We start from the raw sequence: 124,350 nt of genomic DNA on the forward strand, positions 1-124,350 counted from the left end.
GGGAATTATCATCAGGAAGATGATATTTGAGCGAAGACCTGAAGGAAAGGGAGCAGAGAAATGTGCATGTCTAGATATACTAGCCAAGTGCAGAGCTGATAAACAGAATAGCTAGCTCCATGTGAGGAAATTAAGACTCAAGAAGGATGTTGTGGCAACACATACAGTCACCACCGTATTCTTAATGGAGCATTTCATATCCAATCATCTCTGTGCTGTGTGAAGGGGATACAAGGGGACACACTTTGCATTTGAAGAGCATACAATCCATCCAGCATTTAGGATAGCCTAAACACACATATATACACATATATGTACAGGTATATGTGTATAGATGTATAAATAAAAAGAAAATTCTTATAAAATGAGGAGGCAGTATATGAGCCATTCATTCACTAAATGTTACATACCAACAGCTAAGCACTGGCCATTCAACGGGGTATACAATGGTGAACAAAGATGAGGACTGTCTCTAAGTACCTCACATTCCATTAGGAAATAAAGACAAGTCAACAGGCAATCTCATTCAGTGTGTAAATATCCTGGTGGGAGAAGTACAGTGTGTTCAGTAGGAATCACACTTTGCTTCAGCTGAGGAAACCTTTGTACAATGTATTCTTTTGGAAGTCAAGTAAAACCGATGAATTGCTGATTTCAATTGTGGAATTGCTCTAGCTGATCTGGACATTCCCCTCAGGGGAGAGGGAGAGTACATGCATCTTTAGAATCCCTAACATTTCTAAAATATATTTCAAAAATATTAGTATATTAGCTTCAAAATATTAGTCATTATATTTTTGTATATTTCTAATACATTTTATAGATGTTATCAGAAAGAAACACCTGTAAAAAATTAACAAATCTCAGCAAAGAAACACATCTCACCTGTAAAAAATAAACAAATCTCAGCAAAGGTTCACCTTGACTCTACTAGTCACACAAATGCAAATTTGCAAGAAGCCTGCAGTCCTGGCTTTATCACTGCTGGCAGAATTTTTGACTCAATTCAAGTGAAGTAGGTTTCTCAGTTTTTGGGGCATTAAGGAATGACCTTTTTGAAAAACAAAGAAAAGAATAACTCGATACTTTTATTTCTTGGCTGACATTTATACAGGTGTATTGCCAACTACATACCTTTAGCCAGCCATATTTTTCCAAATAGAAAGTAGCTTAGATTTTCTTGTGGGCCAGCTAATTATTTAGTTTTATAAAACCAGACAGTTTTATATCTGTTAATACATCTGAGGGGGTGTTTTTGTGCTTGAGGATCACAGAATAGTCAGATTTCAGTGGATAATAACAACAACAAAATCTCCAACCATGCCTGATTTGTTAGAATTTAGAGAAACTTCCAAATGCATTTTTTCCAAAAATTTTAGTATGAAAATTTCAAAAAAGTGAGTTTTTTTTACTCATTAGATATAAGAACAATCAATTTTAAAGTTAGTTCTCTTTTGCAAGCCCTTTTACAAAACAAAAAACAACAATAAAAAACCTACTTTAGTGGATTTAGTAGATTTAAAACTTTCGAAGATAAAGAGACTTGTTATTAGTAACTTATGAAAGAGTACCTCTCTGAAAACTATGTTTTATTAGAAAGAACAACTGAAATAGGTTCTCTGTTTCTCTATTCTGACGTCTGACACTTTCAGTTGGGACAAAGAGCAAACATACCAACTACAAATATTTCAACTGTACCCATTTAATAGTTTACCATACTTTGTTGCAACAATAATGATAAGACACTGGGTAAAAGTATGGAAATCTAGGTGTGAGTCCTTTTTAAAAATGTATTTATTTTACTGTGTCGAGTCTTAGTTGCAACACATCAGATCTACTGGCACACCATGCAGCCCACAAGCTTAGTTCCTCCAAGGCATGTGGGATCCTAGTTCCCCAAGGGAATTGAATCTCCAAGGGATTGAACCCCCATCCCCTAAAGTGCAAGGTGGATTCTCAACCACTGAACCACCAGGGAAGTCCCCAGGTCTGAGTCTTGATGCCATTAGTTAACTGCGGAAACTTTGTAAGTTATCTAACTTTTCTGAGTCTCAGTTTCCTTGTCTATAAAATAAACAGTCTAAACTAAAGTAAAGTAGAGGTTCCCAGACTTGGCTGATTTTTGTTTTAACATAAAGTCTCCTTTTTTAGGGGATTCCCTGGCAGTTCAGTGGTTAGGACTCAGAACTTTTACTGCCATGAAAGTGAAAGTCGCTTAGCTGTGTCCGACTTTTTTCATGGATAGTCCATGGAATTCTCCAGGCCAAAATACTGGAGCAGGTAGCTGTTCCCTTCTCCAGGGAATCTTCCCAATGGGATTGAACCCAGGTCTCCCACACTGCAGGTGGATTCTTTACTAGCTGAGTCACCAGGTAAGCCATGACCCAGGTTCAATCCCTGGTAGGGGAATTAAGATCCCACAAGATACACAGTACAGCCAAAAAAAAAAAAAAAAAAAAATCTTTTTTTAAAATGAAAAACTTAATAATTATTGTTTTGTAACTTAATGTTTAAAATATCTCACTAAACACAAATGTGTTAAAACTAAAGATATCCCTATTTTCACCTAACATTTTTTGTTAAATATGTTATTCATAGAAAAGTATATAAATGCATGTGAACCATTTAAAGTATTTGGGAGACAAATGCAAGAAAAAGAAGAGGCATAAACCCAATTTTCCTTTTTAGAAAATTAGTAGATATCCGTAAAACTGAAAAAGCATGAAGCAGCAGTATAAGCATGACATTTAGAGACATGAGATACATTTGTAACATACGTGAGTTACAATATAGATGAATTGTAAATGGTTGTCTTTGGAGAGGGGCAAATGCATGAGAGGAGAAGGGTAGGAAACTTATTTTTTGGTGAGAAAATCTGTAGGACTACTTTAATGTTTTATATTATGTATATGTATAACAAAGATAAAAATAAAAATGTTTTTAAAGTACATGAGAGTGCCATCTTTCTTTCCTTTATCATGTCTTATTTATTTATCTTTTTGAGTCTGTTTCCCCAACTATAAAATGAAAGTTCTACCCTCACTTTATAGGCCTATTGTTAAATTATAGATAACAAATATAAAACGCATTAACAAGTTACTTGGCCCAGAGAAAGGCCCAACAAATGAAAATTACTTTTATAAGCATCTTCACTGATAAATTATATCCATCTTTAGTTAGGAATTTCTTATTTGTTTTTGTTTAGTCCCTAAGCTGTGTCTAATCTTTTGTGACCCCATGGACTGCAGTTCATCAGGCTTCCCTGTTCTACACTATCTCCTGGAGTTTGCTCAAACTCATGTCCACTGAATTGGTGACGCTATCTAACCATCGCATCCTCTGTCACCCCCTTCTCCTGCTGCCTTCAATCTTTCCCAGCATCAGGGTCTTTCAAATGTGTCAACTCTTTGTATCAGGTGGCCAAAGGATTGAAGCTTCAGCTTCAGCATCAGTCCTTCCAATGAACATTCAAGGTTGATGTACTTTAGTATTGACTGGTTTGATCTCCTTGCTGTACAACGGACTCTTGAGGGTTCTCCAGCACCACAATTTGAAGGCATCAAGGCTTCAGCACTCAGCCTTCCTTATGGTCCAACTCTTACATCCATGACTACTGGAAAAACCATAGCTTTGACTGTACAGATCTTTGTCAGCCAGGTGATATCTCTGCTTTTCAATATGTTATTTAGGTTTGTCATAGATTTCCTTCCAAGAAGCAAGTGTCCTTTAATTTCATGGCTTGAGTCACCATCCACAGTGATTTTGGAGCCCAAGAAAATGAAATCTGTCAGTTTCCACTTTTCCCCCGTCTATTTGCCATGAAGTGATGGGACCTGATGCCATGATCTTTGGTTGTTGAATGTCAAGTTTTAAGCCAGCGTTTTCACTCCTCTTTCACCTTCATCAAGAGGCTCTTTAGTTCCTCTTTGCTTTCTACCATTAGGGTGATGTCATGTGCATATCTGAGGTTATTGATATTAATGCTTCTTGACCTGCATACAGGTTTCTCCAGAGACAGGTAAGGTATCCTATATCCTCATGGCAAAATGATGAGACAAGTTTTTCTTTTTCACTCATAATAGGTAAAAATCGAATTTTTGTTAGCTCCTCTTTTTCAGCCTGTCCTCTAAATATTAATATTTCTCAGAGTTTTCTTCTAGTTCCTCTTCTCTTCTCATTTGCACCCTTTCTTTGGGCACCATGCATTTCTCTTCTCACACTTATCCTAGTTATTGTTGATAACTTTTGCTCCTCCAGTGGGCAAATCATGCTTGTTTTGCTTCTGTTATGGTTTGACCACACGAAGTATAGTATGTAACCATTAATGAATTGTGATTGCATCCTTCCTAACTGCCCTGGGCATGGGGCTCTTCTTTCCACTGTTAAGTGGCATTATAAGAACAAAACCACAAGTAGATGAAGTATTGGGGAAGGAAGGACAAATTCCTCGATGGCTAATAAAAAAATCCGCCTGCAGTGCAGAAGACGTGGGTTCGATCACTGGGTTGGGAAGTTTCCCTAAATGAGACAATGGCAAGGTACTCCAGTATTCTTGCCTGGAGAATCCCATGGACAGAGGAGCTTGGTGGGGCTACAGTCTATAGTGTCGCAACTAGTTGGACATGACTGAGCAACTGAACATACAGAGCATTTACAGAGCCGTGAAACTATTCTATATGATACTGTAATGGTGGAACAGTCATCAGACATTTGTCAAAACCCACATAATATACACCACCAAGACTGAACACTAATGTAAATCATGCGCTTTGAGTGATAATGATATATCAATGTAGGTGCATGGATTATAGCAAATAACCACTCCGGTGTAGGGTGTTGATAGTGGGGGAGGTTGTGTATATATGGGAACTCCCTGTACTTTCTGTTCAATTTTTCTGTGAACCTAACACAGTTCTAAAAAAGTAAGGTTTATTTTAAAAAGTCAGTTCTTCCTTAAAAGTTCTGAAAAGAACTAATGGAAACTGAAATTAACTTTTGAAAGTGGGAGAACAGGTTTGTCAACTGTGATGCTTATGGGTAAAGCCAGAGTTCCACTCATTGTGTCAATAAGTTCCTCAATTCTTTCCTCACCAATCTCTTGTGCTAGAGGATTTAAAATCATTTCATCTTCTGGTCAGTTGAAAGAAACAATATGTGAATTTCTCTATTATATATAGGACCAATATTTCAAATATGCATTAAATTTACTTATTAAAACTTACTTATACATTTCCTATTTTCAAAAAGATGTCAGGCAGCTTACAGTAAAAGATACAAGTAATAAATTTATTAGATAATAGAATATCACCAAAAGAGGATGTTAGGATTGTAAATAAAAAGAAAAATACATATGTTAACTCTAAGGTTACCATGGTTTCTATAACAGAGTAGAAAACTTTTGCTTTAGTTTCCATAACTTTGACTTTATCTATTTTGGTTAAGTCACTTTTCAAAAACTAGGAAGCACACAATTCATCAGAGGAGATGAAGTTTTTCCTGGTATAAATTCTGAGGTATTTATGTGATCATTTCCTCATAACCTTTTTAGAGCAAATGCAGAAATAGATTAATTTACATTTCTTTTATTAATTTCTGAAAATACTTGAAAGTAGAATATTTAAGTTTCACTCAATGAAGACTGTTCTGCCAGCATCGAAACACAAAATACTACAATATCTTGGTTAACACTAACCTTAAATGTTCCTTTGCTTTTATTTCATCAGTTAACCCAGTCTCAGAATTCTTTTTTCTTTTGCAAAAAACATAAGATGATTTATTGCCTAGAAACCTGTAGAGTCTATTGTTTGAATTTTCAAATTCCAATTCCTTTTCATTTCTGAATAGCTTCATTCCTACTGGTTTGAATACTTTATGGTTCATTAGAACTTGGCAAAGACAAACTCCTTTAAGATGAGAGATGACATTACTACTTAGGCACATATTTTGCATAAGATGACTTAATACTGCATTGACAACATAGGAACCAGTAAAAGTCTTTTATGTTTGTAAATGATGCCTCCTTCTTTTTATTTCCACTTGAGTCGGAAGGGAGTAAATAATACCATCCCATAGCTGAGTAGCTTGAAAGGGACCAGAGCATCATAAAAAAAAATTTAAACATATGTTTCTAGCAAGTTTAGATTACACAAAAATATATGGGTTTTTTTGCAATCTTATGCTTTTTTATGTCATATCCGCTGCCAATGCCTTTCTTAAGTTTCTTCTCCTCGCATCTTATGGAAACTATAATAGGTTTACTAAGGTTGCACATGTTCACCTGCCAATAAAATCAGAGTAAACCTAGGAATTTGCTTTACTGATAAAACATATACTATTATGTGAATGTATAGTCTTGAAGAATATTAATTTAGGATACATTCAAAAGGAATGCACACACACTTACTGAAATCTTGTTTATTACAGAGCTGTGGCTTCATCAGACTCTGTTTTCATTTCTTCTTTTTGACTTTTTGAACAATGACGACCTTTGCATGAAAGAAATCTATGGCCAGGAGCCGAAAAAACTGATTTATCTCTCAGTTGTTCTTGTTGAAAAAGAAAACTTAGTTAGGAATAACGAAAACCTGAAGACAATAAAATGTCCAGCACATGGGGAATAGTTAAATAGATTATAGCATAGCTTTATTACAGAATATTAAAAATCCATTAGGAAGAATGATACTTATAGCATGAAGGATTTCATTAAGTAGTAAAAACAGACTTGGGCAGAACAATTTGTACTATTAATATCATACTAGTTATGCAAAAATAAATTCCCAACCTATATATGAAAACAGAAAGGAAGGTCTGGAAGGATAAAACTAATCTTTGGGAAATAGACATAATGAAAGCATGTTCACTTTTCAGCATACATATTTCTGATTTTTATAATGTACATATATAAACTTTTTCAATTAATTGGAGACAATAAAATTTTTAAATTGAGATATAATTTACATTTCACAAAATTCACTCTTTTAAAGTGTACAATTCAATGACTTTTCATTCACAACTCTGTGCAGTTATCTCTTTCATCTAACTTCAGACCATTTCATCACTCAAAAAGACTCCATACAGTTAGCAGTCACTCTTCATTCTCTCCTACCCCAGTGAATTTTTAATAAAAAATTTTTAGCAAGATGAGTGTATAAATTGAAACATCTAGAATGTTGTTTCTAGATTTTTGTTGTTGTTAGAATCCAAGAATTTAAGGTCTTTCTTCCTTTGCCTATGAATAACTGGAAGTTCAATTCAGTTCAGTTCAGTTGCTCAGTCGTGTCCGACTCTTTGCGACCTCATGGACCACAGAACGCCAGGCCTCCCTGTCCATCGCCAACTCCCGGAGTTTACCCAAACTCATGTCCATTGAGTCAGTGATGCCATCCAACCATCTCATCCTCTGTCACCCCCTTCTCCTCCTGCCTTCAATCTTTCCCAGCATCAGGGTCTTTTCAAATGAGTCACCTCTTCCCATCAGGTGGCCAAAATATTGGCGTTTCAGCTTCAACATCAGTCCTTCCAATGAACACTCAGGACTGATTTCCTTTAGGATGGACTGGTTGGATCTCCTTGCAGTCCAAGGGACTTTAAAGAGTCTCCTCCAACACCACAGTTCAAAAGCATCAATTCTTCGGCGTTCAGCTTTCTTTATAGTCCAACATCCATACATGACTACTGGAAAAACCATAGCTTTGACTAGATGGACCTTTATTGGCAAAGTAATGTCTCTGCTTTTTAATATCCTGTCTAGGTTGGTCATAACTTTCCTTCCAAGGAGTAAGTGAATAACAGGAAACTGGATGCAAATTTTACATAACGCTGTGATGTTTAGAGCAAAGAAACAGTCACCTTCAAATGCCCTCTGTAGCAGAAGCTGTCTATCCTTGAACTATTACAGCGCGAGACATTGTGGACAGTGCGTAGACGGGAGTAGAGGGCGGAGGGCGGAGTGGAAAAGGGGAAGGTTTGAGGAGTAGGAGAGTGATGGGCAAGTAGGGTCGAGGTTAGGGTAGGGTAGGGTACATAAGCCTAGGAGTCTATGAGCGGTGGAGTCAGGGTTATTTTCCATGGACCATCTGCCTCCCTAAGCGTCATTAAACAAGTAGGCCAGGTTAAAGAAATAGTCCTTGAGCTCAAGGACTTGCAGCATTGGCATCATCTTATGAACTTCTTAGAAACACAGACTATCAGACCGTACTCTTGAATCCCAGCTGCATTTTAACAACATCGCCAAATGATGTGTTTATATTGAAGTCTGAGAAGCACTGCTTTCCAGGATTTCCCAATAAGATTCTAAAAAGACCCAGAGGCGGTCCTCAGTATGACTGAGAGGACAGGTGGGCGGGGAAAGGGGCGGGTCCAGGAAAGGGGCGGGCCCCAGAGGCCTGAGCTCAAAGTCCAAACCTTCGCTCTCCTCAGCCGTCCCCCTCTTCAGAGTACATTTGGCTAGGCTCTAAAGGGCTACCTGTCCTTCTTTTCCTGGAGCCTCTAGGGCTCACGAAGCTCGATCCGTTCCGCCCAGGGCCGGGAAGCTGGATCTGGCCGTCAAGGCAAGGCTACGGAACCGCGGAGTCAAATGAACTGCCATAAACTCGTCCACCAGGCTCCTCCTCCGGCCTGTGACCCCGCCCCAATTTGGCTCTCTTGGGGCGGGCCAAAGAAGTCCAGGCCACGCCCCTTCCGAACAAGCCGGAAGTGACGTCATGCCCGGACCGACTGGTCTTTCGGTCTTCTTCCCCCTCCTTTACTCTTCCTCCCCAATCCCGCCCCTCCCCTCCCCTTCCCCCTCCTCCGGTTCCAGCCTTTGAGGCCGCGTGAGTCTAAGAGGCTATGGAGTAAGCCGGCGGCAGCGGCCAGGCGCCGAGGCTGAGCAGGAGCAGCCGAGAGGCGTTTGGTGGGCGGGGGGAAAGAGCCCCAGCGCCGCACCTCCTAAGGGAGAAGGGGAAGAGGTGAGTGACCGCCCATGGGGACCGAACGAGCTCCTTCACCGGTCGCGCACCCACCTGGGCTCCCTAGGCAGAGAGAAGGAATGGGGAAGGACCCGCGCCCGGGGTAGGCCTTCCAAGGGCCCCGGGGCTGGCGACTGTTGCCTGATGACGGGCCTGCTGGCTGCAGGCTGGGCCGGCTGGGCGGTAGGCGCCCTGGCGCCGAAGCCGGGCTGGGGGAGCGGCAAGCTGCGGGGAGCGGATCCGGGAGGCCCGAGTCTCCCGAAGAGGCCTGGAAGCGACTGGAGACCCCGGGCTGGATCCATCTGCTGGAGGGAGAGCCCCCTGCTCGGGCTCAGGAGCTCGGGTTTCCGCGGTGGAGATCTTGGTTCCCTTTTGGGAAATAGGACACTACTCCGGGACTGGGTGAGAAGAGCTCCCCTCAGTGCTGAGGTGCGCCTCTGATAACCTGGGTTACCATCTGAGGCCCTCCGGCCCAGCATCCTTTTCTGACAGGAGCTTTAGTTCTGGAATGGAGGGTTATTGTTTGTGAGGTGGGTGGGGCAGGTGTTTTGTTATATACCCTCTCCGAGGCTCCTGCGCTCCTGTTTTTCTAAGTGGGGGAGAAAGGATGGAAGAAGATTGAGACCCATGAAGCTTGCAAAAACTTGGGATCCAACAGAGTACATACCTGTGGTCAGTAATTAAGGGAACCAATGTTGTCAAGTCAGCTCCCATAACAGTCTTCCTGAGGCTCCAGTCTCAAGAGACTTAAAAGCACCAAGTCAGTAGTGACAGAGTTTTAAGTTGCAGACTAGTATTTTTATAGATCAAAGTCTGGAGTCAAAAAATTTACAAATTGTATTCTGTGAGTAAGAAGTTTCCTAAGTCACATTTGCAAGCCTCTTCATTCTGGAATATTAATATGGTTTAAGGTTAATGCTCCAAACCAGCCTGTCACAATAAAACCCCCTTTATGTTCTGGTAACAGATTGAAAGTCAGGTAGTTGAAGCTTCCCTTTGGACTTTACAGCTTATTTTTTTGTTTGTTTGGCTTCTTATCTTTTTTTTTTTTCGTTTAAATACTATTTTTTTTAAAGTTTTAAAATAATTTATCAGCTGAGTGTATAAGTAGAATTCTTGAGACACTATTAAACTAGTCATAAAAGACAATTTTGAGGGAGTGTTTAAAAGAAAGAACCTAAAGGAAAGTAAGGACCTTCATTCTGTTCAGATCCATTTTACACACATGCAGAAACCTATTCCGTTCTCTCTGATATCCAAAAACACCCAGTAAAATAAAACACCCAATAAAATACAAGCACAATGTACACTAAAATGTTTCTATAAAAACCAATCCCATAATTAGGAATAACTACTCATACTCACATGTTTGAAAGTCATGACTTATATCCCAAGAAAAATAGGTCCTCTTACTGTGTTTGACTGAAGTGACTAGTTTTCATCATCCATCCTGTCTATAGGAGTTCAAGTTTGACAACTTCCTGTCTCTCATATCAGTCTCTCCTGGAGTCTTACTTGAATATCTCTTGAGTCTGTCTACTCCTGGTCTTCACACTAGTATTCTAGTTCCAGCCACCATTATTTCTCATTTGAATTATTTACGATCTCCTAATTAGGGTCTTCCCAGGTGGCCCTAGCAGTAAAGAACCTGCTTGCCCCTGCAGGAGACATAAGAGATGCAGGTTTGATCCCTGGATCGGGGAGATCCCTGGAATAGGAAATGGCAACCCACTCCAGTATTCTTGCCTAGAGAATCCCATGGACAGAGGAGGCTGGTGGGCTACAGTCCATAGGGTCACAAAGGGCAGGCACGACTGAAGCAACTTAGCACACACAGAGCACACAATTAGGGTATACCTGCATTTACTGTTGGCTCCTTCTGTAGTTTTGCACACCAGACTAAGTGATTTTTCTAAATGCAGATCTGATCACATAATCTTCATGTTTGAAACCCTTCACTTTTTTTTAAGAGAAACTAAAATCCTTAACAGGCTGTTTGGGCAGCTCTTAATTGCCTTTGCAACCTCATCTCCACAGTGCCTTCTGGCCTCCTTTTTTTCTCCTAGTCACTCTGTTCTTTCTGTTGTGCTTCAGGTGTATGGCATTTGATTATGATGCTTCCTTTGCCTGGAAATGCTCTTCCTTTCCTTTTCATCCAGTTAATGCCTGCTCTTCATTCAGCTTACATCAGGGAAGACTTTCCTAATTAGGATACATGCCCCTGATTATGTGTTCTCATGACGCCATTGCAGAATTGCCATACTTATTAATACTTACTAAATTAGTGAGATTTCCCTCATGTCTTGATACTGTGTAAGTGCTTAATAAATGTTTGTTAAATGTATGAATTCATTGACTACTTATGAAATGTGCCAGGAATTATTCTCAGTATTTTGTGTGCATCATTGGCTTTAATCCTCACAACAGTTACTTGAGGCATGGGTGACAATTTCCCTTTTTTACAGACTGGAAATAGTGTTAGGGAGGCTAGTTGGTGGTTATAGTGCCTTTATGAAACCTGGCATTTGAACCCAGGTTTTGCTGCCACTGAAGACTGTACTTAATCATGTAATTCTCATACTGCACGTCGTAATCACCTGGGGAGCTGCTCAAGATATAAATGCCTTGACTGCTCATTTATGGATTCTGACTCCAAAGGCCTGAGATGGTACGTTGGCATTTAAATGTTTTAACAAGTAGTAATTGTTTAGTCGCTAAATTGTGTCCAACTTTTTGCAGCCCAGTGGACTGCAGCACGCCAGACTTCCTTGTCCTTTACCATCTCCTGGAGTTTGTTGAAATTCATGTCTGTTGAGTCGGTGATGCTATCTAACCATCTAATCTTCTGCCACCCTCTTTTCCTTTTGCCTTCAGTCTTCCCAGCATCAGAGTCTTTTCCAATGAGTCGGCTCTTCCCATCAGGTGGCCAGAGTATTGGAGCTTCAGCTTCAGCATCAGTCCTTCCAATGAATATTCAGGAGTGATTTCCTTTAGGATTGACTGATTTGATCTCTTTGCAGTCCAGGGGACTCTCAAGAGTCTTCTCCAGCACCACAGTTTAGACATTCACCAGAATTTGAAGATCATTGCTTTGAAGTTTGAAAATCATTGTTTTCGACAACACTTCTGTGCTTTATGAGTTTTGGTTTTCACATTTCAGTTTTACTGCACTGTATTTCAGATTTTAGGTCTTCTTAAGGAAGAATCACAGTCCTAAGGAAATAAGCTTAGTTATCATTTCGTCTAATTTCCTAGTCAGTTATTCTTTTTCTTTTGGCTAGAGTTAGTGAATTCAAAGTAGAGAAGTCACTTCTCTGACAGAGGTCCTTATGGTCAAAGCTATGGTTTTTCCAGTATTCATATATGGATGTGAGAGTTGGACCATAAAGAAGGCTGAGTGCTGAAGAATTGATGCTTTTGAACTATGGTGCTGGAGAAGACCCTTGAGAGTCCCTTGAACAGCAAGGAGATCAAAGCAGCCAATCCTAAAAGAAATCAACCCTAAATATTCATTGGAAGGACTGATGCTGAAGCTGAAGCTCCAGTTCTTTGGCCACCTAATGCGAAGAGCCGACTCACTGGAAAAGACCATGATGCTGGGATAGATTGAGGGCAAGAGAAGGGGACAACAGAGGGCGAGATGGTTGGATGGCATTGACTCAATGGACATGAGTTTGAGCAAACTCTGGGAGATAGTGAAGGACAGGGAAGCCTGGCGTGCTGCAGTTCATGGGGTCCCGAAGAGTCGGACACAACTTAGCGACTGAACAGCCGAGTTGCTGGACAGTGAGACGCTGCCACCCAGTGCTGTTGCTTTTTTTTTTTTTTTAATTATAATAATTTCCAAGGGTCTGGTTGACTTCCTATAGTAAAAACTACTTAGTTCATGGGCTGAAAGTGCCTTCTAAAGAGTTGGATGAAATTTTTCCTCAAATTTTACTTGTTCAAATTAGTTATTTGATACTTTAGCATATGTTGCCTTGTAACGTCACATTCTGCTTTTAAAATCTTACTGTATACAAACTTAATGATGAAAACAATGTTTTACTTCTTGTTTCTCCTACTGTACCTAGCCTGGTGTTTTTCACCTCTTCTATACCCAGTAATTTATTGAGTGATGTGTGCTTCACTGTACATTGCTAAGTCTTCTTAGTTTTTTGTTACTTAAATCAGGGATGTCTCTTGAAATAATCGGTTCTAGCTCAACTTATAATAATTATATATGTTTTGTAGTTATAAAGAGAATGATTGTGTTCAGCTGATACAATCTTTGTTTCGCAAGTAAAACTAAACATGGTTTCTGTATAGGCCAAAGAATGTTTTTAACCATTTTTTTAAACACATTCTTTTTAAAAACTTTAGTAATCTGTAAGCACCCACTACCAAAAAAAAATGTATTTCAAAAACTCTGTGGTTGGTTTACTCTCTACCTCTTGTCACTTGGATGGTAAGCTCTTTCATGGCTTATTTTTTCTTTATGTCTTTCTTCCCCAGTTTCTTATGTGGTGTCAGGTACATAGTGGGTGCTCAATAAATATTAAATAATTCACCAGATGAATTTTCATGTCTATTCTACCTTGGGTACACCAGTGTTGACTCTGTTTGGCTAATGGATAGGCAACTCAAATTTGAATATTAACTCTGAAAATATCCTTTGTTTTGATACTCAACTATTTATAGTTTTCAAATAACATCATATATAGTCTTTCTCCCCTTCATGTCTTGGCACAGTCCTTTCTGGAAACTCTTTCACTTTTCTCCTACTTGAAAAACACTTCTCTTCTTTTTTCCTTTTAAATTTTGTTATTGGAATATAATTGATTTACAAACACTTCATTTTCGAGCCCATCTTCATGTTCCCAAAGCATGTTGCATTCATACTCTAGTTAACTGGTATAAGTCTTTGCAGGTCAGAGTGTGCTACTCAATTGAGTCCCTAAATAGCAGAAGTGTTTCTATTTACATCTGTATTCCCAACATATGACAAGTGCATGGCATGTAATACATAGCTTAGGCAGAGTTAGAGGAAAGGATATGTAGGTTTTAAATAGGATTTTAATGTCTCTTCCACCTTCCCATCAAAATCAGTAGCAGATGTTCATAGAAAACAACTTGGCATGGCAATAAGTGTTTTCATAATTCCAGTAGCAACATTTTCCAACTGCTTTCAGAAATGCAGTATTAAATAGAAAAAGGAAAGTGAATTTTTATTTCTATTTACAGACAGTTCAAATCTTTAACAGAAGAAAGTAAGTTATATCTAAATAAATATAATTTAATTAACTGAGAAAATAGGACACAAACTAACGCTACCTTCATCCAGTGGCCTTCTAGATGTTTTCCCTTGTGTGATCTTCACGACCCAGATAATCACGATGGTGTGATCACTCACCTAGAGCCAGACATCCTGGAATGTGAAGTCAAGTGGGCGTTAGAAAGCATCACTACGAACAAAGCTAGTGGAGGTGATGGAATTCCAGTTGAGCTATTTCAAATCCTCAAAGGTGATGCTGTGAAAGTGCTGCACTCGATATGCCAGCAAATTTGGAAAACTCAGCAGTGGCCACAGGACTGGAAAAGGTCAGTTTTCGTTCCAATCCCAAAGAAAGGCAATGCCAAAGAATGCTCCAACTACTGCACAATTGCACTCATCTCACATGCTAGTAAAGTAATGCTCAAAATTCTCCAAGCCAGGCTTCAGCAATACATGAACCATGAACTTCCAGATGTTCAATCTGGTTTTAGAAAAGGCAGAGGAACTAGAGATCAAATTGCCAATATCCGCTGGATCATCGAAAAAGCAAGAGAGTTCCAGAAAAACATCTATTTCTGCTTTATTGACTATGCCAAAGCCTTTGACTGTGTGGATCACAATAAACTGTGGAAAATTCTGAAAGAGATGGGAATACCAGACCATCTGACCTGTCTCTTGAGAAACCTGTATGCAGGTCAGGAAGCAACAGTTAGAACTGGACATGGAACAACAGACTGGTTCCAAATAGGAAAAGGAGTATGTCAAGGCTGTATATTGTCACCCTGCTTATTTAACTTATATGCAGAGTACATCATGAGAAACGCTGGGCTGGAAGAAACACAAGCTGGAATCAAGATTGCCGGGAGAAATATCAATAACCTCAGATATGCAGATGACACCACCCTTATGGCAGAGAGTGAAGAAGAACTAAAGAGCCTCTTGATGAAGGTGAAAGAGGAGAATGAAAGGGTTGGCTTAAAGCTCAACGTTCAGAAAACTAAGATCATGGCATCTGGTCCCATCACTCCATGGGAAATAGATGGGGAAACAGTGAAACAGTGTCAGACTTTATTTTTTTTGGCTCCAGAATCACTGCTGATGGTGACTGCAGCCATGAAATTAAAAGACGCTTACTCCTTGGAAGGAAGGTTATGGCCAACCTAGATAGCATATTTAAAAGCAGAGACATTACTTTGCCAACAAAAGTCCGTCTAGTCAAGGCTATGGTTTTTCCAGTGGTCATGTATGGATGTGAGAGTTGGATGGTGAAGAAGGCTGAGCACCGCAGAATTGATGCTTTTGAACTGTGGTGTTGGAGAAGGCTCTTGAGAGTCCCTTGGACTGCAAGGAGACCCAATCAATCCATCCTAAAAGAGATCAATCCTGGGTGTTCATTGGAAGGTCTGATGTTGAAGCTGAAACTCCAATACTTTGGCCATCTCATGCGAAGGGTTGACTCATTGGAAAAGACCCTGATGCTGGGTAGGATTGGGGGCGGGAGGAGAAGGGGATGACAGAGGATGAGATGGTTGGATGGCATCACCGACCCGATGAACATGGGTTTGGGTAGACTCTGGGAGTTGGTGATGGACAGAGAGGCCTGGCGTGCTGCAGTTCATGGGGTCGCAAAGAGTCGGACATGACTGAGCGACTGAACTGAACTGATTCTCTAAATAATTTTATAAGACATTGTGCTTTTTGTGCTTTAAGTTGATAGCATCAGAATTTTTTTTTGTCAAGGGTTTAGATAGTTACAGAGTATCTGATTTCTAGATTATGTCTTATTTTTATCAGAACCTTGGAGTTTTTGCTTATTAATTGAAATAAGCTTGTTCTGTACACTTCTGTAATAACTATCTTGTTTCTTAATTGTAATTCTGTGACAGATACGACATAGGATTTTGCCGTTAAGAACTAAAGCACAAGCCCCTTCAAAATATCTTACCAAACTTCTTTTTGCTTTACTCTTAAGAGAATTTCAGGGTTCATGTATTCTTGAATTGCATTTTCCCTTTTGGCATGCCTGCTAAGGTTTTGTATACCCAGAGAAATGCCCTACAATAAGACTGGGATGGCTGAGAAAAACATTTTACTTTGGTCAAGTGGGAGAAAATTGTGAAAAAGAGTTGGTTAAGGAAAATTTGCAAGACACACACTTCTTCTCAGGCAAATCAATTTTCAGAAAGAATATGCATGGCTTCCCTGGTGGCTCACTGGTAGAGTCTACCTGCTAGTGCAGGAGATGGGGTTTCAATCACTGAATTGAAAAGATTCCCTGGAGAAGGAAATGCCAACCCACTCCCGTATTCTTGTCTGGGAAAGCCCATGGACAGAGAAGCCTGATGGGGTCCATGGAGTTGCAAAAGAGTGGAACATAACTTAGCATCTAAACAACAACAACACATGGCAGCTGAAGGTTTGATGAGTGATAGGCCTTTAGACCTCTTTCTGTGCGGTAGACCCTTAAACAATCTAGTGAAGCCTATGGACCTGTTCTCAGAGGAACATTTTGGCAGCTTGCCAGTTTCTACAAAAGCCTCTGGGATTCTGATTGGATTGCATCGAGTCTATAGATTGATGGGGAAAATTGACAATATCTTAACAATATTGTACAAACAACAGTATTGTCTGTACAACTTTTTCCGTTTAAGTCATCTTCAATTTTTCACAGAAAATTTTATTTTCATTATGCAAGTCTTTGTATCTTTGTATCTTTTTTAAGTCTTTGTATCTTGTTAAATTTATTCATAAGTATTTTGTGTCCTTGAAATGCTAATTTTTCCATTTGCTGTATTTATTTGCATCAGTGTTTGCCTTTTAAATTTTTTACTTTGCTTGTCAACTATTTTTTTAGTTCCTTAATTTTTTAAATTGAAGTATGTTTGATTTACAGTGTTCAGTTTCAAGCATACACCAAAGTGATTCAGTTATGCATACATACATACATATATATGTATTCTTTTCCAGGTCATTTTCCATTATAAGTTACTACAAGATACTTTCTCATAGGCCTAGGCTCCCATGAAATCACTGCTTTTACCCTTGGTTCCAGTGCTTGTGAGATTTTTGTGTGCATCCTTGAAGAGTGAAGTCTGTGGAACTCTCGTGGCTAAGCCCAGCTGGCCTTCAAAGCCAAGTGCTCTGGGGGTTCCTCCTCCCAGTGTGCTAGAGCTCTGGGCTAGGGAGCCTGATGTGGGGCTTGGAACTCACTCCTGTGAGAGAACCTCTGTAATAAAATTTTTCTCTAGTTTGTGGGGAAATATCTCATATTTTGGGGGAGTATGAGATTTGATTATATTGTGAGTCCACTCCTCTTACCTGTCTTGTGGTTCTGTCTTTATGTCCTTAGTTGTAGAGGATCTTTTCTGGTAGATTTCAGTCCTTTTCAGTGGCTTGTTTTGATTTTGATGTGCTCAAGAGAGGAGATGAGCTTAGGTTCCTTCTATTCCACCATCTTGGCCAGTCCTCCCTTCAAAATGGTAATTTCCACATTCAGTTGTCTGTTTCTAAAATATAAAAGTAGTCTTTTTTTAAAAGTATTCGTATTCTGCCTTCATGCTAACTTACGTGTTAATTCCAATAGCTGTTTTTGTTGATTACTTCTGACTTTCTGTGTGTATGATCATGTTATTCAGAATAAAGAATTTTACTTCTTCTCTCCTTCCTGTAGATATTCAAAGATACCATTTATCAGGTTGAAGAAGCTCCTTTCTGTTCTTAGTTTGCTTAGAGTTTTTATACTGAATGAGTATTCACTTTTGTCAAAAACAATTTTTCTGCCTTAACCTTGTTATTGTTGTTCAGTAGCTCAGTCGTTTCAGAATGTTTGCAACCCCATGGACTGCAGCTCGCCAGGCTTCTGTGTCCTTCACTGTCTCACTGAAGTTTGTTCAAACTCATGTCCATTGAGTCGATGATGCCGTCCAACTATTTCATCCTCTGTAGCTCCCTTCTCCTCCTGCCCTCAATCTTTCCCAGCATCAGAGTCTTAGAGAGTCTGCTCTTCGCAAATGGTGGCCAAAGTACTGGAGCTTCAGCTTTAGCATCAGTCCTTCCAATGAATATTAAGGGTTAATTTCCTTTAGGATTAGCTGGTTTGATCTCCTTGCAGTCCAAGGGACTCTTAAGAGTCTTCTCTAGCACCACAGTTGGAAAGCATCAATTCTTCAGTGCTCAGCCTTCTTTATGGTCCACCTCTCACATCCACACACGACTACTGGAAAACCATCATTCTGACTATATGGAGCTTTGTCAAAATACTGATATCTCTGCTTTTTAATATGCTGTCTAGGTTTGTCATAACTTTTCTTCCAAGAATCAAGTGTCTTTTAATTTCTTGGCTGCTGTCACCCCATACTCAGCAATCAACACATCTAAGCCTGGAGTTCTGTTTGTGGTAAGAGTTGTAGTTATGAAATGCATTTCTTTTACTGGGTTGGCCAGAAAGTTCATTCGGGTTTTTTCTGTAACATCTTACAGGAAATATAGGGTTATTCTGACTTTCTCTTCAGTTATGGTAGTTGTACCTTCCAAGGAATTTTTTCACTTTATCCAAGTTGTTGAATTAATTGGCTGACATAAGATTATCCATAATATAATACCTGATTGATTTGGAATCTCTAGAATCTGTAAGGGATTAGCGTCTGCAGGATTTCCTCTATTTATAATACTGGTCATTTGTGTTTTTAAAAGTTTTCTTAATGTAATTAGAGATTTATCTTAAAAAAGTGTGTGGCTTCATTGCTTTTCTTTTTCATTTCTCTTATTAAGTTAAATTCAGTCTGTTCCATTGAAGTCTATTCTTTATTTTCTTCTTTCTATTTTTTAAATTTATTTTGAATTTAATTCTCTCCTTTTTTCTAACTTCCTAAGTTGGAAGCTTATACCACTGATTTTGGAGTTTTTTCCCCTAATATAAACATTTAAAGCTATGAATTTCCTACAAGGCATGCTTTGCCTACATACCACAGATTTCTCGATTTTGTTCATTTCCAGATATTTTAAATTTTTTTCTGTGATTTCTTTTTTAACCCTTGAATATTTAGAAGTGTTGTTTAATTTCCAGGTATTTGCATTTTTCTAGATATTTATCTATCACTGACTTATAGCTTAATTTCATTGTCCTTGTTGAACATATTTTATATTATTCCAGTCGTTTCACTCATTTTGAGACTTGTTTTATGGCCCAGCATATAGTCTATCTTAGTGAATATACCATGTACATATGAAAACAAAATGCATTCTGCTTTTGTTGAGTGTTTTAGGTCAGGTTACTTGATCTGTTGTTGTTGTTAAGTCGCTAAGTCGTGTCCTCCTCTTTTGTGACCCCATGGACTGTAGCCCACCAGGCTCCTCTGTCCATGGGATTTCCCAGGCAAGAATACTCTAATGGGTTGCCATTTTCTTTCTCCAAGGGATCTTCCCGACCCGGGGACTGAACCCACATCTCCAGTGTTCAGGACTTCTACATCCTTACTGATTTTCTGCCTTTTTGGTCTTTCTGTCCATCAGCCACTAACAACAGATCTGTGAAGTCTCCAGCTACACTTGAAGATTTGTCTGTTTCTTCCTTCAGTTCTATTAGTTTTTGCTGCATTTATTTTGAAGCTCTCTTAGTTCAGTATGTACACATTTAGGCTTGTTATATCTTCTTGAGAATTGACAACTTTGTCACTGTAAAGTGTCCCTCTTTGTATTGAAGCCTGTACTGTCTGTTATTGATACAGACACTCCAGCTCGGAAATATTTTCACATTTTTAAACTTAGTTGCAGCATATGGGATCCAGTTCCCTGAACAGTGGAAGCCCAAAGTCTTAATCAGTGAACCACTCAGGAAGTCCCCATTTTTAAACTTTTAAATCATCCTGTAAAGTGGGTTTCTTGTAAACAGTGTATAATTGAGTCTCGCTTTTTTAATCTAGTTTGATAGTCTCAGTCATTTAACAGGGTTTTAAATAATTTACATCTAGTGTAGTTATTTATATGGTTGGATTTAACTCTGCTATCTTGTTACTTATTTTCTATTTTTCACATTTGTTCTTTGTTTTCTTTTCCTATTTCTTAAAGAATTAACTCATTTTACTGAAGGGTTCCATTTTATTTCCACTATTGGCTGTTTAGCTTTGTCTATTATTTTAGGTATTGCTCTAGGGTCTGTAATACATCTTTAATGTGCCACAGTCTAACTTCAAATGATATTATACTACCTCACATATAAGAATATTTCAAAAATATACTTTCACTTCCCCTCTCTTATCCTTGGTTTGTTTTGTCATATTTTTACTTTTACATATAAGTGCAATACATTTTTGCTTTAAATGATTAGCTACCTTTAAAGATAACATAAGATAAGTTTTTTATATACCTGAATAATTTTTACTTTCAGAGTCCTCCATTCCTTTTGTAGATTCAGATTTCCATCTGGCATAGTTTAGTATAACAGTAGAGCCTTTCAGGTTTTGTATAGTTATTTTTACTGAGAAGAAATATTCAGACCCTCTGTACCATTCAAGTCTTAAAGGGTCGTATAATATGCACCATTATTATATAGTTGAGCAACATTCACGTTAGTGTCAAGTGTGACTGTGTCTTTTCTCTTATTAGTCTGTGACAGTTAAGATTGAAGCACAGTTAGGCTCCTAGGCTCAAATATATTGGGTTCTCTGAAGGCAAAACTAGCATATAACTTTGTCTCTATAGGATTGTTTTGCTTGTTGTTTGGAGTATATTAAACTTTTAAAGTAAATAATAAATAAGTGCTTAAAGAAGTAAGAACCAATGATCAGTGCTCTCCTATACTTCTGTGTTTCTAGGTAACTATAACTACCCAGAACTGCAGCCATGGAGTCCATGCTAAATAAGTTGAAGAGTACTGTTACAAAAGTAACAGCTGATGTCACTAGTGCTGTGATGGGAAATCCTGTCACTAGAGAATTTGATGTTGGTCGACACATTGCCAGTGGTGGCAATGGGCTAGCTTGGAAGATTTTTAATGGCACAAAAAAGTCAACAAAGCAGGTAAGTTTTAATTTAGAGTTCAGCTGGAAAAAAACCACACATGCTAATAATGACCATACTGTGCATGTATGCATTTTTATTTTAAGAAATGCTGAAAGTAATCAGTTCTTTAGTCGTCATTTCATCTAAGGAAGTCATAGAAAAACAAATCCTTTTAAACATGCCCTTTAATGCCCTAATGACAAATACATTATTTGATGTATCAGCTCATCCTTGTGATTTAATTTTGTTTACTTAATAACATAATGGAGAAGGCAATGGCACCCCACTCCAGTACTCTTGCCTGGAAAATCCCATGGACAGAAGAGCCTGGTAGGCTGCAGTCCATGCGGTTGCTAAGAGTCAGACATGACTGAGCAACTTCACTTTCACTTTTCACTTTCATGCATTGGAGAAGGAAATGGCAACCCACTCTGGTGTTCTTGCCTGGAGAATCCCAGGGACGGGGGAGCCTGATGGGCTGCCGTCTATGGGGTTGCACAGAGTCGGACCCGACTGAAGTGACTTAGCAGCAGCAATAACATAAACATACCAGTTGAGCACATGAGTGTATTAGATATTTAGCAAAATGTTTTAGAATAAAAATTCCCATGTTTCTTTTATCTTTATCAATAAGTTATGACAATACTCAGTTAAACTTTTCTAATGTTAAGTGCATTCTTTTTTTAAGCATTCTTAATTCCCTCTTTTCTTCTACAGCCTTCTAGAAAATAGACTTCTGTAATGTTTTTTTGTGTTTATTAACCTGGTAGTTTTTACCATCAAAGGGCGATACATTTGTGGGATATAATCAGTAGTATGTTTTGGGGTATATTGATTTTAAAGTTATTTTAAGACTGTTCTTTTAGTGAAGAGTAGTTTGAGTTCTATTTTTATTAATTTAAGAAACCAACAGATAGTTCTGAGAAATGTGGAGGATTGTTAAAATTTACTAACTACTTTCTTTTGGAATTGTTGAAGAAGTGGAAAATCTCCAGGTTTAAAACCTCTGTGGAAATATATTCTTTAAAAAGAAAAATTAGTTTCCAAAAGTACTTCACTTCCCTATATGTGAAACATATAGACTTTAAGACATGTGGGGTTTATTACACATATTTTCCAGTGAGTATCAAAATTGTATAATTGTGGGTATGCATTATGACTTTTCCAAAATCAGATTATTCCCACATAAGTATATTAAAGACTGAATTGGCTTTGGTTATCCTTTTATGAAGGAGGAGTCTTGGTCCTGTGATAGACTGCTGGTATGTGGTTTGTACCTGACCTTAAATCTTGTTCTTATTGCCATTTGGTTGGAAGCCCTTAAGTCCAAAGTTGATCTGTACCTTAGATATTGATTGGTCATTTTTGAACATTGTTTTCACTTTCACCAGCAGCTCATCCAAAAAATAATGGTTTCTTGAGTATTGACTACTTAGAAAGCTGTGAATGAGATCGTGAAGTTATGTAAATGACCAACCTCCAATGCCAGTACAAATTGCTTTTATAATCAGTTAATAAACGAAAAGTGAAAGAACACCACATTTACTAAATTTTGCATTGTTTATTAAGAATGTGATAACATAATAGTGTCTTTGTCCTTAATCAAAAGAGTTCAGGGTGTTTGTGTTTATATCATTAGTTCATATGCTGAAACGCTCTGTTAATATTGGAGCTTCTGTTGTTGCCATGGAACGTGAGAACCAGGCACAAATAATAAATGATTGCTTAGATATTGCACATTAATATAGCATTTCTCAACAGCTGACTTTCAGAACTGAGTTCTCTTATGAAACTATACTGTACGCCTTTTTTTTTCTGACAAAATTATTGCTTAGAGGAAAAAGGTAGTTTTAGAATATATCATTGCTCTCTGTGGATATGATTTTGAATTTTCTTCCTTTGCCCCTTTCAAACCTGAGAGGTCAGAACTCTAGTATCCTGTCTGGAATGCTGACCGATTCCTTAAGGAAGAGCTGAGTGTCTAACCAGCTTGGCACTGAAGCCTCATTTGAATTTCTCCCTTAAATGAAAAATGTTAATTGTTTTTTCAGTAGCCTCATATTTATTAAAAGAGAATCAGAGAAAATAGATAATCTAGAGCTGTACTTAATACAATATTGGTAGCCATATGATACGTATGGCTTTTTCAGTTAATTAAAATTAAGATTAAATTTAGTTTTTCTGTTGTTGCACTGATCACATTTCAAATGCTGCATAGCCACATGTGGCTAGTATTACCATGTTGGCCAATGCAGGTATAGAACTTTCTATTATCACAGAAAGTTCTGTTGAACAGTGCTGATTTTAGAGAAACTGAGGGGAAAATAATGGAAAAGGATGCTCGTCTTTGTCCTTTTCTTCCCCCTTAAAGTGACATTGAGGCTGAAGGAATCTTACCTACCCTCTCAGGTTTTTTTTGCTTAGCATATAGTGTACTTGATTGTAGTTGTGTTTTATAGCAGAATGAAAATGAAGTGAAAGTGTTAGTCACTCAGTCGTGTCCAACTCTCTGTGACCCCATGGACTGTAGTCCACAAGGCTCTTCTGTCCGTGGGTTTCTCCAGGCAAGAATACTGGAGTGGGTAGCCATTCCCTTCTCCAGGGGATCTTCCTGACCCAGGGATTGAACCTGGGTCTCCCACATTGCAGGCAGATTCTTTACCACCTGAGCCCCCAGGGCAGCTCTTATAGCACAATATATGATCTTAAATTTGACTTTGAGGTAAACATCTGGTAAGATACTTTGGGCTAGGAGATTCTTATACCTGGTTTTAATAGTTAAAAATAGGAAAGTATTTTCTCTTGTTACGTGGCAGTGAAATAAATACTATGATATTCAAACTATTGCATTTAAAGTTTACATCTTGTTCTTTCATCCATTTCACATTTTACTGTTTTTTACGTGATTTTCAAAAAGTATCATAATTTCACATTGTATTAAAAAAAAAAAAAGCAGTATTTCCAAGTAAAAAGAATCCTTATATTAGTATTTTCAGGGTTTGTATACATAGCCCTTTGAGGGTTATCTATGTATTTTTTCCTAGGGTTGGTTATTTCAAGTTCACATTAGTAGATGGTTAATTAAAATTTCCAGATTATGTACAAATTTAAAATTTTTAACTTAAATGTTTGAAACCCTCTGAGAAGAGTTGTTAGAACAGCACTTAAAAAAACGGATGAAAAAAGAACATACTTATGAAACCTGGAATATAGCAAGATAAGAAGACTTGGTAAATACAAGTTACTTGTGCCCGGTTACTTGTGCTTTCATTGTACCTGATTGGACATCTGTATTATTATTCTGTCTTTATGCTTCCAAAAACCAATTTCTGCTACTCTTTCTTATTTTTGAAAGACATTCATTGAAGAAGTACCTCATAGTGAATAATTTGGGAAAGTGAAATTAAGATTTCCTGAGAATCTTCATGGCAAGTGTATATTTTGTAGTAAAATAAAGTTCTTAGGCTAGTTTTGTATATAAAATGAGCCATTGAGATTTTAAAAAGTTATTATTTAGATAAACTTAACCAAATACAACATGTAAGCATGTGGAAATGGATAGATCTTCAATTATAGTTTATTAGCACTCGAAGCTACTATTTAGTCATAAGTACTATTTAGTTTCCTTTTTGAGTGTTTATTTAGAAGCAGCTCTTACTTCCTAACCATTAGTCTTTCTAGAATCTCTTTCTAGAGATGCTATAAAATAACTCTTGTAATGTCTAGTAGATAATTGCTGGGCTTAGAGTTTATTCTGCTGTATTTCTCTTATAGCTTTGAAACTGACTTAGTCTTTTTACAGAGTAGCATATTTAGGATTAAAATGGTTATATAGACATCGATAGGATAGGAATTTTATACAGGTGATATGTGCTACCAGAGGGGGTAATATAGTGAAGTAGTAGAAGCAAGACACAAACTAGAGATTAGGTGATAATCTATTCTCTTGAAAAGTTTTGAGGTACAGGCTAAGTTTTCTTTTAGAAAATAACTATGAGGCCTAAAGTTTAGTTAACTAGTCACTACTTTGTTGACATTGGTTAATTTTAGTTAACTGTTTGCACCAAAGAAAATATTTTAAGATAGTTGATAACCTATTCTGATCTATGTAGAAATCTTTCATCTTTGACCTAAGACAACGAATGGATGCCTCAGAGAGTGTGTTGTTTCTTTTTCTTTATGAACTGTAGTGTTCTTCCTTCAGAGAGGTGAATCTGTAGGAGCTCAGAAGTCACATCTTTTTTTAAAGGCTTAAAACATCTTGAAAAAATAAACACATTTAAATTAGATGCATTTTAAAATGTGTTAGAACACTTACTAAAATAAGATTGTATGCATGAATAGTGAGATAGGAGCTTGAACTTGTAGGTCATTTGTTTTTAGTTCAAAATAATATTACATAATGTTCTTAGCTCCTGTTTGTTCTGTGTCTCAAACTGATCAAAAGAGTTAATATTATGTGTGCATGTGTGTGTGTATGCCAGGCTAACTTGTAATGTTTTTAGTTCAAAATAATATTACATAATGTTCTTAGCTCCTGTTTGTTCTGTGTCTCAAACTGATCAAAAGAGTTAATATTATGTGTGCATGTGTGTGTGTATGCCAGGCTAACTTGTAAAGGCAGTATATATGTGAGTGGTATTTAAAGCTCTCACTCAAATAGTTTCCTGGAGGCATACATCACCTTTTGTTGTTGTTAAGTCACTAAATTGTGTCTGACTCTTGAGACACCATGGACTGTCTCCCGCTAACCTCCTGTATCCGTGGGATTTCCCAGGCAGGAATACTGGAGTGGGTTGTCATTTCCTTCTCTGGGGGATCTTCCCAACCTAGGTATTAAACCCGTGTCTCTTGCATTGGCAGGTGGACTCTTTATCACTGCACCAACTGGGAAGCCTGAATGTTATACTTTTAAAAATATTTAAATTTAGTAATCATGAAGAAACCAACATTTTGATATCAGAAAAGTATTACAATGGTGCTAAAATTTGCATAGCATTACGTGTTTGTAGATAATGCATAGCTCAAATTTTATTATTTTTATATATTCTTGATTAAAATTACACATTTCTTTTATTAGGAAGTGGCTGTTTTTGTCTTTGATAAAAAGCTGATTGACAAATATCAAAAATTTGAAAAGGATCAAATCATTGATTCTCTAAAACGAGGAGTCCAACAGTTAACTCGACTACGACACCCTCGACTTCTTACTGTCCAGCATCCTTTAGAAGAATCCAGGTAAATTTTTATGAAAACTTACATTAGAGACTTCCTAAAAAAATAGTTTAAAAAAAAAACCTTTATATTTGCATTCTGTCTATGCAACATACTTTCAGTGAAAAATTTTTATAAACTTTTAGGGTTGAGTTCTTGTGGATTACTTCTTTACTTGCATGTTCTATGTATATATCTCTTTTTGAAGTATTAATAAGAGTTTTCCCTACATTTGCCATGAGTCTGTATTTGTTTATTCTATGCTGAAGACTACATTACTCCAAATGGAAGCTACAAGAGAAGTCTCTGCCTGAAAGAAATGGTTCTTGTTAATTTACTAGAATTCATTGTGCCCTTTTCATTGATTCAGTGTTCAGAGGTGGTTTTTATGTGTGTTCCAGGTAGTACTGTTCTGGGTGTTTAACTTTTTACTAGGTCCAGTATGTCAGCCCATAGCCCTCAGTTACTCCACCATCTGTGACCCTGCAGCTCCCCTTATACTGATTTAAATATTGCAGAACTTGGGCTTTATTGGCATTCATGAAGAGAGATAATTCAGAGGTTACTTTAAGGCATTTTCATGGCTAGGTGTAAAAATTACAGTAGCATTGATGGAAATAGGAACACGTTATGGAAGAAAAAAGTAACTTCCAGTTTTTAATGACTTAATAATATGGAAATGACACTGGAATCATCCAGAAGAAAAGTGCTATAGAACAGTAAGCTAGACAGAAGTTCAGAGTTAGTGATGTCTTTGGAGGTGAATAACATAGTGGTAGTGAAAGTTGCTCAGTTGTGTCCGACTCTTTGCAACCCCATGGACTATACAGTCCATGGAATTCTCCAGTCCATGGAATTCTCCAGTCCAGAATACTGGAGTGGGTAGCCGTTCCCTTCTCCAGGGGATCTTCCCAACCCAGGGATTGAACCCAGGTCTCCCGCATTGCAGGTGGATTATTTACCAGAGCCACAAGGGAAGCCCTAGTAACATAGAGGCATTAATTAAAACCATGAAAAAAATGAATTTCAGGAGCATGAGTCAAAAGAGCAGAGTAGTGATGACAGAACTTGAAAAGGGGAAAGAATGGCCAGGGAAGGAAACTGGAGGAGAAATGCCATACATTTTGTATGGCAGGAGAAAAATCGGCAGTGTGTTATGGGAGCCAAATAAGGGAATAAAGGACTCCCTAACACTGGAGACCACGTAATAAGAAGGAAAGACAGGCTGAGAAGAACCATTGCATTTGGCTAGGGAGAAGTTATTAGTGATACTCAATAATTTCAGTAGGATGGCAGTTTGGAAGCTAGAAAGGAACCTAACAGAGAAGACATCATTATGTGAATCAAGTCCCATAGAAGGAACTAAAAGGAAATTTCAGGAGGATAGTTATGAATCACTAGTATACTGAGGTAAAGTGTAGGGAAATGAGATCATTCATGTTAAGTTAACTTTATTTCAGGTAGAACATGGATCATAGATGAGTAGTGTATAAAAGAATGAGGAGTTAATATAAGAGGGCTATGAAGGAATATTCTCGAATGTTGAAAATAAAAAGAGCAAGGTTAAGTATATTATATGTCTTTAGACGATGAGTTTACGAAGTCTCGGATTTTCTATTTTTGCTTTAGCTTCTGACAGAAGCAAGAGAGTAAAAGACCTGTGATGGTAACTACAGGGTTAATAAGTGTTTGCTCAGTAAAGGGTAGTAAGCATGATTGTTGAGGCAGTAGGGAGAAAGAAAAGTGTAGTCAGGACTGAATACTTCAGACTTGTTGAATAAAGTTACTGGGAAGCTAGATTAGGTGGTGGTAGTAAAAGGTAGGAGATGAATGGTTAGTAAATACCTGTGGTTGGGGAAGGTGGTCCTTGAGACGGGCTATGGTGCTTCTGGTGTGTAACTGTTTGTAATGATGATGGAAATAAATACTCATGAAAGATAATAAGGCCTTCAGACTTGAAGAATAATCATGAATATTGATATGACCAAGGATGATTGTGAGGACAAGACAGCAAAGGAAAAAAAATGAGAGTTGCTAAAATAAATGAGTCCTGGGAATCATTGAAAATTGTAGACAAACCCTAGGAGTATTTGAGCAGTTTTCCTCCAGTACAGTTCAGTGAATGAAAGCCTGTTGTCCAGCTGTGTTAATGAGCTTAGCGAGGGAGTGAAGAGCAAGATCAAGATCATTATCTTTCATGATAACTGAGCTGGCAGGACAGTGTAACCTCCTCCTTCAACCTAAGCAGTTCTGTCTTTATCTCTTACACATATTGAACTTCTGCATATGCTTTCATTTGAAAAATAGGTTCAAGGTGAAAAAAAAAGTTACTCAGTACTAATGACAGATGGAATAGCAGAAGGCATGTTTGCCATTTAGCAGTCACTGTCTAGGTGCAGAGGCTTGGGATAGCTTTGTTACTTCGCTGCCTTATAGTTCTTCATTACCATAGCCTAAGTCCTAAGGCATGAAATGTTAGGACTTGAGTCTCAGACACTTGGTAATTACAGTAGCAAATGGAAGCATTTATTGAGCTTATATTTTAGTCAACATGTTATGTATTTCACATGCATTTGCTCATTTGATCTTCACAGTAACCCTTCACGGTGGTCTTGCATCACCATTTTACAAATGGACAAAGTGAGACTCAAAGTGTCTAAGCGAGACCAACAAGGAATAAGGATGCTGGGACTTGAAGTTGGGTATTTGTCTTCAGAGCTTGAATTCTTGATCATTAGTCTACAAGGCTTATTAAATGTTAATATCTAACATTTTCTGAATTTCTAAACAATCTTATAATCAAAAAACAATAGAGAATTCCCTGGCCGTCCAGTGGTTAGAATTTGAGCTTCTAATGCTGGTGGCCCAAGTTCAGTTCCTGGTCTGGGAACTAAGATGCCACAAACCATGCAGTATGCCCAAAGCAATACAAAAAAAAATCAAGAATGCTAATTTTAAAAATTGGAAACTTGTGACACCTTTAAAAATGATAGATAAAAGCAAAGCTGCTCTGAGATTGAGGTTGTCATGAGGCCAGTCACTCCAATCAGCATCTGGACCTGACTGCCTGGTCCTGAAATCTTACACACGGACCTCCTCCTAGTGAGCTCCCTGAGCTCCGGGTGTGTCATGGGCCATGCTCTGAACAGAACATCGCATCTCCTGGCCCCTCGGTAACCTGGGGGAGCCTTGTTGATCCTCTGCACATGGGCTCCATAGTCACTCCCACTCAGTTCAGTTCAGTTCAGTCGTTCAGTCAGGTCCGACTCTTCGCAACCCCATGAACTGCAGCATGCCAGGCATCCCTGTCCATCACCAGCTCTTGGAGTCTACTCAGATTTGTGTCCTTTGAGTTGGTGATGCCATCCAAACATCTCAACCTCATCGTCCCCTTCTCCTCCCGCCTTCAATCTTTCCTAGCATCAGGGTCTATTCAAATGAATCAGTTCTTCCCATCAGGTGGCCAAAGTATGGAGTTTCAGCTTCAACATCAGTTTTTCCAGTGAATATTCAGGACTGATTTCCTTTAGGATGGACTGTTTGGATCTCCTTGCAGTCCAAGGGACTCTCAAGAGCCTTCTCGAACACCACAGGTCAAAAGCATCAATTCTTCAGTGCTCAGCTTTCTTCATAGTACAACTCTCACATCCATACATAACTACTGGAAAAACTGTAGCTTTGACTAGACAGAACTTTGTTGGCAAAGTAATGTCTCTACTTCTTAATATGTTGTCTAGGTTGGTCATAACTTTTCTTCCAAGAAGCAAGCATCTTTTAATTTCATGGCCGCAGTCACCATCTGCAGTGATTTTGGAGCCCAAAAAAATAAACTCTCACTGTTTCCATTGTTTCCGCATCTATTTGCCATGAAGTGATGGGCCCAGGCGCCATGATCTTAGGTTTCTGAATGTTGAGCTTTAAGCCAACTTTTTCACTCTCCTCTTGCACTTTCATCAAGAGGCTCTTGAGTTCTTCTTCACTTTCTGCCATAAGGGTGGTGTCATCTGCATATCTGAGGTTATTGATATTTCTCCCGGAAATCTTGATGCCAGCTTGTGCTTCATCCAGCCCAGCATTTTTCATGATGTACTTGGCATATAATTTAAGTAAGCAGGGTTACAATATACAGCCTTGATGTACTCCTTTTCCTATTTGGAACCAGTCTGTTGTTCCATGTCCAGTTCTAACTGTTGCTTCCTGACCTGCATATAGATTTCTCGGGAGGCAGGTCAGGTGGTCTGGTATTCCCATCTCTTGAAGCATTTTCCATAGTTTGTTGTGATCCACACAGTCAAAGTTTTTGGTGTAGTCAATAAAGCACAAGTAAATGTTTTTCTGGAACTCTCTTGGTTTTTCTATGATCCATCGGATGTTGGCAATTTGACCTCTGGTTCCTCTGCCTTTTCTAAATCCAGCTTGAACATCTGGAAGTTCACGGTTCACATATTGCTGAAGCCTGGCTTGGAGAATTTTGAGCATTACTTTATTAGCGATGAGTGAGATGAGTACAATCGTGCGGTAATTTGAGCATTCTTTGGCATTGCCTTTCTTTGGGATTGGAATGAAAACTGACCTTTTCTAGTCCCGTGGCCACTGCTGAGTTTTCCAAATTTGCTGGCATGTTGAATGCAGCACTTTCACAGCATCATCTTTTAGGATTTGAAATAGCTCAACTGGATTCCATCACCTCCACTAGCTTTGTTCGTAGTGATGCTTCCTAAGGCCGACTTGACTTCGCATTCCAGGATGTCTGGCTCTAGGCGAGTGATAACACCACCATGGTTATCTGGGTCATGAAGATCGTTTTTGTACAGTTCTTCTGTGTATTCTTGCCACCTCTTCTTGTACTCTGCTTCTGTTAGGTCCATTCCATTTCTGTCCTTTATTGCGCCCATCTTTGCATGAAATGTTCCCTTGGTATCTCTAATTTTCTTGAAGAGATCTCTAGTCTTTCCCACATATTGTTTTTCTCTATTTCTTTGCATTGATCACTGAAGAAGACTTTCTTATATCTCTCCTTGCTATTCTTTGGAACTCTGCATTCAAATGGGTATATCTTTCCTTTTCTCCTTTGCCTTTAACTTCTCTTCTTTCCACAGCTGTTTGTAAGGCCTCCTTAGACTGCCATTTTGCTTTTTTACATTTCTTTTTCTTGGGGATGGTCTTGATCCCTGCCTTCTGTACAATGTCATGAACCTCTGTCCATAGTTCATCAGGCACTCTATCAGATCTAATCCCTTGAATCTATTTCTCACTTCCACTGTATAATTTTAAGGGATTTGATTTAGGTCATACCTGAATGGTTTGGTGGTTTTCCCTACTTTCTTCAATTTAAGTCTGAATTTGGCAATAAGGAGTTCATGATCTGAGCCACAGTCAGCTCCCAGTTTTGTTTTTGCTGACTGTATAGAGCTTCTCCCATCTTTGGCCACAAAGAATATAATCAATCTGATTTCAGTATTGAGCATCTGGTGATGTCCATGTGTATAGTCTTCTCTTGTGTTATTGGAAGAGGGTGTTTGCTATGACCAGTGCGTTCTCTTGGCAAAACTCTATTAGCCTTTGCCGTGCTTCGTTCTGTACTCCAAGGCCAAATTTGCCTGTTACTCCAGTTGTTTCTTGACTTCCTACTTTTGCATTCCAGTCCCCTATAATGAAAAGGTCATCTTTTTTGGGTGTTAGCTCTAAAAGGTCTTGTAGGTCTTCATAGAACCGTTCAACTTTTCAGCTTCTTCAGCATTACTGGTTGGGGCATAGACTTGGATTACCATGATATTGAATGGTTTGCCTTGGAAGGGAACAGAGATCATTCTCTCATTTTTGAGACTGCATCCAAGTATTGAATTTCGGACTCTTTTGTTGACTCTGATGGCTACTCCATTTTTTTCTAAAGGATTCTTGCCCACAGTATTACATATAATGGTCATCTGAGTTAAATTCACCCATTCTAGTCCGTTTTAGTTCGCTGATTCCTAAAATGTTGATGTTCACTCTACCATCTCCTGTTTGACCACTTCCAATTTGCCTTGATTCATGGACCTAACTTTTCAGGTTCCTCTGCAGTATTGCACTTTACAGCTTTGGACTTGACTTCCATCACCAGCCACATCCACTACTGAGTGTTTTTGCTTTGGCTCCGTCTCTTCATTCTTTCTGGAGTTATTTCTCCACTGATCTCCAGTAGCATATTGGGCACCTACCGACCTGGGGAGTTCATCTTTCAGTGTCCTATCTTTTTGCCTTTTCATACTGTTCATGGGGTTCTCAAGGCAAGAATACTGAAGTGGTTTGCTGTTCCCTTCTCCGGTGGACCACATTTTGTTAGAACTCTCCACCATGACCCGTCTGTCCATCTTGGGTGACCCTACACTGCATGGCTCATAGTTTCATTGAGTTAGACAAGGGTGTGGTCCATGTGATCAGATTGGTTAGTTTTCTGTGGTTGTGGTTTTCAGTCTGTCTGCCTTCTGATGGAGACGGATAAGTTGCTTATAGAAGCTTCCTGATGGGATAGACTGACTGAGGGGGAAACTGGGTCTTGTTCTGATGGGCAGAGGCCCTGCTTAGTAAATCTTTAATCTGATTTTCTGCTGGTGGATGGGGCTTTGTTCTCTCTCTGTTATTTATCTGGGGCCAAACTATGGTGGAGGTAGAAGATAATGAAGATAAAGGTGACTTTCTTCAAAAGGTCCCATGCAGGCACTGCTACACTCAGTGCCCCCAACCCTGCAGCAGGCCACTGCCGACCCACACCTACGCCAGAGACTCCTGGACACTCACACCCACTTACCCACCCAGAAACAGGATACCCCCAGCCCCTGGTCAGCAGTCAGCATGCACATCTCTCCTAGCAATGTGCTATGGAGGATAAGTACCAGGGCTTGCGAAGTACCCAAGGAGGTCCCACGGGATACCATGTTTCCCAAAGCAAGAGCAAAAAGGTATTCACATTGTTTCCAGGTGCAAAAGACAGTCCAAAAGATGCAAAAATAATGTGCCCTCCCAGGGCTCCAACTGCTCACAAAGGTCTCAAGTGACATAATTCACGGACCCTCCCCCCCCCCCCGCCCCCGATCCAGATATTTGTTCTTAAAGTGAAAAAAAGAAATGTGGCTGGCTTGTGTGAGCTGGAGGTATGTCCTGACTCCTCTTGCTCCAGAGGCATCTGGGAAGTCTATAGTTTACTTTGAGCATATTCTGAAAATTATAGCCTTAGAAATAAGGGTAATATAACAATATTCTAATTTGTTAATTTATTGGTTTTCCATAAAGAATATCAATTATTCAAAAAGCACAGTGGTAGTTATCCAGTGTAATTCATATACAGAGCTTCCTGACTTTGCTTTGTTACTCTAAGTATGTTATAGTAATGGTGAAAATAAATCTAAACTTGTCTACCTTCTTGGCAGTTAAATAGGACCACTCATATTCTTCTTTTTTTAAAACAGGGACTGCTTGGCATTTTGCACGGAACCAGTTTTTGCCAGTTTAGCCAATGTTCTGGGTAACTGGGAAAATCTGCCTTCCCCTGTGTCTCCAGACATTAAGGATTATAAACTTTATGATGTAGAAACCAAATATGGTTTGCTTCAGGTATGTATTTTTATTCATTGTGTGGATGGAATATTTTCCTTCAAAAGTATTTTTATAGCAATTTCAAATTTAGCCATTTATAAACTGCTTTATGTAAACCTTTGCATCTTCTTAGTAATTTAAAAATCATTTCTATGTTCTAGAATTTCTCTACAGTTTATTGTTAGGCTTAAATTGTATTTTTAATGTATGAAACAGAACATTAGTAACCTTTGGAGAAGAGCATTTGTTGATTGGTGGGTGTGTGGTTCCTTTTTTATTTTTTTGAGTTTTAAACCTTCAGAATGCATTTCATAAGTCCATTCCACTTTTGCTGATTTCCTTTCCCTACTTACCAAAATATCTTCAGCTTTATAGAGTAAATTTATACAGTAGATTCTTTGTTTGGGGGGACAGAGATAATTTTGTTCATTATTTTTAACAACTTTATTAAGGTATAATTAATTAGCATACAGTAAACTTCACATATTTAGAAATACACAGTTATTAAGTTCCTAGGTAGAACCATCACTGCAGTCAAAATAATGTACATATCCATGACCCTCCAGAGTTTCCTCATACCTATTGTAATCCTTACCTCTTGCTCCTTGCTACCTTTCTGTCTTTCATCCCAGGAAACCACTGACCTGCTTTCTGTCACTATGAATCAGTTTGTATTTGCTAGAATTTTCTAAATGAAATCATACAGTATGTACTGTGTTTTTGGCCGGGCTTCTTTGAATCAATCAAATTATTTTGATATTCATTCATATAGTTGTGTGTATCAGTACTTCTTTTTATTGCTGAGTAGTAGTTCATAGAGGAGAAGGCAGTGGCAACCCACTTCAGTACTCTTGCCTGGAAGATCCTGTGGACGGAGGAGCCTGGTAGGCTGCAGTCCATGGGGTCGCGAAGAGTGGACACGACTGAGCGACTTCACTTTCACTTTTCACTTTCATGCACTGGAGAAGGAAATGGCAACCCACTCCAGTACTCTTGCCTGGAGAAGCCCAGGGATGGCAGAGCCTGGTGGGCTGCCGTCTATGGGGTTGCAGAGTCGGACACGACTGAAGTGACTTAGCAGCAGCAGCAGCAGTAGTCTATAGAATGGCTATACCATAGTTTACTTATCCATTCACCTTTGACAGTCATTTGGGTTGTTTACAGTTTTGGGCAATTGTGAATAAAGCTGCTATGAACATTCATGTACATGTTCTTGATGGACATTTAATTTCACTTCTCTTGGTTAATTACCAGGGAGTGGGATGACTAAATCAAACAGTATGTATATAGTTCATCTTCTAAGAAAATGAAAAACCGTTTTAGAAATGGTAATACCATTTTGCATTCAATTGCAGTATATAAAAGTTACATATTTTTTCACATCTTTCCAAAACTTGGTATGGTTGGTCCTTTCAAATCCAGTCTTCACTTTTTGTTAACAAATACCAAGGTGATCTCAGGCACAAATATAAAATTATCAAATATTAAAAGTAAGATGAGTGAACATCAGTTTGAAAACTGAGCATAATACTAAGAAAAAATTTCAATGTGGAGTAAAAGTATAAAAATTTTAAGAATTAGAATCAAATTTACGAAGGTATTTCTTGATATTTACTGTCTTACAGTGAATATGTAACCAGATTCTCTCAGAAATCAGATTCTCTCACTTTCATACTTAGGAACTGAATAAATTTGGGACACAAAGTCTTTTCTTTTGCTTTTGTGTATGTAGAAAGGAACTTGAATAAGTAGTTGCTCTCTGTTTTGGTAGTTTTTCTTGCTAATGCTTAGAATGCTCTGGCAACTTTCTCTACACTTTTGCATTTATGAAATTTAATAACCTGACATGTAGAAACTTTTATTGGGAGAAGCAGCAAATTTGATTATTATGAGACATTTATTAATGTACTTGAATGTAAGAATATCTTTTATTCCTGTTTACAGGTTTCTGAAGGATTGTCATTTTTGCACAGCAGTGTGAAAATGGTTCATGGAAATATTACACCTGAAAATATAATTTTGAATAAAAGTGGAGCCTGGAAAATAATGGGCTTTGATTTTTGTGTATCATCAACCAATCCTTCTGAACAAGAGGTAATAAAGGTTTTATTCTTCTAGTTTTTTTTAAAGCTCTGGAAAGTTTTGAATTGCATCTGAAATAGATTAGAGAATTTATATGTCTGATGATGAGATGATTGGATGGCATCACCAACTCAGTGGATGTGAGTTTGAGAGTAGATAGATGGTAGAGGACAGAGAAGCCTGTGCTTAGTTGCTTAGTCATGTCTAACTCCTTGCGACCCCATGGACTGCAGTATGCCAGGGTCCTCCCTCCATGGGATTTTTCAGAAAAGAATACTGGAGTGGGTTGCCATTTCCTCCTCCAGGGGATCATCCCGACCCAGGGATCAAACCTGTGTCTCTTGTGTCTCCTACGTTGGCAGGCAGATTCTTTACCACTGGCATCACCTGGGAAGTCTGATAAATGTGGCTTTGTGGTACAATGGTATGTTTAAATTTATAGCTTTATAGAAAATTTCTAATGTTCGTTGTACCTACAAATATTTAGTGCACTAATTGCACAGTAATGTTACTTGAGAAGAAAGTGCTAGAGTTAAGCAAATTTGAGCACTTTTGGGTTAGGTAGGTTTTTTTCCCCCTCAGAATGTCAGGTATAGGAACAAACATTGTGAATTTAGCAGTGTTTCCCCAACTTATTGAACCACAAAATCTTGTTTAGGGAGCATGATAGCAACAATAGCAGTGACAGTCATGGCTACGTTTATTGAAGCTCTTTCTAAACACTACCTGTGTATTTACTTATTATCCTTGCAACAACTCAGTGAGGTACAGGAATAATACAGATGAGCAAGTTAGACTCATAGGATGAACTAACCTGCTTTAAGTTTAGGCAGGTGGTAAGCGGTAGAGCTAAGATTTGAACCCAGTTTTTCTGGCTAAAAAGCACCTGTTACTTAGTGATTATGAAACCTACACCTATTTATACTTAGGAAAACACTGCAATATTTCAAGTTTTTACTATGTAGTTGTTAAACCATGATTTGACTTAAAATACATTTGTAATATAAGTAAACATTTTTAAGGGAAGCAGAAAAAACTAGTATTGGTTGAGATATACTATGGGTCAGGTATTGTGCTAGGCCTGTTTTCCATACATTTGTTTTACAACAGCCTTTTGAACCTGTTAATTAAATCATATAGCTCATTAGTGAAATAACAAGGTTTCAAACAATTTTAATCTACTTGAGCTCGTAAGTTTGAAGCCTGTATCAGAAAACATAGGCCAGACCTTTCCATGTTCAAAATCCATCATATAGTATACTGATGATTTGTTTTCTGGAAGAGAGAACAATAATCTCAAATCTCCAATAATCTCAAAGTTGTAAGAGTTCTTATTCTATCTCTTAGCTTGTTTCATGCATGTTGTGGTTTTGGAATTTGGGGAAATTTAGAAATCAAAGTGGCGGTGACATTTTTACTTGCATGACTGAGTATGAATTTAAAACTCAATTGTTAGTACTTGACAGTGGTTTGCTTTAATTTGACATTTAATCCATGTGATCATTTTTCTATCCTTTTATAGCCTAAGTTTCCATGTAAAGAATGGGACCCAAATTTACCATCATTGTGTCTTCCAAATCCTGAATATTTGGCTCCTGAATATATACTTTCTGTGACCTGTGAAACAGCCAGTGATATGTACTCGTTAGGAGCTGTCATGTACGCTGTATTTAATAAAGGGAAACCTGTATTTGAAGTTAACAAGCAAGATATTTACAAGAGTTTCAGCAGACAATTGGATCAGGTATTTGCCTTTAACTACTTGCTTGCATTAAAAATGTATTAAGTGTTTCTTAGTTTTTTTTTTTTTCTAAAATATGTTCAGAAAATTCTCTAAACTGAGAGGAGTGTCTCATATTTTGTTTTCATAAAATCAACTTAACAAAAGTAATTCTTAGGATTAATACTTGTTACTATAACTTTAATCATGGCATTTATTTACTAGAGTTAAAATTGAAATATGGCCTAAAATACTGGGCATTTTGCTTTAGGAATAGAGACAATTTCAGGTATTAAAAGACATGTTTTAGTTATCTTGCAACAGCAGTTTGTTCAATCTAAAAATACATTTAGTAAATTTAAAAAGATTTAAATGGACTGTTGACAATATAAATGTGTATCTTTTGAATATTTTATATTCATATTTAACATTATCACTCTTGAACAGTTGAGTCGTTTAGGATCTAGTTCACTCACAAATATACCTGAGGAAGTCCGTGAACATGTAAAACTACTGTTAAATGTAACTCCAACTGTAAGACCAGATGCAGATCAAATGACAAAGGTGAGTATGTATTAATTCCTGCCTTAGATGGAGGGACAAAAAATGAATTAAAGTTGATTAAATGCTTCTGAAGATTTAATATATAGTCCCCAGATAACATCTATATTCTTGAATGTATTAAATATTCAGTGTCCTTTAATCTTAAGGAATTAAACAATTTGTGATACAAGTGCTCTGATATAAAGTTAAGATTTCAAATAAAGAGACATAATAGTTACAGTTGGGCATGCAGAAGTTCTAGACATGCTAAGAGTTCATAACCCTCTTAATTCACTCATATAAGCATGGGTTTTAATAAATAGTACTGTTTATGGCCTCAAGATATTTTAGTTAATCTTTCAATATTTTACTAGTTATGTAAACTAAATGTTACTGTGTAGCCAGTTCACAGATTCTGGTTCTGAAAAATTGACTTCAAAAAGAGAAATAATTTATTACTTCTTATTCTGATTTTTACAATTAGAATTTTTATTAAGTTGTCTTTAGCATTTTGCTAAATGTTTCTGAGTATTTTTTTTCACCATACTGTGTCAGTTTCACATATGAAAGCATTTCAATATTTATCAAAATAATTTTACTTCTTTGTTTTTAGATTCCCTTCTTTGATGATGTTGGTGCAGTAACATTGCAATATTTTGATACCTTATTCCAAAGAGATAACCTTCAGAAATCACAGTTTTTCAAAGGACTGCCAAAGGTTCTGCCAAAACTGCCTAAGGTTTGTTGTTGCTTTTTTAAACAAACGGTCCCTTCTCTGTGTTTCATTATATGCTGTCTTCCACCTGTTTGCAGAGAGGGGAGTTGTATGTATGTATTTTTGGCTTTGCTAGGTCTTTGTTGCTGTATGGACTTTTCTCTAGTTGCGGCAAGCAGGGGCTACTTTCTAGTTGTGATGCACAGGTTTCCCATTACGGTGGCATCTCTTGTTGCAGAACACAGGCTCAATAGATGTGATGCAAGGCCTTAGTTGCTTTGCGGCACGTGGGATCTTCCCGCTTCGGGGATCGAATTCATATCTCCTGCCTTGGTAGGTGGGTTCTTTGCCACTGGGGCCACCAAGCCTAAGGTTTGTTGCTGATCAGCTTGTTATTGTAGTCAGGTGTTTAGCATTTAAAATTTACTTTGACTTCACTATAATAACACTTCACCCCAAAATGTAACTTTTGCCAAGGGTACATAAATGTCTAAAAGGCTACTGACCAAAGTCTTAAAAGTTTAGTGGATCTTTTTTACATGGTGGAAAAATAATTAAATAGGATAAAAAAATTAGAAGGGTTGAGTTCAGTTCAGTTCAGTTGCTCAGTCATGTCCAACTCTTTGCGACCCTATGAACCGTAGCACACCAGGCCTCCCTGTCCATCACCAACTCCCAGAGTCTACCCAAACTCATGTCCACTGAGTCAGTGATGCCATCTAACATCTCATACTCTGTCTTCCCCTTCTCCTCCTACCTTCAATCTTTCCCAACATGAGGGTCTTTTCAAATGAGTCAGCTCTTCACATCAGGTGGCCAAAATATTCAGCTTCAACATCAGTCCTACCAATGAACACTCAGGACTGATTTCCTTTAGGATGGACTGGTTGGATCTCCTTGCAGTCCAAGGAACTCTCAAGAGTCTTCTCCAACACCACAGTTCAAAAGCATCAATTCTTCGGCGCTCAGCTTTCTTTATAGTCCAACTCTCACATCCATACATGACTACTGGAAAAACCATACCCTTGACTAGATGGACCTTTGTTGACAAAGTAATGTCTCTGCTTTTTAATATGCTGTCTAGGTTGGTCATAACTTTCCTTCCAAGGAGTAAGCATCTTTTAATTTCATGGCTGCAATCATCATCTGCAGTGATTTTGCAGCCCAGAAAAATAAAGTCAGCCACTGTTTCCCCATCTATTTCCCATGAAGTGATGGGACCAGATGCCATGATCTTAGTTTTCTGAATGTTGAGCTTTAAGCCAACTTTTTCACTCTCCTCTTTCACTTTCATCAAGAGACTCTTTAGTTCTTCACTTTCTGCCATAAGGTGGTGTCATCTGCATATCTGAGGTTATTGATATTTCTCCCGGTAATCTTGATTCCAGCTTGTGCTTCCTCCAGCCCAGCATTTCTCATGATGTACTCTGCATATAAGTTAAATAAGCAGGGTGACAATATACAGCCTAGACGGACTCCTTTTCCTATTTGGAACTAGTCTGTTGTTCCATGTCCAGTTCTAACTGTTGCTTCCTGACCTGCATACAGGTTTCTCAAGAGGCAGGTCAGGTGGTCTGGTATTCCCATCTCTTGAAGAATTTTCCACAGTTTATTGTGACCCACACAGTCAAAAGTTTTGGCATAGTCGATAAAGGAGAAATAGATGTTTTTCTGGAACTCTCTTGCCTTTTTGATGATCCAGCGGATGTTGGCAATTTGATCTCTGGTTCCTCTGCCTTTTCTAAAACCAGCTTGAACATCTGGAAGTTCACGGTTCATGTATTGCTGAAGCCTGGCTTGGAGAATTTTGAGCATTACTTTACTAGCGTGTGAGATGAGTGCAATTGTGCAGTAGTTTGAGCATTCTTTGGCATTGCCTTTCTTTGGGATTGGAATGAAAACTGACCTTTTCCAGTCCTGTGGCCACTGCTGAGTTTTCCAAATTTGCTGGCGTATTGAGTGCAGCACTTTCCCAGCATCATCTTTTAGGATTTGAAATAGCTCAACTGGAATTCCATTGCCTCCACTAGCTTTGTTCATAATGATACTTCCTAAGGCCCACTTGACTTCCCATTCCAGGATGTCTGGCTCTTAAGTGAGTGATCACACCATTGTGATTCTCTGGGTCGTGAAGATCTTTTTTGTACAGTTCTTCTGCGTATTCTTGCCACATCTTCTTAATATCTTCTGCTTCTGTTAGGTCTATACCATTTCTGTCCTTTATTGAGCCCATCTTTGCATGAAATGTTCCCTTGGTATCTCTAGTTTTCTTGAAGCGATCTCTAGTCTTTCTTATTCTATTGTTTTCCTGTATTTCTTTGCATTGATCGCTGAAAAAGGCTTTCTTATCTCTCCTTGCTATTCTTTGGAATTCTGCGTTCAAATGGGTATATCTTTTCTTTTCTCCTTTGCTTTTCGCTTCTCTTCTCTTCACAGCTATTTGTAAGGCCTCCTCAGACAGCCATTTTGCTTTTTTGCATTTCTTTTTTCTTGGGGATGGTCTTGATCCCTGTCTCCTGTACAATATCTCGAACCTCCGTACATAGTTCATCAGGCACTCTGTCTATCAGATCTAGTCCCTTGAATCTATTTCTCACTTCCACTGTATAATCAAAAGGGATTTGATTTAGGTTATACCTGAATGGTCTAGTGGTTTCCCCCACTTTCTTCAATTTAACTCTGAATTTGGCAATAAGGAGTTCATGATCTGAGCCACAGTCTGCTCCCGGTCTTGTTTTTGCTGACTGTATAGAGCTTCTCCATCTTTGGCCACAAAGAATATAATCAATCTGATTTCGGTGTTGACCATCTGGTGATGTCCATATGTAGAGTCTTCTCTTATGTTTTTGGAAGAGGGTGTTTGCTATGACCAGTACGTTCTCCTGGCAGCACTCTATTAGCCTTTGCCATGCTTCATTCTGTACTCCAAGGCCAAATTTGCCTGTTACTCTGGGTATTTTTTGACTTCCTACTTTTGCATTCCAGTCCCCTGTAATGAAATGGACATCTTTTTTGGGTGTTAGTTCTAAAAGGTCTTGTAGGTCTTCACAGAACTGTTCAACCTCAGCTTCTTCAGTGTTACTGGTCGGGGCATAGACTTGGATTACCGTGATATTGAATGGTTTGCCTTGGAAACGAACAGAGATCATTCTCTTGTTTTTGGGATTGCATCCAAGTACTGCATTTCGGACTCTTGTAGACTATGATGGCTACTCCATTTCTTCTAAGGGATTCCTGCCCACAGTATTACATATAATGGTCATCTGAGTTAAATTCACCCATTCCAGTCCATCTTAGTTCTCTGATTCCTAGAATGTCGATATTCACTCTTGCCGTCTCCTGTTTGACCACTTCCAAATTGCCTTGATTCATGGCCCTACATTCCAGGTTCCCGTGCAGTATTGCTCTTTACAGCATCAGACTTTGCTTCTATCACCAGTCCCATCCACAACTAGGTGTTGTATTTGCTTTGGCTCCATCCCTTCATTCTTTCTGGAGTGATCTCTCCACTGGTCTCCAGTAGCATATTGGGCACCTACCGACCTGGGGAGTTCATTTTTCAGTGTCCTATCTTTTTGCCTTTTCATACTGTTCATGGGGTTCTCAAGGCAAGAATACTGAAGTGGTTTGCCATTCCCTTCTCCAGTGGACCACATTCTGTAAGCACTTGGACATTAAACATCAGAAGCTAAGTTGTAAACTGTCATGGAAATCACTGTCTCACTAGCAATTAAGGGGTTACTTCGGTATGGTACTAGTGTCTCCAGTTCCTCTACTCTCCCTTCCTGGCTTAGTAAATTGTGAGGGTAACATGGTCTAAAAATATTAATGAATGCTGAAAAAGCCAATGTCTGGAAAACTGGTTAATTCCTTGTAAAAATAATTCCAGTGTTTAATCTGTCAGATATTCATTGGTTATATACTGTTTGTCTAGCCCTTTACTTAGATGCCCTGGAGAATAAATGGGAAACAAAATATTGTCCTTGTTTTCAAGGCCCTTTTAGTAAATGTAGATGGAGTTAAGATACACGAAACAATAATTTACAATATGGGATATGAATCATAAGTAATGAAGAAATTAAGAGAACTATATTAATGAAGACTAATTAGGAAAGATTTCCTAAAGAGTGATCATATGTCCCCCTTTCTCTGTAATGTTCCCAGGTTATGTCTTTTGTCCTGTTATAATTAGCAATAGCAATATTTTATTCTCAAAAGTGTCCCAGTTTCAACTATCAATTGTATAGTCACTTTACCCAAAAGAATTGGAGGTGTTAGATGCTTAACTTCAATGTTAATACTAAAGACCTGATATAAAGATTAATTTTAAGAAAACATTTTTGCCTTGCAGCGTGTGATTGTGCAGAGAATTTTGCCTTGTTTGACTTCAGAATTTGTAAACCCTGACATGGTACCTTTTGTTTTGCCCAATGTTCTACTCATTGCTGAAGAATGTACCAAAGAAGAATATGTTAAGTTAATTCTACCTGAACTTGGGCCTGTCTTTAAACAGCAGGAGCCAATCCAGGTATGTATGTAGATGTTTTGCTGTTTATCTGCAGTTATTCAGTGGTTTTAGTCAATGATAACTGTCACTGAAAACAAAAGGAATGGATATCTGGCTTTTTAAAAATTGAGTTAAGTGTGAGAGACTTGCTTTTCCATTAGTCAGGAGCTATTTTTCATATGCTTGAAGCGAACCATTCCTAAAGTTATAGTTGAACTTTGCAAGTAAATGTCTATAGTTCTCAACAAGTTACTATCTCAGAAAACAAATTGTAGTAAGGTTTTACATGTGTTATAAAGTTACAGGTTTAGTAAAATAAATGTTTATTTTTCTCCTGCATTTTTAAATATTTCTGTTTTTCTGCTTTGTTATTGAATCTTCAATTTATAGATGGTTTGTGCCAGTTTTTCCCTTATTTTGTTGCTAATAAATAGTTTCACTAGAAAAGGGAAAATGCTTCCAGCACCATGGAAGTAATATGTGTATGTTAAGAGAAAATTTAATTATTGTCTGATATAGACTCTATTACAATATTCATTCCCCAGATTCAAGGTGGACTTGGATTTAAGGGAGCAGTAGGGTCCCATACTTCAGTTAGAATCGGGCCACCTTCATCTCCTTGGACAAGTCATTACTTTCTTACAGCTTCTATTTTTGTCATTTCTGAAGTGAAAGGAGATGTTGCAATTAATTGAAATTTTCTAGCACATGGTTAATATTACTAAGTTTCTGATACTACATGGCAGTAGCTTATTGGTAAACTGTTGATTACCTAATTTAACGGTTTAATGACAGGCTGTTTGTGGTCCTTCCCTTGAAAGGAGGGAAACAGAAGGAAGTCTGTGGTAGTAAGGCAAGAGTTCCTCTGCCTAAGAAAGGGGCACGTGAGGGAATTGTAGGGTTTGAATCAGAGTTCTCCAAACATGGTCAAGGTGTCAGGAAGAAAAGCAGTGGAGTCGCATGTCCACCAAGCTGTGCATCCAATAGGAGCCTAAGGAATCTATCATCTGAGCACTTATTTGCCTTCATTCTTTGCATTTTTTTCCCCTTACTAGTCTAGCTAAAAATCCCTTCTGAAAAATTTTAACTGATCCTTGACAAAACTAGTCTGCATACATAGAAGGGATAGTTTGTTCCTATCAGTTAGCTATGTGGTAGCAGACAGATGATCAGGGACAACTGAAAATGTTTCTTTCTAGAATTTTTCCTGACAGTCCTTTTCATTTCTGTACCTTTTCTTGTTTTGAACTTCATAGAAGCCAAGTGATGGAATTTACTTCTTTGTGATGTCTAACTTTGATGCCCCCAGACTTTTATTTTTTACCCAGTAGCTTTCTAGATAGTTGGTACTTGTGGGTGAGTGATGTATTACTGAAGATAGGTGAGAGTTAGGAAATTAGCTTTTATTTAAATATTTAAACTGAGAACAGATGTTAAATATTGTGCTTCTAGAAACATAAGAGACTTGATTTATATGTTTTTGTCTTCCATGCCTTCAGGCTAGCAACATGGTAAGTGTCAAAATACATAACTTATTCTTTTGAAGCAACTTTAAATTTTGACATATATAAAGTGGCATAAAAATTCTAGACTTTGATACATTGTTCCCCTTCTATACACAGATTTTATTAATCTTCCTCCAAAAAATGGATCTGCTACTAACCAAAACTCCTCCTGACGAGATAAAGAACAGCGTCCTGCCAATGGTTTACAGAGCCCTAGAGGCTCCCTCCATTCAGATCCAGGTATAATATTCAATTTTTTTTCTTTTAATGATGATTTTGATTAGTAAAGCAAAAGAAAGAAGTAAAGTACATTTTAAGTTTGTCATAAAATTTTTATATAAAGCTCAATAATATATATTAATGAGTTAGTGAATTTCACTATGTACTTTTAAAGTATATCCACTGCTAACTAATTTGAAGAATCAATTGATGAATACCGATATTAATAAAGTAAAATGATTTATTGTTCTTTTAACTTATCAGAAACGTACTATTCTGAAAGGTTTGATTTATTGTAGTTTGGATTGCTATATACCTTCTTCCTAAATGAGTAATTAACATATGAATGAAAATGACAAACATGTATGTGCCTTTTTCTTATGAAACCATTAAGCAGGTACTCCCCATACTCATAATTTTTTCATGCTTGGTAAGTCAGTCTTCTATTCAGAAATGTTGTTGCTTTTGAATTGAAGTTAATTTGTATAGCAGGTAGGTAGAAAAGCAGGTAATAATTTAGTGTGAGCATCCTTAATGCATGAAAAGTCGTGCATTCATGTTACAGAAGTGCTTTAAAACATTGCATACTTTGCCAAACTTCTGGTTCGTCACATACATGGCCAAACTTTTAGTTCTTTGCTACTAAAATTTTGGTTCTATGGATTATCTGGAAAAAAAAGTTTGGATTGCTATTAAAAGTATAATTTAGTTTGAGCTTTTTTCCCCCTACTGTGGAAAGAACATCTCACTGCATAAAGGTTTCATATTTAAAAGTTTATACTCTCTTTGCCAGTGTAGAGATTCTAGTAAAGAAAAACATAGAAGTTTAATTTTTATAAGTTGATGACCAAGCTTTTCTTTTTTTAAAATGTGAACCTAATACCATACATATATGGTCAGTTTTTTGATTCACTTCAGTCTTTATCTGAGGTCTTTTATATTATTCAAAGTTGCGAAGTTGATTTTAAAATTTTTGCTTATAACATCATTTCTTACTTCCTTTGTCCAAATGACATGGAATGATTGGGAAAGGTGTACTTACTATTACTTTTTGGTACTTTCCAAAGGAATTGTGAATTATAGCTTGAAACATTCCCATAGGCCCTGTGTAGCCAACCTGATTATATATTCAGCAAGATTAGGGAGGAAAGGGAGAGTAAAGTGATGTGAAAGTCATTTTTCTTCATAAAGTGAAGTGAAGTGAAGTCAGTCAGGTGTGTCTGACTCTTTGTGACCCCATGGACTGTAGCCTACCAGGCTCCTCTTGTCCATGGGATTTTCCAGACAAGAATACTGGAGTGGGTTGCCATTTCCTTCTCCAGAGGATCTTCCCCACCCAGGGGTCAAACCCGGGTCTGCCGCATTGTAGGCAGACGCTTTACTGTCTGAGCCACCAGGGAAGTCTTTTCTTCATAAGGGGGTTAGTTTGGCAAATAAGTCATCAGCCAGTATTTTACTAAAATAATTAATATATAATTCAAATGAGCTTGTGCAACTTTGCCAAGTTTTAGAAACCAGCATTTCTGATGTCATTTCAGTAGAAGTGTATAGTCACCAGTCCAGTTAACTAGTATCAGCATTGCTTGGTAAGAGTCTGATAAAGTTAAAACCTGTCTAAGCTTTGGGAGATAGAGCAAGAGCATGAAACAAAAATCTTTTCCTAACACCTCATGCAAGTAAGAAGGCTAGGAAGTAACTTGTGAAATTCATTTTTGGAGTGGTATTTTTAAAGTGAAGTTTGATTGGAACTATGAACATTTAAGAGGCTAGAGAGAATTTAGAAAAACATTTGGAAAATTAAAAGATGGTTTAGAAAAGTTAGGATCATTAGAGACATTGATAAATGAGAACCAGTTTTTTAAATTATTTACCTTTAAAATTACATGGAGAACTTGTGTTCATTCTCCCCTCCCCACCACCGATTATAGAGAAAATAGAAGGTAAAAGGCAGAAGTTGCTGCAAACACGCTAATTGGACTTCCTTTTGTTTTATTTTTTCAGTCCCCTGTTCTTAGGTCTCCTCGTATGGAGAGAGCTCTCCCCTCCTTTAGCTAAGTGATTTAGACATTTGCCTCTTTATAACCTACTCCTAGATTGTATGGCATAGTGCATATATGGCGTGTTCAGTCCAGTCTGTCTCAAATGAATTAAAGACTGAACTTTACTGTTCACCTTTGGTAACAGGAGCACAGTGTCTCACTGACTGCTCAGCCTTGCTCATTCTCCTCTACCAACTGTGGAAAAGTAGTCCCTTAAATGTAGCTTGTATTTCTTATCTTCAAATTATGTCACCTGCTTAATTATTATACTTCTGAATGGATATTAATATTAATTCTCTTCTTTCTGTCTGCCTTTTGGAAATCTGGGAATAAATTTAAGTAGATAAAATATTTGCCAAAATTCTGATATCAGATTCTTAGTGATTAATTCATTTCTGTCTGCTAACTACAAATGAGTATATCTTTGTTTGCCAGATATCATCAATAACTCCTTCTCTGATACACATTTATACCTCCATTTTCTTCAGTAATCTTTTTTGTGCTTTCCTACAAGAATCATTCTGCCTAAAAAGATAACTGAGATGTGGGTTCTTCAGCCAGTTTTTTCTCAAGCCATTTCCTGTTCTTTTTCTTATCTCATTTAATCCTCCATCCTTCCTTTCCCCTGTTATACTCAGAGTTCCCAGTTCCAGTCATTTACACTATGGCATAGCATTAGTTAACAAGAATGTTTTAAACAACTTCCTGTTTTCATCCGTTATATTTGCTTTAGTTTCAGATTTTAGAAATACTTGAAAATATAAATATAAAGAAAATTTAAATCCTCTCTCAGAGATGCCCACAGTTCAGTTAACATTTCCAGATATATCCTTCCAGTTCTTTTTCCTAAGTCTGTAGACAGATACATGTTTTAAAAATTGGAATGATATAATAGTGTCTTATTACATTTATCCTCGATATTATTAAACAGTCTTTGAACATATATTTTAAAATGTTTGTATTATATTCCATCATATGGATATTGTAACAGCTAAGAAATTCATTATTTAGGAGGAATAGTTTTACATGAATTGGTATAATATTTGATTTTTCTCTCGTGAGAGATAGCAAAACTTAGATGTTACTTTCTTTTTTTAAGATGTTCCTATTTTTAAAATTAAATGAAGAATTGTGTTTTCAGAGAAAGAAATTAGGAATGTTATAAGGAAATTTTGGTATATATGCTAGTTGTATGACCTAGGATGAATTTAAGTGAGGTCTTCTGAGCCTGTTTTCTCATCTGTAGAGTAGAAAATTGATAATAAGTATTTTTCTTTCAAATAGCTGTTGAAAGGATCAAATGATAGATAAGAGTTTACTTCAAACTATGTGACAGAATTAACCATGCAAATGCAAAATGCTTTTTAATATGTGTTTCTCTGAGATTGATCCAATTTATTTTATTAATAGGAACTCTGTCTAAACATCATTCCAACGTTTGCAAATCTTATAGACTACCCATCCATGAAAAATGCTTTGATACCAAGAATTAAAAATGCATGTCTGCAAACATCTTCCCTTGCTGTAAGTAATTACATATTTTTATTTGTCTCTCACTTCTCATTGGCTTAGTAATTTTCTTATTGTTTAGTAATCATTTTATAGTTTGTTCATATATTTCATCTTGGCTCTAAGTATCCTATAAATAGTACAATGAAAGTGAGCAATAGCTGTCATTTGCCTGTATATATAATTTTATAGTATTCCATCCCTGACATTACTCCCTGTCTGCTAATGCTTCAGTAGAAAATTCGAGTAATTTTTTTCTTAATCCTCTTTTGCTTTAAGCCACAATTTATTTTTTTTAACCACCTAAGTTGTTTTCTGCTTTCCTTAGTTTACTTTAAAAAAAATAGTTTTATTGATATTATGATCCTGATTCAAAGTATTCTATCTTAACAAATTCTAAAGAAGAAAGTAGGGTGTGAAATATTTATCCAAATAGTCAAGAGACTATAGATAAAATTTTGATAAAAGAGCTCCTAAATACCAGGTTTTAGTGACTATATTAAAAATATATTTAGAAATATAAAACTTCGGATAGGGCAGATACAATTTTCACATATTGTTAAAATATTTAAGAATGACTTGAACATGAATTAGAGAAAAATACTAGAGGCCCAGTAAAATTAATCATTTGATGGGAGAGTGTAGTCCTTTTTATAGTTGAAATGACCTCAGGAAAATATTCTTAGCAAGCAAATATATAGTAAAGCTTCTTAAATCTTAATTACTTTATTTAAAATGACATGAAATTAAAATCATTCTTTGCCTTTAGGTACTTAGTATCCTGGTAAAGCAGTCATAAATTTTCTGAAACAAATCAAGAAAATTTATAAATATGTGAATTTTCTATATTAATAAAGGATGAGAGCTTTTAACTTTTCTTTCATTTTTGAGATTTTAACATATACTTATATGAAGATTATACTCATGCTTACAATATTTTGGTCTAGATTGTGAAGACTTTAAATGACTAATTCAGTTTACCTCTTTTAATAGGTACGTGTAAATTCATTAGTGTGCTTAGGAAAGATTTTGGAATACTTGGATAAATGGTTTGTACTTGATGATATTCTACCCTTCTTACAACAAATTCCATCCAAGGAACCTGCGGTCCTCATGGGAATTTTAGGTAGCTGAAAACTTAATGTCATTTGATGCTACTTTACTGTTTTATAGTCATGCAAGTAAACTTCTCAGTCTGTGGAACCATTTTGCTCTCTTTTCATGTATATAGCATTCAGTAACTGATGATGGTGTAAATGCCATGATATAACTTTTCTCTCTGTTAATTTTAGCAAAAGTGGTGGTACCTGACATTTACAAAGGGATAAAAACATTTGGGAATCCCAGCTCCACAAATATCATGATAGGATGTAGTTTTCCCTCTAAAAATGATACTAAATAAGAGAGGCAAACAAAGCTACTTGAAATGCTGATGCCAATCATAATAGTAATACCTAATGTTTATTTGTTACCCTGGTGGCTCAGACGGTAAAGCGTCTGCCTACAATGCGGGAGACCCGGGTTCAATCCCTGGGTTGGGAATATCTCCTGGAGAAGGAAATGGCAACCTACTCCAGTATTCTTGCCTGGAAAATCCCATGGACAGAGGAACCTGGTAGGCTACAGTCCATGAGGTTGCAAACAGTCGGACACGACTGAGCGACTTCATGTTCACGTTTTAAGAGGCACTCTGCTAAGTCTTTTCTGCATTATCTTATTTTGTCCTCTCTAAAATCTAGTGAGATATGGTACTTTTATTTCTGTTTTACAATAAGGCCATGAGGTTTAGATAAATGAAGTAAGTTATTCAAGATTATACAGCTAAAAAGTGGTAGAGTTGGCTCTTAATTTAGATATGTTTAAATATGAACACAAGGCTTCTGTGGTGGCCCACTGGTAAAGAACCCAGCTGCCAATGCAGGAGACATGGGTTCAGTCCCTGGGTTGAGATTCCCTGGAGAAGGAAATGGCAACCCACTCCAGTATTCTTGCCTGGGAAATCCCGTGGGCAGAGGGACCTGATGGGTTACAGCCCATGGGGTCACAGAAGAGTTGGAGACAACTTACCAACTAAGCAACAACAACAAAATATGAGCATATATTTTTCAATGCTAAGTGCTAATAAAGCATTATGAGCTTTACAGCACCTTCTAGTCCATCAGCATGTAATTATAAATCATTTTATTAAAAAAACTCTGAAATTGTTTATAAATAGTTGAAGTCCAATCTGTAAATGCTGGAGTCTGTGATACTATTAGCTGTAGAATCACATAAACATTAACAAATTACTAAACTTGAAGTTCTGTGTTAATTTTGAAGAAAATCTATGTTATTCAGCCATGTATCTTAAATACCTACTATAGTGCCTGATTTATAGAATATCCTCAGTAAATATTTATAGGAATGGTCAGTAAGTAAGCTGTTGTGGACCTCTGTAGACATAAGAATTTTTGTGATACATTATGAAACTTTTGAGCTCAAGGAAATTAGTCTTCTTGACAAGGAGTCTGACACAGTGAAAAGAGACCTAACCCCAATTCTGGCTGTGCCAGTTCCTGGATTAACTTTGAAAAGTTTCTTTATCTATCACATAAGGGTAAAATAATATCATTATAGGAGTTTTATGAGAATTCAGTGAGACCAACTGAAGGGAAAGTAATGAGCATAGTGCTCTGCAAACAAGCATTTAGTGGGCATACAGAGTTACTTTGAGTATGTAACTGAAGTATGCATTAACTGGAGAATAATAGGAGGTGGTGTGTTCTAAAGCTTTAGATTATATACAAAACTCTTATGCCATGAAAGCATTCAGAGATTGAGGAGCAGATGTGCTCAGTTTACCAAATGAAGGCTTTGTGAGATAGTTGTAACAGCAGGGTCTTGAAAGTTGAGTAAATATGTAAGACAACAGAGAAGGATTGTGTGGAGTTAAATTATTAAAGTTCAGAGATGTTGAGTCTGATTGGTTAAAGTGAATAAAGGTATAGGACCTATGCTTAGACACTTTTAAGTTTGAGTGAGTAGTCTGAAATATATATTTAGCTGTGTTCAGAATACAGAAACATTTCTGTAGCCTTACTGCTACACTGTAAGAACTATACCTGATTCAAATAGGCTTTTACTGGTACTATCATTGTTGTTGTTCAGTCGCTCAGTCATGTCTGACTCTTTGTGGCCCATGGACTGCAGCGCGCCAGGCTTCCTGTCTTTCACCATCTCCCAGACCTTGCTCAACCTCATGTCCATTGAGTTGGTGATGCCATCCAACCATCTCGTCCTCTGTCGTCCCCTTCCCCTTCTCCTCCTGCCTTCAATCTTTCCCAGCATCAGGGTCTTTTCTAATGAGGCAGCTCTTCGTGTTAGATGGCCAAAATATTGGAGCTTCAGCATCAGTCCTTCCAGTGAATATTCAGGATTGATTTCCTTTAGGATGGACTGGTTTGATTGTCTTGCTCTCCAAGGGACTCTTAAGAGTCTTCTCCAACATCATCACAGTTCAAAAGCATCAATACTTCAGTGCTCAGTTCAGTTCAGTCGCTCAGTTGTGTCCCACTCTTTGCGACCCCATGAACTGCAGCACGCCAGGCCTCTCTGTCCAGCACCAACTCCCGGAGTCTACCCAAACCCATGTTCATCGAGTCGGTGATGCCATCCAACCATCTCATCCTCTGTTGTCCCCTTCTCCTCCCACCCCCAATCCTACCCAGCATTAGGGTCTTTTCCAATGAGTCAACCCTTCGCATGAGGTGGCCAAAGTATTGGAGTTTCAGCTTCAACATCAGACCTTCCAATGAACACCCAGGATTGATCTCTTTTAGGATGGATTGATTGGATCTCCTTGCAGTCCAAGGGACTCTCAAGAGTCTTCTCCAACACCACAGTTCAAAAGCATCAATTCTGCGGCACTCAGCTTTCTTCACCGTCCAACTCTCACATCCATACATGACCACTGGAAAAACCATAGCCTTGACTAGACGTACTTTTGTTGGCAAAGTAATGTCTCTGCTTTTAAATATGCTATCTAGGTTGGCCATAACCTTCCTTCCAAGGAGTAAGCGTCTTTTAATTTCATGGCTACAGTCACCATCAGCAGTGATTCTGGAGCCAAAAAAAATAAAGTCTGACACTGTTTCCACTGTTTCCTCATCTATTTCCCATGGAGTGATGGGACCAGATGCCATGATCTTAGTTTTCTGAACACTGAGCTTTAAGCCAACTTTTTCTCTCTCCTCCTTCACCTTCATCAAGAGGCTCTTTAGTTCTTCTTCACTCTCTGCCATAAGGGTGGTGTCATCCACATATCTGAGGTTATTGATATTTCTCCCGGCAATCTTGATTCCAGCTTGTGCTTCCTCCAGCCCAGCGTTTCTCATGATGTACTCTGCATATAAGTTAAATAAGCAGGGTGACAATATACAGCCTTGACGTACTCCTTTTCCTATTTGGAACCAGTCTGTTGTTCCATGTCCAGTTCTAACTGTTGCTTCCTGACCTGCATACAGGTTTCTCAAGAGACATGTCAGATGGTCTGGTATTCCCATCTCTTTCAGAATTTTCCACAGTTTATTGTGATCCACACTCAAAGGCTTTTGGCATAGTCAATAAAGCAGAAATAGATGTTTTTCTGGAACTCTCTTGCTTTTTCGATGATCCAGCGGATATTGGCAATTTGATCTCTGGTTCTTCTGCCTTTTCTAAAACCAGCTTGAACATCTGGAAGTTCACGGTTCACGTATTGCTGAAGCCTGGCTTGGAGAATTTTGAGTGCTCATCCTTCTTTATATCCAACTCTCACATCCATACATGACTATAGGAAAAACCATTGCTTTGACTAAATTGACCTTTGTTGGCAAAGTAGTGTCTCTGCTTTTTAATACACTGTGTAGGTTTGTCACAGCTTTTCTTCCAAGGAGCAAGTGTCTTTTAATTTCATGGCTGCAGGCACCATCTGCAGTGATTTTGAAGCCCAAAAAAATAAAGTCTGTCCCTGTTTCCATTGTTTCCTTATCTATTTGCCATGAAATGATGGGACCAGATGCCATGATCTTCATTTTTTGAATGTTGAATTTTAAGCCAGCTTTTTCACTCTCCTCTTTCACCTTCATCAAGAGTCTCTTTAGTTCTTCTTCACTTTCTGCCACAAGGGTGGTCTCATCTGCCTAGCAGAGTTTATTGATATTTCTCCTGGCAATCTTGATCCCAGCTTATGCTTCATCCCAGCTTGTGCTTCATCCACCCTGGCATTTCACATGATTGTACTCTGCATAGAAATTAAATGAGCAGGGTAACAGTATACAGCCTTGACATACCCTTTTCCCAATTTTGAACCAGTCTGTTGTTCCATGTCCAGTTCTGACCGTTGCTTCTTGACCTGCATGCAGATTTCTCAGGAGGCAGGTGAAGTGGTCTGGTATTCCCATCTCTTGAAGAATTTTCCACAGTTTATTGTGATCCACACAGTCAAAGGCTTTTAGCATAGTTAGTGAAGCGGAAGTATTTTTTCTGAAATTCTCTCGCTCTTTCTATGATCCAACGGATGTTGGCAATTTGATCTCTGGTTCCTCTGCCTTTTCTAAATCCAGCTTGAACATTTGGAAGTTCTCGTTTCATGTACGGTTGAAGCCTAGCTTGGAGAATTTTGAGCATTACTTTGCTAGCCTGTGAAATGAGTGCAATGGTATGGTAGTTTGAACATTCTTTGGCATTGCTTTTCTTTGGGGTTGGAATGAAAACTGACCTTTTCCAGTCCTGTGGCCACAGCTGAGTTTTCCAAATTTGCTGGCATATTGAGTGCAGCACTCTCACAGCATCATCTTGTAGGATTTGAAATAGCTCAGCTGGAATTCCATCACCTCCACTAGCTTTGTTTGTAGTAATGCTTCCAAAGGCCCATTTGACTTCGCACGCCAAGATGTCTGGCTCTAGGTGAGTGCTCACACCATCGTGGTTATCTGGGTCATTAAGGTCTTTTGTATAGTTCTTCTATGTATTCTTTTCACCTCTTCTTAATATCTTCTGCTTCTGTTGAGTCCATAGCATTTCTGTCCTTTATTGTGCCCCTGTTTGGATGAAATGTTTCCTTGGTATCTGTAATTTTTTGAAGAGATCTCTAGTCTTTTCCATTCTATTGTTTTCCTCTATTTCTTTGCATTGTTCACTTAGGAAGGCTTTCTTATCTCTCCCTGCTATTCTTTGGAATTCTGCATTCAGATAAGTATATCTACCAAAAAAATACAGGCTTTTACAGTTACACTGTTTTAAGCCAAAGAATATGGGATAAGTGTGTCTTGATATGTTAAATCTAAACTGACAGTAAAGCTGAAATCATTCTGATACATATGTAAGAACATTCTTCTTCAAAGCATTGATAAGGAAAAATTTGTAACTGTACTGATTATCAAGAGTTTTATATAGATACATTGTTTTTCTGATTTCTATTTTGCAGTATTGAATTATAACATTTATTTTATTCTTTTTTTTAAATCAGGTATTTACAAATGTACATTTACCCATAAGAAGTTGGGAATCACCAAAGAGCAGCTGGCTGGAAAAGTATTGCCTCATCTGATTCCCCTGAGTATTGAAAACAATCTTAATCTCAATCAGGTAGGAATATTTTTGTGCTTTATTCAGTTTATTCAGCTTACTGTTTTCTTACCATTGAATGTATAAATATATTACACATAAACATTGATAAAACAAGGAAAAATATGTTGAAGAGGTATATGAAGAGAGTGCTTTTTACATTCAAAGTAAGGAGTATATGAGTTATAAAGAGGGATTATTGACAGCCTTGTTCAGGCAGTCAGTTAAGTCGCTCAGTCGTGTCCAACTCTTTGCGACCCCATGAACTGCAGCACACCAGGCTTCCCTGTCCATCACCAACTCTGGAACTTACTCAAACTCATGTCCGTTGAGTCAGTGATGCCTTTCAACCATCTCATCCTCTGTTGTCCCCTTCCTCTCCTGCCTTGAGTCTTTCCCAGCATCAGGGTCTTTTCCAATGAGTCAATTCTTTGTCCCCTTCCTCTCCTGCCTTCAGTCTTTCCCAGCATCAGAATCTTTTCCAGTGAGTCAGTTCTTCGCATCAGGTGGTCAAAGTATTGGAATTTCAGCTTCAACATCAGTCCTTCCAATGAATATTCAGGACTGATTTCCTTTAGGGTGGACTGGTTTGATCTCCTTGCAGTCCACGGGACTCTCAAGAGTCTTCTCCAATACCACAGTTCAAAAGCATCAATTCTTCTGCTCTTAGCTTTCTTTATGATCCAACTCTTATGTTTGTATATGACTATTGGATTTGGGGAGGGAAGAAAGTAGTTTCTAGAGTCTTCCTGTAATATGTGGTATTACTGAAATAAATTCTTTCTGAAGTACCATAAGAATTATTTAACTAAATTTTAACTAAAACTTGAACTATGTTTTGACATTGAGTTGGGTATTCTTATGAACTTTAATTATTTGAAAGTTAGATTATGTATATTTAATATTCCTACTAGCTTTTTAGAAAAGAAGGTTTATTTTAGCCAAACATGTCATTTTTATAATGATCTGAATAACGAATAATTTTTTATGCATCATTAAACAGACTGGGGGCTTCCCAGGTGGTGCTAATGGTAAAGAACTCATCTGCCGAGCAGGAGATACAAGAGATGCAGGTTTTAATCCCTAGGTTGGGAAGGTGCCCTGAAGGAGGGCATGGGAACCCACTGCAGTATTTTTGCCTGTAGAATTGCATGGACAAAGGAGCTGGCGAGCTGCAGTCTGTGGGGTTGCAGAGTCGGACATGACTGAAGCGACTTAGCATGCATGCAAACAGATTGTGTTCAGATGTGCACATATCAGGTGGTCAGTTTTGGATTAGTCTAAAAAAAAATCAATGTGTAATAACTGATGGAGTTGAATTTATTTAAGACTGCTGAGTAATAACTGTTAGCTCAGAATATAAAACTTATTGAGACATGTTTTCTGGAACTTAAAATATCACCACTGTACAAAGATACTGTAAAAGCTTGCTGCGATATTCTGAGCTAAAATATGTATAGTCTATTTTTGTGTCATCAGATCTATGGGTCATATTCTGGTAAAAATAGAGAATATTATGAATAACTTATTGAATTTTTTTATTAGATTACTTTGTTGCTAACTTGAAACATCATAACTATATCAATTTCTTATTATACCAGTTCAATTCTTTCATTTCCGTCATAAAAGAGATGCTTAATAGATTGGAGTCAGAACATAAGACTAAACTGGAGCAACTTCATATAATGCAAGAACAGCAGAAGTAAGTAGGTTGAATATGAATTGCACATGGTCCAGGAGTGACATTAAAGTTATGTCATGGTTGATTTCCTAGAATATGGATGAGAAAAATTGAAGGATTTCAATTTGACTTTATGTAAAGCATGTAAAAATTTTTCAGCAGATGAAATTAAACTGAGTTTAAATAGAATGTTGTTGAAAATCTGATGTTATTTTTAAATACAAAAGCATAACATGATATAATCTTAATGTTTTCTCTACATAAAGAAAATTCTGTTTCTGAGAAAAATCTCTTGTCATATTAGCCACCAGCATTGTAAAGTCAGGGTGCTGATTACCAAGAGCACCACTTAAAAGTTTTTTTCAAATCTGTGAAATCCTGGTGTTTTGATTTCTCCCTTTCTCTTTTATCTAACCTTTGAAACATTTACAGAGAATTCATTCCATGTGTAGTACCACAGCATCTACCTCTTTTGTGTGTGTGTTTTATAGAGAGGATTTTCTAAATTATTTGCAAAATATTAGTATACAAAGGATGAAGGGAAAGATGAAAATTATTCCATAGAAAATGCCAGTTTTTATGATCAAATCTTCACTATATTCTTTGCTCCAAAGAAAAATACATGTGTTTAGAATGCCCATTAATGTTTAATCCTGAGCCAAAGATATCTGAAAATCAGTAAAATTGATACTAGTCACGAACCAAATCCTCCAAAAGAAGCTTTTTTGGTCTTGCTCCACTGTAAGGTAAAGGCTTTATGGAAGTAAATACACAATGTGTAGAATTACATGAAATAGCCATTTGTATATGCTACATATTCTGTGAGATATATATGTCTATACATACATGTATTTATATATATATGCTATCAATGGATTGACTGTGTTAGCATAGGAACCCTGAAAATCTTTAAAAATTACAACAGAGAAATTTTCTATCTAGTATTTATACTTGAGGTGTAAATGAACCTTCTCTTTTTTTTCTTCCTATCTAAATAAATCTTACCTATTTTTCAAGGCATAGATGTTGGCCACATCTTTCATTCAGTGATATAGAATTTATTGTTAGAATCATAGATTCTGAACTTAATCATGTTAAGTTCCCATATTGTATCTTGTCTCTCAGTGACCTGTCATATGGTAAGAACCGTCCTTGCATGATTTTGTTGACACCTGAGTAAATTCTCCAGTAAATCTCAAATGTTTAGTTTTTTAAAAAAGACTTGTATACAAATGTTACTTGTAGGGGCAAGCAGACACTAATAGTAAATAATGAAAAAGATTATGACTCTCCTTAATGAAGCTGCAGTTTGTTTAGGTTGTAATAAATTCTATGTGGGTGAACTATTTTTAGGACAAGTATTTTAAAAACACTTCTTTTTATAGCTTTGTCATAACTCAGCTCTTTCTTACAGATCTTTGGATATAGGAAATCAAATGAATGCTTCTGAGGAGACAAAAGTTACAAATGTTGGGTCTCAGGTAAGAAGATATTTAGATTATTCTAATTTTGGGGGGGGAAAAGTAGTTGACAGTGCGCTCCATTTCAGAAGCTTCTGATCTTTAAGCAGTAAAGTTTTGCACATTGTTCAACTGGTTGATCTTTTTCCGTTTCAGCAGATTGACAAAGTCTTTAATAACATTGGAGCAGACCTTCTGACTGGTGGTGAATCAGAAAATAAAGAGGATGGGTTACAGAATAAACAAAAAAGAGTAAGTTTCTTTACTGTTCTTTTGATACTCATATTTATATTACATGACTTCTATAAACCATAGATTTTTTGTTGAGAAATACTATGTAGCTTAATAGAAACATTCTTTAATTATCTTTATGAAATTTAACAGTTATCAGTGGATCATGACCTAACCCATGTTGAGAATAAACATGCTTAATATTTTTAACTTCCTTTGTTATTCATTTTCCCACATTGGTAATGTTTCTAGGTTGCCTGACTTCTTGTCCTTTCTATTGTACTTTGCCAGTCACATCCCTTGATTAATTCTACAGTGTCTCTTCTCTGCTCCTGATTTTGAATAATAAACTATAAAACTATAGTTTCCAGTTGAAATGTTGGTTTCAGTTCAGTTCAGTCGCTTAGTCGTGTCCGACTCTTTGTGACCCCATGAACCGCAGCACGCCAGGCCTCCCTGTCCATCGCCAACTCCCAGAGTCCACCCAAACCCATGTCCATCGAGTCAGTGATGCCATCCAACCATCTCATCCTTTGTCGTCCCCTTCTCCTCCTGCCTTCAATCTTTCCCAGCATCAAGATCTTTTCAAATGAGTCAGCTCGTCGCATGAGGTGGCCAAAGTATTGGAGTTTCCAGCTTCAACATCAGTCCTTCCAATGAACACCCAGGACTGATCTCTTTTAGGATGGACCAGTTGGATCTTCTTGCAGTCCAAGGGACTCTCAAGAGTCTTCTCCAACACCACAGTTCAAAAGCATCAATTCTTAGGCGCTCAGCTTTCTTTATAGTCCAACTCTCACATCCATACATGAACACTGGAAAAACCATAGCCTTGACTAGACGGGCCTTTATTGGCAAAGTAATGTCTCTGCTTTTTAATATGCTGTCTAGGTTGGTCATAACTTTCCTTCCAAGGAGTAAGCGTCTTTTAATTTCATTGCTGCAGTCACCGTCTGCAGTGATTTTGGAGCCCACAAAAATACAGTCAGCCACTGTTTGCCCATCTATTTCCCATGAAGTGATGGGACCGGATGCCATGATCTTAGTTTTCTGAATGTTGAGCTTTAAGCCAACTTTTTCACTCTCCTCTTGCACTTTCATCAAGAGGCTCATTAGTTCGTCTTCACTTTCTGCCATAAGGGTGGTGTCATCTGCATATCTGAAGTTATTGATATTTCTCCCGGCAATCTTGATTCCAGCTTGTGCTTCCTCCAGCCCAGCGTTTCTCATGATGTACTCTGCATATAAGTTAAATAAGCAGGGTGACAATATATAGCCTTGACGGACTCCTTTTCCTATTTGGAACCAGTCTGTTGTTCCATGTCCAGTTCTAACTGTTGCTTCCTGACCTGCATACAGGTTTCTCAAGAGGCAGGTCAGGTGGTCTAACAACATTTTTGATACTGATGTCTGCATCAAATTCAGTGTCTGTCTTTTTTCTGAGATCTACTTTGCCAACCTTTAAGCCCACAGTATGTCCTCTTACAATTTTGTAAACCACAGTGTCTTGGTTCTACACATACAGGTACTTGAAAAATGTTGTTTGTTCATGTTTTTTTAAAAAGATTGCTTAATTCTTACTTAGCTTTTGATGAGTTCTTAAAATATTTTTTGGAGTAAGATAAAAACAGTTGAACAAGAATCTCCCAATTTTATAGCTAATTCATGTTGTACAGCAGAAACTAATACAACATTGTAAAGCAATTATCCTACAATTAAAAATAAATAAATAAATGAACGGTATATATTGAAAAAGGAAAAAAACCAAATAGAAAACCCACAAAACTAAACTATAACTGACTTTAGTTATACTGCTATGGCAGTCACCAATACAGTAGTTCATAAACTACTTGGTATTGTCAAGTATTGTCAAATGGTATTATCAAACATACAAAAACGCAATGTTCTGCTTTACAAAGGAAATTATGAAAGTTGTCAGTTAACTTTTTTTTTTGCTGTTGTTTTGTTTTAAGGCATCACTTACACTTGAAGAAAAACAAAAATTAGCAAAAGAACAGGAACAGGCACAGAAGTTGAAAAGCCAGCAGCCTCTTAAACCTCAAGTTCACACACCTATTGCTCCAGTCAAGCAGGTCAGAGTTCATTTCTTTTGTGTAATTCAAGCATACTACTCTTAAAGAGTAAGGTAATATAGAACCTAGTCTACCTACTAGTGTTTTATGAAAATGTATTTCAGAGAATACTTTAATATGTAATTTCTAAGAAGTATGGGCATAAAGGATTTTCCAGCAACTCCTCAATAACCTGCCTAATGTACAATGTTTTGTGATAGTGCTTGTTACCAATAAAGAAGAAGCTAGATTAATGGGACAGTTCTTTAAAAATACTAGGTCTGTGATACTAATTCAACTCTGCTCACTTTGAATTGATCAGGAATATTATGTTGTGCATTTATGTATTTTTGAGCAAGAAATAATTTTAATTTTTTGGCTTTTTTGTTACAGTCATGTTTGTAACTTGATTTAGGGATTCTTACCTATATGTCTTGACCAGTATTTATTTCCTTCTATGTTCCAGGCACTGTTTTAGGTGCTGGTTTTAGAACAGTGGTTAAGTTCTCTGCTTGGAGAAAGTTTACACTCTTACTGGTTTCAGAAATAACTTTATCTTAAAAGCTTTCTTTAAATTATTTTTGTTGTTATTGTCTCCTAATCATTAAACTTTTTCCTCTGGGAAAAATCTTTGTGGGCCAAGAGGCAAAATATTTTGTAGGTACTTATATAAGAATAAAGAAATTTAGAAAACTAAATTTCCACACAATTGTGATGAAAGTCAAAATACAAAAATAATAAAGTATCCTTTTCCGTGGGGCTTCCCTGGTTGCTCACTGATACAGAATCCGCCTGCCAGTGCAGGAGACCCAGGTTCTATCCCTGTGTTGGGAAGATCCCAGGGAGAAGGAAGTGGCAACCCGCTCCAGTGTTCTTGCCTGGGAAATCCCACAGAGCCTGGCAGGCTACAGTCCGTGGAATTGCAAAAGAGGCACACAACTTAGCGACTAAACAGCAACAACATCCTTTTCTATAATACAGATCTAATGAGAAAAATGCAATTCTGCTTTTTGGTGGCACAATGGGGGAGACAACATTTCATTTAATTGGAGTTTAAAGTTTTGTTCCCTGTCATCAAATTGTTGCAAATGTTCATCTTTAAAGAGCCTTAAATATGTGGCAAACTGGGTTTGGCCTGTGAACTGTGTAGTTTGCTGTCTCAGTGTAGACAAGCTTAATTTTAACTTGTCCTTCATAATAAAATTTATCAAGCGTTTTACTAATTTTAAAGTAATTTGGAATAAAGTAATTTCCTTGTATTTTTCAGACTAAGGACCTGACAGACACTTTGATGGATAACATGTCATCTTTGACCAGTCTTTCTGTTAGCACCCCTAAAATTTCTGCTTCAAGTTCCTTCACTTCTGTTCCTTCCACGGGCCTTGGCATGATGTTTTCTACACCAATTGACAATACAAAGAGAAATTTAACAAATGGTCTAAATGCTAACATGGGCTTTCAGACTTCAGGATTCAACATGCCAGTTAATACAAACCAGAACTTTTTCAATAGTCCAAGCACACCTGCAGTGACCAAGATGACACTGGGAACACCTTCCACCTTGCCAAACTTCAATGCTGTGAGTGTTCCTCCTGCAGGTGGAAAGCAGACTCAGCAAAGACCCACAGATATGTCTGCTCTTAATAATCTCTTTGGCCCTCAGAAACCCAAAGTTAGCATGAACCAGTTATCACAACAGAAACCAAATCAGTGGCTTAATCAGTTTGTACCTCCTCAAGGGTCTCCAGGTATGGGCAGTTCAGTAATGGGAACACAGGTGAACGTGATGGGACAATCTGCCTTTGGAATGCAGGCTAATCCTTTCTTTAACCCACAGAACTTTGCACAGCCACCAACTACTATGACCAGTAGCAGTTCAGCTAGCAATGATCTAAAAGATCTTTTTGGGTGAGGTGTCATGCTCCTATTATTGAAGGATTACTTCAGTTTTAATCATGGGTAAGCTGATTTACATCTTTATATAGCTGGCTTGGAGGAAGTACTTCTATGGGAGAGTGGTCCTGTGATAGGGAAAAAAAAAAACACCTGTTTTCATGCCAGCATAGTAGTTGTATGGACTCCTAACAGTTGAGATTTTTAAAGCATTGAGGATTTTTTTTCCTCTTACCAACTCCTCTTCAGGTTTTTAAAAGACCCAACCCATATCAATCTCAATGAGAAAAAAAAGACACCTGAGTATCTTGAATAGCAGAATTTTTTAATCAAATGTTTATTTTGGCTTGTTTCTTGGTATTATAAAAGTTGAGTTGATGATAATTGCAAGTTTCATCTGTTAAATACTACGTGGTACACAGTCTACCTTCACAAGTCATTAGTCTTCATTTTAAATATGTGAAAAATCTTGATGCTGTATTGATTTGTTTGCATTTAGTACAACTGAGAAAATAATACACATAATGAAAAGGATTAGGTCATTTGCTTTTCCAGTCTTATTCTCAGATGAACTAATGTTTAGTACAAAAGACTGAGCAAATACCGCAAAATTTAATTTAACCTTAATTTCATTGGTTCAAACTAAAGGCATTATTAACTATCATAAATGCAAACTGATCATTGTAAATTATTTTTTAGCATGGTCTGCCTCAAGTAGTAATGTATTTTTCTCTGTTTACTTGGATATGTTTAGAGTCACTTTTTTTCCTCCTGTGTCACAGACAGAAGAGGTATGTACTGATTTGTACAGGTATTTGACAAAGCCCTCTCTGTGCTTTTTCCTGATTGCTGCCTTCATGCTTCATTTTGAATTCAAACTTCAAAGGTTGCAGCATATATGAATTGCATTTTCAAAAGGAGATTTGTAAGAATTAAACTATATTTAATGAGTAAACTTTTGAGATTTCTGCTGTATTGTTTCAAATGTAATAAACTTTACTTCTCTAAAAATGAGCACTTGTATCTTCTGGATGCTAATAGATTAATTTTCAGCTTGTTAAGTCTGACGTCATCACTTAGTGCATCTGAAGTTTAATTTTTTTCTTGGAATTTTAGGGTCTTTCATTCAAACATTTTTATGTTCATAATTAACCATTTTTAGGAAAAGAGGGATAAATTCTTCTAACAGGAAACATGCTTTCTTTTTCAAGGCCTTTCTCTGATGTTTTCCTTTGATTAGCTGATCAGTCAACTGTGGAGTCTTATGCCATAGATGTCATTTGTGTTTTGTTAAGTTATATTCCATCATTATAATTTTAAACCGATCTTTCAGAGAACTATAATGTATTATATTGTAACTGCTGCCATAAAGTTGTGGATTTTAACTATCAGAAACCAGCAATCATTTGAAATAAATCCTATGAACTTTACTGTGCTGACACTACATTTATTCATTGAAAAAATATATATCCTCACATTGAACATATACTACTTAATTATAAGATATAATTTGATAATATTACTGGCAGCATTCAGTAAGAAGGTATTTAAAAAAATAAAAAGTCAGCTTTACGTCTGGTTTTTCTTTGGGTGGTACTTTTTACATGGTTTTAGGAAAGGACTCAGGAATGTTGAAGAAACTTACCAAGAAATGAAAAGCACCAGGAAGATAAATGTTTTTGGCAGATGCATTCATACCAGATTGTATCTTATTTGTAACACAATATCTATCTTGAGAAAAGTTTACATAAGGGGTAAAATTGCGTAATGTTGAAGAATTTTTCTTAGTAACAATTCAGTAGTCACTGTTCTTTAGGAAGTTGCTTTTTATTTTGTAAAATAACTTTAGTTCAGTGTTGAACTGCTAATAAGAAAATTTACTATAACTATATAATTTGAAAGTCTAAATATAAAAACAGATTATTTGAGAAATATTTGTGATTCTTAGGTAATTTCCACATCTTGAAATTTGTTCATTCATTGAGGTAATGGTGCTATATTTTTAGAAAATTTTCTATACGTTTTTCCTCCTTTCTTGAAGGTATTTTGTTTAAGTCATTTCTATCACTTGAACTGTTACCATTGCCTTTTTCTGTTGTGAAATTGCCTCTAAAAATAGTGCTGTTTTTAGGCTTGTATTTCTATGTGAACAGAATTTTCAAAGTATTGGATTACCTTAAAATTATTTCAGATATCGACAGCATTTAACTCCCTTGTGCATAGAGTAGAAATTGGTAGTTAAAAAGCACCTGTCTCCAAAAATTACAAGAAAGATTCCCTTTATTTGAATTGGTTCTTTATTCTCCTAATGCTAAAGTGTGTGGTATATTTGGAGGATGCATAAAAGGAAATGGAAATAGACTATGTACTTGGCTGGGGTTTGTTTAATTTTATTTTTGTTTGGGGACACATATAACCTTTCATGTGAATAAGTTAAGGACATAGGTTTTTGCTATTTTTTTCAACCTGTAAAATACCTCACATGGTTGCTTTTACATATTAAAGGAAAAGGTATGTGTGAAAGTAGCTGATAGCAAGCACAGAGTATGCACCAAATAAATTTCAGCTTTTATAAAACTTTCTATATTAAGTTGTAATTTCATGCTTTGTTATTTACTGGTCTTGAAATAATTTTAGAACAGAACAAATTATATGAATTCAAACAGTATAGGACTTTAAGAGATTATGTTGCTGGCTCTCAAACTATTACTGTGACAGTAAGAAATATATCTTGGAGAAGGCAGTGGCACCCCACTCCAGTACTCTTGCCTGGAAAATCCCATGGACGGAGGAGCCTGGTAGGCTGCAGTCCATCGGGTCGCTAAGAGTCGGACACGACTGAGCAACTTCACTTTCACTTTTCCCTTTCATGCACTGGAGAAGGAAATGGCAATCCACTCCAGTGTTCTTGCCTGGAGAATCCCAGGGATGGGGGAGCCTGGTGGGCTGCCGTCTATGGGGCCGCACAGAGTCGGACACGACTAAAGCGACTTAGCAGCAGTAGCAAGAAATATATCTTACATTACAAACCCAGTATATGAGATTTATATGTGAAACAAAAGTTTCATAAAACCTTTAACACATGTAGTGTATTATTATTATAATATCCTATTAATTTTAAAAAGTCTGGTTATAATCCCAGATTTCATGATGTTGTTTGGGTAAAACTGAAATAATTCATTGCTCTCTTTCTCCAAGCAGATGTAGGAGCAGAGGATCAGAGATTTACATGGCCTAACCCAAGAAGGTTAGAGCCAGAAATAGAAGCTAGATTTTCTTTTTTTGGCTATTCTGCAGTCTAGTGCTTTTTATCATAGTGGTATCCTTTATATTCTTTATTATATGAATTCTGGAGTTGTTTTTGTCAAAATGGTTAAATATGGTGAGTGTTATGTGTTCAGTACTTATTTGGTACTATAAATATGTTTATGTTGGAAAAATTGATGTAGCAGTGGGAGATGGAGGTGATAGAATAGAAATGCTCAAAATCAGCCTTTGGGCTTTTTCTCTGAATTGTGGATGAGAATGGTTGGGGGAGCCAGGTCAGCAGTGCTTGCAGTACCCAGACATGTATTAATAATAGAATTAAAGCATACAATTTTGGTTGAGGAGGAAGCAGTATGGTGGAAAAAGCCATTTTACCATACTAGAGCTTGTTAGATATTATTGATGGTGGAGGAAATGGCAACCCATTCCAGTATTCTTGCTGGGATACTCCCATGGACAGAGGAGCCTAGCAGGCTATGGTCCATGGGGTCACAAAGAGTTGGAAACAGCTGAGCACAGCACACACACAGGTATTATTGATAGAAAGCTTTATCCAAAGCAGCCAAGCTGCTCCAGCCTCACAGAGAGGATTTAACCACGTGGAATGCAGAACACATAAGTAATTTAAAATTTCCTAGTAACCACATTAAAAAGTAAAAATAGATGAAGTTAATTGTAATATATTTTGTTTAACTTAATAGAGCCAAAATACCTTTTCAACATGAATTGATAGAAAATTTAATATTTTAATTGATAGAAAATTTAATGATATATTCTTTTTTGTACCTCATCTTGAGAGCCAGTGTATATACTCAGTTCAGGCTAGTCACATTTTGAGTAGTTAGTAACCATGTGTGACTAGTAGCTCCTGTGTTAGTGAAGGTATACATGGACAGTAAGAAGACAAAAGAGTGAACTGTAGCAGTTATCACCTTACTTTTGATATCAACCCCCAGCTCCAAATCCATCCTTCTCTGCCCTGCTTTGTGATACTGGACCCTATAAACATGTCTTCTTTTGCCAGATTGGCAGAATGTTAGGCTTCGTTGATGAGGGTCCTGTCCTAAAGTGGTGCTGCAAAGCAATAGCATCATGAAGTCCCTTCTGGATTCCGGTTCTCCATTTGTAGTCACCACAGGAACCCAGCAACCCCAGCAGAAGAGCCCCAGCTGTGCCTCAGTCACATGTCCCACTTCGGAGGAGCGCCAGTGGGCTGCTTTCACCCCTCCCTCCCTCAAGCAACTGTCTCCCACTCTGGCCCTCTGACAGTTTCTTCACTACTGGAGGTGGGGGGCGGGGGTGGTTGTTGAATGTTCCTGTGGAAGCCATGCCTCCACTGAAGAAGTCCTGTGCTCAGCTTGAGTGGTTGGAGTGGGGAGGAAAGCCTCTCCTAGTCTTTAGTTCCTTAATTCTTTTTCCTTTTTCCCAGCCTAGAGGTAGTACCTTTTTTTTTTTTTTGCCACTGCTACTTTTGAACTCCTTAAGAGTTCTTTTTTATAAACTCTTAAAATAGCTGCTTTCTACTAATTAACAATGATTTCATTAAAATTTCCCTGTTTAAATGTCTGCTTTTGTCTCCTATCCTCACCTTCACTGATAAGACCCCTCAATCTGTTAAGCCATTTGAAAATGGGGCCACAGGATATGTACTGGTGCTAACAACAGCTATAGGGAATTGTATATACATAGCCTATATTAAAACTTTCTGAACATTCTTTTGAAATGTGCCTTGAGTGGAAATATGATTTACCTACTCTATACCTATTTGATACAGTTCCAACTTTCTTTTTTTTTTCCCTCCTGTTTTTTAAACATACACTCTTTGTGGTGGCCTCAGTTGTGACGAAAACCTGTATTTGGCTTTCATATAAAAGTAAATGGGATTGAGAGTCTAATGTCCCAAGTTTGAATGTAGGAATCAACATTCATACAGGCCCCTTCTGGATTCCTGCCAGTCTTTCTAAATGCAGTGATCAAACCAAAGTCAAATATGGGCCATGTCCATGGGCACTTGGGAGTACTTTGGAGCCAGATAAAGTTGGGACTCATTGGGGGCATATTCTTTTTGAAATTTCAGGCTAAAATTATAGTATTCATACTCTGTGGAGGCAGAATGTGATTCTTTACATATTTGTTCAGTTGGAACAGATCCAAAAGAGTTTTTTAGAAAATCTTGTCTCTAACAGTGGGTGCTCTTAAGATTACTTTTGAGAAGAGATGGAAGGGCCTCACTGAAGTGGGATCCTCATTAAACTGCTCCAGTTTCAGAAGGAGTTGGTATTTCTATCTCTAGCTCTACTGATCATACGGTGTGTCCGTGCTCAGTCGCTAAGTTGTGTCCGACTCTTTGTGAACCCATGAACTGTAGCCTGCCAGGCTTCTCAGTTCAAGGGATTCTCCAGGCAAGCATACTGGAGTGGGTTGCCATTTCTTCCTCTAGGAGATATTCCCGACCCAGGGGTCAAACCCACATCTCTTGCATCTACTGCATTAGCAGGTGGATTCTTTTACCACTGAGCCACCTGGGAAGCCCTGTTCATATGGACCTGCCCTTAATCAGTAATGATATCTCTGCCCAGATACTTGTCAGATAACAACCTTTATTGCCCAACATTCACAATCTCATTCTTGAGAAAGTTTTATGGAGGAGGCTAAACACTGAATAATCCATCCATTTCCTTAGAAATTCCAAATAAAATTAAACTCACTGTGGAGACCTTTGTCCCCAAATTGCCTTTTATTAGCCACACATCAATTTCCATTTGGACTGTATGGTGGAAGCTTTACCAAGGATGACACTGGATCACTCTGACATACAATAGCTTTGAGGATCCACAGGAGAAACTTCAAGTTTCAGTTAGGAGTAAATGTGCTTCTAAGCAACTATCTTTTAAAGTCTCTGACTAATAGAACAAGTCACATATTAACAGATGTGAAGTTCAGCCAAATTTGCAGTCCACCTGTAGCAAGTCCATAGGACATTAATGGTATGCATTGTTCAGTACTTACCTTCTGGCTTTATCTGATTTTTTAAATTCTTTTTGCTCCTTTGCTCTGAATTCTATTTTAAAAAGTTTTGTATTATGTTCTTGGAAATTCTCATTTTGAAACAAGGTTGAGTGTAAATAAAGATGTGGAGTGAATGAATCTTGTCTCTTTCACTAACTGACTGGGATAAGTTTTCTCAGCTATAAAATGAGAATCGTGTCTTACAGGTTTATTAGGATTAAATGAAGTCAACTTGTATGAAACACCTGACAAAGCCCCTGACATACTGTAAGTGCTCAATAGATACCCCCACCTTGTTTATGATGGACATAGGCCTCTAAAATAATGAAGAACAGATACCTCACCAAGCATTATTTGAGTATATTTATTCTTCAGAATATAAGCCAAAAATAGTTATAGGCTGTGAGATTCTTGGGACACAAGTAGTAATGAGATATTGTTTGGTCGCTAAGTCATCTCCAACTCTTTTGCATGAACTATAGCCCACATGAACTGTAGCCTCTCTATCCATGGGATTTCCCAGGCAGGAATACTGGACTGGGTTGCCATTTCCTCCTCCAGGGGTCTTCCCGTCTGAGGGATCGAACCTGTGTCTCCTGCATTGGCAGGTGGATGGATTCTTTACCACTGAGCCACCAGGGAAACCCATAATGAGATATAGGCCTTGTCATTAAGAATTTTGCACTGTGGTTATAAAGGTAGCTGAGTAAGTTGACAGTTACAGGACAGTGTGGTTCACAGTAAGTCCCCTACATACAAACAAGTTCTATTCCAAAAGCACATTTGTCAAGTCCAGTTTGTTCATAGTCCAAGCCTAGGTATCCAGCTCACACGATTAACTATGTAGTAGTGTATATAATGGGTTTATAATACTTTTCACACAAATAATACATAAAAAAATTTTAAAAATTAAACATTTTCATCTTCTAGGACAGTAGTACCAGCTACATCACTAATGCTTTTACACTTGCTTCTGGACATCCTGGTCTTGAAATAAAGGTATCATACTACTGCACTGTGCAATACTATATAAAGTACACAGAAGCACAATCACTTGTAGAGGATGCATGCATGTGACAATGTATACCAAACATGTGAACACCTGTTTTGCATCTTTGAAAGTTCACAACTTGAAGGTTGCTGTTGTAGGGGACATACTATATATGCTGTGACAAATCTTAATATAAGAGGGACCGCCAACCTGGACTGGGGGAGTGGGGAAGGCTTCTTCAGAGGAGATGGGGCCTGAGCTCAACCTTGCGGGCAGTCTTTTAAAAACTGTTTTTGATGCTATCAAATGATTACTTATGAAGTACATTTTCTCAAACTGGACACATGAGGGAGAGGATTATAGCAGGTAACTCCCAAGGCCCTTTTGAATTCTGAGATTTATATGAGAATTACTTGAATAAAGGAAGGTCTGGTCAAATGACTTGATTACAAGGAAAAGTGGAATTAATGCTGGCTGAATAAGCCAGGGATAACACCAACTCAAAGAGTAAAATAGGTGAGATATATTGTTATTTTTTACATTAATATTTATGCTTCATTGAACATTTCAGAAATTTAAGAATCCAGACTTGTGAGTTTAATAAAGATATACTGAATAGATAAATCTACTTTAAAACAGTGACAGGAATTCCCTGGAAGTCCAGTGGTTAGAACTTGGTGCTTTCACCGTCAGGGGTCCGGATTCAATCGCTGGTGAGGGAACAAAGATCCCATAAGCTGCACAGCCAAAAAATAAACTGGATGGTTTTTGGGGTAAAAGAATGTCTGGCGTAATTGAATTTAGTCTATAAACCACCAGAAGATGTCACTGTCTTCCAAATAATGGTCCATGACATTGGCTATTTTTCAGGTACAGATTTGAACACTGAATGGGACAGATTGATGTCTAGCCTATAGAACTGAATCTATGAGGAGGATAGGACCTCACAGGAAATACTTGTTGAAGGTGTGTAGGCTTGTTCCATCGTGATTCTTAATGCCCTAGATATATGAATCTTTTTCTTTACTTCATGTTTTGAAGTTAACTGGACACTCTGGATTTCATTTGTGCTTTCAAGAAACTTGAAGGTGGTGAAAAATCCTCCAAAATATCCTCTCTGATCTTGACTTCTCTCACATTTTCAGGTTTCATTTTTATTGTTATGCAAATGCATTTATTATCAAATTTTCCGTGTTCTATCTTGGACACCGTCTCAGATATCCTTGAATCTTTTCTTTTTAAGTCAATTTTCACGGTGTGTAAAGCAAAACTGGAACATATTTCCCATACTGTAATCATACTGGATGAAATGAACCAGTATTTCCCCAGTTACTTAGATGCAGGGATTTCATGACTATTTGAGCCAATATATATATACCAATATATAATAGGAAGTAACACATTAAAGAAAAATAAATGATCTTTATAGCAAGAAATTGAAAGTTGCTCAGTTATGTCCAACTGTTGGCGACACCATGGGCGGCTATACAGTTCATGGAATTCTCCAGGCAAGAATACTGGAGTGGGTTGCCATTCCCTTCTCCAGGGGATCTTCCCAATTTAGGGATCAAACCCAGGTCTCCTGCATTGCAGGTGGATTCTTGACCAGCTGAGCCACAAGGGAAGCCCAAAGACCGAGGTTATATCCCTGGGTCAGGAAGATCCCCTGGAGGAGAGCAGGGCTTATAGCAAGAGAACAGATTCAAAAATTGATCACTGAGTGTGTTGTGCCAGGGGCTATGGGAATGGGATTCTCCAAGATACAAGGGTTAATAATTTGTTAAAAGCAGCTAATGACAGCCAGCAGATGAGTAGATGGGTATGAGTTCATCTTCAATTCTGCTCCAAACTACAAAAGAACTGAATACATCACTTGCCTTCTCCATGCCTGTTGGTTTCAACAGTAAAGTAGAATAGTCTGCCCAACCTATTTCTCTAGGTAGATATAAACTCAAAGGAGCAGTGAATAATGAAGTTAAAGTATTTCATAAATAAAAGAAATTTATATACATTCTTTTATGAAAAATGCAAAATCATTTCATGCTGTGTAAAGACATCCTGTATTTCTGTATTTTGATTATTTGACTTTAAAGATTTCGTTAATAGGAAAAATTGGGGAAATTCTTTCCATTAATTGGGAAAAATTTCAATTTTCATTAATTGGGGGAAAATATTTAAGCAGTTACATTGATGAACTGAAAATAGAACTTGATATGTTTCTATTCCATCTGCGCAGGCTTATGTTTGCAAAGAATTCTAGAGACATTTATTTAATAATGGCATAAAGTTATGTTCCTACTAGGAATATAGAGCCAAATAAATTGAATTCCAGTACCCAGCTCACAGTGGACTGAAATGTAATGAGACTAACAATGCTTTACTGTGGACTGGAAATAGTGCTGTATAATAAAATGAGTGCATTTGTAATCAACTGGTTTCAATCCTGGCTCCACCAAAAAACTTTGTAACTTTGTAACCAAAAACTATATGACTATGTAACTTCTTGAGTTTGCCCCTCAGTTTCCTGATAGGTAACATGGAGATAATAACTGTTTGGTCATTCTACTTTGTCATTTCTAGTTTTTCATTCTCCTTTGTGAGAATGAAATGAGATCAGGAAATTCAAGTCAGCAATGACTTGAAATAAGGAAACATTGACTAGAGAATGAGATAATTGTTGCCAATGGACATGAGTTTGAGCAAACTCCAGGAAATAGTGAAGGGCAGGGAAACCTGGTGTGCTGCAGTCCATGACGTCCCAGAGTCGGACACGACTGAGCGACTCCACAAAAGTACCCCCCCCCTTAGAAAGGGAGCCTTATCAGACTTGGGTGGCTGGTGGCAATCTTAATCCAGAGGCTGGTACATCAGTGTTTTATGTTAATTTCTCTTTATTTTACTGTTGGTTTGCCCTATTTTTTTAATGGAACATTTTAGGGAAAGCAAACAATATGTAATCTCAAAATTTTTTCTAAAATTTTTGCTCTTGCTATCACAAGCTTACCTATACAGTCACCCCTTTATATCCGTGTGGGGGAGGGGTTCCAGCCCCCTACCCTTACCCCCAGCAGGATGCCAAAATCTTGGACACTCAAGTCCCTTATCAGCCCTCTGTGTCCACATATGCAGAATCCATAGATATGGAGGGCAGGCAGTAGTTCTGTGCTCAATGACTTTTTAAAGACACAAGGATTCTGAACATGTCTTTCCTGACTTGTTATGTTATAGTCTTTAGTACCCACAGTGGATTTATAGGATCACAATGTACCGTGTATTGTACTGACACAAGCTCAGGAGATGGATTTAAGGACCTGCTCCCCAGTCTCTACATTCTACTTGCTAGGCTACCTTGGGCAAAATTGCGTCGGTTTCTCTATCTGCTTGATACACAGGTGGTTGGCAGAATCAAGTAAGATACTAGAAAGTGTTTTGTAAAACAGACTGTAAATAAAAGAATGTCAAAAATAGAAGTGCAGTGGAAAAAAATCAAATTTTATATACATTCAGATTAGAACTGAACTAATGGTAGTTATCAACAATATACAAATTTTGGATGGGAGAAGTGTTGTTTAACAGAAAGTTTTATGTTGGTATCAGTATGTTATAGGGAGCAGGGGAGAGCAGTGTGGAACTGGGGTGTAGAATGAGGCCTGAAAAAGCTGCCATAGAATTCAGGAGAGAAGGAACCTCAGGAAGATTAATTTTCTTCATTACCTCTGTTTCTTTATAAAATTTCTTATCCTAAAAGGTGAATAATTTGGCCATTAGCTCTGAGCCGGGTTAAAATTTTCCACCTAACACTTTGATCTGATTTGATGAAATTATTTTCTTGAATAAATATTATTTTCAAGTTGTTTGGGATTTGTTCACTTTTTGGGGGGAGGGAGGTCTAGGTAGATTGGAATGGGATGACTTCACTAACAACCAACTTATGAGACCCACTTTTTTCACTGTTGGGAGATTGGAGTCCTACCTAAAATTAAACTGAACAGTCAAGCTTGCCCTCATGGTGTTAGATACAGGCAGTATTAGCATTTCAGGATTTGGGTTTTAAATAATTGACATAGACAGGATTCTTTTTCTTCCTTTTTTTAAAAAAAAAAAGTTTGGCCACACCCCTTGGCATGTGGGACCGTAGCTCCCCCAGCAGATATTGAACCCCCACCACATGCACTGGAAGGAGGCGTTTTAACCATTGGACCACCAGGGAAGTCCCTAATATAGTCAAGATTCTTTATCCCTGAAGAGCAGAAACTGTCTTACCTAAAGTAAACTAAAAAGAGGACAATTTGTTACAAGGATATGGGTATTTCAGAAACCAAAGAGTAGAAGGACAGCTGGGTCTAGACAGACAGGAAGGCCATTAGAAACAGATACCCTTGCCCTGCTAAAGGTTCATTGTGTTTCATTCTTCTCACTGAGCCAGACCTGTGTTCTCTGCAGCTCCAGTCCATGATGTGAATATACTCCCCCTCACTCCCGCCCACCCACCTTCCCTCCCCCGCCAGGGTTCTTCAAGATAACTAGCAGTCGTAGAATTCTGAAGTTAAACTACAGGAGAATTTGGCATCTTATTGGCTGAGCACAGTGCAGGTGCCCATCCTTGCTTCATCCAACAGTGGTCAGAGGAGACAGGAAACAGCGTATAAGGGACTTTGGGGGGCCTGTTGCCATAAAAGAGGAGGGAGATGGTAGTGGGAGGGATGTTCCCTGAGAATGAGGAATTGCTATGATCATGGCAAGTACCTCTAAAGATGTGCTGGTCAATCTTATTTTCTCAAAGAGAAGAGGCTGTTTCTGTACAGAATGACAGGAAGTCATCAAGTACTTGTCAACAGCTGGATTTTTTTCCTAATGCATGTTCAGTCTACATATTCCCAGCATAAACCAAAGCTCTAATTTCATGGCCCTTGGGTTTCTGCTGTACACATCATTTCCTCTATCTTTGTTTCATTTGATATTTTGAGATGGGGAGCACATGTTTTAATGCTCTTCTGTAAATTATATAAAGCTCACAATCACTGTTCCAACCTTGTTTTCAACCACATGGTGCACTCACCTGACTCTGAAACTATGCAACTTCCCCCCCAGGCACCATGCTCTTTCATGCAAGTCTTCTCTCCCACATTGTTTTTCTTTCATTTGCCTCACTCTTTCATCCCTGAAAGTGTATACTATCAACCCCTCTTCTAGGAAACCTTCTTCCATTCCCTAGCAAGCTAGTTTAGGTGTCCTTACCTCTGCTTTCATACTGTTCATGGGGTTCTCAAGGCAAGAATACTGAAGTGGTTTGCCATGCCCTTCTCCAGTGGACCACATTCTGCTAGTAAAGTAATGCTCAAAATTCTCCAAGCCAGGCTTCAGCAATATGTGAACCGTGAACTTCCAGATGTTCAAGCTGGTTTTAGAAAAGGCAGAGGAACCAGAGATCAAATTGCCAACATCCGCTGGATCATCGAAAAAGCAAGAGAGTTCCAGAAAAACATCTATTTCTGCTTTATTGACTATGCCAAAGCCTTTGACTGTGTGGATCACAACAAACTGTGGAAAATGCTTCAAGAGATGGGAATACCAGACCATCTGACCTGTCTCTTGAGAAACCTGTATGCAGGTCAGGAAGCAACAATTAGAACTGGACATGGAACAACAGACTGGTTCCAAATAGGAAAAGGAGTACGTCAAGGCTGTATATTGTCACCCTGCTTATTTAACTTATATGCAGAGTACATCATGAGAAACGCTGGGCTGGAAGAAACACAAGCTGGAATCAAGATTGCGGGGAGAAATATCAATAACCTCAGATATGCAGATGACACCACCCTTATGGCAGAAAGTGAAGAAGAACTAAAGAGCCTCTTGATGAAGGTGAAAGAGGAGAGTGAAAAAGTTGGCTTAAAGCTCAACATTCAGAAAACTAAGATCATGGCATCTGGTCCTATCACTTCATGGGAAATAGATGGGGAAACAGTGGAAACAGTGTCAGACTTTATTTTTTTGGGCTCCAGAATCACTGCTGATGGTGACTGCAGCCATGAAATTAAAAGACGCTTACTCCTTGGAAGGAAGGTTATGGCCAACCTAGATAGCATATTTAAAAGCAGAGACATTACTTTGCCAACAAAAGTCCGTCTAGTCAAGGCTATGGTTTTTCCAGTGGTCATGTATGGATGTGAGAGTTGGACGGTGAAGAAAGCTGAGTGCCGCAGAATTGATGCTTTTGAACTGTGGTGTTGGAGAAGACTCTTGAGAGTCCCTTGGACTGCAATGAGATCCAATCAATCAATCCTAAAAGAGATCAATCCTGGGTGTTCATTGGAAGGTCTGATGTTGAAGCTGAAACTCCAATACTTTGGGCACCTCATGCGAAGGGTTGACTCATTGGAAAAGACCCTAATGCTGAGTAGGATTGGGGGCGGGAGGAGAAGGGGACGACAGAGGATGAGATGGTTGGATGGCATCACCGACTCAATGGACATGGGTTTGGGTAGACTCTGGGAGTTGGTGATGGACAGAGAGGCCTGGCGTGCTGCAATTCATGGGGTCACAAAGAGTCGGACACGACTGAACGACTGAACTGAACTGAACTGAACCTCTGCTTTCATTGCCAGATGCATCACTCATTACCCCATATGGACTTACTCACCTTCTGGATTGTTTCTTCAAGGGAAATATCACAGTTCAACCTACATCACCAGTGTCTCAAAAGGCCTACCACATACTAGGCCCTCAAGAGAGGGAACAAATGAATACAGTGAGCCTCAGTTCTGCAAAGTCTGGCTTTATATTTTCTTGTCTGTATTATCAACAGTTCTAATGTAGATGTTATTATCAACACTAGTGCACTAGTAGAGAGTACTAGTGTAGTACTAGTATAGAGTACAGGCTCTAATGCCAGACTTCCTGTGTCCACAGCTGATCTCTGCCTAGTTTCCTAATTGTGTGAACTTAAGTTGACTTAAAATCTCTGTGCCCCAGTTTCCTCATCTGTAGATGGTATAATGAGAGTACTCACCTCAGAGAGGCATTCTGGGGATTAAATGAGTTAAATGTATAGAGCTTGGCCCCTAGAGGGTGCTCCATAAGTGTTAGTTATTATTATCACTAACCATCTAAATCACCGCCAAAAACTCTTTGCAGATTCAGATGTGTTTCATGAGCAATACATTCTGCAGGAATGGTTAGTGCTCTTAATAGTCATTGACCCTTAAGAGAGATTCATGTGGTCTTTGCCTATTGGTGTTTCCATTATGTGCTCTAAGAGATGAGTAACTGACGGTATCTGGGGATTGACAAAAGAGTTAAAAGCTTCACCAGGGAATGACTTCTGTAGCAAGAGAGCGTGTTTATCATATTTTAGTTAGATTGTATTTGCTTTTGATGAACGAGTGAGCTTTCTGGAGACAGGGTGAAGACATATTGGTGGAGTGATTAGATATGTGATTTCCTGGAGTCTTAGCATTCTCAGCCTTGAGGGGTTGTGGGTGGCAAAGTTGGTGGCCTGAAAATATCTATCCTTTTAAGAGCACAAGGCTAGACAGGATTTTTTGCAGAAACTGATAAGCTGGTTCTAAAATTCGTATGGAATTAGAATAGCCAAAACAATTTTAATGAAAGAGCAAAGTTGGAAGGCTTTCATTTCCCAATTTCAGAACTTACTCTATAAAACTACAGTCAACAGAGTATAAATTGTTAGAAGGATAGACACAGAGATCAATAGAAGAGAACTGAGTCCAGAAATAATTTTTTTTTAATATTTATGTTTCACGGATTTTTGACAGGGGTGCTAAGGCAATTCATTAGACAAAGAATAGCCTACTAACAACTGGAGATCCACATGGGAAGAGTTGAACATAGATGTTTACCTTATACCATATGTTAAAATGAGCTCAAAATGGATCATAGACTTAAATGTAAGAGCTAAATAAGCAAACTTTTAGGGAAAAATAGTAGAAAATCTTTAAGACCTCAAGTTAGGCAAAGATTTCTTAGGTGTATGAAAAAGGCACAGTCTATGAAATGAGTGAACAAAAAAGTTTGCACTTTGAAATACAGCATTAAGAAAATGAAAAGACAAGCAGTAGACTGGGAGAAAACTTTTGGAAATCATATTATCTGATGAAGAATTTGTTTTGAGAATATATACTCATACACCTCACTAATAAGGAAAAAATTCATTTTAAAAATGGACAAAATATTTAAATAGAAAATTTACCCAAAAATGTATACACAAGACTAATGAGCACATGACAAGACGATCAATGTCATTAGTCATCAGGGAAATGCAAATTAAAACCACAAGGATATGCCACTTCTTACCCACTTGAAAGTCTAAAAAAGACAATCAATATTGGTGACGATGTCAGAAATGGGACCCCTCATACATGCTACCGGGAATGTAAAATAGTGCTGTCACTTTGGAAAGTAATTTGGCAGTTTCTTAAAAACATTCTTACCATGCAATCCACCAATTCCACTCCTAGGTATTTCCCAAGAGAAATGAAAAGATTTGTCCAAAGAAAGATTTGCGCACAGATGTCCTTATCAATTTTATTCGTAATAGCCAGAGATTAGAAGCAACTAAATGTCCATCAGCTGGTCAATGGATAGATACAATGTGATATATTCATACAATAAACTATTTCACTGAAAGCAGTGAATGAAGAACAAACTACTAATACAAGTTGTAACGTGGACAAATCTGAAAATCATCATGTTAAATGGAAGATGTCAGACGCAAGAGACAATATACTGTATGGTATATAGTGTGCTGATTCCATTTATAGAAAATGTCTGTTAAAGGAAAATTTATAGTGACAGAAAGATTGATGGTTGCCTGGTGCAGTGTGAGGGATGGGAGACAAGGATTAATAGTGGATATGAGGGTTCTCAATGGGATGATAGAAATGTTCTATCTGCTTTGTGCTTTAAGATGATGCTTGCAAAATGTGATAAATTTACTAGAAATCATTGATTGTCCACTTGAAATGGGTAAGAGGAGGTAGTATGGGTTGGGGGGATGAAAGGATGGAGGAGGAGAAAGAAAGAGGGAGGAGAGAGAGAGCATGAGAACAGGACCACATGAAGTCAGGCTGTTTGGATCTGAAACCTCTAGCAAGTCTAAACCTCTCTTTGCCTCAGTTTCCTGTCAGTGAGGTTGGGGAAAATAATAATTAGCTTATCCACAAAGTAGTGTTGGAAAGATTGTGATAATACGTAAACAATGCTTAACACAAAGTTTGGACCATAAAGACAGAACAATAAATATTAGCCATTATAATAATAATTATTATTACTGAGGGTAGTATTTAACTTGCCTAGGATGCAGCTCATTTAGATCAACTTAATTCAAATCCTGGAGAAGGATTTGGACTGTGGCTGCAGAAGGCAGGGACTGATCTTGTGGAAATGACTCCAGGGGAGTCTGAGAGTCTAAAGCACAGGGTCAGTCAGTCCCCTGCAAGTTGGGAGGCTGGACCTCTGGAGCCTCACAGATGCAGGCTGTTTCTTAATGGCAGCAGCATTGTGAAGGGGTCATCCTGCCGCCATCAATACGGTAGCAGCATGTGCTGTTTCTACTCCAGTCCAACAAAGGTTTTTCACTGTTGCATGCCAGATCCTATTGGCTTGGAGGACAGTGGATTCGGGGGCACAGAGGAGGGACACCTAACCTTGTGCATGAGGGCTTCTAGAGGAAGTGATGTCTCTGTGAGACTTGAAAATACCTTGGCATTTCCCAGATGAAGGGCGAGGAGAGTTACCCAGGCAGAAGGTACAGCTTGAGTAAACCCCAGAAGTGATAGGGAGATTGCGGAATTCAGTGAAGAGCTGATAGAGCAGAGTGACAAGAAGCAGGGCTAGAGTCACACAGAGTGTCTTCTGTGCCATGATAAAGAATTTAGGTTTATTCTGAAGACAATGAAGACCGGGGAAGAGCACTAAGCAGATTCTAGGACTGGCTCAGTTACCTTCAGTTCGATGGTCCCAATGGCACTTAACACACTACACCCTGAGTGAGCCTGCTCTGTTGATCAGACAAATGCCCTCCTAGAGGCATATGGCTTGGGTTTTGCGTTTAGCCTCCTCAAGTGCAAATGTTCCTCCAAGGACCACATCCGTACTGGTGTCTGATGCAAAAACTGCTTCAACTCTCCCAAGAGAGGCATAAGAGGCCCTTTATGCAGTGGCTGAGAGCTTGTCTTGAGGGCCAGACCTCAGAAAAGCAGAGGACTTGTGGGTGTTTCCCACACTTCGCCCTGGGTGCTTGCTCTGGCTGAGAGCCCATTAATAAGCCCAGCGGCCAAGGGACAGGTATTGTGCTGGTTACTATGGCATCACCTTGGAAAGGATCCCTCAGTGAAAGCCACAGCGGAGCTGAGTGAGGCAGGAGGGGAATGTGGTCAGAAGCAGCAGGAGGGGCTGGAGATAGGCTGCAGAGGCTTTCGCTGGTCTCAGGACACTTCATGGGCTGGAGCCCCCTTTAGCTTCTCCAGCTGCAGCCCAGGGAGGGAGCCGGGCTGCGCTCAGCCTGAGAGTGGCTGCCTGAGACAGCACCACAGGCTGCTGCTGAGCTGGGAGCTGAGAGGGGCTGAATTCCCAGTCACGGATCATCTGGCCTCTCCTGTTTTGGGGGGCGGGTGTTGTGTCTCATCTGGAAAGATCTGGTCTGGGTTTAATCGGCTTTTTGATTTTAAATAGTCACCTGCCTGAGAACTGACTTCCAGGTGTTCATCGAGGAAAGCAGAGTGGTCCCCATGCTGGAAATGAAGGATGAGAGTTCCCGAGACTGACTGTTGACGGCTTGGAGGTACCCCCATCTCACGATGCCTTTTAAAGCATTTGATACCTTCAAAGAAAAAATTTTGAAACCTGGAAAGGAGGGAGTGAAGAACGCTGTGGGAGATTCGTTGGGGATTTTACAAAGGTAAAGTTTGAATGCAAACTTTAGGTTTATTTCAGAGTAGCTTCACGTTGCTGCTGATGTTTGAAAGAATTTGCCTCATGTTTTTTTTAAAGCTACATTTTAAAAAAGGAGTGAGAGGGTCAGAATAAAGGGCTTCTAGAGCCCCTTCCAGCTCCAACAGACTATACCTGGAGGAAAAGAAGATGCATCAAAAGGGTAAGGTTGAATTAGGAAAACACCAAGACAAGCACTCCGTTTATGCAGCAAGATTAGCACTTATTGGACACAGTAATATTGCAAGTTGTGTGTTGGCATTGAATTAGAAAATATTTGGGGGTATAACACTTTATGTCAATTCAATAGTAACAACAAAACAAGGAATCCTTTACATGGTTATGCTTTGAGTTGAAATAATTTTTAAGAATTTTTCACTGTAAATGAAAATTAGGTATTTTCAAATTGTATAGCTTGTAATATAAACTGTATGAAATGGTTCTTGATTGTGTAGTTTTCAAAGAGAAGGATTATTGCACAATGGTATGAAGAAAGTACCTTTAAAAATCAGTATTTAAAGCAGAAAATCTTACATGATTAAATGGGAAAGTGTTAAGTGGTGTCATTGAATTGAATGTTTTTGTCCAAATAAAAAAATAGATCTTTTTTTAAAAATAAAATATATTATTATTGGAAGGAGAATTTTCCATAAATGAATGAATTGATGTGATATTTAATTTGTGATTTTTACAATAGACATAGTAAATGCCCTCCTAGGTTTTATAAATGAATTAATAACAGTCCTTATGTGCAAGGTAAAATGATTCTTTTAATTTCTTTGATATAAATAAATGTGAAAATAACTTTGATAAAATTTTTATCATTTCTAATTATGATGAATGAAAATTTCCCTTGGCATCTGCTTTAAACTTTTCTATCTATGTTTTCTTATAAATTTAAAAACTAGCCCACAGAGTCATTCCACTTCTTGTGTTTTATCACAGGCTCCTGCCAGTGTTAATTTTTCCACTGTATCCCTTTGGTGAGCTTAGCAAGAGAACTGGGTTGGGCACCTTATTACTTTGGTAATTAAAAACAAAAAGTTTCAGTCAGAACTACACTGAATTATCATGTATAAATGAAAACCTACCTCAGTGACAGCAGGATAAACCAGCTAAACACAGGAAATGATAATAATAACCTTTTCTTTTAAGAGTGTTTTATTCTTCTGTCGAGCACTCCCAGGTAACGTCTTTTTATGATGGTGTTTCATTTGATTAAAAATGCAAAAGGAAGCACAGTGGCTTAACTGGCGTATTCAAGTAATGACAACTATTTAGCTTTATATAAATACTTAGGAGTGTTCTTTTTGAACTTTAGCTGCTTTTTAAAATTTAATCACTTTTCTCAGTCCTAAGTGCTGGTTTTACTATGTTTGATTGAATGATCCACTTGAATATCCTTTTGTTTACCAGATTGGTTTGCTTAGGGATATAACAAAACCAGTAATTTCCAAGTTGTGCGACTTCAACCCCAAATTAAGCTATGTGTCTATTACTCTGAAGAGTTTTCTCAGAATTGGCTCACCGAACAGTTAAAAAAAAAACAACCTGCTATCACAGTTCTAGATAGAGAGCACACTAAATACATGCTAGATGTTATCATTGTTGTCGTAATTATAGAATGATTGGTTTTAGAATAAAGCCAAATTCATACCTCGTCTTTCAGTGATCCCTAGAGAGAAATTATTGGCAGAGGTAGGCATTAACTGACTGGCAATCTGAACTTATCCTCAACTCTAGTGGTCTTTGAGCAGAGCTCCAGAATTAGGGCTCCTCCAGCAAAAACAGCTCTGCTATTTTAACACTTGATGTTAACCTCACGTGTATAAGATAATTATATACACACACACACACACACACACACACACACACACACACACACACACACACACATATATATATAATGCTTTGCCCAGAACCTGGTATGTAATGGATGTTTCCTCTCCTCGTTGATTTTTACATAAAACCAGTTGACAGGATCCAGTGTAAGAAAAGTCATAACAAAATATTCTCTGTTTTGTAAGGGGCAGGAACATTGGGAAGTTAAGAATCCCGATTTTCTAACTTGGCAATCAGTATAAACCATAGATATCTAATAATGTTTACTACTGAAATCATCATCTAAATGGAATTTTCTGTATACTTTTGAACTATGGGGTATTCCTCATGGTCAAGGTAGAGGTAAATGCATAGAGAAGTATCTGAAGTTCACACATGGGGCTGATTACAGCCAGACACTGTTAGTCTTCCTGGAGAGCAGTCATTGATAAGAAGCAGCTGAGCAATTCATCAGCTAAAGGTACATTAATATTTTTGAAATGTAGGCAGAAAGATGATGCATTCACTTATCATCCACTATTGGAACAGATAGAAAGCATTGCATTTGGAAATTAATGTCCAGAAACTGATATACAGACTTTTTTCAGCTTAAATGATGAATGTTCTCTAATTGCTTATGTGTAGTAAATGATAGTAATAAACACTATGTTCCAGGTACCATTAATTCTATTAACAAACCTATGAGGGAGGGCCAATTATAATCACAGTTTTACAGATGAGAAAACTGAGGCACAGAGAGGTTAAGTAATTTGCCCAAGGTGACACAGCTTGTAAGTGGCAGAGCTGGGTTTCAGACCAGACATTTTGTGCCCATCTTTCTTAATCATCACACTGTGCTACCACTCAAATCAACTTTCTGGTGGTAGAAATTCATTTAATCTTAACCACAGCTCTATAAGATAGGTGTTATATTCATTCATGCCAGAAATGCATGGATACCACTGGGGTTGCACATTATAAAGAGTCTTATGATCTGAATAACCCTTACATATCAATATAAATGGCAGTAAATGGCATTTATGCTCACCCTAGCAGAGTGGACTCATTAAGTGATTATGAGAATTAATGTAATAAAAATAGCTGGCATATGTGTCAAGTTCTGTTCTAAATGATCTATGCTGTTGTTGTTTAGTTGCTAAGTTGTGTCCAACTCTCTGTGACCCCATAGACTGCAGCATACCAGGCTCCCCTGTCCATGGGATACTCCAGGCAAGAATACTGGAATAGGTTGCCATGCCCTCTTCCAGGGGATCTTCCCGACCCATAGATCAAACCCATGTCTCTTACATCTCTTGCATTGGCGAGCGGGTTCTTTTACCACTAGTGCCACCTAGGAAGAAAGCTCAGAGAGGTTAACTAGGCCAAAGTCACACAGCTAAGTAAATAGAAGAGTAAAACTTCAAACTAAGGAAAGCTGATGCATAGATTGGATGGATATTGAAGAGATGCATCCCGAATGTCACCCAAGTTTTTTTCCTGAGCAACCAAAGGAACAAAATTGTCATTACTTGGAATGTGAACAGCTTCAGGAATTAACTTTTTTTTTAGAGGAACTCAGTTTGGATATGTTAGGTTTGAGATGCCAATCATGTGTCCACAAAGATGTCAAATAAATCTAGATATGAAAATTGAAATCTGTTAGCATATGCATGGTGTCTAAAGCCCAGAGATGAGTGAGGTCACCTAGAAAGTACAGGCAGAAAACAAAAGAGATCTATAAACTGAGCTCTGGGCATCCCAGTGTTTACAGGTTGAGGAAGTAAGAAATTGGCTTAAGAGACAAAACAGAAGGAGTGTTCAGGGGATTAGGAGGACCACAAAGTGAGTGTGGTATCCATGAAGGAATCAAAGTCGTCAAGGAAGAAAGAATAATCAGTAGTTCAAGTGCTGCTGACAGGTCAACTAGATGAGGACTGGAAAGAGTCTTTGGGTTGAACCATGTGGACTCATGGTTGACTCATTGTAAAAGACCTTGATGCTGGGAAATACTGAAGGCAGGAGGAGAAGGGGATGACAGAGGATGAGATGGTTGGATGGTATCACTGACGCAATGGACATGAGTTTGAGCAAGCTCCAGGAGTTGGTGATGGACAGGGAAGCCTGGCATGCTGCAGTCCATGGGGTTACAAAGAGTCGCACATGACTGAGCGACTGAACTGAATTGAACCATGTGGAGGGCATTGACAGCCCAAGAAGAGCAATTTTGGTGGACAGGTTGGGGGATATACCTGTTTGGAGTGTGTCCAAGAGAGAATGGGACAAAGGCAAGTGAGACAATGACTTCTGAGTTTTTTTATAAAAGCAAGGTGAGAAATAGGCAGGTAGCTGAAAGAGAAAATGTTTTTATTTTAAATGTTGATGTGGGACAAATAAGGGCATATTTGTAGACAGTAGGAATGTTCTAGTAGAGAGGAGAAAATAATTGATGAAATATGTGGATAGGGATTTCCTTGAGTACATGAGGGGCAATGAGATCTAGTGCCAGGGAAAGAGGTTGGCCTTAGCTAGAAGCTTGGAAGACAATCATAGAAGAAAATGTAGAACACATCAGCATACATGCAGGTAGGTTACAAAAGTACATTGGGAGGTTGATGATGTTCTCTTCTGATTATTTCCATATTCTTGTATATTTATTAAGCTACCATTCTGACCTCACAAATTAAAATTGAAACTTCCTTTCCTGTTTTACCACTGCACTTCACCTTGATTTCAAGAAAACCTACATCATCCAGCAATTACAACTGTGTATGTGTCTTTCTTCCTCTAAGAGCTGAAGGAGATCAAAAACCATGTCACTTTCTTTATTCTTCCATAACACTCAGTACAGTGCCTGACACACAGTAGGCACTCAGTAAATATTTGACGAACTGAATTAAATCCAGTACATTTGCTCTCTCTCAGTTCAGTTCAGTTGCTCAGTCGTGTCCGACACTTTGCAACCCCATGGACTGCAGCACGCCAGGCTTCCCTGTCCATGTTCTCTCTACAGGTGCTTTAACCTCATTTGCTTGAGTCGGAAGAATCTACTAAGATGATCTCTGCTATGAATTGGTGGGCAAATTATTTGTGCTTCTATGTAGTCTGTTAGACATTGTATTAGCTGTTAGTGAATATGATACTCTTGAAAACATATAAGCTTTGCTTATTTTTACAAAGACTTGGACCTTAATCGGGCATTTTCAGAAGGGTTATAATATGTGTGATGATGCAAACATCTCCTTTTATTATTGACAAATAGTGTTCAGTTTACCCAATCATTTTTTTTTTTTTAAAGAAGAGAGTAAATTCACTGTAATGGACTACCATAATCTGAATTTATGGGACTCAATGAGAAATCATGCCCTCTGTTTAAAAAGTGCCAGAGAATCACCTTTAGAACCACTTAAGAAAGAATGGATACACAACCAACTTGTTTGTGCTGTGATAGAAAATGTACCTCCTTACCTAGTGTTTTATTAAGACTTAGAAAAAGAAGAAAAAAGAATCTGAAAATAAATTGATTTTTTACTGTATATCTTTTAGCAGTCTTCAAGTGATATTAAAATTAAACTCAAACATAATAGTCAGCTGGGTCATGCCATGTGGATGAAGTTTATAGATACTCTTTCAGCAGGATATTCAGATATTCAGTACGGCATATTGTTGAGGATACAAACTCTGGACTTGAACTTGCATCCTACCTCAGAGGACTTAGTTTTTTTGTCTATAAATGGACAAGGTAACACTATCTACCTTGTGTAGTTGTTATGAGATTAAAATAAATTAATGTCTATAAGGGTGCAACACAATATCCAGAATATCAGTAAATTTTAACCACTATAATTTATTTTAGTAGTAGTGATGATGATGATGCTAAAACATGCCGGATGCATCCTACTCTGGGTTTTCCTTTTTCTTTCTTGGTACACTTTTTCTTCTTGCCTAGTATATTTTGTAATATACTTAATATACTTTCTTCCCTGCCCATTTGTCCACTGTAGGAAAATTGATGGGACCAATGAGGAAGAAGTTAACATTGAGCTGAATGAAGAAGGGAGGCCAGTGCAGACGTCCAGGCAGAGGCGCCCACTCTGTGACTGCCACTGCTGTGGGGTCCCCAAGCGCTACATCATTGCTATCATGAGTGGGCTGGGGTTCTGCATTTCCTTTGGGATTCGGTGCAATCTTGGAGTTGCTATTGTGGAAATGGTCAATAACAGCACTGTATATGTTGATGGAAAACCGGAAATCCAGGTCAGTGTCTGTCTATGTCTATGTCAGTGTTTTTTGGCAACAGCTGTACTAATGTTTTAAATTCTTAAAGTAAAGCACATAGGGGACTTCCCTGGTGGTCCAGTGGTTAAGACTCTGCACTTCCACTGCAGGAGATGAGGGTTTGATCTCTGGTCGGGGATCTAAGATCCCCCATGCCACATGGTGCAGCCTAAATAAATAAGTAAATAAAATAAAACTTTAAAAAACACATAGGATCACAAAGGAAACCAATTATTTTAAATACAGATAACAAACTATTTAAGAATTGAATTTGTGATATAGAAACATATGGCTTTCTTTATGAACACATAAGATGACAAAATCTAGCAATAGGTCTAATAATTTCTGTAATTTTGGTGCTTGAAGAGTGAACAATAGTTTGAGATAATGGCAACAGCCATCATGAGATATGAACATATTTACAATTTCCTCTAGTAATAGAATCACAGGTCCTGGTAATATGACTGGGGTTTGTTGCCTGCATTCATAATTATAGGAAATGCTGCTTTATTAGTTAGTAGCAATAAAGATGCTGATTTTTCCCCATTCAAGTTCATAGATCCACAAGATTCCATCCACAGACTCCAGTTAAGAATCCTGGTAAAATGATAGAATGAGGTAAGCATCAAAAGAAGGAGGCAACAGGTAAAGTGGGGTTAGGTCGTGGAGAGCCCAGCAAGTCTAAGGGGAGTCAGGCGTGGGCTTTAAGCAGAGAAATGGTACCATCAGATCCATACTCCAGGATGATCACTGTCCAGCCAGTCATCTCCCAGTGGATCAGGACTGGAGTGAATAGAAGCAGAAGGCCCCATTCAAAGACTCTTGTAGTCATAAGCAAGCCTATAGTGATGTCACTTCAACAGTGCTATTTTCATGAATCACTGAAAAGATGAAATCTGGTTTGTTTCTTAAATGGTAAGCCTTGAGAAGTATTGAGATTATGGGAGAATAAAACAAAAACATATGCCCAGTGGATACCCAATATATCTGTTTCATTGTGTTGAATGCACACACTGTAGTGACTCATGTGGAAATCCATCTGTTTGCAGAGACTTCTAGCACTGTGTACATGACCTTCCCAAAGTACCTACTATCCCTTCTCCCTGAGCCCTGGCAACCATAAGTTTGTTTTCTAAGTCTGTGAGTCTCTTTCTGTTTTGTAAGAAAGTTCATTTGTATCTTTTTTTTTTTTTAGATTCCATGTATAAGGGATATCATATATTTCTCCTTCTCTGTCTGGTCCGATTTACTTCACTCAGTATGACACTCTCTTGGTCCATCCCTGTTGCTGCACGTAGCATTATTTCATTCTTTTTAATGGCTGAGTAATATTCCATCATGTATCTGTACCACATCTTCTTCATCCATTTCTCTGTTGATGGACATTTAGGTTGCTTCCATGTCTTGGCTGGGGCTTCCGTGGTGGCTCAGTTGGTAAAGAATCTGCCTGCAGTGTGGGAGACCTGGGTTAAATCCCTGGGTTGTGAAGGTCCCCTGCAGGAGGGCATGGTAACCCACTCCAGTATTCTTGCCTGGAGAATCCCCATTGACAAAGGAGCCTGGTGGGCTATAGTCCATGGGGTTGCGAAGAGTCGGACATGACTGAGTGACTAAGCATACACCCATACATGTCTTGGCTATTGTAAACTGCTGCCATGAACATTGGGGTGTATGTATCCTTCCAGATCACGATTTTCTCCCCATGTATGCCCAGGAGTAGGATTGCAGAGTCATAAGGTAGCTCTATGTTTAGTTTGGTAAGGAACCTCCATATTGTTCTCCATAATGGCTGTACCAATTTACATTCCCACCAACAGTGCAGGAGGGTTCCTTTCTTGCAGAGAGACTTCTAATAGTTCTCCAGTCCCTGCCCATGTTTGGGAAAACATTTAGATCAGAGTTTCCCAAACTGGTATCTGGACACCACTGTTCTGTGCTTTGAAAAAGGCGTCATATGAACTAGGAACCTTTACTGTGCTGCGTCCTGTGAGAATCTCCAAGAGGGGGCCATAGTGTGCAATATTTCCTGGGCTTAACTGCAGAATGCTTTCCTTCATGCTGTGTCTATCAGCATTACCTGGAACACTTTCTGCTAAACATTGGTTAGCGAAAATTTGATTTCAGTTCATTAAAAAGAAGTCTTTAGTTGGCCTGAAGATTCCACCGCCCTTTTTCTTTTTTAACTAAGAGATTATTCTCCCAGACGAAAAGGGTACCATGGAGATTCTTCTAACCATTCTCTTTTTTATGCCACAGTTGAATCTGTTTTTAAAAGGATATCCTGGTTGTTTATTTTGGGGGAGAGGGGCAGGGAGGGCACTAGAGGTGTGAGAGGGATGTCATACATTTTTAAAATAAAGAATGATGGACATTAATGAGGTTTCAGATGTGTATCGCATGCTTTCTGGCAGGCTTTTGTGAGGAAAGGCAGCTAATTAAACTTGTCTGCTAAGGCCTGGATCAAAATGAGATGCTGGTTTGCATTTGTTTGTTGCATGAAAAGATAGGCCTAGGTCAACAGAATTTGCTTTGAGGCAAATGGAAAAGGCATTTTGATAAACTTAAGGAACAATGCTGTGTGTGCTCTCTAGTTTCTGTGGTTTTGCCCTCTGGAGTCTTAGAGAAACTGATTAAGATCTAAAATATGCCTTACATTATTTTCTCTGGCCTCATAAGTAAGAGTTTAGTAGCATTTCAGAAGTTCCAATTTATAGCAGGCCATTTCTCTCTTATCCAAACAGAACAAAGCTTAGATATCATCTGAGCATGTTCAACCCAATGACAAAGATTTCACTAATTGTATTAAGAAAGCCTCTCAATGGCTGGTAATTTTGTTTGGTTGGCTTTATGGGAGAAAAACTAGATATTTTGCACTGAGATATTTTTAAATCTTCATTTTCAATAGAGGGAGAAAGTAAGTAGTATGAATAGGTGTGTGTGCTCAGTTGCTCAGTCATGTCTGACTATTTGAAGCCCCATGTACCCTATAGCCTGCCAGGCTCCTCTGTCCATGGAATTTTCCAGGCAAGAATATTGGAGTGGGTTCCATTTCCTACTCCAGGTGTAAATAGGTAGGCCTTGCAAATAACTGGCTTATATTCTGCTAGTAGTATAAACGGTAGCTTCAGTTGATGTGTGAATCATAATCATATTTTAGTTTAATAATTATGAGTTTTAAGATATGTGAATCACTTAGAACAGTGTCCGGCATGTGGTAAACAATAAATGACTGAAGTTTGAGAAACTTGGAGATTAGTTCTCATTACCCTCAGGAAAACTCCAAACTCCTTCTCATGAATCATGAGCCCTGTAGGGTTAAGAAGAATCGGGCTTTGGAATCTGCCGGACCTGGTTTCAAACTTGACTCTGTTGTTTATTAGCTCTGGGACCTTGAGCAAGTTGCCCTTCTGTCCTGGTCTGGGATTTATGGTTGCAAAGAATAGATATGGGAAACCAGCTCAAGTTAAAAAGGAAATGACTGTAGGGCTATAGGGGATCTCAGGAAAGTGAAGGGTGGAAAGCTATCTGCTGTGTACGCTTAGGCAGTCTGTGCCCCAGACGACGGAGCCAGCCGGAGGTGGGACTGAGATCTAGGCTTTACCGCACTGTGGAGAGGAGGAGTCAGGAGGGGCAGAGTGGAGCCGGGCCTCATGGGAACTAGGGAATCCTCTTACTAGCAAGTAAGAGTAAACCTTACTCTCCAACTTGCTGGCCTTTCAGGGTCTTGCATCTGCTTCTCTCTGAGGTGGCTCCATTCTCCCAGGTCTCTCCATGGACTGCTATTTTTGTTTTTTCTTTTCCATGGTATCTCACTGCTCTCAAAGCCAAAGTTCCTCAAGCCGTTGCCTTGCTGGGGAGCTGACTTACCTGGCCCTGACTCCAATGGAACTTGTTTCAAGTGTGCCATATTGTCTAACTAGAATCTCTGGGTTCAGATTAGAGAGAGAGAGAAAGAGAAAGAAGAGAGAAAGACAGACAGGTAGGCTGAGTCGAGCCTATATGTTGGCTCCCTCTATTCAGGTGTCCATCCATAGTCACAGGGGAGAGGCCCTTGGCACTGAGGGGAGGAGGAGAATCCTCTTAGAAGGAAATGTGAGCAGGGAGGTAGGAACTGGCATTTCTAGAAATTCATTTCTAGAAGTTCATTTCTAGAATACTAAGTCTCATTGCTCTATTGTGAAATAGGAATAAAAGGCCTGATTTGCAGATCAAATGAGATAATCTGGTACCAATATATTAAACACCTCTATTACTTTCCTAAGGCTGCTGTAACAAATGACCATGAACATGTGGCTTAAAAAGAATGGGAACTTAGTCTCTCATAGTCAGGGCCAGAAATCAACTCGACTTTGGAGGGAGCCACACTCCCTCCAAAGGCTCCAGGGGAGAATCCGCCTTTGCCTTTTCCAGCTTTGGCGGCTCCAAGCGTTCCTTGGCTTGTAGCAGCATCACTCTAGTCTCTGCCTCCATCTTCACATGGCCTTCTTTCCTCTTATGTCTCAAGTCTCCCCCTGCTTTTCTCTTACAAGGACACTTATCATCAGATTTAGGGCCCAGTTAGATAATCCAGAAAAACTCACCTCGAGATCCTTGACTTTATCACATCAGCAAAACCCTTTTCTCAAATAAGACAGTATCTATAGATTCTGGGGGTTTGGTGCATGTATCTTTGGGGACCATTTTTTCAGCTTAATACAGTCTCTGACATAGCACCTGGCTTATTATAAGAATTCAGTCATAGGACCATTATGATTCTCATGGACTCAATGATAGTGAAAGTCAGTTCTTGGCAGGCACAAGTACTTTTCTTCAGGTAACTTTGTCCAAATGGAAAGAAGCACCATTCTGTCAGAGGGAAAGATATGAGCAAGGGACCATGTGACTGACAGTTAGTTGTTGAATGAAGTGGATCCCTCTGTCTTGGATCCTTGGTTTCTTGGGGGCATTCTGTGACTCAAGGCAAGGAAGTCTAGTCTCTACTTCTTAGTGAGAAAGTCAAGTTGCCACAGCAATAGAAAGAATATAGTTTTTTGGTAACAGGTCTTGGTCTTGGCTTTCTTTACAACTGGTTCTATGACTTGGGGCAAGTAAATTAATCTCAATTTCCTCTTCTATAGAAAATGACATAATTAACTCTAGGTATTGTAAAGAGGAAATACATGGAAAGTGACTTAAAATCATGTCCTTCTTCGGCTCAGTGCGTCCATCTCTCTTTGAGTAAAAGTCAAGGTCCTTATGGTGACTTAGAAGGCCCTTTATCACTTGAATCTCTCCTATTTTAATGCCTGTTATTCTCTTCCTCATCTATCACCCTCCAACTCCTCTGACATCTGGCTATTCCTCTAACACACAAGACACATCCTTATCTCAGGGCTTTGCACTTGCTATTTCTTTGTCTAGAAAGCAATTTCTTCCAATAAGGAAAAGCATCACTTGCTCCCTTTCTTCCTTTAGGAATTTACTCAGAAATCATTTCTTCAGTGAAAGCTTCCCTGACCACTCTATGTAAAATATCTCCCTACTTCACTCCTCCTACCCAACATTTTCTGTCCCCTTCTCTGTTCATATTTCTTTCTTCCTCACTGATTACCATCTAACACAGTATACACCTGTACACTTCCTGCCATCCCCACTGACATCTTTGTGAAAACAGCAATTACTGTTGTTGTTCACTGCTATATGCCCAATATCTAGTACAATGTGTGGCACATAGTAGCATAAAATAAAAATTTGGTGAACTGATATGAATGAATGATGGCTAGTTTCATTTTACTCTTGAGCTTCAACTTCCTGGTCTGCAAAATGGGAATTACAGTGCAGAGCACAGGCCAATATTACCTGCACTGTGATCTCCTAGAAGGCAAAGGCAATACTTGAGTTTATATTTATTCTATCACCTGACCTGGCACACAGGAAGCACAAGGTGCATATTGAATAAATGAGCAAATAAGTACATGATAATTTGCGATAGGAAAACAAAATGTGATGAAAATTCATAAAAGGTACTATGTTGATAATTAAGAACTCTTACTCCATAATAGGAACATCTTGGATTTTGATACCAATGCTTTACAAAGCCATTCATTCATTTGGCAAATCTTTACTTGCATCTTCTATGTTGTAGACACTTGTTTTAGGTACAGAGGGTTATAAAGTCAAAAGGACATGGCTGCCACTTTAGAGTCACCTGCCACCTCCTGTGGGAAATGGACACGTGACAGGCTAGTTTGAGAACAGAGTGGGTGCCATGACTGCAAGAACAGAGGTCTGTGGACCAAGGCCTAGGAAAAATGACCACTTCAATTCAGGGCGGTTGAGGAGCTTCCTCAGAGGAGGGAGATTTGTAAGGAATCTGAAAAGGGTGAGTTACTTTGCTGGGAAAGAAAGTGAGGAAAGGCTTCAATGGTCTGAGAGTTGTGTAAGGGTGTTTTGTTGCCATTGTCCTCATCATAATGACAACAATAGCTGCTAACATTTACTGAGTCTACACTGTGCTCCAGGCGTTATCCTAATGTGTTAAATGCAAAGTCTCTTAAGGAGAGGAATAACCTACTAGAAATATTCATGGCATTTATCCCCAGATATCCTGTGGGTAGGTAGGTTTTATTATCTTCGTAAAGAAATGAGAGGCATGACTGTCATTCCCATAGTGCTCTGACTACACTGGTACCTAAATAACCCAGTAAACCTAGAATTTATCTTTTGTTTTCTTTACAAGTTGTTTTATTTTTTTCTTAGCCTTCATCATTTTTTTTTTGAACTTATGCGTAGTCTCTCCTTTCTCTCACTAGGAGTTGAGCTCGATGACAACAAGGACTTTGCTGTGTCGCTGCTGTCATTGAGGCCCCCCTTCAATTTTTGCTGAATATCCCTTCACTGTTCACCTGAAACTATCACAGCATTGTTATTCTGCTATACCCCAATAAAAACTAAAAAATTAAAAATATATTTGCTGAATTTAAAGGAGGGAAAGAAAGACTTCGTAGTTTTATTATATAGGATCATCAGTGAATGATGACAGGCAAGTGTTTTCTTACAAACCAAGTGTATCTGATTTCTCATTTCCAGACAGCACAATTTAACTGGGATCCAGAGACGGTGGGCCTTATCCATGGATCTTTTTTCTGGGGTTATATTGTGACACAAATTCCAGGTGGTTTCATTTCAAATAAATTTGCTGCAAACAGGTAAGATAAATTGATTTAACATGAGTGCTACACAGATCATAATGTGGCTTTGTATGCTTTTATCAATTCTGCACAATTGGCTCTCAATTTAGGGGTGCAGAATGAAAGAAGTCATTCCTAAAGATATGATTCACAGACATTGATCTTATATGATCCTGTTCTTAAGAATCTCTTTTTGTTTACTTTTGTGTTTAATCTAATCTATCTTGCAATTCTTTAACTGATTATGTAGTTAAAAAAAAATCAACTGCATCTGGGTCAGGAGAAACAGTTTCTGGACCCTAAGTAACTCACTTGGTAACCTCTACTGAGTTCCTCTTTTTCCCTGGACCTCCATTTCCTCATCTGTGAAATAAAACATGGATTAGACTGTGTTTGAGTTCCCTTTGACCAATGACATTCTGTGATGCTGTTTACTATGTTAATATTGTCCTGTACTATACTGGTTTTGTCATGTGAGTAGGAGGGGCTTGTCTCTAGACTGTAAGATGTCTTTCACACCCTTGAGATTCTATAGGAGGTGTTTGAGCAAATAAAAGTAGGTCCAGGAAAAAATGAGCTGCCTCAAGGAGTGGTAGTTCTCTGCTACTAAAGGTATTCAAGCAAAAGATGATGGCCACTTGGGAGATATGTAATATGTATATGTACTAGAAAAGGCGTGTACTAGGAGTGTACTAATTATTTCCAGGTCATTTCTAATTGTAATTGACTTAACATATGTGGATTTTGTAGAGTGTATATTTTATAAAGCAGTATTTTTCAAACTCTAAAACAGAACTCATTAGATGGTAATAAAATCAATAGTGATTTACCAATATCTCTTTTCTAAAAAGAGAGCGAAATAGAAGGAAAGACAATCAAATAGAATAGAAAATATCTTAGCTCATTGCACATTTTAGAATTGTATTTTGGAAGTTGTTTTGGTTACATTTGTGTGTATGAGTGTGTGTTGGGTTGCAATATAAAATTTTATTTTGTTTTATGGATAAAGGAAAAAAAGTCTGAAAGTCATATTCATATGTAAAGTCATTTCTATGAGCATGACTCATATTTTACTTATATTCTTATCTAATTTGTGGCCTTTATTTATTGTCACTTGCCTGTTGTATTCTTCTTAAAAAGTGATAAAATACTGGTTTCTATGGTCTTTGAAGTCACTATTCACACTTCTGCCCTAAAAAGAAATAACATATACTAAGATTTCCCAGAATATAAAAGATCTGAAGCATCATTAGCATGTGTGAGAAAGAAATAAATGATGCCTTCTCTCTTTTCCTGGGACACTCCTAACCAGGCAAAAAGGAGACACACAGTACTTGGCAGAAAGCTGGGGGGCTGAGACAGATACCCAGCCTGTCCTGTGCTCAGCTGGTCCCAGGACAGGGCACAGCATGCTTCTCAGATAGTTGGTATCCCCATCTGCTAACATGAGGGCAGAACTGGGAAGCAGGAGATACAACCCAAATGTGCAGAAGTCATGAGGTAGTAGTCAGAATGGATCATTTGGGTAGAATCTAGAAGAATGGTGGGTCTCCAGTAAGTTTACCTCATGCAGGTCAGTCTCCAGCTTTTGGATCTTATCTAGGCGGGACACCCCTGTACTGCCCCAAACCTTCTCATGATTGGCCCAAGGACTGGAGCTTGGGAATCAAAGCAGCCCAACAGCCTAGCATGGCACACACCAGACCCTAACACATCTATTTCTCTATTAATTTATACAGTGATCTTCCATGAACTGATAGATTTTTTCCTGATGTTTAACTAATGTGCCACATCCATGGTGGGCCTGCCCAGTAACACAGTGTTTTGGTCCCTCAGGGTCTTTGGAGCTGCCATCTTCTTAACATCGACCTTGAACATGTTCATTCCATCTGCAGCCAGAGTGCATTACGGCTGTGTCATGTGTGTCAGGATTTTGCAAGGTTTAGTGGAGGTAAGAGACTCTTTTCTTAACAAATTTTGATATTGTTGGCGACAACATGATCCTTTAGAAATTTTAATTTTTGAAGAAAACCTCCTTTATCAGTTTTCCTGTCTCCCACCTTGTCTGGCTGTCTGAACTTTCTGGTTATGCTTATACTTATGAATACTTTAATTAAAATTCCATGTGTGATTCCAAATTTATACACAATGAAGGATCATTTCACAGAGTGCAGAATTTCAGATGAGCCAGGAGTGATCTTAGAGGTAATTTAATCCAACCACTTCCGCTTAATAAATTTTGAAACTGAAGCCCAAAGCCTTCAGTTCACATAACCAGGGCTCTTTCCACTAAAACAATTTAAATGGATTTATTAATAAATCTGTAAGTTTTCAGGGGTGTAGTCTTATACAGAGATTTAACTTGATGAAGTTGGTAGCATAATATAGAACCAGAAGGTAAATATTTCGTACTCTGCTGGCCATACTGTGGTCTGTTGCAACTTCTCAACTCTGGCATTGTTTACAAAAGCAGCCAGAGATATATGTAAATGTGTGGGCATGGCTACTTTCCAGTAAAACTTTTTGGACACTGATATTTTTTATTTCATATGATTTTTATATGCCAGGAAATGCAATTCTTTAAAAAATTTTTTTCTTGGTCACTTAAAAATTTAAAAACCATTCTTTGCTTGAGGACTGGACAAAAACAGATGGTGGGCCACATCAGGCCATAATTTGCTACCACTTGATGTAGAGAAGTGTTTCCCAAACTCAGTCATTCACCTCTAACCGTTGTCACTTTTGTCATATTCACACTATGATTCATACTGTTACTTCCCTATAGTTTTTCCCTGGTCAATTTACTTAAAAACAAAACAAAGTAAAAGAACCTCATCATAAGCAACAATATTTTTGATATCATGAGTTTAATGTGCTAGTTATACTTTTCTAAAGCATGTTAGAATGTATATGTAACAATGATAATAAAAAATGTAGGTTGTTTTAGTACTTTAAATCCAATTCTTATCCCACTGGAAGGACATACACCACACTTTGGAAAATACTAACACAGTAGATAAAACATGATATTAGCAGCCCTGAAGACTAGAATCTAGTCACTTAATGGCTGTCAGCCTCAGGTTCCATATCTTTAAATGAGAGGATGGATCAGCTGATTGTGGAAATCCATTTCCACACTGATATTAAATAATAATATGAAATATGAAGACTCCCTTCTCTATTCCCCACTTTGCTTACCTTTGAACTAGTATTTGAATTTTAGCATCTGTGCTGTGAGTCAAAATAGCTGACACATGTTATTTAGTTTCTGTAAGTTGGGCTTTTATATTGTAGTGTTAAAGAGGCAAAGTCCAAGTTTTAAACGCAAAAAGAAACTGGAGTCAAATCAAATCATCCATTTTCAAATGTTTTGCCAGGGTGTGACATACCCAGCATGTCACGGGATGTGGAGTAAGTGGGCACCACCTTTGGAGAGAAGCAGACTGGCCACAACCTCCTTTTGTGGTGAGTGTATTGGAATAATAGCAAGTTTCATATAGGAATGCTTTTGGCTTTAGATGAAGACCAAGCTAAATTGAATTAATTTTTTCACATAACTAAAGTCCAAAGGTGAATGGTTGGTTGCTAGTGTTGATTCTGCTGGCCTGTAATCTATCCAGGGCATGTGCATGTTCTGACTTTCTACTCCACCATCCTTAGGGTGATAACCTTTTGCATTCATGCATATTCCTCATGTTCACAAAATGGCTACCACAATTGCAGGCATTAAGTCCACATTAAAGGCAGAAAGAAGAGGGGATGGGTGTCCTAACCACCTCTATTCCTTTCATCAGGAAAGAAAAAGCTTTCCCAATCCCCCTAGCAGGCTTCCATTTTTATTTGCTTGGTTCTAACTGTGTCATAAGCTTTACTAACTGCAGAGAAAGCTGAGAAAGCCAGTGCCTAGCTTTTCTAACATCTTTAATAGAGAAAAGTAAGAAAAAAGTCATTGGAAGTCGTTGTAGGATTAGCCTACAAATGCTTCCCAAAGTTGAAACTAGAAGATATAGAATAGTCAAGGCCCCAGTCCTCTTCTTTTTACAAATGGAGAAATTAAAACTAAAATTTAAAATCTCATTTCATTGAACTAAAACAGAAGTCCAGTGACTTGCTCAAGATCACAGAGCTGCCAAAGAATGAAGCAGGAGCTAGAACATTGGATTTTTGATTCGGAGCTTTCCTCACCACACACTATGTACACACTGTCATCAGTTCAGTTCAGTTCAGTTCAGTCGCCCACTCATGTCCTACTCTTTGCAACCCCATGGACTGCAGCATACCAGGCCTCCCTGTCCATGTCCATCCATCATCAACATTCGGAGCCTACTCAAACTCATGTCCATCACATCGGTGATGCCATCCAACCATCTCATCCTCCGTCGTCCCTTTCTCCTCCTGCCTTCAATCTTTCCCAGCATCAGGGTCTTTTCAAATGAGTCAGTTCTTTGCGTCAGGTTGCCAAAGTATTGGAGTTTCAGCTTCAGCATCAGTCCTTTCAATGAATATTCAGGACTGATTTCCTTTAGGATAGACTGGTTGGATCTCCTTGCAGTCTAAGGGACTCTCAAGAGTCTTCTCCAACACCACAGTTCAAAAGCATTGATGTTTCGGCACTCATCCTTCCTTATAGTCCAACTTTCACATCCATACACGACTACTGGGAAAACCATAGCTTTGACTAGACAGACCTTTGTTGGTAAAGTAACGTCTCTGCCTTTTAATATGCTGTCTAGGTTGGTCATAGGTTTTCTTCCAAGGAGCAAGCGTCTATTACTTTCATGGCTACAGTCACCGTCTGCAGTGATTTGTCATAGAGACCATTTAATCAACTTTTGCTATTATCTTCCAGAAAAAAAAAATGAAGAGGACATCATCCATTTTACCCAAAAGCAAATTAATAGCTCTTAAGTACTGATGTGACTTTAACTCCTGGGTCTCCAAATTTCACCGTGCTAAGTTTGCCTCATTTGAAGCCATTCCTTTGGGACTGGTCCCTCTATGAATCTCTGAGAGTAATCAGTGTTCAGAAGACTCTACTAGGTACCCATCAATATTTGAACAAGAACAGCATGTACTGCCACCAATATTTTCAAATATTTTTTTAATGAGGGAAGAGGCCCAAGAAGACAAAAGTGACTTAGGCCACAAAAGTTAACAATGGGCCCACACAAAATTAGGATCAGAATTTAGGTCTGCTTAGTTTTTCAAGCTAACATATCTTTCCTAATACAAGCTAACCTGTACATTATAGCTAAGGAGGAAGCTTTACTTCTCTGAATATATTTATTTATTTTTCCCTCTCCTTCTTTGGGGCTTCTCTGATAGCTCAGACATTAAAAAATCTGCCTGCAATGCAGGGACCTGGGTTCAATCCCTGGGTCAGGAAAATCCCCTGGAGAAGGAAATGGCAACCCACTCCAGTATTCTTGCCTAGAGAATTTCATGGACAGAGGAGTGTGGTGGGCTACGGTTCATGGGGTCACAAAGAGTTGAACACAATTGAGTGACTAACACTTTCACTTTCTCTTCTTTACCTGCACAAGTAGTAGTAGTGCTAGCAACAGCAGCAGCAGTAGTAGTAGCAGCAATAGTCATAATAAAGGATCCCAGGGAATTTGGTGTGAAACATTCACCCATGTGCCTATTTTGTGTCTCATTTGGAAATGCACGCATAGCTGAGATGCCTTTACATCTTTAGTCTCCCCCATCCTTAGGAACCATTTTTGTCCTCCTGCAGTTCAAGATCAACTCCACCTCCCCTACTGATCTTATACCAACTCTAGAAGAACGTAAGATTCTGCCCCAGCTGACCTTGACCTATTTTCTTCAGATGATTTACTTATAAGGCCTTTTATTTTGATTTGCCAGCAAACAAGAACAACTAGCAGCCACTCCCCATTCTTAGTGTTTTTATAGCCCTAAAATGGCTAATTTAAGAAATGATTTGACTCTCAAGGAAAGTTACCTGATCAAGGTTACAGGCTTTATTGCATTTCCCAGCTAAGGTGTGGCCTTGGTTTCAAAGAAGAGCACAGCAAAAATGTCATTAGAAGTAAACCCAGGCTTAGGAATAAAGTATTCTTACACTTAAACAGGTTGGAAGAGTCTTTGGAAAACATCTAGTCACATTCATTGTTTTATTTTTTTAATTAATTTTAATTTTTTAAGAAATAAAATTGGCTTTATTCAAAGACATAGCTTTTTGGTTTTGTTTTCCCCTAGTTTTATTGAGATGGAAGAGACATACAGCACTGTTTACATTTCAGGTGTTCAATGTAATGATTTGACTTACATACATCATGAAATATTTGTCACAATAGGTTTAGTGAATGTCATCATCTCACATGGATACAACATCAAAGAAATAGGCAAAAAATCTTTTTTCCTTGTGATGAGAACTCTTAGGATTTACTGTCTTACCAACTTTCATTTACAACATACATCAGTGTTAGTTATCTTTATTATGTTGTATGACACACCCCTAGTACTTACTTATACCTGGCAATTTGTACTTTTTGATTGCCTTCATATGATTTCCCCTCTACCCACCCCTGCCTCTGATAGCCGCAAATCTGAATTCTTTTTCTTTTCTTAAATTTATTAACTTTATTTATTTATTTTTTAAAATTTTGATGTAAATTTATTTTTTTTAATTAGTTTATTTATCTATTTTTTAACTTTACAATATTGTATTTGTTTTGCCATACATTGACACGAATCCACCATGGGTGTACATGATTTCCCCTTCCAGAACCTCTCTCCCACCTGCCTCCCCATCCCATCCCTCCAGGTCATCCCGGTGCACCAGCCCCGAGCACCCTATATCATGCATCGAACCTGGACTGGCAATTCATTTCACATATGATAATTTACATACTTCAATGCCATTCTCCCATATCATCCGCCCTTGCCCTCTCCCATAGAGTCCATAATACTGTTCTATTTATCTGTGTCTCTTTTGATGTCTCGCATACAGGGTTATCTTTACCGATTGACTAAATACCATATATATGTGTTAGTATACTGTATTGGTGTTTTTCTTTCTGGCTTACTTTCACTCTGTATAATAGGCTCCAGTTTCATCCACCTCATTAGAACTGATTTGAATGTATTCTTTTTAATGGCTGAGTAATATTCCATTGTGTATATGTACCACAGCTCCACTGTTTTATAGTAGAGGAGACTGATGCTCAGGGAGGGGAAAGAAAGACATAAATTCTCATGGACAGTGAGGACAGAACTGGGGACTCTCTCATCCCCAGTGCAGCTATTCCTCTCTGTGTCATTCAATAAGCACCCTCCTCTTCCTCTGTGGTGACCACACAGAGGGATCAAGGTGCAGTTAGGACAATATGGGTGGAGAGCCCTACTGAGGTATGCTCAGGACCTATGGATGTGATAGGAGATCACATTCAGCCACATTTGGAAGGATGAGGAACATTTGTCTAAAAGACAGGACAGGACAATTTCAGGCTATAAAATTTCCTCAATGGAAGAATGCTTCTTGCTATGAGGAATTATTGGCTATTGTTGAATGGAAGAAGCAGGACTGAATTATTAAACAGTTAAGGTTAAAAGCTTTGGATTCCTGCAGACCTAGATTCTGGTCACTCACACCCATGCAACCTCAGGAAATTTACCTCCCATCCCAAGCATTCTTGTAAAATGGAGATGACACCAGTACCAATGTTACCAGGTTGAAAAGAAGGTTAAATAAAATCAGGGGTCCAGAGTACTTGGCACAATACTAGAAATCACACAGAAAGCATTCAATGCGTCTTATGTTAATAGATGGTTATCCCCTGACCCTCCCCATTTGCATCATCTAAACTGGAGCTCCCACCTCCCACTCCCAGGGTATTTGCTCCAGGAAAGGAGACCACCTTCTCTACACCCACAGAGGAATCAGATCTGTAGCTCATCTTTATAGATGATATGTCCTGGAACCTTTGCCTTATCGGTCTAAGGAAGTCTGAGGTTAAAAAAATTAAAAGTGCTCTATCATTCTGTACACAATAGCAGCATTAATAGTTGATGTTTGAAAGTGAAAGTGTTAGTCCCTCAATCGTGTCTGACTCTTTGCAACCCCATCGACTGTAGCCCACCAGGCTCCTCTATCCATGGAATTCTCCAGGCAAGAATACTGGAGTGGACTGCCATTCCTTTCTCCAGGGGATCTTCCTGACCCAGGGATCGAACCCAGGTCTCCCACACTGCAGGCTGATTCTTTACCATCTGAGTCACCAGGGAAGCCCAGTTGGTGTTTGAAAGTGAAAGTGTTAGTTTTTCAGTCGTGTCCAACTCTTTGTGACCCCATGGACTGTAACTCACCAGGCTCCTCTGTCTATGGGGTTCTCCAGGCAAGCATACAGGAGTGGTTGACATTTCCTTCTCCAAGGGATCTTCCTGATCCAGGGATCAAACCCAGGTCTCTTGCATTACAGGCAGATTCTTTTACTAGTAGCGCCACCTGGGAAGCTCTAAAAAGCAGCCCTCTTGGCTTGGTTCCATTGGCACTCGAACCCAGGACCTTCTGTGTGTAAAGCAGACGTGATAACCACTACGGTAGTTGGTGTTTATGTAACACTTAATTAGAGCACCTTCATATAATAACTTATTTGCTCCTCAAAACAACCTGGTAAGACAGAGATTTCACTTCCATCTGAAGAAAATGATTTGGAGGAATTGAGAGACTTCCTCAGGGGTCCTGATGTTCAGATCCGGGATTCCAAGTCAGGCCTTTCATAGCCAGCTGGGCCCAACTTGGAAAGATGGGATTTAATTTCTTTGTCTGGAAGCTCTCCAAGGTCCCGTTTCCTGAAGATTTTCCTTAGCACTGGGTTATGGGATACAGCATTTCCTTTTGCTGCTCACTTGAGCAGAAATTTTTTTTGCAAGAATTTTTCCCACTCATACCCAGAGGGAATTTCATATGGTAATTTTTTTGATTCAGTTAATATTTATTGGGAGTTTGCAGGGCTTGTGTCTCTCCACCAGATATCATAGAGCTGCAGGAGATAGTGGAGGTGAGGTCACTGCCTCTAGCCCTTGTTATCTTGTCTAGACAAGATAAACATCAACACACAGGTAAGTATTTACAAGGTTAGGTATTTCAAAGTAAGAAACTTAAAAATGTACCCATTTAGGAGGCGGATGAAGATAGTAGCTATCCTGGTCATCCTGCCATCCTGAAGTTTAACAGTTTTCTGGTATTAAAAAAAAATTGAGATGCTAAGAAGCATGATCCTTTCATAGTTTGAAGTTCCTCATTTAAAGACCTAGGTGAATTATATATCAATATAATTATATCTCAATAAAACTGGGAGAAAACAAATTTTTTTAAATAAAGACCTAGGTGATAATCCTTCTGAATTGTGAACCAACTCTGAGAGATAGATACATAAATGCCTTCACTTTCTTTCTTTTTAATGTTCTGGCTATTTATTTACTTATTGGCTGTACCCCGAGCATGTGGGATGTTAATTTCCTGACCCGGGATCGAACCCATGCCCCCTGCAATGGAAGCATGGAGTCTTAACCACCGGACCACCAGGGAAGTCCCTGTTCCTTCGCTTTCTGTCTTCAGCACCCAATATTGTGCCTGGTTGAATTTTTCAGAGTTCTGTCACATTTTTCTCATTCCATTTTCTTGTAATTCTAAATCGAGGTGCCTGAGCCATCTCTGTCTAATCCTTCCATGGAGTCTGGATGAAGTTAAAGGGTATCCTGAGAACTTTCTTTCCTGGAGGCCTGTTTTTAGGCACAGTGGGAGTTGGCCAGCTACTCTGCACAGAGGCATCCTAACTCCCATTCAGTGTGATTGGTCTTCAGGTTGACTGCTGAACTCTAAATGGGTTGGGTGGGCTTGCCTGATGACTGGTAAGTTTCCTTCAACTTTTCTTGTCCTAGGTTCCTATGCAGGAGCAGTGATTGCCATGCCACTGGCCGGGGTGTTGGTCCAGTACATTGGATGGGCCTCTGTCTTTTATATTTATGGTGAGTGATTTGATTTCATGAGTTCCCATGGGTAACTGGGCTTCCCAGGTGGCTCAGTGGTGAAGAATCTCCTGCCAATGCAGGAGATGCAGGAAATGCAGGTGTGATCCCTGGGTCGGGAAGATCCTCTGCAGAAGGGAATGGCAACCCACTTCAATATTCTTGCCTGGAGAATCCCATGGACAGAGGATCCTGGTGGGCTACAATCCATAGGGTCACAAAGAGTTGGACAGGACTGAAGTGACTGAACACACACACACACATAGGTAATTGATAGATATGGCATTTGACTATGTAATGGTGTTGGCTTAAGAGTTTACTGTATGAAAATAGGGATTACTAAGACAAATTGATCACATAAATGAAATACTTGTCTAACGATTCATTTAATGTGTATATAAAAGTTGAATTTCTTAATGAGCAGAACATAATCTTTCTTTGCTGCTGCTGCTGCTGCTGCTAAGTCGCTTCAGTCGTGTCCGACTCTGTGCGACCCTGTAGACAGCAGCCCACCAGGCTCCACCATCCCTGGGATTCTCCAGGCAAGAACACTGGAGTGGGTTGCCATTTTCTTCTCCGATGCATGAAAGTGAAAAGTGAAAGTGAAGTCGCTCAGTCGTGTCCGACTCTTAGCGACCCCATGGACTGCAGCCTACCAGGCTCCTCTGTCCATGGGATTTTCCAGGCAAGAGTACTGGAGTGAGGTGCCATTGCCTTCTCCCAATCTTTCTTTAAATACCAGTTAATAAAATAATGACAGGAAAAATCAACCAAATGCTTTCTCCTAGCTGAATATAATTCCTTTTGAGAATACTTTTAAAGTTGACAAATTGAGAGATGGAAGAAAATGATACGATATCATCAAGCCTTTTGTTTTTCAACTGCAGGTATTTTGGGGATTATTTGGTACATGTTTTGGCTGTTGCAGGCCTATGAGTGTCCAGCAGCTCACCCAACAATATCCCAGGAGGAGAGGACCTATATAGAGACAAGTATAGGAGAAGGAGCCAACTTGGTTAGTCTCAGTGTAAGTAGAGAGGGAGAGATGAAGACTTGCCTCTTTTTTATGAGTATTTCTTTCAGTGATTGTGTTAGCCTCATAAGAAAAACAATCTGTCAGTATATTCACTAAAAATCTCACGGTATTTTCACTTTCTAGAAATTTAATACACCATGGAAAAGATTTTTCACGTCATTGCCAGTGTATGCAATCATTGTGGCCAATTTTTGCAGAAGCTGGACATTTTATTTGCTGTTAATAAGTCAGCCTGCTTACTTTGAAGAGGTCTTTGGATTTGCAATAAGTAAGGTAAACATACAGATTCTTGAACTTTAAATCTCTTGCTTCTACTGCGAAAGTTTTTGCTTGATAAAATAATTACATTACTGATCAAAATTCATAACAGTTCTGTGACACCTAATACCCTGGAGGTCAGACAAGTTATGCATTATATGCACAATATACATAGCTATTTAATTTCTTCTTAGTAAGGATCAGAGCTGTATTAAGCTGCTTTTAAAGATTTATGTTTTCCCCAATCTCAAAGTGTTTCTGAAGCTGACTCAAGAACTGCATATTAGGCAAGGATCAAAAGATTTAAGGGTGCGAGGTTTTTTTTTTTTCCCTATAAATTATTCAGGGAGGAGCAGTAAGAACCTTAAAGCTCATTTTGCAGATCACAGTCACAGCACTAATGACCAGTACTTTATGGTTTAGAAAGAACCTTTTTCAACGTACCCAACCATTGCTATTAGGTTGCCTGTGTTTCAGGTAGGAAGAGTGTGGATGATAAAACATAAGCTGTCATCCTAAAAGTATTAAGTCTCCTTCCCACAGGATAAAGAACAGCGGCCTAGTAGAGGTAGATATCTGCATAGCTACAGGTACTGTCAGAAGTGACTACGGAAGAGCCAGCACAACCACTAGCGGCTGCTATCAGGGAGCACTCACTCTGTGCCAAGAGTCTAACTGCCATGTGCCAGGTAGTTAAACACCCACTGGGTACTGGAGCCTCTGTGAACAATTTTAAGAATAGACCTACCCATCTTAAGGAGCTTCCTATCTGATAGAGGAGACGAGTAGGTCTATTCTTAAAGTTGTTCACTCATTCGTTGTTTATTCATTACAAAATTCAGTCCTGTCTTGGTCTCATATAATTAGATGGTTAAATTTGGTGGTGAGGGTGAGGGGTTCAGTGGAGATGGTGAGGGTGTTAAAGAAGTACATCTCTCGGAAGTAGCTAAAAACAACTCACTGTTTTCATTCCAGGTGGGTCTCTTGTCAGCAGTCCCACACATGGTTATGACGATCATTGTGCCTATTGGAGGACAATTGGCTGATTATTTAAGAAGCAGAGAAATTTTGACCACAACTGCTGTCAGAAAAATCATGAACTGTGGAGGTACTGTGGATTTCATAGGTGGCTTAAGCAGCTTTTATAGAATGAGATGAAACTGAATTGCAAACCATATTTTTAAGGTTATATCCAAGCACTGAGAAGGATCTTAAAGGTCCCTAAGTCCATCCCCTAGTTGATACTTGAGTGTCCATCACATCCCTGCCTAGTGGTCATTCAGCCTATACTTGTGCAACCTGAGATAGGACAATTTGAGAATTCCTTGGTGCTCCAGTGGTTAGAACTCTGTGCTCTCACTGGCAAGGGCCTGGGTTTAATCCCTGGTTGGGGCACTAAGATGTGGGGCACTTTTTTGGTCATGTGGCCAAAAAAGAGATATTTTTTAAAAAGATATGACAGGGAAGCCTGATGTGCTGCTGTTCATGGGGTCTCAAAGAGTCAGACATGACTGAGTGTCTGAACAACAACATAGAAGATGGAAAGTGTGACTGAGGTAAAATAAATCGTAGTCTGGCTGAATTGGTTGCCTCAGGTTGTTTTAATATGAAATGAAAAAATTTCTCAGACCTTTCAATTCTAGTTCTGTTTCTCTTGTCAGCTTGGAATAGTTTCACTTCCTAGGATCTCTTGATATTTGCTGAGGCAGCTTTATCATGAGATGGGAGCTGTTTGCACCTTTGGCTTCTTGGCATCTTTGTTTTCTACGCCGCAGAGCTAACGCCTCTGTGACAGTCTGGGGTGGGAGAGGGCGTGCAGCGGAGTTTGTAGGAGAAACCTCCTATCTCACCCATAAAGTTTAAATTTTATCCTTCAGCTCCTGAAACATACAGTCCTAGCATTTTCACTGTAGATAGGAGTCACTTATGCTCTTAAATGATTTTTCTTTCTTTGAAAGTCTACTATTTGGCAAAAATCTTTTTTTTTCTTATCGATGAATCAATGTATCATTTATAGGTTTTCTTCGCACAATGTCTTTATTCTAATTCTTTTGGGGGAATTAACTTTCTGGTTCTGCTTTTTTGATAGTGTTAAGATAAGGGAAGTTTGAGCCATGTGCCTTGTTGTGTAAGACAGGCCAGTTCCAAAACACAAATAGTTAGTATACAATGGGGTGTGTGTGTGTGTGTGTGTGTGTGCTCAGTCATGTCCAACTCTTTGCCACTCCCTAGACTATAGCCTGCCAGGCTCCTCTGTCCATGGAATCTTCCAGGCAAGAATACTAGAGCGGGTTGCCATTTCCTTCTCCAGGGGATCTTCCTGACTCGAGGATTGAACCCACTTCTCCTGCATCAGCAGGGGAATTCTTTACCACTGAGCCACGTGGGAAGCCCTTATACCATTACTACTTGTTATTAATTTTGTTTCAACAATTTAAATTATATATAGGGAAAAATAACCTGCCAGTGCTGGAGATGCAAAAGACATGGGTTTGATCCCTGGGTCAGGAAGATCCCCCGGAAGAAGAAGTGGAACCCACTCCAGTATTCTTGCTGGGATAATCCCATGGACAAAGGAGCCTGGGTGTGGGGTGCTGTCCATGGGGTCACAAAGAGTCGGACATGACTGAAGCGACTGAGCATGGATGCACGGTTCATTACAGTTGCTCAGGTGTGTCTAACTCTGCGACCCCATGGACTGCAGCACTCCAGTCTTCCCTGTCCATCACCAACTCCCGGAGCTTGCTCAAACTCATTTCCATTGAGTCGGTGATGCCATCCAACCATCTCATCCTCTGTCGTCCCCTTCTCCGCCTGCCTTCAATCTTTCCTAGCGTCAGGGTCTTTTCTAAGGAGTCAGTTCTTCGCATCAGGTGGCCAGAGAATTGGAGCTTCAGCTTCAGCATCAGTCCTTCCAATGAATATTCAGGACTGATTTCCTTTAGGATTGACTGACTTGATCTCCTTGCTGTCCAAGGGACTCCAGCATCACAGTTCAAAAGCAACAGTTCTTTGGTACTTAGCTTTCTTTACGATCCAACTTTCACATCCATACATGACTACTGGAAAAATCATAGCTTAGGCTAGACAGTCCTTTGTCAGCAAAATAATGTCTCTGCTTTTTAATATGCTGTCTAAGTTTGTCATAGCTTTTCTTCCAAGGAGCAAGCATCTTTTAATTCCATGGCTGCAGTTACCATATGCAGTGATTTTGGAGCCTTAGGAAATAAAGTCTGTCACTGTTTCCATTATTTCCCCATCTATTTGCCATGAGGTTATGGGACATGGATGCACAGTAATGGTATAAAGTCCACAGTTTAAAAAAAATATTGATTAATCAAAATTTAAAACTTTTAAATACAGTTTTTGAAGCTTTCGTTCCATTTAGAATTGTTACAAAATAGTGGCTATATTCTTTGTGTTGTATAATACATCCTTGAGCCTGTCTTACACCCAGTAGTTTGTACCTCCCACTCCCCTCCCCCTTTACTACCCCTTCCTCTCTCCATCCTCCCACTGGCAAGCACTGATTTATTCTCTATATCAGTGAGTCTGTGAAGCTCACAGTTTAAAAAGCACCTCTGTGCCAATAATGTCACTGATTCTCTTTAGATGACCATCTAAAACAATCATTGATGCTTGCCCTATTTCTATAATAGTTTTGAAGAATGGATTCAGAAAGGTAAGCAACATATTAAGGTTTACAAAAAAGTTCCTTGGCTTGTATTTCAACTTAATCTTGATTTTCTTTTCTTTCCTTTGCATTAATTATCAAGTTCCCACTACATACTTGCCAGGCTCTGTACTATATCCATGGTACCTTCCCTGGATAATATCACAGTTTTGTTGGGGAAGGCAGAAACACAAATGAAAAACTACAGAGCAATGCTGAAAAGTTCTATGAAATGAGTAAAAAGGAGATGTCCGCTTCACTGGTGGTGAGTGGCAGGGTTGTCAGCTTCCTAAGTAAAGCAATATTTGAACTGGACTTTAAAGAATAGGAAGATTTCTCCAGAAAAGAGAAGTAAGTGATAGGAGAAGAGTACTGCAGGTGAAGGAACAGTCTGTGGAAATACAGTACGGGCACAAAACAGTGTTCTGATCAGGAAATGGTGGAGAGACGTGTGCAACAGTAGAGGGCTTTCCATGGGCTTCGGATGGTGAGCAAGGGGGTGACAGTGACAGAAAATGAAACTGGGACAGCAGGAGGAATTTATTATAGACACTGTACTTATATTATGGAACCACTGACAAGTGTTTTAAGTAAAGGAGCAACTGATCAGATTTGTAATTTAGAAAAATTATGATCCAGAGAATGGATCAGAGGAAAAAGAGATGGGAAGACCAATAAAGAGGTTTTTGAAGTTGTCTGGGTGAGAGGTAGTGGAGTCCAGAACTAAGACAATGGTAGGGGAAGGAAAAGCAGATATTCTAAGGCCAACATCATGGGTTCTTATCTGAAAACTGAAGAAGAGAAAAAAGTCCAAGTTGATTCTGAGATTTCTGCTTTGAACATTCGATTACCATTTGTTGAGCCATGCCCATGGCCGGCGATCATGCTCAACACCTTATATACCCAATTTCATTTAATCTTCCAATGCTCCAAGGTTGTATTATGAGCTTTTGGCAGGGAGGAATGAGGAATCTAAGATATGAAGTGTTCATCCAAGATCACACCATTAGTGATTTTGAGATGGAATCTGAAACCAGTAGGCCTGTCTGATTAAGTCTGGGTTCTAAACACAGGCAGATAGATTAACTGAGAGAAGAAGAAAGAGGGTGGTGGTGGATTTTTGTCTGTTTTGGAGTGAATATAGGGGACAAAGACTTGATTTGGGCCTGTTATCTTTGAGGTAACTCAAAGAACAATCATGTAGAATCACGATTCTGGAATCAGCAGATGGTCTCTAGGTTGAAGCATCATTTCACTGTCTTCTACCTCCCAGGGTACTTCCTGTCCCTGGAAACAGTACTTATATCATCCTTCTATCTACTATCAACTGAACATGTGTGTGTTTTTGTGTGTTGGTGAGAAGGATCTTCATCATTTCCTTATCCTTTTTTATTGTGCTGGATTCACTTATTTTGAATGAAAAGAGCAGAAAGTATTTCTGTCCCACTGCATTTTATGTGCAAATATCTCATGGCAGTATAAAGAGGCCTGAAAGTTTGGCAAACTTCTGAAAAGGAAGAATTTTCCCTTATGCTTTACAGGTGGTGAGGCTTTGCTTTTTATTTCAGATATTCACTACTGCTTTCTAATCACTTTTGGCAATAATAATACTATTTTATTTTTAAATTTTATTTTTGTTTCATTTTCTGTGAGAGACCATCACTTGTGTAATCAATGGAGAATCACTGACGGTCTTAGAAATGGCAGGGGGAACTACCCATGAACAACTGATAATAAACATTCCTCATCCGATGGGCATCATTGTACCTCCTGGGACTATTCAGTGTTCAAGGCACACCAGGAAATTGTTGGAAAGCTCACAGAACACCTGGATAATATTAGCAAAGTCATGTAGTCAAGAAATATCCCTATAAGATTATAAATATTGTGCCAGAATATGTGTACTAAAAGCTTGGGTCCGTGAAAATAGATTCTTTTTGATAAATTCATGAACTTGGGCTGACTGACATGAAAATGACATTTTCCCCTGCTGTTTCCATTCACAGGTTTTGGCATGGAGGCAACCTTGCTCCTCGTGGTTGGCTTTTCCCATACCAAAGGGATGGCTATCTCCTTTCTGGTGCTTGCTGTAGGATTTAGTGGTTTTGCTATTTCAGGTAAAGTGTCCTTTGGGTTTCCAAATCTTTTCCATAGATTCAGCAAGACTTGGGAGAAAGGAAGGAAAGGATATTTAGCATCTACCTTTGGCAGCCAGGCCATTCCCAAGGATCAGGGCCGCTGGCTAGAGATTTTCGTCTAGTGGGGATTATTTTGAATATCACTGAGAACTGGGCTTAGGAGCCTAGCCAAGCTGGAATTATCGCTACTTTCTGCATCTTGGGAAAGACAACATGCAGGTGCCCTCTGGGGCATGGGCAGAATGCATGTTGTTGGGCAAAATGGCACCTTCATACTTTAGCCCCAGGACACCCGACCTAACAGAGGCTCTTGTGACTTTTTTGATTCTCACTTCCTATAGGAGAACTGCTAACATTAACTCACAATCAAATGATGTAGTCATTTGACATAAAGTTATAGAATCAGAAGGGCTTCCCAGGTGGCTCTAGTGGTAAAGAATCTGTGTGCCAATGCAGAAGGTGCCAGGAATGTGAATTCAGTCCCTGGGTTGTGGGGATCACCTGGAGGAGGAAATGACAACCTACTCTGGTATTCTTGCCTGGAGAATTGCAAGGACAGAGGAGCCTGGTGGGCTACAGTCCATGAGTTGCAAAGAGTTGGACATGACTGAGTGCATGCATACACACACGTAGAATCAGAAAGTTTTAAGGATGGAATTCTTTAGTTTTCTGTCTTCTCCATGGCTTTCATTTTCCAAACAAGGACATGCAGGTCCAGAGAGGTGATGTGACTTGCTAAGCCAGCAAGACATAAGAAGAATAGTAATGATGATGTGAGCTAACATTGATCAGGAACAAACTCTGTGCTGGGGGCTGTTCACAGCCCACTCTGTGTATTAATCCCTGCAATTGTCACAACTACCCTAGGGCCTTCAGTCTCCCCATTTTATAGGAGCAGAAACCAGCTACTGTATGAGAGGTAACAGTGCTAGCATATCCTGACTTACAGACTTCGGAAGTTCCCTGTGCAAAACTGGGTGAAAAAGTAAAACTTAGGGATTTTTTTTTCCTATCTTTAAAAAAGATTGTAATACTAAAAATTGTCATTTAATGGAACACTTGACATGTATTGCATCTCTGACAACATTGTGAAGCAAATGATATTACCATTATTTTACTGAGGAATAATTTAAAGCTCAGGAAAATGAGGACTTTCCTATTGTTACACAGCTGGGGACAAAGGAAGAACTAAGGTGTAGTCCTGCCTGGTCTTCATGCCTGAGCTCTTTCCATGATTCTGGGCTGTCTTAAAGATCAAACAGGGTGATAACATCCTAGAACAGAAAAGCACCTAACCTCTGGTCAAAACTACTCTTAAAACAGGGCCTTGGTCTTATCAAAATACAGCTGACTCTTGAATGATGAGGGGGTTATGGGTGCTGATCCCCCACCCCACATAGTCAAAAATCTGATTATACCAGAGTGGGTAGCCTTTCCCTTCTCCAGGGAATCTTCCCAACCCAGGAATCGAACCAGGGTTTCCTGCATTGCAGGTGGATTCTTTACCAGCTGAACCACAAGGGAAGCCTAAAATACTGGAGTGGGTAGCCCATCCCTTCTCCAGTGGAGCTTCCCAACCCAGGAATCGAACCAGGGTTTCCTGCATTGCAGGTGGATTCTTTACCAACTGAGCTATGAGGGAAGTCCTCCTGTATAAAGTATTCTTCTGCATCCTGGGTTTTGTTGTATCCTCGATTTTGCATCTGAGGATTCAATCAACCACACATCCTGTGCATGCGTGCTTGCATGCTTAGTTGCTCAGTTGTATCTGACTTTTTGCAACCCTGTAAACTGTAGCCCACCAAGCTCCTCCATCCATGGAATTTTCCAAACAAGAATACTGGAGCAGATTGCTATTTCCTTCTCCTAGAGATCTTTCTGACTCAGGGATTGAACCCATGTCTCCTGGAGCTCCTGTAATACTGTAGTATTTACTACTGAGAAACAAATCTGCCTGTAACTAGACCCACGCAGCTCTAACCCACTTTTTCAAGGGTCAACTATAAATAGAGCTGATGAATAGTTAAATTGGAAAAAAAAAATGTTTGCACTTAAAGTAGCTTGAAGCTAACAACTTGGGTTTAGGGATGCAAAGACCTGGGTGTAAGGCCCCTCTTTAGTACTTACTATTTACAGAAGGCAAAAAAAAATGCTGAGTTATTTAAACCCTCAGCCTCAGTTTCCTTATCTAAAGACTGGAGAGATATAATGGCAACTTCATAGGGCTGTTGGGAGATTGCAATGAACTGAGGTCATTCTTTCATTCCCTCACACTTCTCAAGAGTCAGACACTGTTCTTGGCACAGCAGATACTGCAGTGAAAAAAAGAAAAGTTTCTGTCCTTATAAAGTTTACATTCTAGTGGAAATAAAGCTTTTGAAGATCTTAGTCCCAGTACCAGATGCATAGGACAATTAAAAATTACTCACTACAGTTGAGTTGTACAGTTGTTCAATTATTATTCAATCTAGCTCAATACTTCTCAAAATTTAATGGATCTTGCAAAAATCCAGATTCTGATTTAGCCAGTGTAGAGTGGAGCCTGAGATCCTGCATTTCGAGCAGGCTCCCCAGTGAAGTTGACGCCACTGATCAATAGTCCACACTGAGGTAGCAAAGATAGAGCAGTCATGAATTGTTCCCAGCAGGATGTTAAGGGACATCTTTTGATAGCCCTGTAATGCAAAAGAGATTCATATCCTGTCCACAGATATATTGAAATATTCAGGCTCATATTGTCCCCAGATTGCCAGTTTAAGTGACAATCAGACGGAGAGAAATTTTTTTTTTTCAGCATTTACATTGTGCTGGTCACTTTTAAGGTATGAACTCATTTAATCCCTGTAGCAGCCTGATGAGAAGGGTATTGCTATGTTCATTTTACTAGTGAGGACATTGAGGCTTGGAGAGGTGACTTAACTTACTCAGGTAAATTAAGTGATTAGGATTGGAATAAAGGTTTATCTGATCCAACAATGAGACTACAGGAGGGACTATGGTTATGGGGAGGATGATTTCTTAGGATCTGCTGTATGTCAACTTTATAAGGAGTTAATAGGGATGCCAAGGGAGACTCGCTCAGTTTAGGAACTGACTATAAACAGGAGAGCTGACACAGGTGAGATTAGAAAGATACAAGGAATGGGTGATATCTGCTTTAGAAGATGTCCTGTGTAGAGAAGACAGACTCTCACAACTTGTGTGTAACTTGCTTTGTCTGTCTGCTTCAAAAAAAAAACCTCTTAGTATCTCAGTTTCTCAATGATGTTTTCCCCAAACCCCAGGATTGTGTAGCTAGAAACCTAAATGGCTTTTCTCATATTATCCTTAGCTGAATGCAGATGTCTAGGCTTTGTATCAGAATATAATACTCGCCAATCATGTTAATTGCTTCTTATCTCTGGGTTCTTTTCTAATAAAATGTTTATCACTTTCAAATCAACAGTAAGATTAATTAATCTTGCAGCTGTTTTATATTCTGATTTTCTGCCACTTTGATCTGAAAGAGAAGGTATGTTTATTCCAGAAAGGTTTTCTTAAAATTCTCTCTGAACAGAGGTAGGAAATAAAACAAGCAGCCAATAGGCTGGATTAGGAAAAGAATTTTTTTTTAATTCTATTTTTAGTTCTTTGCACAAAATAGAGAATTAAAAAGCAAGACAAGGGAAAATAAAAATATGAGTAAATAAAACCTATAACCCCCTGCTGTAATTTCAGAGTTCAAGTTGGTAATTAAACAGTTATATATTGAGTACCTACTATGCGCCAGACACTTTGCCAGCTCAGGAAAGTAAACAGGGTAGATGGATGTTGTACTGTAAAGAACCTGTATGTTGGCTTTCACCTTTTTGTACCTATGTAATTGACATATATTATTTATCTTAATTCTTACAACAGTTTTATAAGAATGATTATCCCAGTTTATAGATGAAGAAGCTGATGTTCAGAAAGATTAAATCATTTGTCCAGGTTTGCATCTCAATTAAACAGCCAGATCCAAGGTCTGACTCTAAAATGCAACCCTGGGCTACACTGGCAGAATTGGTTCCCAGTGCCTGATGCCTCCTCTTTCAAAGCCTTGTCCTTCCCCTGCCTTCCCACTTCCTTCATTCCACTCATCCTTTTCTCCTGAAAAACAGATGAAGAGTGAGGTACTGGTGATTTTTTTATTTTACCACTCCTTGCAGCATTACCTATTCATAAAAGACCCCAGAGAGATGGGTGTGTTTTCCAGTGGCAGCATCAGCAGCAATGCTGATATTGGCACCGTGATAGTTACTAGAGCTCAGCTGTTTGCCAAGAGCTCTCGCGTACATATTTCCCCTAAGTCTCATCTCACAGCATCTTTATGAGTTAAGGAGTAATATGACCCTCAAAATAGAGATGAGGAAACAAAGTCCTAAAGATGAATTGTTTAAGAGATAAGAATAAGATTCGAATCCAGATTTACAAATTCCAAATCAAGTATGTTTGTGGAAGTGTTTTGTGAATTACAGAGGATCCTGCCAATGTTTGTATAAATCTTTCTTATCCAAAAAGAGCCCTGTATAATATGCCATGTGGTACTAAGGCAGACCTACCTGTGGTGGCCTTTTGGGAGTGAGCTGAGAGCTAGGAAGGAGGATATTAAGAAAGAAGATTTAGTTTTAATCATGCTGTATGTGATTGTGTGGGCTTACCTCAGGTGGTTTCCTGGTGGCTAAATGGTAAAGAATCTGCCTGCAGTGCAGGGTCGGGAAGATCCCCTGGATAAGGAAATGGCAACCCACTCCAGTATTCTTGCCTGGGAAACCCCATGGTCAGAGAAGCCTGGAGGGCTACAGTCCATGGGTTGCAAAAGAGTCGAATGTGACTTAGGGACTAAACAACAACAATGTGATTGCTTACTCTGAATAAATGTGATCCAGGCTGTGATTTTCAGTATTGCCCCAAACACCATTATTTTGGGGTTTCAAGCCTAGAAGGTAGAGGTACCATAATTCTCCCCATGAAGAACCCATTGTAGCCATTACTAATCAATCACAGCGTGGTTTTCTGCTATGAGCAGATGCAGCCTGACAATCCTCAAGCCAGCCCTTTTGGTAAAGGTATCCATTAGTAGAGGAAAGAGATTGATGAGAGTTGGGGAAAGCTAAATATTTTCCAAAATGTATTTGGAATTCTGTTCCTGAGTCTGATTTCGAGATGTTTGGTTTCACTGTAGGTTTCAATGTCAACCACTTGGATATTGCCCCTCGCTATGCCAGCATTCTCATGGGAATCTCAAATGGAGTGGGAACCCTCTCTGGAATGGTCTGTCCCCTTATTGTGGGCGCACTGACCAAGCACAAGGTAATGGTCTCCTTTGGGGTTGTGGGACACAGTCTGAGAGGACTGAAATACTGCACAAAGCCTCAAGGCCCTATCCCAGCCTGTCTAAATGTGTATGTCCTTGACTTGGCTGAGTCACTTGAGCTTCTTTTTTTTTTTTTTAATTTTTCTTCTTCTTTTAAAAAATTATCATTTATTGATGGCAGCAGGACTGACTGATGTTTGGTTCTATGTTTTTTAAACTGAGAAATAAAGACACAAAAAAGAAACTGAGGCAATCAACTCAGGATAAATAAATTACCCAAGGTTGTTTTATAATTCCAAGTGATTAGACTTTATAGCCATTTCCAGTTATTGCTTAGCATGCTCCAGCATGAAAATATTAGTGCAGTTATACTTCCTTATTATGAAGAAAACAAGCAAGACATTAATGACCCTTCCTAAGAACCTACACAGGTGTGGCAGCAGGTGGTTACTGAGCGTTTGTGTATTTAGACTAAGGTGGGTAGTACAGGAGGATCCCAGATCCATCCAGAATTCAGCCACAGGCCACATGGTTTCTTCATCTCTATCTTTGAAAGAATTTTAGATATGCTGCCTTCTGCAAATAAACATTGTTTGATACCATGGCATTTTTACCCAACTATTTCTTTGTTGTTGGATTGCCTATTACAAATATAACTTCAGAAGTTCTCCCAGTTTCTTAGAGAAGAAAGTGTGGGATAACATTTCTTATCTTTTGATAGAAAAGAAAGGTGGGCTCTGGTGAGTTTATGGGCAGAGGATCCATACTGTCTCTCTGTTCATGAGATGATAGGATTGGTAACATGATTATTAATTCTGTTATTAAATCTTTCAACACAAATTCCCATTATTTTTTATACAATATATTTTCACAGAAAATATGATTATACATAAGCTACTGGCAGTTCAAACTGAGCATTTTTGTGACTCAAATTGTCATGTATCCAAAGCAAACAAGAAGGAGACCTCTGATATTTACAATGGTGGGTTCCTAAAGCAAATTTAATTTAACCTCATTTGTATATTTAGGAGAGCTGTGAAATGGTGCAGCAAGGATCTTACAGGATGTTTATTTTATAAAGTATTTTTCTAAATTAAAAAAAATGCATATTCACTGTAGTCTTTGATTTTTTTAAACACTCAAATTCCATCTGGGTCCTGGGCATGCATCTGTCACATGTCTTCCCAAGAAGCACAGCATTTCTTTGGGGTGACTAAGTGCTTTTGTCCCAGTGGAGGACTCCAGAAGATACTGTTAATTTCTGTTTTTGGTTAAAATATTAATTGGTACTGTTTCCTTGTTCAGACCCGTGAGGAGTGGCAGAATGTGTTCCTCATAGCTGCCTTGGTGCACTACAGTGGTGTCATCTTCTATGGGATCTTTGCTTCTGGGGAGAAACAGGAGTGGGCAGACCCTGAGAACCTTTCTGAGGAGAAGTGTGGAATCATTGACCAGGATGAATTAGCTGAGGAGACAGAACTCAACCATGAGAGTTTTGCAAGTCCCAGAAAGAAGATGTCCTATGGAGCCACCACCCAGAATTGTGAAGTCCAGAGGAAAGAATGGAGGGGACAGAGAGGAGTGACCCTCAACGAGGAAGAGCTGACATCCTACCAGAATGAAGGGGAAAACTTCTCAGATACATCCTAATGTCTAAGGGGCACTTCCGGCTCCTCCTCACTTTAGAACCAGAAAGTATCCGTACCCATTGTATTCTCCATAGGCTGGCTTGCCAGGGGGTTAGCTCTAGGGACATTGCATGTGGGGGAGCAGGGAGAGATTTACTCAGCAGTGGGGAAACAACTTTCTCTAAGTTCATAAAATGTATGGCTATAAGCTTTTTGATTGGCAGTTGATTCTTCTCTCAAAGAATGAACTATTCAGGAAGGAATGATTGGAAGAATAAGAGACAAAATGCCATGTTTTTCAAAGAAAAATGGAAGGAAATGGGAATATTTGGCCTGGAGGAGAGAAAAAAATAGCTGCTACTACCTTTCTGAGAGCAGCCATGCAGAGGTGGGTTTCCTATTCCTAATAAAGGCCAGTGCTTTTAAAGGCCCTGTATTGTGCCAGATGCTTTATTACATTTTCATTTAATCTCCACATCCCATGACATACATTTTTTATCCCCATTTTACAACTGAGGAAAAGAAAGCAACAAAAGATGGACTTGCTCAGGGTCATCCTGCCAGAGGCAGTGCTGAGGTTGCGTGTATGCATGCGTGCTCAGCCATGTCTAACTCTTTGCAACCCCATGGACTTCAGCCGTTCAGGCTCCTCTGTTCATGGAATTTCCAGAGAAAAATACTGGAGTGGGTTGCCATTGAGATTGGTGGAGTCCAAAATAGATGTCAGTTTTGGAGAAGAAGTTTTTGCTTCAGGTTAGAAGAGATATTTTTAATAATGAAAACTGTAAATGGAGTGGGTTGTCATGTGGATAATTCCCTGTCTTGGCAGGCATGGAGGATGGAAAACATTTGGGTTGATGTGGCAGAGAACATTCAAACATTGTATGGGGGACTGGATTCAAAGATCCTTAGGGTCCTAGGTAATCTGAGAGCCAAATGAGTCTGTGAATTCACATGCGTGTGAAAGTTGCTTAGTCGTGTCCAACTCTTTACGACCCCATGGACTGTAGCCTGCCAGGAAACTCCGTTCATGGGATTTTCCAGGCAAGAATTCTGAAGTGGGTTGCCATTTCCTTCTCCAGGGGATCTTCCTGACCCAGGGATCGAACCCAGGTCTCCTGCATTGCAGGCAGACTCTTTACCATCTGAGCCGCCAGGGAAGCTCATAACTTGAATTCATACTTTGCTTATATTTTTTTAATAACAAGAGTCACAAGAGATTCAAATAGGTTTAAAAAAAAAAGTAGAGGAAAAATGAAAAACTAAGCAAAATAGCAAAGTTCCAGGAATCTGATGGTCAGAATGGCTGAGAAGAAGTAAACTAAATTTCACCTCTTCAGGGAATTCCCTGGCATCCTGTGGTTAGGACTCTGCCATTCCACTGCAGGGGGCCCAGTTCAATCCCTGGTCAGGGAAGTAGGATCCTACAAACTGTGTAGTGTGACCTAAAAAATATAATTTAAACCTGTCATAATGTCAAGAATGTGGTTAAATAATGTCCCAAATTACTTGTAAATCTTTAAGGCATTTAGTAATTTAAGAAGTTGGTTCATGCGTTTTATTAGGTAAAATTCTCTTAGAAGAGTCCTCTATTTTAAAAAAAATGTATGTCTTTAGCTGTTTTGGCTGGCGATACTAGGAAGTTTGATCAATTATACAAGATTATGATTGAAGTATTCCTAATGACCTTACTCAGAATGATATTCAGGGAAACCAAAATAACATAGCAGTAGTTAAACAGTGAAATACGTAAACATCTGGGACAACTAGATCCGTAGTTAGTGTTGAAAACCTTATCTTTGCATAAGGCAATAACATGGATACTCTCTAAATATATTTTAAAATTTAATGATATTTGAAAACAATGTTGGCATGTAAAATGTTGCTTGAAAATAAAATTATTTTCCTTTTTATTGTTTTTGAAAATTTTAATTCTACTTTCAGAAGAAAAAGATAGTATTATAGAAAAAATGGTAGATTTACTTGTAGTTTGTTATTGTAGGATTTTTTTTCTAATTTCTCCCGTATATATATATTTCTGGTCCCTAATGTATCAGCAGAATTGTAATGTATTTTATAAAAAGAATACTTTTGGGGGAAAAATGCCTGACTCTCTTATCAAATAGTATTATATTTATGTCATTGGTATAACATTTATGTTATTTTATGTATTTAAATCTCTTTAATGAGTGAAACTATGTAACTGAGAATAGTTCCTGGCACATAGAAAGTGCTCAATAAAATTACTTATCATCATCATTATCATCTTTTAACCTTTTTTGGGTTGAAAAGAAAGCATGCTGTTTCATTTTCACTCTTGACAGGATTTATTGTGAAAGTCATGCCATTTTCTAAGAAAAAAAAAGAGAGAAATTTATGGTAGCCAGTGATTTCTTTTTTTTTGTCTGTTAATGACGTCAATAACTATTTTAAGAACTCATGGTAATCCTTAAGGCAATATTGCAGATTGTGACACAAAGTTGTCCTTACTCCAACATTTGAAGTCAGCAGCATATGTAGAAATTTGATAAATTACTTTGATAAATCAAAGCTTTTAGGGCACTTGTCACTTGTCCTTACAGTATTTAAAAAATGGGGTCCTAAGTCATGGTGTTAAAAACTAGAAAACACATTATTTTGTTGTGATGGATTTAGTGAAGGTTGCAATGAACAAATAATTATATTGGAACATCAGGCAAGTGTATTGAATGGTTTGCAACATTTGCAACTGTACATTTTGCTGCAAATATCCATTTGTAGGTCAGTTCTTAGAGGCAAACTATGGATTCTAGCAAGAAGGGAAGGAGACCTGAGGTGCTAGATTCTTGAGACAAGAAAGTTTGACTGGTCCTTTTTAAAACAATGAAAGTTTTGGAACATGAACATAACAAGAAAAATAGTAATTGTTTAAGAAATAATGACACATTTATTATCCCTGCCTGGGTGTTAAATTCAAAGTAAAAATTGGAATCTACTATTTCTATTTCACACTGATGCCTTCTGAGCCCAACAAACCTTTTCCTCCCTCCCTGCTTCTTATCTCAGTTAATTACATCACCCTTTCACTGGAGCTAAATCTTTGAGTCATCTTTGACTTTTAAAAAAGTAGCCTTTTCTCTCTTCCCTGCCAAGTCCACTTAATTTTATTTTCAATCTGGAGCTCAATGTCTTACATCACTTTTGGAAAATTTTCAGCCATTCTCTCTTACTATAAAGCTTTTGGCCCCTTTTTTCTGTAGGCTCTTTCTGAGAATACAGAATGGATGCTAGTCTGTGGGTAGCATTCTGAACCATCACTTCTGTATTTTCCAGGCTTTTTGCCTCTATCTGTGTTTTTCTGGATATCTTCTGACTTATTTTTAAGTTCTTTATTTCTCTCTCTAAAGGTTCAGTCTGATAAAACTCCACTCATTGTGTTCTTAATTTCAGTTATTGTATTTTCAATTTTAGAACATTTAGTGGTTCTTTTTCAATTCTGCTATGTCCTTAAATAAAATATTTCTAGTTCTCTGCTGAAATTTCAACACTGTATTTTATTTCCTGGAACTCAAGGAGCTAATTATTTTAAAGTCTGATCAGTGTCACTATCTGGAGACCATGTAATTCTGTGTCTGTTTTCTACTGGTTTTGCTGACTCTTGTTCACAGTATCTTATCTCAGTCTGTGCTTCGTTTTCTTTGATTGTATCCAAAATTATATTTGAAAATTGCTTGTAGAATTTTTTAGAAAAAATGTTTGTTTATTTTAGGCTTAAAATAATATGTGTGTGGTTTTTTTTGTTTGTTTGCTTCCTTCTTCTCCAGAAAGGATTTTCGTTTGCTTCTTTCAAAAGCCTGAAGGCGTTAGCAATCTGGAATCTCTTTAATCCAGCTGAATGGCCTGAGATATTCTGGGCCACCCAGATGATCTGAAGTTGGGCTACAGGCAGTGCGGAAGCTCTTTTTCTTTCAATTCACTCTTGTTCCTGGAATACGGTACTTCAGGGCTCCATCCCACACTACTGTGTTTTCCCCAGCATCCAACTTTTATGTCTATACTAGGTTATCAAACTACTCAGATATCAAATACTGGCTTTGTTATGATTAGCAAATGCTCCCAGGAGAAAAGTAGCCTCAAATGTCAGGCTTACTTCTCTGGACTTTCATCTTCTCCGAGATGGCCAGATGGTGGCCAGGTGATTTTTCACCACCATGATGGTTCTACAATGCTTTTGAGCAGATATTAAAAACATTTTTTGTTGTCTTTTCTAGTGTGGAGTTGGTCTGAACTACCTAGTCTGCCATTAATGGATGCTGAAGTCCCTTTTAATATTATCTTTACAAGTTCTCTAGAACTAATTTATTTCCCTAGGGTTATTGTGGTATTAAATTAAACCTCAAATATCAGCAAATGTTTATTTCTCTCTTGTGTTACTAGCTGAGTGTGGGTTGGATTGGGTGGACTGGAGGCTTATTCTAAGCAGTCAGTCCGGTACCCAGGATTTATTTTTTCTCCACAATTGGAACAATTTGGAACATATAAGCAATTTTTAAAATATACTTTTCCAGATTCTTTTCCATTATAGGTTCAGTTCAGTTCAGTCGCTCAGTCGTGTCCTACTCTTTCCAACCCCATGGACTGTAGCACACCAGGCTTCCCTGTCCATCACCAACTCCTGGAGCTTGCTCAAACTCAGGTCCATTGAGTTGATGATACCATCCAACCATCTTATCCTCTATTGTCCCCTTCTTTTCATGCCTTCAACCTTTTCTAGCATCAGGCTCTTTTCTAAGCAGTCGGTTCTTCTCATCAGGTGGCCAAAGTATTGGAGTTTCAGCTTCAGCATCAGTCCTTCCAATGAAGAGTCAGGACTGATTTCCTTTAGGATTGACTGGTTTGATCTCCTTGCAGTCCAAGAGACTCTCAAGAGTCTTCTCCAACACCACAGTTCAAAAGCATCAATTCTTCAGTGCTTAGCTTTAAGAAAGCTGAGAACAATTATAGGTTATTATAAGATGTTGAATATTGTTCCCTGTGCAACGATCCTTGTTGTTTATTTTATATGAGGTCGTGTGTATCTCTTAACACATACTCTTAATTTATCCACCCCCCCCCTTTGATAACTGTAAGTTTATTTTCTATGTCTGAGTCTATTTTTTTTGTATATAGATTCATTTGTATAATTTTTTAGATTCCACATACAAGTGATATCATATGTTTGTCTTTCTCAGTGTGACTTACTTCACTTAGTATGGGAATCTCTGATCTGTCCCTGGTGCTGCACATGACAATATTTCATTCTTTTTTATAGTTGAGTAGTATTCCGTTGTATGTATATACCACACTTCTTTATAAGCTTTGATATCACCGTGAAAAGAGAAGTGGGCAGGGAGGAGGCACACTGGCTTTTTACTGCCTTACCTGGAAATGCAGCATTATTTCTGCTCCTAGTTTGGGTGGAGAATAAAGGAGAGCATGTGAATTACTGAGAGAGCACTAGTTGCTTCTGTTGCTTCAGCTCTACTAGGTAGGGGTCTTGTGAACTCTCACTTGACATATTGAAAGAGTCTCCTAACCCAGAGTGCCCAAAATGCTGTGACTGTGCTACACGGTATTCTAGGAGATTAGAACTAAGTTGTAGGGAGCAAATCTTGTATGGAAGGGCTATTTGGGCCCCTTCCAGGAGAAACCACAAAGATTGATATCTTTATTAGAATTGAAAGTCATTAGTGTACAGTAGATTTTGGTCTGATTCAAACCTGGCCTTAATAGCCATGCGGACCAATTTGAAAAGCTAAGGAAGCTGAAATTTTCTTTAAATTTTATTTCTCACTGAATCCTGGACCTTATGCCAGGCCCTTTCCATATATGATCTGATTTAATTCTCATGGCCAGTCAGTGAGGAAATTTCAACTATTTATCCCCAAGTATTCAACTATTTATTAAAATATAAATGGTGTTTCAGAGCAGAACTTATACTCAAGAACTCTAATGGCCATATTTTAATCTTAATTCTTTTTTAAAAGTTTAAGTATATTGATTTACAATATCATATTAACCTTAACTAAATA

General features: G+C 38.5%; 2 protein-coding genes across 12 annotated transcripts; both read left to right on the forward strand.

Annotated features, from left to right (window-relative positions):
* Window positions 1-8,702: 8,702 nt before the first annotated feature.
* On the forward strand, window positions 8,703-64,181 carry SCYL2 (SCY1 like pseudokinase 2). 11 transcript variants are annotated; one of them, XM_081595404.1, is made up of 19 exons: window positions 8,703-8,948; window positions 21,015-21,219; window positions 26,282-26,439; window positions 33,864-34,008; window positions 35,935-36,084; window positions 37,595-37,816; window positions 38,240-38,356; window positions 38,949-39,074; window positions 43,402-43,578; window positions 45,057-45,068; window positions 45,180-45,302; window positions 48,731-48,844; window positions 49,823-49,955; window positions 55,317-55,435; window positions 57,016-57,116; window positions 58,510-58,576; window positions 58,712-58,807; window positions 60,760-60,879; window positions 62,126-64,181. In XM_081595404.1, the coding sequence occupies exons 2-19, from the start codon at window positions 21,043-21,045 to the stop codon at window positions 62,768-62,770; spliced, it is 2,802 nt and encodes a 933-aa protein (XP_081451530.1). In that variant the 5' UTR covers window positions 8,703-8,948; window positions 21,015-21,042; the 3' UTR covers window positions 62,771-64,181. The 11 variants fall into 11 exon arrangements, with proteins under 11 accessions (XP_081451530.1, XP_081451533.1, XP_081451534.1 ...); XM_081595407.1 differs by lacking the exon at window positions 45,057-45,068 and having other exon boundaries at window positions 8,703-9,377; window positions 58,715-58,807; window positions 62,126-62,606; window positions 62,696-63,762; XM_081595408.1 differs by lacking the exon at window positions 45,057-45,068 and having other exon boundaries at window positions 8,703-9,350; window positions 58,715-58,807; window positions 62,126-62,606; window positions 62,696-63,762.
* Window positions 64,182-70,888: 6,707 nt separating this feature from the next.
* On the forward strand, window positions 70,889-118,730 carry SLC17A8 (solute carrier family 17 member 8). Its single transcript, XM_081595411.1, has 13 exons — window positions 70,889-70,984; window positions 80,714-80,939; window positions 86,794-87,046; window positions 94,136-94,254; window positions 96,073-96,187; window positions 97,614-97,701; window positions 104,146-104,232; window positions 105,120-105,259; window positions 105,392-105,541; window positions 106,502-106,634; window positions 111,206-111,316; window positions 116,541-116,668; window positions 117,978-118,730. The coding sequence occupies exons 2-13, from the start codon at window positions 80,839-80,841 to the stop codon at window positions 118,320-118,322; spliced, it is 1,770 nt and encodes a 589-aa protein (XP_081451537.1). The 5' UTR covers window positions 70,889-70,984; window positions 80,714-80,838; the 3' UTR covers window positions 118,323-118,730.
* The last annotated feature ends 5,620 nt before the right edge of the window (window positions 118,731-124,350 follow it).

This window comes from Giraffa tippelskirchi, chromosome 4 (assembly GCF_054371585.1).
Source record: "Giraffa tippelskirchi isolate mGirTip1 chromosome 4, T2T-mGirTip1v1.2.pri, whole genome shotgun sequence".
Lineage (NCBI taxonomy): Eukaryota > Metazoa > Chordata > Mammalia > Artiodactyla > Giraffidae > Giraffa > Giraffa tippelskirchi.

Coding starts and splice junctions, on each gene's coding strand:
- SCYL2 (XM_081595404.1), top strand. CDS start 21,043: ATGGAGTCCATGCTAAATAAGTTGAAGAGTACTGTTACAAAAGTAACA. Junction 21,220..26,281: donor CAAAAAAGTCAACAAAGCAG/GTAAGTTTTAAT, acceptor TTCTTTTATTAG/GAAGTGGCTGTTTTTGTCTT. Junction 26,440..33,863: donor CATCCTTTAGAAGAATCCAG/GTAAATTTTTAT, acceptor TTTTTAAAACAG/GGACTGCTTGGCATTTTGCA.
- SLC17A8 (XM_081595411.1), top strand. CDS start 80,839: ATGCCTTTTAAAGCATTTGATACCTTCAAAGAAAAAATTTTGAAACCT. Junction 104,233..105,119: donor CTCTGTCTTTTATATTTATG/GTGAGTGATTTG, acceptor TTTCAACTGCAG/GTATTTTGGGGATTATTTGG. Junction 116,669..117,977: donor GCGCACTGACCAAGCACAAG/GTAATGGTCTCC, acceptor TTCCTTGTTCAG/ACCCGTGAGGAGTGGCAGAA.